General features: G+C 43.5%; 4 protein-coding genes across 11 annotated transcripts in view; 3 read left to right on the forward strand and 1 right to left on the reverse strand.

Moving 5' to 3' along the window:
- TRIM63 (tripartite motif containing 63) overlaps positions 1-4023 on the forward strand; it is a 19921-nt gene extending 15898 nt beyond the window's left edge. Inside the window, exon 9 of the mRNA XM_074218059.1 lies at positions 43-4023. Within this exon, the coding sequence (XP_074074160.1) occupies positions 43-85 (43 nt within the window). The 3' untranslated portion in view covers positions 86-4023. The remainder of the gene's footprint in view (positions 1-42) is intronic.
- A 3688-nt stretch (positions 4024-7711) lies between these two features.
- SLC30A2 (solute carrier family 30 member 2) lies at positions 7712-25754 on the forward strand. 3 transcript variants are annotated; one of them, XM_074218056.1, is made up of 8 exons: positions 7712-7826; positions 10955-11175; positions 11408-11554; positions 12867-13020; positions 16265-16445; positions 22638-22743; positions 24675-24809; positions 25200-25754. In XM_074218056.1, the coding sequence occupies exons 1-8, from the start codon at positions 7762-7764 to the stop codon at positions 25343-25345; spliced, it is 1155 nt and encodes a 384-aa protein (XP_074074157.1). In that variant the 5' UTR covers positions 7712-7761; the 3' UTR covers positions 25346-25754. The 3 variants fall into 3 exon arrangements, with proteins under 3 accessions (XP_074074157.1, XP_074074159.1, XP_074074158.1); XM_074218058.1 differs by lacking the exon at positions 7712-7826 and adding an exon at positions 8577-8677; XM_074218057.1 differs by lacking the exon at positions 7712-7826 and adding an exon at positions 8643-8707.
- Positions 25755-30121: 4367 nt separating this feature from the next.
- Positions 30122-86237, reverse strand: EXTL1 (exostosin like glycosyltransferase 1). Of its 2 annotated transcripts, none has more exons than XM_074218050.1 (12): positions 86041-86237; positions 52555-52813; positions 47990-48083; positions 46586-46693; positions 43616-43735; positions 42813-42945; positions 41033-41139; positions 37881-37976; positions 35288-35374; positions 34296-34456; positions 31837-31993; positions 30122-30590 (listed from the first exon to the last, which is right to left on the reverse strand). In XM_074218050.1, the coding sequence occupies exons 2-12, from the start codon at positions 52569-52571 to the stop codon at positions 30429-30431; spliced, it is 1242 nt and encodes a 413-aa protein (XP_074074151.1). In that variant the 5' UTR covers positions 52572-52813; positions 86041-86237; the 3' UTR covers positions 30122-30428. The 2 variants fall into 2 exon arrangements, with proteins under 2 accessions (XP_074074151.1, XP_074074149.1); XM_074218048.1 differs by lacking the exons at positions 52555-52813; positions 86041-86237 and adding exons at positions 54713-55983; positions 56923-57087.
- Positions 86238-86339: 102 nt separating this feature from the next.
- On the forward strand, positions 86340-120936 carry PAFAH2 (platelet activating factor acetylhydrolase 2). Of its 5 annotated transcripts, none has more exons than XM_074218053.1 (11): positions 86340-86518; positions 98184-98330; positions 99127-99280; positions 99730-99826; positions 102920-102988; positions 103179-103320; positions 108136-108249; positions 112036-112127; positions 112604-112774; positions 118055-118209; positions 119910-120936. In XM_074218053.1, the coding sequence occupies exons 2-11, from the start codon at positions 98241-98243 to the stop codon at positions 120095-120097; spliced, it is 1272 nt and encodes a 423-aa protein (XP_074074154.1). In that variant the 5' UTR covers positions 86340-86518; positions 98184-98240; the 3' UTR covers positions 120098-120936. The 5 variants fall into 5 exon arrangements, with proteins under 5 accessions (XP_074074154.1, XP_074074155.1, XP_074074156.1 ...); XM_074218054.1 differs by lacking the exon at positions 119910-120936 and adding an exon at positions 119190-119372 and having other exon boundaries at positions 86348-86518; XM_074218055.1 differs by having other exon boundaries at positions 86414-86518; positions 98218-98330.
- The last annotated feature ends 22387 nt before the right edge of the window (positions 120937-143323 follow it).

Genomic DNA, 143323 nt, shown 5'->3' on the forward strand with positions numbered 1-143323 from the left:
CCTACCCCCATTCACCAGAGTTTCTTGCTCTCTTTGTTCTAGGAGTACAGGAAGGAGGCAGGAAGAAGAAGAAGCCCTACAGTGAGAAAACTCTCCAGGCCAAGTGAGAGGAAAAGAGGCCTCACCCAGGAGAGGAGTCTCTGTGACAAGCCATAGGCTCGGGGCGGGGGGAAAGGATCCTACTTCTGCCAGGTCGCAGGGACTGGACGCCCCCCCCCCCCCCACAATGGCCTAGCAAGTGGCCATTCACCCAGGCTTAGAGACTTGTTGAAACCAAAGACACGGGACACTTTTCTACTTTGGTGCAAAATGGAATGTTTTGTACAATTTCTTTTTTAATGTGTTTTTTTTTTTGTATATAACTGTAAATGTATATGGATCTGGTGCTTTCCAGAAAAGGACTTTGCACATTGTGCGGGGGAGAAAAGTCATTGTGTGGGATGGTAAGAAGTGGTCAGAGATGCTGAGGGATTGGGTACTTGGCAGCTGTCCGGGCCCCTCTCCACACCACTTACTGGGCCTAGAAAGAGTGTACTGTATTTTAATGTATATTCCTGTCACACAGGGTACTTACTGACTGAATTTATGTTGCACATTGTTCAAATAAATACACAGTTCTATCAGATATTCCTAAAATGGAGATGTGGGAGGAAGGTGTTAGGGTTTGGTACTGATGGCCAGAGATCTATGGGAGCCAATCCATGATACAAACTGGGGATGGGGGGTAGGAAATCAGAGGGCACGTTAATACGGTGTATTGCATGTTAGATGTTTCTGTGATATAGTGCTGGCTTTGGCACCGGGAAGATCTGGGTTCAAATCCAGGTTCTCATCCTAACTTGTGTGATCCCAAGGAAGTGATTTTACAGCTAGGTACCTTGGAAAACTAGCAAAGATTTCACTTATTAAGGAGGATCCTTTAAGATTTTTTGCAGTCTGAAGGTTGAGGGAGAGTTGTCATATCATTGCATCTTTTATAATATCCTTTAAACAAGGAATGTTCATATTACCTCACTTACAGGGAAAGTATCTAGGGTTTAAACCTAAAACAAAGGGAGGCAAGGATCCATCCCAAGATCAGGAAGGAGCAGGGCTAATGGTAGTGTTAATGACAATTACATTGTTCTTTCAGGTTAATGGCAACTTTACTTCCAAACAATCCAATCCAACAAGTATCAATTAAAGCTCTTATTGAGTATAATGGAAGATAAAAAATTTGTTTCAAAAAGAAAAAGCAGGGGCGGCTAGGTGGCGCAGTGGATAGAGCACAGGCCCTGCAGTCAGGAGTCCCTGAGTTCAAATCCGACCTCAGACACTTAATAATTACCTAGCTGTGTGGCCTTGGGCAAGCCACTTAACCCCACTGCCTTGCAAAACTAAAAAAGGAAAAAAAGCACCTTACTTTCTGGTTATATAATCCAGTGAGATTTATAATATCCATTATTAAAATATTCCTCCCAGATTCATTTATGAGAACCTGGTCTAACTTCACACAAGAAAAACTAAGTGGATGAAAAAAATCATTATCTAGACTGGAGAATATAGTAAGATAGAGAACCTATGGTTTGTCTACATATATATGTATGTCTAGATATGGACATATGTACATGTATATATCTAGACATGGATATATGTATGTATATTTGTCTAGATATGGATATATGTATATATTAATGTCTTAGACTCAAAAAACAGATAGTGAGTATAAAGAAAGTACAGGAGAAAGAAGGCAGAATGAATTGTGTTTGGAAAACTAAAATGGTTCCAATGAACCCAGGCTTCTCCCTGGAAAAAAAGGTCTATTTTTTTAAACATCAATATTCTTACTCTGACATTCCATGGCCATATCATGAAACAGTTTTCAAAGATGATATTCGTCCTTCATTTTCAAAGAAGACCATGAGGGGAGGCGATGTCATGATAAGCACCTGAACTGGATTTGAGTAAAGGGGGGCTGTGCTAAATCAGCAATCTCACTTTCTCCTCCAGAGCCACCTGGGGAGGTGGTCAGCTATTAATCAGGACCACTAGGGATGGTCCTAGAGAGGCCATCAGGGTTAATTGACATGCTCAAGGTCACACAGCTAGTAAATGGTAAGTGTCTGAGGCTGGATTCGAACCTCCCATCCTTCTGATTCCAAGGCCAGTGCTCTATCCACTGAAACACCTAGCTGCCCTCTGATGTTCCATGTCTTCATTTTGAAACAATCTCCAAAGATATGAATTTTGAAATCACCCAGAAGGCATAGGCAGGGGGTTGGTTACAGTACAGTGGTGAACAAATACAAATTACAAATAAGGGATTATATATGAAAAGGATAAATAATGTCATCAAGGAATCCTTTGATGGAAAAAGCTGAGTTGCTCAATATAAAGTAATAGTTAATCTGGATTGATATCTTCAAGATGTCAGTAGGAAAGATTATCATCATGACTCGAATGATCCTCAGGCCTATTTGCCTGGCCCTAATCTCTCTCCTTACCTCCAGTCTTTCACCTCCAATTGTCAATTGGGCATCTCAAGCTGGATGTCTAAATTGATGTCTAAAACTCAAAACGTCCCCAATTATCTTTTCTCCTAAATCTCCCCACTTCCCTCCAAGGCTAATACTACCCTCTCAACTCATCCAAGCTCCTTGGTTTTCCTCAGAACCATTGTCAAACTTTCACTCTCTCATCCCCCATTTCCAAGCAGGTGCCAAGTCCTGCCAATTCTGCCTTTTTAACTTCTGTTCTGACACTTCCACAAACTCGGTATAGGCCCTCATCAACTCACACTTTTATTTCAAAAGGCTATTTGTTTGTCTCTCTGCCTCATCTCTCCCCACTCCAATGCATGTTCCACTCAAACTCTCAAATCAATCTTCCTAAATTGCAAATCTGATCTCATTACACCCTTATTCAATAAATTCCAGTGGTTCCTAATCAACACTAAATTAATAATAAAATCCTTCATTTGTTGTTTAAAGCCCTTTATAACCTGGTCCCTTCTTATACCTTACTCTACTCCATGTATGAAGAACTGGGCAACTCAGGTTGGGGGGGGAGTGGCAAGGCAATGGGGTTAAGTGACTTGCCCAAGGCCACATCACTAGGTAATTATTGTGTCTGAGGCCAAATTTTGAACTCAGGTCCTCCTCACTCCAGGGCCAGTGCTCTATCCACTGAGCAACCTAGCTACCCCATAACTCAGTTTTTTTCAACATAGGATTCCTTGAAGACATCTTTATCTTTATCTTCCTTCTCCTTGTAATTTGTATTTGTTCACTACTGTATTATACTCCACCCTCCATGCCTTCTGGTGATTTCCAAATTCATATCTTTGGAATCTGTTCATAATACAGACATAGAACATCAGAGTAAGAATACTGATGTTAATATTATAATTAACAATTAAATTATAACTAATAGTTTTAAAAAGATGGACTTTTTTTAGGGAGAATCTTGGGGTCATTAAAACAATTTACAGTTTTCCAAATGCAATCCAGTCTGCCTTCTTCCTCCTGTACTTTACTGTACTCACTGTCTATTTGCAGTGACTGTCCAAGATATTAATAGTCTAAAACTCAGTGCCACCAGACTTTTTTTGCTTTTCCTCCTAATATCCTTATATCTGAGCATATTCTTCAGCCAAACTCCCAGGCCTGAATTTTTCTCTCCTCATTTCAACCTCCTGCTTTCTTTCAAATCTTACCTAAAATCCAACCTGCTGCAAGCTTTTTCCTGGCCATCCTTAATCTTAGTGACTTCCCTCTTTGATTGATTCCAATTTTGTTCGGTGTGTATATAGTGTGTGTGTGTGTGTGTGTATGTGTGTGTGTGTCTCTATGTGGTATGTGTAGATAGGGAAAAAGAGAATAAAAATGAAAGAAACAAAGAATGAGAGAAAAAGAATGAAAGAATAGAAGAAACAATAAGAGTGGAAGAAACAGAATGAGGGCATAAGATAGAATGGGAGAATGAAAGAATGAAACTAATAGAGAATGAGAGAATGAAAGAGAAAATGGAAGAAACAATAAAAGAAACAAGGGAGACTGAGAGAATGAAAGAAACAGAATAAGAGAATGAAAGAGATAAAATGAGAGAATGAAAGATAAAATAAGAGAAACAGAGAGAATGGAAGAAACAGAGAATAAGAGTTACAGATTCTAAAATAAAACTGAAGCAGACTATCCCCAAGGAGATGAATCACGACAGTGAAGCAGGTCTCCTGCTGAGGGACCTTGAGCACACACCTGACATCCCTTAGAGGTAATCCCTGACCCTGCATTTTGTTCTTGTTACACATCTGTCCTCAGGTAAAGGAAACCCAGCTCATCAATTCATTGTGCACCTGATGCAAAGGAGGCCAATGGAAATCTAGCTCACATGGTCTACAGCACTATAAGATTCACAATGGTCTTTTTTTTTTTACAATAATCCTATGTGTAAAGATATTATTTTCACTGCCATATTACTGATGGGAAAAATTGGTGCTGGAAGAGAAGGTAACTTAGTCAAGGTCACATAGCTAGTAAGTATTAGAAGACAGCACTTGAACCCAGGTCTTCCTCTTGGAAGAACTTTATTCTCTCCACCTTGTGGAACCACCTTCTCTTCTAGAAGCCTCTAGTTCAGCTGTAGAGATTAGACTAAGAACAGTGCTGATTCCTGGACTCCTCTGCAGGTTTCTAAGCTCCATCATATTATGTTCATGTTCACAGCAAGCAAGGCAGAAGTAGAACCATTCCCACCAGTAGGGACCTAACTGTTGCCCTGCCTCTGATATTTACTACATGGGTGACTTTGGTAAGTCCCTTAACCTTTATGGGACTTGGTTTCCTCCTTGGTAAAATGGTCCCTTGTGGCTTATCACTGATCCTATAAAGAAGAGACGGGGATTGCTATGAGAACATCCCTGATCATGATCGTTTCTGCATAAAGATTTTCTGTGACAGAAATCCATCAAGGTGGTCCATTCCACATTTAGATAGCTCTCATGGTTAAGAATAATAGCTCGCATTTATATAGTGCTTTGATGTTAACAACACTTCAAAATTTTTCTAGGCAACAGGGTTAAGTGACTTGCCCAAGGTCACATAACTAAGTAAGAATTAAGTGTCTGAGATTCAATTTGAACTCAGGTCCCCCTGATTCCAGGGATAGTGCACCATCTACTATGTCACCTAACTGCCTCATTTATAACACATTTTATTGATGTTCTCTGATTTGATCTTAACAATCCGATGAAATAGATGCCATCTTAGAGGAAACAGACTCTGAAAAGTTAAGTGACTTGCCCAGGGACATGCAATCAGAAACAGGAACTGAAATTAGGCCTTCCAACTCCAAGTTCAGTTCTCATTTTTGTTTTGTTTTTAGGCAATCAGGGTGAAATAACTTGCTGAGGGTCACAGCTAGTATGTCTTTCAGGCCAAATTTGAATTCAGATCCTCCTGATACCCTCCAGTTGTCCCTCAAGTTCAATCTTCCATTTTATCCTCTTATATAGATTGAATTCTAACTCTCAGCATTTTCCTCTGACTTTTCCTAGTCCTGTCTTCTGGAACAAAGTTCATCTCTCTTCCTCATGACAGTCCTGTGGATAACAACTTACATTTCTGAAGGCATTTTAAGGTTTGCAAAGCACTTCCTTCATAACAACTAAGTGAGATAAGCAATATTAGTATCATTAATCCTCATTTTACATTTAAGGAAATTGAGGCTCAAAGAGATTAAGGGATTTACCCATCATATTCCTACAGCTACTGAGTATTAGAACCAACTTAAATCTAGGAATTGCAGGATCATAGATTAATAAATAAAAGAAATTTTAGAAGTCAGAAACTGTAAACTTTTCATTTTACAGATGAGGAAACTGAGGTCCTCAGATTTGAAGAAACTTGACCAAAGAGGTCACACAAGTAGAACTGAACCAAGTCCATGGACCAAACTCAGCACCTTTTCTGCTTTACTTGTGTCCCTAAATCCTTTTTTCTACTGGAGGCAGCATGGTCTAAGGGAGTGCCAGAATGTGAGTAAGGAGACCGGATGAAATTCCTTTCTAGCTATGTGATCATGGACAAGTCACTTAACTGAGCTTTAGCTTTATCATCTGTGAAATGGGAATAATAATACTTACAACTACCCCTTCCTCCCAAATTGATGCAAGTAAAGCATTTTATTATATTAAATAAATGTAACCAATATATTTGAGGGGTTTTAACATCACCAAAATTTCTCCCAATATTTCTCCCCACTCCCAAAGAGCTATCTTACATGGTATAAGATTTAATGAGCTTAAGTGTCTGAAAAAAATACAAGCAATTTTTACAACCTACTACTTATTAAACCAATCTGCCTCTGTGATCAAGGCGGGTAACAATTGTTCATGGCTCCTTTAGGTTTTGCAAAGCTCTGCCCTCAAAACCGAATTAATAAATAGTCTGTTGTGCCTAGGTACCACAGGTATCATTATCTTCCTTTCGCTGTTCTTGTCAAAGCTACTGGAGTGGTTTGTCCTTTCCTTCTCCAGCTCATTTTACAGATGAAAGAAACTGAGGCAAACAAGACTAAGTGACTTGGCCAGGTCACAGAGATAGTTCTGAGGCTGAATTTGCACTCAAGTCTTCCAGGCTCCAGGCCTGGCACTCTATTCCCTCTGCCAGCCAGCAGGTTCAGAGAACTTTAAGTGACTTGCTTTTTTGTAAGTATGTGGGATAGAATTTGAATCCAAGTTTCTCCTGATTCCACATCCAAACCCTCTGTCATAGATTCAAGATATTAGATTAGATTGGATTTAAAGGAATCTTCAAATATTCACACATCATCTGGTATCAGTCAGAAACCCTGAGGGTATGGAATCATCCAAGCTTCTCTGACAAAGGGACTGATGATGATGATATTTGTCCTTCATTAAGGAAGAAGACTGTGACATCAGGGAGGTGATGCCATGAGAAGCACATGAATTGGATTTGAGAGAGAGGCTGCGGTGCTAAGTTACCAGCCTCACTTTCTCCTCCACAGTCAGCTGAGTCCAGTGGCCAGATATGAACCAGGATGACTGGAGATGGCCCTGGATATGAAGCAATCAGGGTTAAGTGATGTGCCCAAGGTCACACAACTAGGAAGTGTCTACTGTCTGAGGTGGGATTTGAACTCATGTCCTTCTGACTCCTAGAGTAGAGAGGGAAAGTTGGGAGAGAAGAGAAAACAGAGAACAGAAAACATTAAAATGGTCACAGGAGACCTCCCCCCACCTTTCCCCAGAAAGTTCCGTGGATCACAGACCTGTACCCCATCCCCTATCCCAGGGCTGCCCTGCCTGATTTTGTTTCCCCACCTGTCTTTTGGTGGCCTCAGTTGGTGGATGGCAAGAAGATGTGAGTGGTACTGATGCTGTTTCCTAAACATCCAAGTCTACTACAACAGGGCAGGGCCCTGGGGTCCTTTCCATGCTGAGCAGGAAGATCCTACCCCATAGCCACCCAGACTCTTAGCACCTTATCCTCTTTCCAACCCATCTTCTAAGGAACATTTGCTCAAAAGAGGCCAGCAATCCATTGGACTGGAAGCTCCTAGTGGACTAAGACTGTGATTTTCCCCCCCTCCCCTGCTCTCCAGAGCATTTGGCTCACAGGGCTTGGCCTCAAATGTCTGTGGCCAGGCTGGCTGAGCTCCCCAGCTGGGTCCTGACACTCCCAGTTCTCCATGTCCTTGCAGTTTTCCCCCAGCCTGCCTCTCGTCCTCCCAACTCCCCCACAAACTCACTTCTGCGCGCTCATGGACTGCGTTGGGCCTGATGTGGTCCCTTCTTTAGGTCCTGGGCCTGATGAACTTACTAAGAGGTAGGAGATAACACCCACTGGCCTTGGCTTCATTCCCACTAAAAGGAAGGAGCTCCCCACCATCACCCCCCCAAAGCAGATGCCCAGGCTGCTGAGCCTTTCCCGTATTTAATGACCCCTGGGGAACAAGATCCTATCCCAGGAGATGGATGGAGCTAGATACAGGGGAGGTCGGGAGACAGTTCCCAGGCTGGTTTGGGAAAGGGGGGAGCCATTGATCTGAGCAGGGAGATCCAGCTCCTGTCCTTATCTGACTGGGGTGACATGGGTTCCCCCACTTTCCCCTAGCCTGAGCCTTTAAAGGAATTGCCAGGCCCAGTTCCCCCCCCCTCCCCGTGATTCAATGGACTTTTTGGGTGGACCCACCTAGAGGGGGGGAGAAGGGGAGCATCCGTGGGTCTGCCCGATCTGGGCAGCTCCTGGAAGACCCCCCTGCTCCTCTGGGCCCTGGGGACAACCCTCCCAGGCTCAGGGTTCCGCTGTGGCTCCCTCCGTCCCCGGGGCCAGGTGGAAGGGAGGTGAAGCGGAACGACGCCGGCCCCCTCCGCCCCGGCCCCCTCCCGCGGCCCGGCTTGCAGGTGCCGGTGCACACGGCGGGCCAGGGGCGGTCAAGGCGCTCTTTGCAGCCGGTCCCCCTCCGCTCCCGGCCCCCACCCCTCCCCGCGGGGCTTTGCACACGACGCGCCGGCGGCCGAGCTCTCCGAGCAGTGGCCGGCGGGGCAGGCAGCGCGGCGGGCGCGGGGAGCGCGGCGGGCACGGCGGGCACGGCGGGCGCGGGGAGCGCCCCACTCGGGAGCCCGGGGCACGCGCGCGCGGGGGCGCCGGGGCCGCATGGAGCCCGCGGAGAAGAGGTACCTGTTGGACGTCGGCCCTGGAGCGCGGTAAAGCGGGAGCCGAGGCGCGCCGGGCGGAGGTGGGGGGCGGCGGGGGCGCTCCCCTCCTCTCCTCCGGCCCCGTCCGCCCCTCGGAGCCCGGCGCGGCCCCATCCGCACGCCCCCCGCGGGCAGACGCGGGCCCTCACTGAGAGAGGGGGTGACAGAAACTTCCCCGAAGCGCCTGGGAAGAGCGTGCGGGGCAGGTTCGGGGAGGGGTTGGGGGGAGACCGAGGGAGGGGAGGGGGGCCGGGGGAGACAAGGTGTGGATGCTCCACCCTGCCCCCTGCCTAAAGGTGAGCCCTACCGGCTCCGGAGCCCTGGCCGCCCCCTGCAGCACCTCTGCCGGCTCTGCCCCTAGTCACCAGCTGTCTGGGGGCGGGGGTAGGGGAAGAAGAAGGCCAGGGGGCCCTTTCCGGTGGAGGGGGGTGAGGGGTGCGAGAGGGTGGCTCGATCCCCTGGGAGCTCCGTCTCTTGGGGCAGAACCCTGAAGACTGGAGGAAGGGCACCCTGCTGGGGTGGAAGTCTTCTCGCCTCCCTGCTGCCCCCCCCCCCGCACAATCAGAACCCCACAACTCTACATTTCAGCCCGTGGCGGACCCTCAAAATGCAGAATGGCCAAGTCTGAAGAGATCTGAGAAACCAGCTTTCTAGGTCCCGGTCTCTCCCCAGCTCTCTAGTTCTAGGTCTCGGTCTCTCTCTCTCTCTCTCTCTCTCTCTCTCTCTCTCTCTCTCTCTCTCTCTCTCTCTCTCCCCCTCCCTCTCCCTCCCTGTCTCTCTTCTCTTTCTCCCTGTCTCTCCCTCGTCCCACTGTTCCTTCCTCCCTCTCTGTCTCTCTTTGTTTCTTTCTCGATCTGTCTCTCTTCTCTCTCTCCCTCCCTGTGTCTCTGTCTCCCTGTGTCTGTCTTCTCTCCTTCTCTCTGTCTATCTGTATCTCTGTCTCTGTTTTCTCTGTCTCTGTCTTTCTCCCCCCTCTTCCTTTCTCTCTCTCTCTCTCTCTCTCTCTCTCTCTCTCTCTCTCTCTCTCACCACCCCCTCCCTTTCTCTGTGTCCCCCTCTCTCTCCCCCTCCCCTCTTCCTTCCTCTTCTTCTCTCCCTGTATCTCTCCACTGTTCCTTACTCCCTCTCTGTCTCCCTCTCTCTCTTCCCCCACCTCTTTTCCCTCTTCCTTCCTCTCCCTCTCTTCCCTTCCTTTCTTTTTGTCTCCCTCTCCCTCTCTTCCCCATCTCCTTTTTCTTCTTCTCCCTCTCTTCCTCTTTCTTTCTCTTCCTCTCCTCCTTCCTCTCCCTCTCTCCCTGTCTCTTTCTCTCCATCCTCTTCCTCCCTCTCCCTCTCCCTCTCCCTCTCCCTCTCCCTCTCCCTCTCCCTCTCCCTCTCCCTCTCCCTCTCCCTCTCCCTCTCCCTCTCCCTCTCCCTCTCCCTCTCCCTCTCCCTCTCCCTCTCCCTCTCCCTCTCCTTCACTCTGTCTCTGTCTCTCTCTCTTTGTCTGCCTCTCCCTCCCTTCCCTTTCCTCTCTCTGTCTCCCTCTTTCCCCTCTTCTTCCTTTTCTTCTCTCTCCCTTTCTGTCTCCCTGGTTCTCTCTACCCCTCTTCCTTCCTCTTCTTCTCTTCTTCTCTTTCTCCCCTCCTTCTTCCAGTCCATCTCACTGTCTTTCTCCCCCTCTTCCTTCCTTCCTCTCTCTCTCTCTCCCACTCTCTCCCTATCTCTCTTCCCCCCTCTTCCTTCCTGTCCCTTTCTCTCCCCTCCCTCTCCCTGTCTCCCTCTCTCTCTCTCTCTCTCTCTCTCTCTCTCTCTCTCTCTCTCCCCCTACTTACCTTCTTTCCTTCCTTTCTCTGTCTCCTCCCTTTTCCTTGCCATCTCTCTTTTACAAAGGAGTAAACTAAGGCCCAAAAGAGGGAACAGAACTTGGTTCCACAAGATTGTCTCAGATGATAGCAGAATAGAGACCTAGATTCAGTTTCTTCCCCTCTCTTGTTCTTGACTTCCTTCTTTGAACTAGAGGATCAGTCCTTAAGGTCCCTTCTAGAACAGCCAGTTTGTGACTCTGACCTTCTCTCCTCCCCATCTTGTTGCTCCCCTTATTACATATTGTCTCCACATGGAATGTGAACCCTTTAAAAACAGAGACTGTCTCTGCTTTAGCATATATATCCCTAGCAAGCAGCCCAGTGAGCACTTTACCAATCACTCATTCCATCATTGCAAACAGTCCAGTCCTTGGGGATGGAACTGGATGGGACCTTATTCTCTCTCCAGGTCCTACTCTGGAGCTCCTTGGCAGAATGGGGCCAGCCTAACTGCCTTGTCTGAGCCTGGCCTGGACCTGCAGGCCATTGGACTAGAGTCCCAGAGCAATCAGCACTGCCATGCCCAGCAAGGCCTCAGTGATCCATATAACTGTCAGAAAGAGAGGGCCCGGAGACAGTTGTATATAGCAGCCATCATCTGCCTTGTCTTCATAATCGGAGAAATTGTGGGTAAGTAACTAAGTGGACAGGTTCTGCTATCTGTCCTAATGAAGGAAAGCCATGGGGAGGGGGAAGAATAACCCTATTAGATAGAATGTCCATTACCCAGGATTTCACAAAAAATCCATGTTAGCCAACTAGGAAAGGGACTGGTTGATAACAAGCCACCCTCACAAGAGGCAGGAAGGAGGAACTATCAAAGATTCTAGGTATTCAGACCCCCATTCCTCTGGTCCTGCAGGGGGTTACCTGGCCCACAGCCTGGCCGTCATGACCGATGCAGCTCACCTGCTTACCGACTTTGCCAGCATGCTCATCAGCCTCTTCTCTCTCTGGATGTCCTCCCGGCCAGCGACCAAGACCATGAACTTTGGCTGGCATCGAGCAGGTGAGAGACCATTGACTTGGGGCTTCAGTCACTGTTAGCCTGTCTATCCCCAGGGCACTCCCTATGGGCAGAACTTTGTGCTGGGTCCAGGTAGGAGGAATGGGACCAAGAGAATGGAATGAATCATAGAAGCATAAAACAGTAGACTTAGAATAAGAGCCTTAGAACCTGGACTCCTAGCTGGGAGAGTTCTTAGAATGGAGGTCAAATCAATGTATGGCATGGAAACAGTGTAAAGACTATCAGACTGCCTTCTTTGGGGGTGGGGGGAGGGAAGCAAGATTGGGGGGGAAATTGTAAAATTCAAAATACAAAAAAAATGGAGGTCAAAGGTGAGTGGAGTCACCTTAAAAAAGAGAATGTTGGGTGGCTAGGTGGCGCAGTAGATAGAGCACCAGCCCTGAAGTCAGGAGTACCTGAATTCAAATCTGGCCTCAGACACTTAATAATGACCTAGCTGTGTGGCCTTGGGCAAGCCACTTAACCCCATTTACCTTGCAAATATATATATATGTGTATGTATATATATATATATATATATATATATATATATATATATATATATATATATTAGAATGTTATTGCTGAGACCTAGTAAGGAGGAGTGAATTGCCTATAGTTAAATAGCAGACTTGACCTTTATCCTCCTGGAGTCTCATGTGACAAGGAGATAAGAGTGACTATGAGACCAAATGAAAATAAGATTAAATTTCTGATTATTTGAAGGAAGTATCAGAGTAAACTGGCAAGCTGGCAAGTTGCTCAGAGAGCTATTATCATGTCTTGAATCTGGCACCTTGGGAAGCTGCTGAACCCCTCTTCAGCTCCTGGCATCCTTCCTTATAGGGAACATTACTTTTTTTATTGGGTACATTAATTTGACAGCTCTCACAGTAGATGTGACTTAACAAAGGATTAATTTTCCCATCTATAAAATGATGGAGTTGGACAAGAAGGTAGTCAAGCCCTTCCAATTCTAAGATTGTGTTCTAGTCTTCCCTAAGCTCACATTCTAACATTCTAGATTCGGAACTCCCTTTCAGTTTTGAAGATCTGAGTTCTAATCTCAGATGATCATTTAACTTTCTCTGATTAGAAAGACCTTCCCATTACTAACAGTTTTTTGTATCATCTGTAAACAATGAGAGTTGATAGGAACTCACTTCTGGTGCTTAATCTGGCCAACGGGTCCCAATTAAACCTGTTTTCATTGTCTTTGTTCTGTTTTAAAGGAACCTATTCCCTAACCCCAACAAGCAATCTGTGGAATTATTCACTAATTGTTAATGTTTGATATGGGGTTTCTTTTCAGAGATTTTGGGAGCACTTCTGTCAGTATTGTCCATCTGGGTGGTGACTGGGGTCCTTGTGTACCTGGCCGTGCAACGTCTGGTCTCTGGAGACTATGAGATTGAAGGGGGCGCTATGCTGATCACTTCAGGGTGTGCTGTAGCAGTGAATATCATGTAAGTCTGGGGTCTTCTGCTTCAAAACCTATCAACCAGTCACCTCTATTTGCTTCACTGGGAGGGAGAATGGAAGGGGGAACTTGATCACATGATAAAGAGACAAATTCCTCTCACTTTATGTGTGTTGGAGCTTTCTAGAAAAAAAGGAGTCAGGCCTTATCTGTGAACTCTGGACTTTCCATCTTAGAGTGGCTTTCAGTTCTATATTCCTGTCTCTGAATCTTTTCATTCTTGGGATTCAGGTCAAGTCCACCCTTTGTTAATGTACAGGTAGGTCAGGTAGGACTTTTCAGGTTAGACTCACCTTCTCCAGGGACGCCCCTATACATCTAGCCAGTAACCTTTTCTCAAAAGGTTATCCAGAGCACTTGTCATGAAACCAAGCATTAGTGGGGGAGATGGTATGTTATGGTGGGAAAAATCCTGGATCTGAAGACAGAGGACTGGACTTCCAACCTCAGCACTGCCACTTATGTCTATGTGATTTGGGGCATGTCATTCCAGTTCTGTGAGCTTCAGTTGCCTCAGTTGTAAAATGAGTTATTGGATTAGGTAAACTTTGAGGCTCCTTTCAGTTCTAGGTCTAATCTGTTTTTTACTGTATGGGGCAAGAATTGATTTAATGTCTGAATATTTTTAAGAATCTAAACCCTGGACTTAGGAGGACCTGAGTTCAAATACAACTACAGACACTTGAGACTTACTAGCTGTGTGATCTTGGGCAAGTCATTTAACCCCATTGCCTTGTAAAAAAAACAAAAAAAGAATCTAAATCCTGGGGTGGTGGCACAGGACCCTGGTGGCATGGACCCTGGAGTCAGGAGGATCTGAATTCAAATCCAGACTCAGATACTTATTAGCTATTGACTTTGGGGAAGTCACTTAATCCCAATTGCTTAAAAAAAAATCTAATCCCCAATTTTAATAATTATCAATGATAATTACATTTATGTAGAGCTGTAAGGTTTACAAAGTTCTTTATATATATATACTTATATATGTACATTTTATATATATATTTATATTTATATAAATATATACACATATATATGTATATCTTAGTTACTCTGAGATGGGGTTCATAAAACTGGTCTCATAACTGCAGATAGCTAGGTGGCACAGTGGATAGAGCACTGGTCTTGGAGTCAGGAGGACAGGAGTTCAAATCCAGCCTCAGACACTTGACTCTTACTAGCTGTGTGACTTTGGGCAAGTCATTTAACCCTGCTTGCCTCCCATCCCAATCTCTAATCATCCTGGCCACTGGACCCAGGAGAAAGTGAGACTGGTGACTTAACACAGCACCCCCTCATTCAAATCCAATTCATGGACTTGTCATGGCATCACCTCCCTGATGTTGTGGTCTTCTTCAAAAATGAAAGATAGGGGCAGCTAGGTGGGGCAGTGGATAAAGCACAGGTCCTGGAGTCAGGAGGACCTGAGTTCAAATCCAGCCTCAAACTCTTAATAGTTACCTAGTTGTGTGGCCTTGGGCAAGCCACTTTACCCCATTTGACCTTGAAAAAAACACTTAAAAATGAAGAACAAACATTTTTAATTCCTGCTGTGCTTCCATAAGAGATTATCTTTGTCCTCCCACAGTTGATAGACAGCAGACAAAAAGGGACCCAAGAATCAGGAGAACTGTGTTCCTGTTGTAGCTCTGCCATTAACTCAACTGACCTTGCTCAAATAACTTTCCCCACCAGGTGCATCTTCAGTAACATGAGCCAGTTGGTCTAGGTTGTATTCTAAGGTCTCTGAAAGCTAGTTAGAGGGGTAGACTTGAAGTTAAGGAGACTGAATTCAAGCCCTGCTCCAGCCTCTGACTTAGTTGTGTGACCTGGGCTGTCAGTGGAGATAATAATAGGAGATAGCCTAGCTCCCTGGGCTGTTGTAAGGATGGTATGAGATAATCTCAGGAAAGAGTTTTGCAAATCTTAAAAGTCTAGATAAATGCTAGCTATTATTAGTAGTTCAACTCTAAGGTTTTATGATTAATTCTATGAAAACTAATGATTCAGCATTCTATGTTGAATGAGTATCCGCACAGTGCTAGGTGCTAGGAAATACAAAGAGGATAATAGCACAGTTCCTGCCCTGGGACAGTATCTGATTCTTTCTGTGTGGGTCTCTCTGTCTCTGCCTCTGACTGTCTCCTCCTCTCCATCTTACCCCCTCCTTTATTCTCTTTCCCCCTTCTCCCCCTCCTCTTCCTTTCTCTTCCTTTCCTCCCTCTCTCCCCCCTCTCTTTTTCTCTTTATCTTTAAATGGATGCATTTTGCTATTTCCTAACCAGTATCCAAACACCATACCCTTACCCTCACCACATTCCCCTATAATGTATATCCAATCCCCCAAAGAGTTAAGCAGTACATCCTGACTGTGACTGTTAGTATGTGTCATTTATCAGTTTTATGGTTTACTGCTTATTAACAGAAAGGAAGTTATGTGTCCTTTAACATTAATGCTATTTTGCCAGCATTGCTCTTTGTTGTTGACCTGAGTTCATCTGTGTTTCAAAGCTGTCTTTATTGACATTGTTGGAGCCATTGTCTGGCTCTTTTCTTCCTTCTTTACATCATTTCACACAAGTCTTCCTATGATTTTCCAAATTCCTCATATTCATAATTCTTTAGGGTGTAATTATATTCACAATAATCCTCACATACTGAAATCTCTTTCAACTATTTCCCAATTATTACAACCATGCAGTTTGTACTTTTTTGTTACCTGAAATAATGCTTCTTCTTGGGGAAGGGGGGTGAGTAAGATAGAATGTTTGGGCGAAGAATATGAATAATTCAGTAACTTTCTTTGCATAATTTCAAATAGTTTTCTGGGATGTGTCAATTCACAGTTCTAATGTAGAGAACAAACATGGGCATCTTCCCTTTGCCCCTTCAATATCTAATTTTCCTATTTTGTTTATATTGTTTAGATTCTAGAATTCTTTGATTCTAGGATTCCTTGAAAGTGAAATTCCTGATGAAAGAGCTGGAATTGTGAGGGACAATGAATCTGGTACCTTCTTTGTGCTACTGAACTTACTGAATTGGCTCTCTAGATCTAGGCTGAGAACAATCCCTTAATTGGGTTTTTAGCAGCAACCCCTTAAAAGTTCCCACCCTTCCTTTTCCAGTTCCTGCAGAGGTGGGGGGGGGGGTCATAAGAGAATTCTGAAGTTTGAGAGGCTAATGTTGGTGCCCAGGACTCCCTGATTCTCTCTTCTCTTTGCTAGAATGGGATTTACGCTTCACCAATCTGGTCATGGGCATGGGCATAGCCATGGACACAGCCATGGGAGCAGTTCGAAGCAGGAGGAACAGAACCCCAGTGTCCGAGCAGCTTTTATCCACGTGGTTGGGGATCTGCTACAGAGCCTGGGAGTTCTTGTGGCTGCCTATGTCCTCTACTTCAAGGTAAGCTCATTATTAACTCAAGGTGGGAATGGATATCTTGGCTGAGCTGAAAACAGAAGATGTGGGAACAAGCTTCAGCCCCACCACATAACTAGCTGTGAGTCTAACCAAACTCCTTTACCTCTCTGGACTCAGTTTCCTCTTTTGTAAAATGTGGATAATAACTGTCTTCCTTTTAGGTAGAGTAAGATAAAGGGCAGGGAAAACACTTTAAAAGGTTGACATTGTGGGGGGCAGCTAGGTGGCTCAGTGGATTGAGCACTGACCCTGGAGTCAGGAGTACTGGAGTTCAAATCCAGTCTCAGACACTTAATAATTGCCTAGCTGTGTGACCTTGGGCAAGTCACGTAACCCCATTACCTTAAATTTAAAAAAAAGTAAAAGTAAAAAATAAAGAGCTGACATTATAGAAGATTATTCTTCAGCAGTAAGGCTTCGAGAAGTCCTGATGGATGGGTCTTCCAATGCAATGCCATTTGTCAGCTCCAGAGACCTGCCCTCAGGGAGGCTGCTAACTTCAGGCAGAGCCAACTTAGGTGATGCCTTTGATAGGCATTTTGTACCTAGAGAGAGGGAAGAGACTTGCCTAATGTCAGATAGCTTTGAAATCTAAACCTACCTGTAAAATATTAGGACCAGAGGACACCTTACAAACCATCTAGTCTATGAGTGTAAGCTTGCAGAGTGTAAGAAGGACTAGGAAAGATTTCACTAACTGTGGCTGCAGAACCCTAATCTTCTTTTAAGGCTTAGTACAGTTGACATCTCCTCTAAGAAGCCTTCTCTGTTTCTCAATAATGAACAGAATACTAGACTTGAACAGAGTAAGACATAGATTCCAATCCTGTCTTGAATATTTATTACCTGTATAACCCTGGGTAAGCCAACTAACTTCTTTGAGTCTCAGTTTCCTTATCTGTAAAATGGGTATAATACCTGTAGTTACTAACCTTACAGGGTTATGGTGGGTCTAAGATGAAGTTTGTAAAGTGCTTTATAAATTTTAAAATGTTCTATAAATGGTAATTATTATGAATAACTTCCCTCCATTTATTTTTCAAGAGCACTTTTTTTTGTTGGTCAGCTGTTTTCAGTCATTAACTCTTCATGAGGTTTTGTTGGCAAAATTACTGGAGCATTTGACCATTCCCTTCTGAAGCTCATTTTATTGATGAAGAAACTGAGGCAAATGGTGTTAAGTGACTTGCCCATGAGTACAGAGCTAGCAAATGTCAGATCTGAACTCAGGAAGATGAGTCTTTCTGACTCCAGGCCCAGTACTCTATCCACTAAGCCATCTAGCTGCCCCAAGAGAACTTTAGGTCTCCTTTTTAATCCCATGACACTCTATCTTTTATTATACTTACCTATGAATAGGTCCTTTTCACTTTTATTGAGTGGAAGATAAGCTCCTTGAGGGCAGGGACCATTTCCCCAATATCAACACAGTGCCTTAGACGTAGTAAGAACTGAACATTTGTTGAGCTGAATTGAGGAGAGCAGGTCTAGAAAGGTAGAAATGATCCACCCAAGGTCACCCAGGCAGTAAATAGTAGAACCAGAATTTGAACCCAAGTTTCCTTACTCCTAATTCAGAGGCCTTTCTCCTCTTTCCCATTGTTCCTGACATTTCCCCCTCAAAGTCATTTCCTAATATGGCCAAAAATAGGAGCAGCACGGGAGAGTGGATAGATCTTCAGTTTTCATCCTTGGACCCAATAAATATATCTGGGGAAATGCTTGAAAAGTTGGTTAAATAATCAATTTTTAAGTTAGCTGGGTGATATACACTATCTGAGGAGCTGGTAATAGACAAATCCTACTCTCAAGAAGCTTACATTTACATTCTACAGAAGGGATACAACATATGTAAGCATTCACATATAAAACACATATAGGAAACATGCAATATATATTATTTATATATATGTTGGTATAATGTATATGTATAAATGACAAACTATTCGGGGTAGGGGAGTGGGGAGGGCTAGCAACTATAGAAGACTCAGAAAGACTTTGTGTGGAAGGTGAAATGTCTTGTCCAGGGTGACATAGTTCATACAAATGGCAAAGATGAAATTTGAACCCAAGTCATCCTGACTAATCCAGGTATTGTCTCTTCTACTACATAGCATCTCTTTAGGGGTTCATACTCTGAGGAAGTGATCTCAAGGAAGCAAAGGCATATTTGGTGCTGATGTGTTCATGAACAATGTGGGGGAAGGAAAAGAATTCTTTCCTCAGTTAGGATTGAGGGGACTTGGGTTTGGGTTCTATCCTCTAGTACTCCCTGATACTTATGAAGTCATGGATTCTTCAGATATTCCTATAGATGTGGAAAAAAGACCTAAATGACTCCACAATTATTGTCATATATGCAAAATTTGACTCATTCACTGACCATGACCTGACCAATATTGACTGATTATGTCTGCTTATTCATTCATTTATTCACTCATTTATTTGCTGGTTCAGCCCAGTATTTGGGAATCAAGATTGGGAATGGGCTCCTCATAGATCATCTAGGCCACCCTATATCAGAGTAGGACCCTCCTTTCTAATATAATAGACCAGTGATCATTCAATTCCTTCCTCCAGTGATAGGGAATATTTCTGAGGCAACCTCTTCCATTTGGGGGTAGATCAAATTAATAGAAAGTTGCCTCATAATCAGAAGCTGAAATCTGTTTCTCTAGAGCATCATTGACTCCCTATTCCCCTGGGTGACAGCTCCTATGGTAGAAAGATGGTCCTAGGGTTGAGACCTAGGTTCAAAACATAGCTTGTCCAAGAGACCTGAGTTCAAATTCATTTAGATAGTATTAGTTTGTGACTATGAACAATTTACTTGATTTCTCTGAATTTTAATGTCTTTACCCTTATAGCAATATAGATTTAAAACTGAAAGGGTCTCAGAACAATCTGATCCAATGTGCTGATTTTATAGATGAAGAAACTGTGACCTAGAAAAATTCAGAAATTTACCTACATTTGTGGGTTGTTTTTTTTTTTTAGAAAAAAACTGGCATACAGTAGTTGCTAGATAAATGCTTGTTCTTTTTCTCCTTCCCCTGGTCCATGACCACAACTGTAGCTTGAAGCCATGTTCTCTGACTTTGGACTCTTCTGCCATTCTGACCACTGGATCACCCCCTCTGTCATACTAAATGTGGACTATTCCCCAGAACTCTTTCCTGGGCCCCCTTGTCTCTTCTCTCTATGAACCCTTGGTGATCCTATCAGCTCCTCCGGTTCAATGATCATCTCTTAGGTAAATGATTCCTAGATCTATTTATCCATCCCTGAGTTCTGTTCCTTCATCATTAATTACCCAGAGGGCATTTCTTACACTTGGAACAGAGACCGTAGAACTTATTATCTCTCCTGTAACCCAGCCCATCCTTCTTTCAGTCTTCCAAACTTCCTGCCAGTAGTTACCCAGGTCTGGAGGAGAAAGTGAGGCTGGTGACTTAGCCCAGTCTTCTCTCATTTAAATCCAATTCCCTTGCTTACCATGGGATCACTTCCCTGATATTAAGGTCCTTTTCCAGAAAGAAGGACAAATATCAACCCAGTCTACAGCCATCTTCATGCTTCCATTTCTTCAACATTTCTTCCATAAGTCCCCTACCCTGAACTCATACTGCTACCACCCTGGTGCAGGCTGTTAATGGGGATGATGGTGATGATGATGATGATTTATAACATTTATAGTGTTTACTGTGTATCACTGTGCTAAGCACTTTAACATTCTTATCTCATTTGATCGTTTAATCAATTTTGAGAGATAGTATTGTTGTAACCGTTTAATCATTTTCAGGCATATCTGCTCCTTGTGACCCCATTTGGCATTTTCTGGGCAGAGATACTAGAGTGGTTTGCCATTTTGTCCTCCAGTTCTTTTTACAGATGAGGAAACTGAGGCAGACAGAGGTGAAGGGACCTCTAATATCAAATGTAAAAATCCTCTTTAGCACTTAAAGTGCTTCATTATCTCACTCTGTAACCTTTACTTCTTACTCTTCTCTCCAGCTCTATCTGGGTCACACTGACCCAGTCACTATACCTAACACATGATGCCTCATAGCCTGTCTCTAACTCCTTTCATGCTTCAAGGTCCCTCAATCCTCATTTCCACCTCCTGGCTTCCCTGACCTCCTCCAAGTCTCAGCTAAAATCCCTCCTACAAGAAACCTTGCCCATCCCTCCTAATGCTATTGTCTTCTTAGGCTTGGTTATCTCCAGTTTGTTCAGTTTATAGCTTGTTCGTGTAGATTTATTTACACATCATCTCCCCCCATCAGACTGGGAGCTCCTGGAGGACAGGGGCCATCTTTCGACTTTCTAGTGCTTGATGCAGAATCTGATACATAACAAGCCAGTAATAATATTTGTTTACTTAACTTTCCTTGAACCTTTCCTTCTAATGGTGCCTGAAAAAGACAGTGAGAGGATGTCTCTGTACAACATTCCCCTCATTATAGTAAACATTGTGCAAAACACGTTATCATTCATCTAATGACAGTGTCTTCTTCAATTACAAAGGACAACAGTGGTGTCCATCATTTTGTTTTGGTTTTTAATTTGGACAACTCGACTTCAGTGTGATGGTTTTCCTTTGTAATCCTATGGATTTTATTTTGTGCATTTAAAACTATTACTTGGAGAAGTTCATAGACTTCACCATTCAACCCAAAAAAGTCTATGACACACCCACAAAAGGTGAACCCCTACTCTAAGGTAACTTTGTAATTCAAAAATGAATGTCATACAAATGTGTTCAAGCTGATTGACATGTAGCCTCTGTGGAGGCAAGAGCTCATTTTTTTCTTTCTTGGTATCCCCAGATTTAATCAAGTGCTGGCACAAAGTAGGTGCTTAATGAGTGCTTATTAACTGACTCCACAGCCAGTGGACAGCTCAGTGGTACAGTGGGATAAAGCACCAGTCCTAGTGTAAGGAGGACCTGAGTTCAAATCCAGCCTCAGATATTTACTAACTGTGTGACCTTGGACAAGTCACTTAATCCTGATTGCCCCACACATCCCGAGCTATCTTCAGGTGTCCTGATTCCTATCTGACCACTGAATCCAGTTGGCTCTGGAGGAGAAAGTGAGGCTTGATGACTTAGTACAGCCCCCCCCCCCCACATCCAATTCATTTGCTTGTCATGACATCACCTCCCTGATGTCATGGTCTTCTTCAAGAACAAAGGTAATTATGTTAAACACAAATGTACATCTACAATTTTTACCAGACTGTTCACTGCCAAGGGTAGAGGGGAGGGAAGGGAGGGCGGTAGAAAATGATGTAACTTAGAAGATGGAAGGACAAACATAATTATCAACCTGTCTAGAACCCTTATATCAGATTTAGAATCTACTCCTCAAGGCTTCCTCCTCAAAACAATCTGATCCCAACATAGATACACACCTTCAAAGGCTAGAAACAAATATATTAAGCAGCTACCTTTTGCCAGATGCTTTATAAATTCTCTCTTACTTGATCTTAACAATAACTCTGGGAGATAGGTGCTGTGATTATCTCCATTTTACAGATGTGGAAACTGGAGCAGGTAAAGGTTAAGTGACTTGCCCAAGGTCACACAGCTAAGTTAGGGGTTGAGACTGGATCTGAATGCACATCTTCCTGGCTCTTATCTATTTTGAAAAATCTAGAAGCCTCAATTTTCGAAACAAAATAGTTCTGGGCTCTAACTAGCCCTTTCTCCAGGAAGGGCCTGTATTATTTTAATTTCCACTTCAGCCCCTGGGGCAAAGGAGACAGAACACAGATCATCTCTCTTCTGGTGACCTTTTCGACTGCTTGTAAACTGGTGGGGGCAGGGGGGAAGGGGAGCCAGGTCCTGGGCTAGGGAGCCGGAAAGGGCTCCCTAGTCTTTTGGGGCTGTCTCTCATTGACAGGGACTTCCCTGTCTGGTCTAAGGACTGGAAGAAGTGGGGCTGATGGATGAGCTATTTATTTACAAAGCTGATTGAGGTGAAGCCTTGGTCAGCCTCAGTTACTGCCTAAAGGGGAGGTAGAAGAGCTGGATTCATATTTCATCTCAGATAATCTGTGTAACCTTGGGCAAATCCCTCCACTTCCCTAGGCCTCAGTTTCCTCATCTATAAAGTAAGGAGGTTGGCCAGATGACCCTAAATCCATTTGTTTGCTTTTTCTTCCCACCAGCCGGAGTACAAGTTCGTGGACCCCATCTGTACCTTCCTCTTCTCCATCTTAGTCCTGGGAACCACCCTGACCATCTTAAGGGATGTGGTTCTTGTGTTAATGGAAGGTAAATTTTTTTTACCCTAACCCAGAGAGTGAGACCCCTTGAGTCACAACCCGAAGTCACGAGGAAGTAAGAGAGATGGAGCCCATCCCGTGGGAGGTACCCCAGTCTAGCAGCCTGGAGATTCTTCTGATGTCCGCTATTACATAAGGAGACTTGTTCAGTCATAATCAGGGTCTTTGTGACTGCATGGACCATAGTACACCAATACTATCCATGGGGTTTTCTTGGCAAAGATACTAATTTGCCATTTCCATTTTCAGTGATTTGCTCAGGGTCAAACAATAAGTGTCTGAGGCCGTATTTGAACTCAAGTTATATTACTGTTGTATGAGCCTCAGCTGCCTTATCTGTACACTGACAAAACTGGACTTTGCAACCTAAACATTTTCTTCCAGTGCTCAAACATTGTGTTCTGAGGTCCCTTGTCCTGTTGTGTTCATTCCAAAAGAAGGGGTTCTCAGTTAAGGGCCAGTGGGCCTCAGGGCTTCCTTCAAATTTGTATGAGCTGGCATGGGGGTTGTGGAGGATGGGTTTTGACTGGGCTGACTTTGAAGGCCCTGGCTCCATCCTTTCTCCAAGCCCCACCCAGCTCTGAGGAACCCCCAGCTAATAAGGGTAATTCCTGGAACTAGAAATGTCTCTCCACCCCACTATCTTTGGCCCTTATTGGGCTCTTCTCCATTGTCCTCTACTCTGAGCTGTGGGAAGGTGTCAGACTGACTTCAGAAACTCTCATCTTCACCTTCCCCAGGGAGAGGGAAGGGTAAAGGTTACACTTCCCATTGTACAAATGGACAAACTGAGATCACACAGCAAGTCACAGGTAAAGTCAAGGGACAGAACCTGGGATTCTCTCCTCCTGTTTACAGGTGACATAACACCCCCCATTCCCACTGAGCTGTTTTCCTAGAGCTAGGAGTGGATTGCCTGTAAAGCAGTTTTGTTTGACTGAAGTTAGTTGATTGAAACAGTGAAAAGTAAATGGAAAGGACCAAGTAATACTTTGTTATGTTTATGTAATACTATGTATGTTACTTTGTTGTTTTTTTTAACTCTCATTTTTAATTGTTTCTGTAAACAACCTATTGTTAAATTCTGATTTTTAATCCACTCTGCCACCATTTCTGTTTTATGCGTAAATATATCCTATTCTTATTCAGAGTTATAATTACTAATTGTGGGTTTCCTTGCACCCTCTTTTTCTTCACTATTTACCTCACCCTATTTACCCTATTCCTCCTCAAGTCTTCTCATTTATTTCTAACCATGACTTGCCCTCCTATTCCTCAATCTACCCAATCTTGTTAGAATCTTTTCCCCATTCTCCACCTCAATCCATTCCCATCCCTCCATTATCCTCTACACAACTTACACAGCCTACACACCCTTCCAAAAGTCCCTCCCTCATCCAATTCCCTCACTCTTTGCTGTCACTTTGAGCAAATCACTTCCTCTCTCTGGACCCTGTTCAATTGTTTTCAGTTACTTTCATCTCTTTGGGACCCCATTTAGGGTTTTCTTGGCAAAGATACTGGAGTGGTTTGCCATTTCTTTCTCCAGCTCATTTACAGATGAGGCAACTAAGGCAATCAGGGTCATATAGCTAGTAAGTATCTGAGAGCAGATTTGGACTCAGATCTTCCTGAGTCCCCTTAGAGACCCAGCTGCACCTAGATTCTGCATATTTAAGATGTGAGAAGGGGGGGAGTAGCCCTTGGCCTTTGCTCCCAGGGATATTGTCTTCTAACTATTGAAGTCTCCTTCCTCATCGTACATAGACCCTCTCAACTTGATCCAGAGACTGGTGGGAAGAATGAATTCTCAAATCTGCCAGGTCCACCTCTCTAGTTTGGGATGCCCTTTCCAGGATAGTGGGAGGGAATAGGAGAGGAATAAGGCTTCTCTCATTCCTTTTCTCCCATTGTTCTTAGCAACCCCCAAGGGGGTAGATTTTACAGTTGTCCGAGACCTGTTGCTCTCCGTGGAAGGAGTGGCAGCCCTGCATAGCTTACATATCTGGGCTCTGACCGTAGCCCAGCCTGTGCTCTCTGTCCACGTTGCCATTGGTAAGAAGCTACCTGACTAGAGGGTGGGACCATTCATCCTGTAACTCAAAGTTGGGGTTTGGGCTGAACAGGGATGAGGAATGCCCTGGAGAGGGATAGCAATAGAACAGAGTTTGGGAGCTGAGGATAATGGAAGAGATAGGGATGAGGCCAGAGGCTGGGACCTGGGGATAAAGGTGGGAGCCAGGAGGGGACTGGTACTGGAATCAGAATCTCCCCAGGGCCCAGATTCAGATTGTGGACATGGCCAGAAGGGGCCATGGTTGCAGGTGGGGGGTTCAGAGGAAAGCACTTCTCTCCTACTGTAATGTGAGGGCTTGGGGGTGGGGCAGGGACTAGTGCTGAAGAAGAAGTGATACCTTCTCTCTCTCCCACTTCTGTGCTCTCTAGCCCAGGAAGCAGATGCCCAGACTGTGCTGAAGGAGGCCAGAGCCCGGCTCCAGGGGATGTTCCATTTCCATACCACCACCATCCAGATAGAGGATTATTCAGAGGACATGAGAGACTGTCAGGAATGCCAAGGCCCCTCTGACTGAGCCCCCTCCCTCTTCTGAGCTGCTGCTTATCTCAGAGCTGCCTGGAATCTCAGCGATAAGAAGTGGTGGCCCTGGGGGAGGGGGAAAGAGGAGGACAACATGTTTCATGCTTTTCTCAGACCCTTCACCAGAGCCCCTGACCAGGACAGCCCATTCCTACATTCCCACATTCATACACATACACACACACACACACACACACACACACACGTGTGTGTGTGTGTATGTATGCATGCATAAAATTTCAGCCCTCATCCCTTTTTTGGGCCCTTGGACCAAACTGGCTGGGCTGAGCTGAGCCAGCCCCTCACTCAGGACCCCCTCTGCCAACAGTGCTCCTGGTGGGTTCCCCTTGCCCCACTGTAAGTACAAGGGATAATTTATAATATATGATGACTTCTTTCTTTCACTTATGATGCTCCAGACTGTTTATGTTGTCAGTAGGGCAGGGTAAAGATCTCCTCCCACCCACCCCCAGACCCCCCATGAGGGGGACATGTACCCCAGACACAAATGGATCCAGATCCCTGACTGTGCCCCAAGGCTGGCTTGGAAGATGGGAGGGGAGAGAGAATTAATCCGATGTCCCTAGATTAGAATGGAGGCTTGACTACCAAAAGTTTGACTTGGAACTTGGCTAAAAGGGCAGGGAGAAGAAGGAGAGAATAAGGAAGGGTCTTGCCTCCAGCTTCTCTCACCTTCCTGTTTCTGGGTCCAAGGTATATCTCATAATGTTTTATTCCCACATCACATTAGTTTTTCCTCACTCTCAAATGACAAATTATATTTCAGAAAGACTTAATTGGGGGTACAGTTAAGTAGTAGAGTATATAGAGTACTGGCCCTGAAGTCAGGAGGACCTGAGTTTAAATCTGATCTCAGTCATTGCCTATGCCTCAGTTTTATCAGCTTCCTCAAACCTTTCATTGAATTAGTTTTAGAGCTGGAGATCACCAAAGAGAACAGGTAATTCAACCCTTGCTCAGAACTAGGAAGGGACATTCTCAAAGTCACACAATCTGTGTGAGCTGAGAGCCCTGGAAGGCACCCACCTAGTCCAGACCCATTTTACAGGTAAGGAAACTAAGGGTCAGAAAAAGGACTTGCCCAGAACCACTTGAGCAGGAAGTTTCAGAGGTGGGTCCTGAACCTGGCTCCTGTGACTTCAGAGTCAATGGTGCCCTGATGCCTCCGAGGGCAGAGCTGGGGCTCAAATGAAGAGATTATTTCCTTGTATTTCTTTGGACTGGGGAGGTTACTTCTGAGAAGGGAAGTCTTTTAGATTTTTTTCCTCCTTCCTCTCTTTCTTCATACTTCTCATACTTGGAAAATCCAGGTGGCACAGTGGATAGAATATCAGGCCTGGGATCAGGAAGATTGGAATTCAAATCTGGTCTTAGACACTTGGTGGCTGTGTGACCCTGGGCAAGTCACTTTACCCTGTTTACCTCAGTTTCCTCATCCATAAAATGAGCTGGAGAAGGAAATAGAAAACCACTCCAGTATCTTTGCCAAGAAAACCCTAAATGGGTCCCAAAGAATCAACATAACTGGAATGACCAACCGACACATTAATTTGCCTTACCATCATCTGTGTCAATAATCAGGAAGCCTCTAACCCTCTACAATGATCCCAACCAAAGCAAGAGATAACTGAGGGTCACCTGAGACCAGAGCACTTCTCGGGGACCATTTCACAGGGTCCTCGCCCCTAGGCCAGAGCTCTTATCACACCCTAACAATTGGCATCAGTGAAGTATTTTAAAGTTTTCAAGGCACCTCCCTTATATTATTTCATTGTAGGTTGGTAAAAGGATCCTTTTCTCCATTTTACAGATGAAAAAACTGAGGATGTGATTTATTCCCAGTCATTCAACTGGTATCAAAAATGGACTTTGAACCTGAGTCTTCTGAACTCCTAGTCTGATGCTGCTGGCCTATAGGACACTTCCCTCCTCACCCCTCCCCACAACCCACCCAGTGTCTGTATGGAGCCTGTCCCTGTCCACGGGGTCTGGCACAAACTCCATCCTTCCTGGTGTGATCAGTTGATATCTGCCAAAATGACATGTATAAACACTCCCAAAGCATTTTATGAACACAGCAAGGGGTCAGGCTTGTGAAACACAGAATGGTCTCCTGCAACCTGCCCTAAGCGTGACCCATTAGTACCAGAGGATACGTGGTCTGCTTGGATAGCCAGGAGAGTTTACCTTCCCCAAAGGGAGGAGGGCAAGACCTGAGGGGCGGCTACAAACTGGTCCATTCCTGAGGATGGAGAGTGTCCAGAAGAGTTTCCCCAGGATAGCTGGAAGTGACTGAATCCTTTTACACAGATGATTGACTTCCTCTAGAGACCTTTTGGGGGCACCTAAGTCACTCAGGTGAATGCCAGGCCTGGAGTCAGGAAGATCTGAGTTCAAATTTGACCTTTACTAGCTGAGTGATACTAGGTAAGTCACTTCACCTTGTTTGCTTCAGTTTCCTCATCTGTAAAATGAGCTGGTGAAGAAAATGGCAAACCACTCTAGTATCTCTGCCAAGAAAACCCCAAATAGGATCATAGAGAACTGGACATGACTGCATGTCTTACCTAGAGTGTCAGAGGGAGAATTCGAATTCAGTTCTTGAAGATCCTTCCCTACTCTAGGATGTTGCCTACTCTGTGATATGGGGATTCTATAAAGGGCTAGGCCTTCCACCTCTGCTTGTACCCACCTGTTCCCCTGGCTTGGTCCTGTAGAATTGCCAAACAAACCTTTTCCTGGGTTATGTTCACAGCTCTGAGCTCTTGGCTCCCCGGATCCTTTTTGAGGACTGGGGGGGGATTCCTCACTGAGTGCCCCAATTCTGGGGAGCGACATGAGTCATCCTGTCTCTAGTGGATCAGAGGCACCCTAGGGGACAGTGCGATCCCCGGCGCTGGATCACCGGGGATTTCCAAAGCGCCTGAATCCATCCAAACACCAGATGCCCTGAGCTTTGGGAAGCAGCACTTTCCCCTGGACCACATCCTCTTCCTCCAATCCCCCCCACCACCACCACCAGGACTTGACCGGAGCATCACCTCCTGCACACCCCCTCCCCTCAGTTCCTAGGTTTCTGGTAGCCCAGCTGCTAGAGAAGGATATTTATAGTCTGGACAAGATGAGACAGAGCCTGGGCCCCTTGATTTCCAGAGTGATTGTGGCAGCCCCACCCAGGAAAACTGTGATGAGGAGGGTGGGGTGTGAAATTCGAGGAGGAAATTTAAACTCATTCCTCCTGGACTAAGTCAAGGCCAGACTGAATAGGCCAGATTTGGGTCTCAGGGACCCAACAGCTGATCGGGGTCAGGGAAACATTCATCAGATGATGATAATTGGCTGAAACAAAAACATCCCTCTAGCTTGCTTAAATGTCACCAGTTAGGGAAGTAGAAGGCCTAAATGTAAAGGGTTCTGTTGCTAATTTGTAACCCCTAGGATTTAGAGCTGGATAGGACCTCAGAGATATTTGAGTTCTATCTTCTCTCCCCAGTCCACTCCCCTATCCCCGTTTAACAGTCGAGGAAATGGAAGTCCAGGAAGTAAAGGGTGTCTTGGAGGCCATTAGTGGAACCAGAATTTAAAACCAGTTCTTCTGACCCTGCTACTTCAGTCCCTTCTCTGGACTCAGTTTCCTCATATGTTAAAATGAGAGGCTTCCTCAAGATCTTTTTGCAGATAGATCTAAGGGAGAGGAACTCTGTATCAGAAGGATTAGGAAGGTCCTGCTGCTTACTTAGCCATGTGCTGGAGTCTACTGCACCTTTCAGAGCCTTAGCTTCCACCTTTATAAAATGTTGGAAGGGGAGGGGGATGCTCATCCACTATCCAAATTAGGGTGGTTGAAAGGAAAGTTGTAGATAGTGAAACAGAGCAGTCACTACTACGAGACAAATGGGACTTTGTCTCATGTTCCCACAATTTTCACAGTCTTCCAATTGCAGAGGATGTAAATGTTCTCAGTCACTATCCCTAAGGAGACCTTCCTTTGGGGCTCACTTCCCAAAGAGACTGAGGCCCCAGTAGGGCTGTCCCTAGGGCTTCTGTGTTTTCCCTCCTTATTTACCCCACCTTAACACACACACACACACACACACACACACACACACACACACACAATTTGCCCTAGATAGTTTTGGCTTGTTACTCCTTAGTTTACAAGTTCAGTTGAGTAATTTTCCTAAGGGTGACTCTGATTCTCCCTGGCCCCAGCACACTGCTCATCTGCCCCCATTTTGTCTCCCGGCTATGGTTTAGCTGGTCCTATTCCACATGGGGCACGGGGGTAAAATACACCCCTCCTGGCATTGAGCTAGTGAAGAAAATGTCAAACCACTCTAGTATCTCTGCCAAAAAAATCCCAAATAGGATCATAGAAAATTGGACATGACTGAGTGTCACACCCAGATAGAGGTGATGCTCCGGTCCCCCATTCTCCAGATGCCCAACTCAAGGGAGAGCTGAATGAGGCAAGCCACCCACTCACAGATGGCCTGATGCTGCCCTCTAGTGGGACCACAAAGGATTGTAGGAGGGTGTTCAATTGAAGAGCTCAAGACCTGGGGAGTGGGTAGGGGTGGTAGCCCAGCTGGAAAGGAGTGTCCTGAGCCAGATATCAGACCCTTTCCTCTTTCTACCAAGACTACTGCAAGAGAACCTGTGGATTACCTCAAATAAGGGCTAGAGGTCTCCGGAGCTATGTCTGTTGGGATGGGCTAAGCAAGAAGGAGCCATCCTGGAGACCTCAAGGTTTTAGATCATTGAATATTTGGGCTGGAAGGAAGATTTTATTTGGAGTTGGGAGAGATCTTAGAAGTCAACTAGTCCAACCCTCCTATTTTACAGACCAGAAAACTGAGAACCAATGAAGTTCAGTGATTTGCTTAGATCACACTCATGTAGCAAGTTGAAGATTCCTAAACTACAATGCCTCATCCATGCCATGTTCCTCACTGGTCCCCTGGAGTCTGTAGAAAATATCCAGTTCTGGGCTTTTTTCCCCACATTGGACTTTTGGGAAGTTTGAAAAGCTCAATCCAAAATTATGTCCAATGTCTTTAAAGTCTCTCCAAATGCCGATACTTCTTCCGTAGGACGGACACCTGGTCCTTGAAAAGTACAGGGTCCAGACGGAGCTTTGAATGCACAAGAGGCATGCTGCCAAACCAGGAGGCAAACCTGTTGATGCAGTCCTTTGATTGTTGTTCAGTTCTGGGTCGCTAGAATGATTAGGGAAAGAATAGGGTTAAAACACAGTGGCAAATTTTCCATCTGCCATACTTCCCCCCTCACCCCCCCCCATCAACCCTTCAACAGAAGGGATTTCTAGAGAACTAATGGGTAGAGAAAAAGGTAGAAGAGGGAATAGGGTATGTTTTGGGGGGGGGGGCTTTAAACATAATTACATAATTTCATAGTAGGAATAGGTCCAAACCTCATCAAAAAAGTGAAGGCCTCCCATAATATACATGAGAAGTAGTCCTCTAGCCTCTACCTGAAGAGGTTTCATAAAGGGAATCCATCCCTGCTCCATAGGTAACCCATTCCCCTTATGGGCAACTTTTGTCTTTAGAAAGTTTAAATTTATTTCTTTGTGACTTTTCCCCATTGAATTGTTCCTGTTCCTTCCCAGTTTGTCTGGGAACTGAATATAATAATCCAGGAATAGCCAACCAATATGGAATGCCACTGAACTGCCCACTCGTTGGTCCTCTCTTAATGCAGCCCAACAACATGTGGACTCAGAAGACCTGGGGTCAAATTGCATGTCTGACCTTGAGCAAATTGCTTAATTGGGCCTCAGTTTCCTTATCCATAGAATGAGGGGCTTTCATTAAATGACCTATACGATTTGAATCTATGATTTTGAGATCTTGCCTTTAACAATGGAGTGTGTGGTTCACCAAAACCCAAAGGTCTTATCCAACTGTGCTTCTCCCCATTTTGTACTTGTGAAATTGATGTTTTTTGGGCCTTAGTATGTTTTTACATTTACTGCTATTGCATTTCAACTAGATTCAAGTCAATTCTCTAGCCCATCTAGTGTCATCGAGTGCATTAGCTATCTCAGCTCTATGACACCTACAAATATAATAAATATACCATATCTGCAGTTGATAAGTCATTGATTAAAATGTTATCAGAACAGAAGGCTGATTCATACATATTCCCGTGCCTGGAATGGATGAAATAATCTTTGAAAGTCCAGAGAATTCCGGTGAAGAAACCCTCCCACCTGCCTCTCCTGTATAGTAGCCCCTTTTAGTGAATGGGTATCTCTCCTGTTTTTCCAAACCTTCCTAAAGGAAAAGCCATAACTGCCCTCTCTTAGAGGTGCTCCAGACTCTAACCTCTAATTTCCTTTTTTTAGGTTTCTCCAACTCTCCCCCTTCCACAGTTTTCTCTCCCACCACCAGGGTCCTCAGTAGTGTCTTCCTCCCTGTTCCCCAACTGTGGAGAAGGTACCTCCTGGAGCGGCTTCCGCTGAGGTACTTTAATGGGGGGCAGCTTGGTGACTTCAGCCACAAGGAAATTCATCAAGATGTCTTCACAGGCCGAGAGCTCATCTACAAGGTCCCTTAGAGGAGCAGGCAGGGAGTGCGTGAAGAGGTTATGGTAATATCTGAGCAGTGGAAGAGACCAAAGTCATAATGTCAGAACCACTAAGACTTATAGAACATAGAACGTCAAAGCTGAAAGGAACCATAGAATAGAGAACAGACATCAGAACTGGGAGGAACCCCTAGATTATCAAACATCAGAGCTGGGAGGGGCCTTAGAACATGGAATGACAGAGGAGCCTTAGAGTTCCTTTATTTTCTTTTTTCTCTTTTTTTTTTTTTTTTTTAGGTTTTTTGCAAGGGTTAAGTGGCTTGCCCACGGCCACACAGCTAGGTAATTATTAAGTGTCTGAGACCGGATTTGAACGCAGGTACCCCTGACTCCAGGGCCGGTGCTTTATCCACTGTGCCACCTAGCCGCCCAAGAGTTCCTTTATTTTCCAAAGTGGGCCGAGAGTCTGAAATGGGAGAGTGGTCTGGGAAGCCCCCAGGCCAGCCACCCTTATTCCCCAGCCTCGTCCTGGTGCTTTCCCAGTAGTGTCCAGGAGATGCCGCCTCTGAGCTTCCCAGTAGTCCGGGCTCCGTAGCCGAGCAGGGTTGGGAAGCCTTCCCGCTAGCCGGCTTCATTAGGTAAGCTAATGGCATGTGACTCAGGGTGTGCCTCACTTTATGCAAACTTGGGTTATGTTAAACTCCAGTTTTGTGACCCAGGAGCCATTCTTCCCTCCAGGATTCTTCCCAGAACTCCCTTAAAGCATTTAGAACAGGCTTCAGTTCGCAGGCAGAACACTCCCTACTGCATAAAATAAATAAAGGTGGCCCACAGGGAGGGGTTGAAGCCCCACCAGACTCCCCCCCACCCCCCAACACACACACACATCATCGTGGAGCCTCCCCTCCTGGGGAAACATGGCCTGGGGTGGGGCCATACCCTCTGCACAGTCCCGCTCCTCCTTCCCATCGAACCCCATTTTCTAGTGAAAAACCCAGTGGTCCAAAAAGCAAAACCTTGCTGGCTGAGTGTCTCCATAGCAACTGAGGCAGCAGACGGTGGATTCCCTCCCGTCTCCCTCCCCCAGCCTCGAGTCCTCTGAAAAACAGATCAAAAGAATGAGAGCCGGGAGGGACCTCAGAGGTCACCTGGAAAACCCTCTCACTTTACAGATGAGGAACCTGAGGCCAGGAGAGTGAACTGATTTGTCCAAGGTCACAGTTTAGTAAGCGGCAGCAACAAGTACTTCCACTCCAGAACCAAAGCCAATACTTAATATTTTATCAGAAGAAAGGAACTCTCTCTCTCTGTCTGTCTGTCTCTCTCTCTCTCTGTCTCATCTCCCTCTCTTTCTCCCTTTCGCCCCATTCCCTTCCTCTTTCTATTCTCTTCCCCGCCCCATCTCTCCCTCCCTTCCTCTGTCTCTCTTCCTTTCTTCTCTCTTTACCCCTCCCTCCTTCCCTGTTTCTGTCTTCCCCTTCCTCCCTCCCTGTTATCTTTCTCTTCCTTTCCTCTCTCTCTCCTTCCCTCGCTTATTTACTTCCCTCCCTCCATCTTGCTCTTCCTTTCTTCTCTCTGTCTCTTTACCCCTCCCTCCTTCCCTGTTTTTGTCTTCTCCTTCCTCCCTCCCTCTGTCTCTTTCTCTTCCTCTCTCCTTTCTCTCTCTCCTTCCCTCTCTCTTCTCTATCTCCCTCCCTCTGTCTCTCTCCCTCTCTCTCTTGTCTGTCTCTCCCTCCCTCCTTCCCTCTCTCTCTGTTCCTGTTTTCCCCTTCCTCTCTCTCTCTCTTCCTCTCTCCTTCCCTCACTCTTCTCTCTCTACCTCATTCCCTCTGTCTCTCTTCCTCTCTTTCCTCTCCCTGTCTCTCCCTCCCTCCTTTCCTCTCTCTCTGTCTTTCTCTCTCTCTCTCTCTCTCTCTCTCTCCCCCTCCCTCCCTCTCTTCCTCTTTCTTCTCTCTTTCCCTCTCCTTCCTCCCCCCCTTTCTTCTCCATCTGTCTCTTTTTGTCTTTCTCTCCCTTCTCTCTCCCTTTCCCCCCATCCCAAAAAAGATTTTCATCAACATTAGCCCTGCCACTCAGGTCAGAGAATCTGGGTTCAAATAATGGCTAGGCCACTTCCAGCCTCTAGGACCTTGGACAAGTTCCTTAACCTCAGGAGCAGCCAGCTTGCTCATCTATAAAATGAGAACTTGAGACTAAGTAACCCCGCCCCTTCCAGCTCTGCTCTTTTGTCTTCTAGTATCTGATATTCTGAAGACCTTTCTTAGCTCCAAATGCTTTGAGCCGGGAAGCCTTCCATTTTAACAAGTTCCATTTGAATTCCCTGGTACGTTTAGGGGGAGGCTCCCCAGACCTTTTGTCTCCCAGGGCAGTACCTGTGGTAGAAGGCAGCAGCTGTCAGGACCACTGAGAACTCATTGAGCTTCTGGTCTGTGTAGCCCCAGGAGCCCTTGGTTTCATCCCAGAAGTGACTCCGGGTCTGAAAACCCACAATGCGTTCTGGGAAACTCTGCCACACCACAAAGGCAAAGTCCACCTGTGGGAGGAATTGCAGTGAGACTTAGAAGGGCTCCCCATGAGATGCCATAGCAGGCAGAAGAACCCTGGAAATTTCAGATTAGATTCCTGAAAGAACTTTCAGAACCACTTACATTTATTAAAGGGTGTGCCAGGCCCTCTGCTAAGCTCTGGAGATACAAAGAAAGGCAAAGAACAATCCCTAGCTCAAGGAGTTCACAGTCTAATGGGGGGAAACAACACAGAAGCAGCTATGGACAATCTAGAACCAGAATGTTTTACCGAGAGAGAGAGAGAGAGAGAGAGAGAGAGAGAGAGAGAGAGAGAGTCCAAAGTCTCCTTTTCTGGGAATTTTTAAACTGGTTATTTATCAGGAATAGCATTGGAGAAAAGGGTAATATATGCCATGACTTCTTTAGGACCTTTAAAACCACAGGCTATCTGTGAAACTTAGAAGGGATCTTAAAAATAGACTTGTAGAGCAGAAGGGATCTTGGATGGAGAATGTCCCAGCTTGGGAGAGGCCTTAAAACCCAAGATTTCCGAGCTGGGAGAGGCCTTAGAATCTGGAATGTCAGAACACTGGACTTTGAAGGGAGTCTGGAGCTCATCATTTAATTCTCCTCCTTCCCTCCTCACTGTCCAATCCCTTTTTTGGACAAATGAGAAGCTGAGAACCCGAGAAGTATCTGAGCGAGGACTGGGATGCCCATGTCTAGATTCCCAGTCTGGTGTTCTTTCTCCATTACCTCTCTCTCCGCTCTTACATTCTCTCAGTCCCCCGGCGTTACTGAGCATTATGGGGATGCAAAGCATGGCCTGGAGCCCACTAGCCTCCCCTAGACCTCACCTCACTTGTTGAAAGGCTGCTGTGGGCATCCAGGCTGAGGACAGCATCCGTGCTGATGGTGCTGTAAGGGAAGAAACGGTCGCTCTTCTGTAGTAAGAAGAAAATGGGAGTCATTGCCCTGCAAGCAGAGGCAGGGGTGGGAGGCCCCTTAGCAAAAGCTTCCTTCCCTGTCCTGGGCCTATCTTGATCACCTTCCTTTCTTCTGCCCTGATTCCTGTCTGTTGGAACCCCTCTGGACAATCTCTGAACAGAACTTTAGAGGATCACTGATCAACAGATTATTGATTTAGAGATGGAAGGGACCTCAAGGGCCATAAGCTCCAATCCCCTCATTTTACAGATAGGGAAACTGAGGTCCAGGGAGATTAAATGATTTGTCCAAGATAAGGAAGGAAATAAGTATCAGAGGCAAATTTTGAACTCATTTCTTCTGACTCTGCATTCAGTGTTCTTTCCACAGCACCATGATGCCTTGTAGAGCTAGGCCAACTCTTCTGTATCACATATAGATGAGGCCCAGAAAGCTTAAGGGACTTTGACTGAAATGGGCCTGGAGTCCAAGACCTATGCTTTTCCCTCTAGGCCATGTTGTTCACATCTCCCATATGGGCCTCTTTCACCTGTGACCTCACAGAATTCATATATATATATATATATATATATATATATATATATATATATATATACATACATACACACATACACACACACACACACACATATATATATATGTATATATATATATATATATATATGTATGTATATATAAAAAACCTTGGACTTCACCCCACCACCCCTAGATCCTAGATTTCTTCAGGCCCAAGGGCATGCTCTATTCAGGTCTCAGAGAACAGTTGGCATGTTTGTTTTAATTTATCAACATTCCATAGATGAATGAATATCTTCCCAACCTGGTGACTGCTCTTATTTATGCCTTTCCCCACTCCCTTCAGCTATCAAAGGGATCTTTCTAAACCAAAGGTCTGGTCATACCAGCTCTCTTCCTTAATAAACTTGAGTATAAACTCAGATCAATACAAAGTCCTTAGTTTGGCTTTTAAAGCCTAGTCCAATCTGGCTCCATCCTGCCTTTCCTGTCTTCTTACACTTCCTTCCCTTCCATGGACTCCATGATCCAGTGACAGTGGGCTCCTGGTAGCTCCAAGTTTCTCCATCTCCAAGACTCACTTCACCATTTCCCATGTCTGAAACACTATCCCTCCTAGTATGGCCTCCTGGGTTCCATGGCTTCCTCCAGGTTTCAACTCAAATGCCACCTTCTACAGTAGGGGTAGGGAACATCTGACCAATGGGCCATATAAGGTCCTCAAAATCAACTGGTCTGGCACTGCCACAGCAACCATGGCTGAGACTCAGAATTCAATAAATCTAGTAGTTTTTTAGGACTGAATTAATTAAATATTTGACCAAATATATACAAACTAATTTTTTTTAAAACAAAGCAGTGGGGTTAAGTGACTTGCCCAAGGTCACACATTTAGGTAATTATTATATGTCTGGGGTCAGATTTGAACTCAGGTCCTCCTGACTCCAGGGCTGGTACTGTATTCACTGTGCCACCTAGTTGCCCCCAGCAAGCTAATTTTTAAGTTGATAATTTTGTATGACCTACAAATGACATTATAAATATCCAATGGTAGTTGGCAGTTTTACAGGAAGTTTTTCTTAGTGCCTTAACACTGATGGCTTCCCTCTGAGATTGCTGTCCATTAATGCTACATATGTGTTGTTTGTATGTTGTGAGCTCCAGTAGAACAGGGAAAGTGTCTTATTCCCCTTAGGGCTGGTTACAGCCAGACCCACCAATCCCCTGGTGTTTAAGAGATGCTGAGCAAATGAATATCCTTAGTAGGTAACTAAGCAGCCAGGTGGTCTAGTAGATAGAGCACTAGGGCTTAGAATCAGGACGACTCATCTTCAAGAGTTCAAATCTAGGGGTGGCTAGGTGGCACAGTGGATAAAGCACCGGCCCTGGAGTCAGGGGGACCTGGGTTCAAATTCAGTCTCAGACACTTAATAATTACCTAGCTGTATGGCCTTGGGCAAGCCACTTAACCCCATTGCCTTACCAAAAAAAACCCTAAAAAAAAAGTTCAAATCTGTTTGCCTTAGTTTCTTCATCAGTAAAATGAACTAAAGAAGGTAAACCACTCTAGTATCTTTGCCAACAAAACCCCAAATGGGATCACAAAGAGTCAGACACAACTAAAATGACTGAACAACAAAGGCCGGCAGCTAGAGATCTTGATTAGAGCACTGAGACCTGAATCTGGAAGATCCGGATTCAAATCTAGCTTCAGGCACTTACTAGCTATGTGACTGGGCAAGTCACTTGACTTCTATTTGCCTCAGTTTCCTAAAGTATGAGATGAGGGATACTAGCAACACCTATCTCAAAGGGCAATTGTGAGGATCAAATGAGATAACATTTTAAAGCACTTAGCATAATGAGTGCCTTGATATCCAAATGTTTTTTCTCTTCCCTGGGCACTTAATAGGTATTGAATCAATAAGTGAACAAAGTGGTTGAGGTCAGGATTTGAAAAGAAGGTCCCTTCCATCCTCCCTTTACCTTATTCTTCACTTCAATGACCATTAGGGGCATTGTTGTCTGGGGCCATTGCCCCTGGGCTGGAGGAGGACTGTCATTGCTCCAGAGGACCAGAATCTATGAGAGAAGGGAGGGATGGTGAGAGAGAGAAAAGGAACTCAGAGTGGGGAAAATGGGAAAGGGCTATCACCATCACCATCATCATCATCATCATCATCACCACCACCACCACCATCACCACTATCATCATCATCACAAAACCATTATCATTATCATCATCATCACTGTCATTTTCATCACCATCATTATCATCATCACCATCATCATCATCATTATCATCACCACCATCATCATTGAATGAGTGAACTTGCTGTTTATTGACTCATAAGAGCAATTCTTTGCTCACTGGTCAAGTCTGCAACTGCCTAGAAATGGACTTGAAATTTGATGACATGACATCTGGAAATAACTGATACTAATAAACTACTCTCATTTCCACCAGTTATCCCATCTCTGTCTTTAACCTTTCTTCCCCAAGTTGCCATTAACATTTAGATTCTTGCATCCTTGTCAGAGCTGAGAGGGACCTTGGAATGCAGAATGTTAGTGCCAGAAGAAACCCCAGAACATGAAATGTTGGAGTTAAGAGACATCTAGATCATAAAATACCGGCTGTAAAATAGATCAAGAACACAGAGTATGGGAGCTGAGAAGGACCTAGACAATAACATTGTCTCTAGAATGTGGAATGTTGGTTATAAAACACTATAAACTGGATCTGGAATACGGAATGTTGGGGTTAAATAAGACCTCAATGATAAAATATTTCTGCTAGAACAGATCTAGAACACAGAGCGCTGCTATTGAGGAGGTCTTAGATCAGAGGTGGAGACTATCTAGCCAGAGGACTATATTATTTTAACTAGAACTGCCAAAGCAACTCCAGATGGGACTCAAAATTCAATAAATCCTAGGAGCTTTTTAGGGGTGAATTAATTAAATGTTTGACCAAATATAGAAGGCTCATTTTTAAGTTGATAATTTTGAATGGTCCAAGCTGAGAATGATGTTATATTCAAATGGACCTTGATTGAAAAAAAGGTTCCCCCCTCCTACCCTAGATTATAAAACACCATTGATAGAATGGATCTTATATAAGGACTGTTGGAGTTGAGAAGGACCTCAATGATAAAATTCTGAAGCTAGAACAAAAACTTGAACATGGAATGGTGCAGTTGAGAGGGACCTTATAACAAAGAACACCAAAGAGATCATCTAATTAATCCAAATTACTTTCCTGCCTCTTTTCTCTTAATGAGAAGCAGGGGCTATTCTCATTTTAGAGATATTGAAAAATTGACCCAGAATGAAGGTTGGAGGAAAGGAGATCACTGAATCAGATTTGAAGTTGGGAATATAGCTGGGATATACTGAATCCTAACACCACAAAGTAATCCCACTTCAATCACTTTTTTTTTTTTAACAAGGCAAAGGGGTTAAGTGACTTGCCCAAGATCATACAGCTAGGACATAATTAAATGTTTGAGGTCACCTTTGAACTCAGATCCTCTTGACTCCAAGGTCAATGCTTCCTACTTCAATCACTTATTAAAATCTTCCTTGAGGAGCATCTCGGTAGCATAGTGGATTAAACACTGACCCTGGAGTCAAGAGGATCTGAGTTCAAATTCAACCTCAAACAGTTACAAGCTGTGAGATCCTGAGCTAATCACTTATCCCCAATTGCCTACAAAAACAAATATCAAAAAGATCCTACTTGGCCATCGAGGCCCAATTCAACTATGTCTTCCTAGAAGTCAGAACTACCTCTGGATCCACCAGTCATTTGTGATCCTTTCTTGAATTCTATCTACCACTCACCAACTTCAGTCCTTGAGATAACTCAGACCCCTGTTCCATTCCAACCCCTGAGTCTATCCCCTGCCTCCTCAGGTAGTGGGTTCCAGACTCCTTCAACCTCATTGACTTTAAAAGCAGATAAGGTCAATCACACTGATTCTATGGGAAAGGGGTTTATTAGTTACAATCCTTTCAAGTCTTGGTATCTGCTCTGTATCTATATCCTCCAGACTCCTGTCTGATCAACCCATGCATCCTAAGGAGCCTTTAGAGGAGAAAGATTGTCTTTTTTTTTCTATTTGCTTCTCCAAAGTTTAGTACAGTGATTATACTCAATAGCTGTCTTTATATTCATTCATCCTTGTGTTCTAATAGCTTAGAACTCTAGGAAATCAGGGATAGTACCTGATCCATCTCTGTCCTTACATAGTATGTATATGCTGACTCCTGAATCCATATTCCTCTCAGGCCCCTGTATGGTGTGGTTAGGTATGAGCTCTTTAGTGGTTTATGAATTCTTAAGGGGAGTGTCTCTGTATTTCTTTCCCTCCATCAGGTTTCTACTCTAGTCATTTCAACCTCATCTGCCTTCTTAACTCCAAGGTTCCTGGGGGGGACAATCTCATCCAAGACTGCCAAACCAATTTCTAAATTAGGGAAAGAACTTGGTGACATTAGGTTTTTTGTTTGTTTATTTTTTTTATTAAAATGATCTAGGATTCTTAGTGAATCATTCTCAGTGACTAAACAAGGTAACATGGCAACCAAAAATTATTGAGATATTAAGATAGGGGATAATATCTCAAGTGAGAGAGATAATGACCCCATTGTATTTTGTAAGATTAAGTTCTAACCCATCTTTAGGAGGAACATTAACAAACTGCAACATGTAGGAAGAAGCATATGCCAATTCTATAAACAACTTCTGTCATTTGGAGTCACCCCAAGGTAGGATGGGCTGCCCCATGGAGGAAGTGAGCTCCCTATCACTGGCTGCCTTTGAGTAGAAACCTGAAGACTAATTGATGGAGGGGTGACAAAAATGGAATTCCTGTTCAGGTACAGGTGAAGACAAGATGCCTTCCAAGTGCATCCCAACTCTGACATTCTGTAAGCTATGATATGTGTATCACTCAAAGGCAGGGGCTGGATGGAGCTTTAGTTTCACCTTCCCTCCCACCCCCCACCCAAGAGGAGTGAGGACCTCCTTTGGGATTATCTCTCAGCTCTCTAATCTGAGGGAACCATACCCTCCACTGCCTCCTTCCAGCCTCCCTCTCCCCTCCATGGGCCCCACTAGGGAAGAGGCAGACCTGGGCACAGTGCTGAGAGCCTGCCACCTCCTGGATCAGCTTCAGGGGGGGCTGGTCCAAGGACCCCACCCAGATCAGGGCACTGAAGCTGCCAGAGGGACGGGAGCCTGTGAAGTGGAATGGAGATGGAGACATGCCGTTAGGGAGCTTTGGTTCAGGGGAGGTGCTGGCGGTGCTGGCGGCGGGGGTGGGGGGGTGGGGGGGTGGAGGGAGTCCCGGAGGGGCAGAGGCATCTCCACAAAGATGAGCTGAGGACCTGATCTCTCTGATCAGCTTCAAAGGTCTCACAGGGAATCTAAGAACTCCCAAAAGGGAGTTACTACCCTAGATATTACTCAGTGGATTTGTTTCTGGGGGGGTTCTCATACCAATGTGGAGAGGTGGAAGGGAATAGAGAGTTCAGAGCTAGAAAAAAGTCAATTCCATACCCATAACATATTTTATCTGACTTCTTTTTTGAAAGGCAGTGGGGTTAAGTGACTTGCCTAAGGTCACCACAGCTAGGTAACTACTAAGTGTCTGAGGTCACATTTGAACTCAGATCCTCCTGATTCCAGGGCCGGTGCTCTATCTACTGCGCTACCTAGCTGCCCCCATAATATATTTTTAAAAGCACTAGACATAATGTAAGGAAAGACCTAGTTCTGAATCCTGCTTCAGAAACTTACTGGTTGTAAGTGAACTAATTGCTTCCCTTCTCTGATTCTCAGTTTCTTATTTGGTAAAATGAGGATAATCCCTTCCATAACTACTTATAGGGTTATAAGGATCAAATAAGATGGTACATAAGCATTATGAAAGCCTTAAAGTTGTATAAATGTCAGTTATTATTATTATTATGTAATAACTTGCATAAAGTCACACAGATTAGAAGTCCTGGGGGAAATGATCTCTGTGGGACCTGGCTGATGGAGTGGAGGGGGGGGTGTGGGGTGGGTGTGGGTGTGTATAGGTAAACGGTGGGGATATGACACCAGGTGTCTGCTTCTACAGGAATGGTTTCTGTGGGATCCGGGGTCTTTACAAGTTTTCCTCTGTAACATTGAGAACATGACAAAAATGATTCTAATATAAGGTCCTTCTTGGAAAGGAAAGTATTTTTATAACTTTGTAGTCCTGTAGAGTAATAATAATCTACATGTACATATCACTATAAAGATTTTCCAAAACATGTTCCGTATATCATGCTATTTGAGCCTCATTACAACCTGGTGGGGTGTGTATTGTTATCTTTATTTAACAGATTCAGGGAGGGAAGTGATTTGATCAAGATCGCCGTGATAGTAAGTGTCTGATGCAGGATTCACACTGACTCCAAGTATTTTCATCTAACAAGAAATTGCCATAATCATCAATATTATTATTATTATTATTATTATTATTATTATTATCATTTCTGTCTCTATGAAAGTGGTCTCTAAGGATGGAGGAAGTCATAGAATCATAAATTTAGAACCAGAAATTTAGGATTTCAGAGACCATCTAGTCCAGTTCCCTATATTTTACAGATGAGGAAACTGAGGCCCAGAAAATGCCTTGCCCAAGAACCCATATGGAGTCATTGACAGAGATGGGATTTTACCTTGATAACCCTAATCCTTGCCTCATCCTCACCATGGTCTAGGTGTTTGAAAAGGCCTGTGAGCCGGGGGAACCTGGGCATGATTTTTATGGAGACCTCTGTGGAGGAGAAGGATCTCTGTGGAGTCCTCCACTGGGGCTTGGTCTCCAACTGGGGAAGGGAGGGTTCATAGGGCTCCAGTGCCCAGAGGCAACATACCATGTTGTAGATAGTAGAAGGGGAAGTCTCCCAAATGTGTGGAGAAGGTGGGCAGGGCCAGGAGGCCCCCAGGAGGGGCGTTCCACAGCAGCCAGGGTCGGGAGGTTGCTGGAAAGATCCGGTCTCTGATGATCTGCAGGGGAAGTCATGACGACTCTTTCTTTAGAACCATTAAGCTTACAAAGTGCCCCCCTCTAGAACACCCTGTGAGAGGCAGGCAGAGTGAGGAATAGACCCCTCCTTTAAAACTTGAGATATCAGAGCTTCAGAAATGCCAACTAATTTCCCTAAGGTAGTAATTGTGAGAGGCTGGCTGAGAAAGGGTTTTAAATTCTGGCTCTGGGTCTGACTACCCAGGGGGTTTTCCATTCCATTTTTGCTTTTAACTAGATCTTTGATTTTATCAGTAAGGAACTGGTCAGTGAGGAAATCCCAGGTCCCAGGGTAGATGACCCCAATATAAATTGCAAAGCCTTGAAGCACCAAGAAGCCATGAGACTTGCCCAGGGTCACCCTGACATGGACAGAGTCCTATTGCTTCTTTCCCTAAGGAGAGATATCAAAGAAAAAATGATTGACCTAAGAGAACAGGTCATTCATATGTTATGACAATGTTTAGAAGACAATAATCTAAAAATGTTCATTTTCAAAGAATCCCCTTGGTGCCCATAGTGCCCTCTGCAGTCCAAGAAGGGGAGAAGTCCTACCTTCCCCTCAACCACTGTCAGGCTAAAGAAGGGAGGGCTATAGAACAGAAACCTCCCCCCAACCTTCCCCAACCCCCTTCAGCGACCTGATCTCACCTCTAGTGTGGTGTGGACCATCTTCTCCACTGAAGCAAAGTATGCATCCCACAAGAACTGAGTCTGCTGGCGGAGGGCAAGGACTCTGGCAGGGGGCAAACCTTGGAGGGCTGATCTGATCTGAGGGGGATCATAGAGAAACTCAATGAAGGACAAGCTGGGATCTAGGCCAAGATCTAGATCCAACTCCATCACTGATACAGGGTCACAGATCACTGCTCTCTGAACCAAGGAACTCATCAGGAGAGAGACCAAGGGGTGATGATGCATTGGGGGACTAACTCTCCATTGCCCCAACACCCTTCAGTCAACTCCTAGACCTAGGCCAACTTCTTTCACTCTCCCAAACTTCTCCAGTCCATTCTAAAATGCTTTCTAACCATATCCCCAGCCTCACCCCTATGCATTGTAGCAGTACAAGGACTCAAGAAAAATGAGTACATTTTAATCAGTGCTTCCTTTTTTTTTTGGTCCTCAGGTTCCTTATATGTGAAATGTCTAAGGCCCTTTCCATTTCTAAAAATCTGTAATATTATTAAGTATGCAAAGTATTTTCCTTAAAATGATCTTTTGAGACCAGGAGCACAAGTGTTATTATTCCTATTTTGCAAATGAGGAAACTGAGGACCAGAAAGGGTAGTGATGTTCCTAATGTTACACAGCTAGTGAATGTCAAAATTAGAATTAAAAACCCAAGCTTCCTAATTCCAGGTCAATTTCCTCTATCTCTAATGTTTTATGTTCTAAGAATTCTTCCAGTTCTGACATTCACTCCTCTAACTTCTTTTTTCAGATTTAACATTCTCTTTTCTAAGTTCTGTCCCATCTCTCATATTTGCTAAGCTCTAACAGTTCCTAATCCTGACCTTCTGTGTCATAGGGCCCTTCCCAGCTCTGACATTCTGTGTTCCAAGGACCTCCCAGATCTGACATTGTGTGGGCTGTGATCATCCAGGGCCAGACAGAATAGGAATAATCTCATGCCAAGAATCTCCAATTCGCTCTTTAAAGTAATGTTCATCTATGATTTCCTCTTATTCACGCCAACATGCTCCTCCATTGGCACAGATCACTAAGAAGTAACTGAACCACATTAGGTTAGAGCTGGAACCTTAGCCATCATCTCTTCCAATTGTCTCATTTTAGAGATGAGGAAATTGCAGCCAAGGTAACAGAAATGCCTCATCCACCATCAAACACAATCGTAGAACCTGAGAGGTTGCACAGTCTGACCTGGAGCTCCCTGAGAATCTCACCTACAGCATCCCATACAAATGGTCCTTTAGCTTTCATTGGGAGATTTTTGAGTGGGGAGAGGAGCTCCTGCTTTATAATGGAGTCCGGTCCACTTTGGGGCAGCTTTGACTTTGGGACAGTTTTTTCCTGAAAGCCTAAATTTGATTCTTTTCAACTTCTGCCCCTTGCCCCAGGTTCTGATCTCTGGTGCTTGAGCAGACCCTAGCTAATTCCTTTGCCATTTTTAAGGCCATTTTAATGCTTGACAAGTTATCTCATGTCCCTCTAAAGTCTTCTCAAGTTTGAGTATTTTCTGGTCCTTTCCACCCATCCTCAGTTCATCTGATCATCCATCCAGAATACCCTCATCTGGACACTCTACAGCTGATCATCATCCTTCCTAAAATGAATTGCTCATAATTAACACAACACAACAGGACCCCCACACCAATCACTCAGACTCAAATTAACACACTCACAACACAGTAGAAAGGCCCTGACCAAGATGGGGCTGTTAGACTAGCACCCACACCCAGTGCTACACTTTATGTCTTTCTTGGTGGAGTCTTGGGGGGGGGTGGCGAGGCTAAAGCGCCAAACTTAGAGTCAGGAAGACCTGAGTTCAACTCCAATCTCAGACAATTCCTAGCTGTGTAAATATGAGGAAGTCACTTCACCCCATTTGCCTCAGTTTCCTTATCTGTCAAATGAGCTGGAGAAGGAAATGGCAAACCACTTCAATATCTTTGCCAAGAAAACCCCAAATGGGGTCATGGAGAGTCGGACACACCTGAATAGTAGCAATGAAGTCTAACCTCACATTACTTTTATTGGATGCTACATCCCTCACAGCTGACTGCCTCAGGTCCCTATATCTTTTTCAAATTACTATTTAGTTTATACCTTTTCCATCTAATATTTGTGAATTTCATTCTTGAACTCTTATAAGTCTTCACATTTAAACTAGCCAGGTGGCAAATAAAAACTGAAATCAAGAAGTCCTGAGTTCATATTAAGCGTCAGTCACTGGGCAAGTCACTTAGTCTTTCTCAGTCTCAGTTTCCAATTTGTAAAATGAGAATAATAACACCTTCGTCCCAGGGGTGTTGTGAAGATAAAATGAGATAACATTTGTAAAGTTCTTTGGAAGCCTTAAGGTAGCTATTATCCTTATTAAATTTAATCATATCATACCCGACCCCATACTTTAGCCTGTCAGAATTTCTTTACATTCTGCCTCTGACATCTAATGCATTAGCCTTCCCTCTAATTTTGAATCAGAAATAAAGCTAGTAGCAGAAACCAGGTGACCTGATTCCAGGTCAGGGCTCCTTTTGACTTCTGTACCTTCAAGATCCAAGATGTCAAACACTCCTAAGCAAGTTGGACTGGATTAAAATGTAACTGAGAACTCATATTTAATTAAATAAATATTAAATAAAAATACAAGAGAACATAGATAATGTTAATGTGTAGTTTTCTAAATCAATATTCAGCAGGCAGGGGTTCTTCCATATGGTTTAGTTGCCTCCATTTCTAGTTGTTTGAACCAGTGGACTGACTGTCTTTCTATGTTCAAGTGTTTGATCTCAAGGGTGCTCTGGATAATGGAGGGAGCCCCAATAGTTAATGTTCTTTGGAAGATAGTTATGAGGGGGGGGGCTCATCAGAATCTGACTCTCCCATCTGTCTCTGGGGAAGCCAAGCTTATCCCAGTCCCAGGCTCCCCTTTACCTGAAGCAGGTGCCTCTCATCAATGATGATGGCTGCAGTGCCCCAGTCAATGACCTCAGAGAAAGGGAGCTCCCAACCCCTGCTCAGTAGCACAGGGATACATCCTGCCTGGAAGGAAAAGCAGGAAAGGGGTTTGTTATCAGCAGAAGCCCCAGTTTTTTAGACTAGACTTTCCTGTCAATATAGATGGTTTCAGAGAGGAGAGAGAGGTAGGAGAGCTCATGTGAGAGTGCAACCAGTGCATCACTGATCATAGAATAAGGATAAGAGGGAAGGGGTTTTAAAATAAGTGCCAAGATTCTTCCAGTTTCCAATGACTCCATTGAATGGTTTTGTAATGCCATAGGTCCCAGGCCCAACCCCACTGGCTCATTATTTGGGCCCCCCTGATTGATTCAGAGTGAATGTAAATAGCAGAAACCCTGAGGGTCTTCCTTTCCCAGATTGTTTTTTTTTTTTTGACCAGATAAAAGAAACCAGTCTTTGCCTCATCTCTTTCTTACCTAGCCTAAATCACTGAATGGGTCTTGCCTCTGTCAAACTGTAACCTGGGAAAGACAATTGTTTAAAAAGGCCAAGGTCTCCCACTACATCCAGGGCCATCTCCAGTTGTCCTGATCCATATCTGGCCAATGGACATCCTTTAGAAGGCTCTGGAGGAGAAAGTGAGACTGGTGACTTTGTACAGCCCTTCTTCACTCAAATCTAATTTGATTGTATGTCATGGTATCATCTCCCTCAGGTCATGGTCCTCTTCAGGAACAAACAACAAACAATGGGTTGGCCTGTACCATTTCTCAGACCCTTTTTGGCTTTAAGTCCTAGGATCACCAATCGTGAACGGCCTGTCCTTGGAACTCTCCATTAACAGGGAACTCACTACCCTTCCAAAGGCAACCCTAGTTATTGGCAATATTTTTTTCTGTTGATTGAGGTGAGAATTATCTCTCAAAATCTTCCGCCACCATCATCCCCTCTTAACCCCTAGTTCTGCCTCTGGGCCAGGCTGTACAGCTCTCATCCCTCTTCCCCTTCACCTGCTTGGAGGTAACTAAGCCTTCTCTTTGGTCACACATTCCTAGCTCCCTCAACTAATCCTCATGTGACCGGTTTGCCAATCCTCTCCTCTGAAGGATTTAGCTATAGCCTTCCTAAAATCTGGCCCCCAGCACCCAATGCTCTAAGTGTGGTCTGGCCGGAGCAGGGACTGTTCACTCCCTCAGACTACACCCCGCTCTTGTTAGCCCAGCTCAAGAGGTCCCTATGGGGAGGGGGGTTGGGGGATACAACAGGTCACACCATTGATTCTTATTGAGCACGTGATATCCTAAGGCCTCCATTCTGGAAGTTGCTGGCTGTGGGGGAGGAAAGAAGGAAAGTTGGGGAAAGGGAACCTCATGATACCTTCAGGGCCTGGAGGAGGTGGAAGGAGCCTGGATGGCAGTTCGGGGGAATGAAACAGAAGGTAGAGTTGTTCAGGCGTTTCTGATCCTCAAACCTAAGGGACAGATAAGGAGTGTTTCCAAGGTGGTCTTCTCCCTTCCCCCCCCCAAAAAAAGCCACAGTAGAGCCACACATAGAAGAGTCTCTGTCCCCCCTGCAGGAATGGGAACACTTAGGAAAGAGTTTATTGACTTGACAGCTGAACTCTACTCCCCCCCCCCCCAGGACCCCCACACAGGGAAGCTCTTACACCAATCACTCAGACTCAAAGATGTAGAAGCACAAATCCATATACATACATGTACCCAGGCAGCTCCCCATACACTGCCACAAACACACACAGACATACCGCAATACACAAACATAAGCATACAACCACATGTTGACGTACACATAAACACACACCCCCTACACATACATATCTCTCTATCTACCCACACCCACAGACCTTTCACCTGAGTAATCAGTCCTAATCCACAAGTTTCCAGCCCATGTCTCTCCCACTCCTCAATGGCCCAAACCTATGAAAGACCTTTCTGTATGGAGGTTGAAGGTACACCCCCACCCCTTGCCTATCCCTAACTCCCCACAAACCCCCCTGGCTCAGCAACCACACAGGATAGCTGTATTGCCTACACAGGCCCACTCTGTTCCCTGGGCTACACATGCCACAAAGGGGTGTGTATGGGGTGGGGTGTGTGTGTGTGTGTGTGTGTGTGTGTGTGTGTGCGCGTGTGCGTGTGTTTTGAAGGGGCAGGCACCCCTACTTAGTGCCTACCCTCTCCTCCAAGGTCTGAGATGAGAATTTGGGAGTTAAGTAGAAATCTAGGGAAATCCCAGAAACTCTGAACCCCTTTGACCAACTAGATTCCTCTGAGTGAGCCTCAAGGACAAGCTCTCTCCAACTTCACCTTGCACACAACTGAGTCTGGAAATGAACTACAAGCTCCAGGCTTCTACCCTCCACACAGGCCCCCAATTTTCCAGTAGCTATAGAAAACAACTGATCCTGCACTGCTTCAAGGCTTAGAAAATCATATTTCCTCACTCCCACTGTGAAGTCGATAGATCAAGGACCATTATTCCCATTTCATAGATGAAGAAACTGAGGCTCAGGGAGAAATAGTGACTCGTCCAAAATTACACAGCCAGCCAATGTCAGATCATAGAATTTGGAGTTAGAAGGGACCTTAGCAACCATCTGATTCTAATCCTTTCATTTTTTAGATCAGGAAACTCAGACTCAGAGATTAATTTGCCCAAGGTTAACTAGCAAGCATATAGCCCAGACAGGATTTGAACTGAGATCCTTTGACTCTAAAGCCAGTGTTCTTTCTCTATAGCAGGAAAAGTAAGGTACAAAACTAACATGTCAAGCAGAACAGGGTGTGTAAGAGGCAGAAAAAAATGGGTCATCGTCATTCAACCTCTGGTCCCATTGCTATCAACAGTTCCAGCCCAAACACTAGTGAGCAGCGATGGAGAGACAGAAGAGACTGGGAGGGAGTGGTGGGGGGCCTCAGGGAAAGAGTCTGGCCTGACAGCCCCACCCTCTTGAAGAAAAACCTGTTCTGGCAGCCTTGACTCTGTCCCTTTGGAGGCTGGAAAACAGGTCCAGGGGCTTGCTACCAGCTCCTCCCCAAGAGCTCTAAGACCCAGGAAGGCTAGTACTGAGGACAGTGAGGCTAGGCTGGGGCTGGGGGGAGGAAGGAGGGGGCTGTGTATTGACTCTTTCTCTGCCTAAACTTATTAGCCTTTACAGTTCTTGGGGATCAGAAGAGTCCAGTTCAGATTATAAAGGCTTCCTGGGCTGTCTGTTGTCTCTGGCTCCAGGGAAACTGAGGCAGAACCACCCAAGTCATCACAGCCCAATCCCAAAGTAAGACCATCTGGAGCAACACTAAAGAGAGAGCTTCTCTGGAAACTTGGAGAGCAACTCCTCTATCACTTAGATCTTGAGAGATTTTAGGATATTGAGAGGGGATTTGTCCAAGTCACACAGTCAATCTGTCAGAGATGGGTCCTGAACCCTGGTCTTCTAGATTTCAAGGCTGATATTCTATCTATTCTATACAATAGCTATCATTTCTTTTTTTTTTTTTTTAGGTTTTTGCAAGGCAAATGGGGTTAAGTGGCTTGCTCAAGGCCACACAGCTAGGTAATTATTAAGTGTCTGAGGTCGGATTTGAACTCAGGTACTACTGACTCCAGGGCAGGTGCTTTATCCATGTCACTACCTAGCTGCCCCCATGGTAGATCTTAAGATCTCCTCCAGCTCTGACATTGTGTGCTCAGAGGGCTCCCTGGATGGCATGATGTATAGAGAGACACAGGCCTGAAGGCAGGAAAACCTGAGTTCAAATCCAGCCTCAGGAAGTCACAAGCTTTGTAACTCTGGGCAACTATCTGTCTCAGTGTTCTCAACTGTAAAATGGGGATAATAATGGTCTCTACTCCCCAACGTTTTGTGAGGATCAAATGAAATGAAATTTTTACAGCAGTGCAGTACTTAGTACATAGCAGATGCCTAATACATGATTGTTCCCTTCCCAGCTCTAACATTCTATGTTCTGAAGGCCTACGTCTAGAAGGCCTGTGTCTAACTCCTTACCCACTGATGCTCCAGTAACAATTGACTTATATTTGTGGACAGAATGATAACAGGTTAGTAAATAAAGTTGAAGCTCTTTGGGGATATCCTTACCACTAAGCATTACAACCATATTCTGTTCCAGGACCCACCCCCCAATGCCATCCGAGACAGTCTTGGACTGAGCTGGTACATGCATCAGGACTGTTCTCCAAATGAGTGGGCAGACTTCCTGGAAGAGGCGGGATTTCAATAACCATCAGCTGTCATCTTCTCCATCTATAGGGCATCTGTGCTCTTTAACTGAGTCTGATCTTAAATAGCCTCCAAGCTCTGTGGGCACTTGGCCCCATGAAAAATTCCTGGGAGAGCAATGGGGAGCCCAGAATAGCTAGGCTCCATTACTTTACCAAAAGGAGGGAGAGGAAGGATAGGCGAGGGAGGGGAGAGGAAGGTACTTGAGGTTTGCCAGGTTAAAGTTGGGCCTCATCCTAGGGGAAAGCCACTATCCCCAGAGTCCTTGAGTGACCCCAGTGAGGCAGGAATTTAACTCTTCCCTTACATGACAGCCTTTTTAGGAGTCTTCAAGAACAGACTATTCAGTCATCATCCTGCCCCTGGGGTAGGTGATCATCTCTCTGCCCTCCCAAGTAAAGTGGAGGCCTCTCTTTTCTGCAAAAATTCTCAGTTTTTTGTGGTCTTCCTTAGGTTCCAATTGTAATGCCCTGCAAGGAAGGAGTTCTTTTGAGTCTAACTAAGAGGGTTTTAACTATTTTTGTGACTCATAGACTCCTTCTCAGAATGGTGCTTCCAATGTTTAGGAAACAATGCAAGGTGCAGTGAAAGAGAGCACCAGCCCTAGATTCGGGAGGGTCTGAGTTAATTTGTGTGACTCTGGGCATGTCACTTAAATCCAGTTGCCTTCAAATAAATAAATAAATAAATAAAATGCATAAGAAGACAAAGCAAGTCAACTATTTTGAAATAGTCATCAAAAACATTTTTAAAGTTCATACATCCCAGGTTAAGAACCCCTGAATTCTGATCCAATGTTTTCATTTTACAGGAGGAAAGAATTCTAGAGAAGTTAAGTGATTTGTCCATGGTCACAAAGCTAGTATGAGAAGTAGAGTCTGAGCCCAGGTCCTTCTGGCTTTAATTTCACTTCTTTCTTGACTTCTCTAATATCAAATCATTTATTTTCCTCCTACTTTTCTGATTATCTTTTTTTGGCCTCCTTCACTGATTTTTCCACCTCCTCCAGTAAGAAAATCATAAATGTGGACATTTCCTAGGGATCTGTCCTTGGCCTCTCCAGCTTTCAATCTCATACAACCTCAGAGCTGGATGATCCCCCGCCCCCAAGACAGTTATTTCAACGTTCACAATACACCCAACAAAATGCTTATTCAGTCTCTCTTTGGAGACCTCCATTGCTAGGGACCCCTATTGCCTTCTTAAGATGGTTTATTCTACTTTGGGATAGTTCTAATTGTTAGGAAAGTTTTCTTCTACATTAAGATAAACCTTGCTTTCCATTGCTTCTAATTCCATCACAGAACAAATACAATCCCTCATCTAACATAGGGTAGTCCTATTCACTCCGTGCATTTTCCAACACAGAGCTTTTGTTTTTATATTGAGTGCCACTTCGAATAAGTCTGATATCCAGCCCTGAACTCTCACCCAACTGTTAAACATGCAAATTATTAGTATTACTATTACTCTAGACTCACTTGTTCAGTTACTTACTGGACAGACTCATCTTTATGTCTCTTAGGCACATTAAATTCACTATGTCCTAAACTGGACTAAATTATCTTTCCTCCTCCACAATAACTTCCTTCTTCTGGCTTCACTACCCAGTCAATGGCACACCATCTTCCCAGGCTCTAATTCTGTCATCTTAAACTGTTTCTCCTTTCTCAGCCCTTACCTGAATGTAGCTTTCATATCCCTTGAGTCTTCTCTTCCTGAGTCCAGGCTCTATCCACTCTGCCACCTAGCTTTCCCTAAGACTTTTCTTCTTTAAACTAAATATTTGTATTCCTTAAACTGATCCTCAAATGACCTGGATTCATGCATGGCCTTCCGCCACCACAATTGCCATCCTTTGGACATTCTCTGTATTATTAATGTCCTTCTTAAACTGTGTCCAGAACTGAGTACAGTATGCCAGGTCTTGTCTGATGAGCCTAGAGGAAAGAGGGACCATCATCTTCCTATTCCAGGAAGCCATGCCTTTCTTTACAAATCCCAACATCCCACTTTTTGATACCTTAATACACTGCTGACCAGTGTCTAAGCTTGCACTCCTCTAAAGCCCCTGGATCTATTTCATTTTTTCAGTTCTTACACTTTTCTGCATCTTTCAGAGACTGGCAAAAAGTCCAGCATGTAACATGGACTTAGTCACACCATCATTTGTATTCAAGCCCAGATCTCTTGATTCTAAATCCTTTGCTGGTCCCAAAACACTCGTCAACAGTTGTTGATCTGTTGTTGGTTTCTGACTAGTTGCCAAGTGATTCTGAGGCTCATGGAATCAAAGAACGTTAGGAGTTGAAAATAACCGACCTAAACCTGAAAAAAGGAATTCTGTCTATATTATGGGATCATCCAGTCACTGTCTGGAGACCTCCAATGGGAGGGAAAGGTTACTCATTACTTTCCAAGGTAACATTCTTCAAGCTGAGGATATCTTCCAGCTGGCACATGGACACCAATGAAACTGAAGAATCCCTTCTGAAAAGCTTCTCTGACAGCTGGGACAGGAATGGGCTGAGTTGAGAGGTCCCTTCCCTCCCTTCATTCTTCTCTACCCCAAGGGTTCAGGTTAGACTAAAGGTCAGTTCAAGTGGGATGAAAAAAATTCCAGAGGTCTGGGTTCAAGTTCTGGCTCTGCTGTTTAATATCTGGACTTCAGTTTCTTCATATGCAAAATGAGAGAGGAACTTTACTAGATTAAGATTCTTTCCAGTTTGGAAAGAAGCATGTTTCCTTTCTTAACAAGTTTGGGGATGCCATCACCCTCAAGCAGGCTACCTGCTCTTTTCACAACTCAGTTTCCTCTGGTGAAGGAAGGGAAGATGATCCTTATGGTCATTGTTATAGTCCCTGGGTGAGGAGGTGGTCTGCTTGGAGGTCCTCATTCCTCAGTAGGGGGGAATGAGGGCAGAATCAGAATATCACAACCTTTGATGTCTAGAAGACTTCAAGATTACAAACATTTTAATCTGAGTTTTCAGAGGCCATCCCACACATTCCCTTGCCTCTTTATAATATATATACATATATATATATATTTATATGAATCATTAAAGTATTGGGGGTGAGGAAGGGAGGGGTAATAGTCTAAGGTTGGGATAAGTAATCATTTCTTTTGTTTTTAAAGTGGGGGGGGCAGGTAAGTGGCACAGTGGATAGAGCACTGACCCTAGAGTCAAGAGAACTTGAGTTCAAATCCAGCCTCAGACGTTTAATAATTACCTAGCTGTGTGACTTTGGGGAAGTCACTTAACCCCATTGCCTTACAAAAACAAAAAAAATGTTGGGGGGGGAGGGAGGGCTGTAAGTTTTATGAGTTCTCTATGAGAGAACTATTCATCTTTGTATCTCCCCTAGTTCTTAGTCATCAGTCAGTAAACAGTGGGGGTTTATTAAATATTTGTTGAATTGACAGAGTCTACAATCTGTCCTCTTGGCCACACCTTTTGAGGTTTCACTGCCTGGACTGAAATTTTCCTGAAACTCTACAAATTATAGGATCATAGGAGTGAGACTGGGAAAAAGATTTTGGAGATGCCCCAATTAATTATTTTACAGCTGGGGAAAAATGAAAGTAATTTACCCAAAGCCACACAGTTAAAAAGATACCAATCTAGTTCTACCCTGGTCTCCTAACAAGTCCAATTTTGCTTTTCCCTCCACACTACTCAGTATCACTCAGCACTCTTCCCATTAGCTTCTTTCCTAAAATCTTATTCTCTTAGTCCCATTTCCTGACTCCCTCGAATCTCCTTCTTCCTTTCGTGGCTCTGCAGAGTATTCAAGAAGTATATGGGAGGTAAAAGGGAAAGGAAGGCAGAACTTACTGCTCAGTAGTGTAGTCCTGCTTACATGGCCCGTCCCTGTGTCCTTTGATGGTTTCACCATGGTGATCACTGGGGATCAAGATATCATTCTGGTCCCGTTGATTGGAAGAGTCAGTGACCCACATGTCTAAATGGTCCTCAAAAGCCAACAGGTCCTCTCCAGGAGGGGGGATAAGATGGGCCAATTGGCTTCGACTGCCACCCCTCTGTGGATAGCTCTCAGGGAAGAAGGGGAGGGAAACATCAAAGCCAAGCCTGAAGGTCTCTGGTGTGGGGCTGGCTCTGGCTACCATGGCCTGCCCGGGATCAAAGCCCAGATCAGGCCAAGAGCCTGGGTGGAGATGGAAAATGAGATGATTCTGCCCTCCATTCCACAGTGGGAGCAGCTGGGGACTCAGGGCATCCCCTGGGAGGACAAAAAGACAAGCCTCCTCAGGGTCTGCCGTGTGGTATCTGGAGCCCTCAATGGAAGCCAGGACTTTATGGTGAACTTCAGAGATGGGCTGGGTTAGCCCAGTGGGGTACACAAACACCTTGAAGCCTTGGTTCTGGCATCTGGAGGTGTCAAAGCATGTCTCCATGAGGCAGCCATGCCTCTGGCTCTGCCTCTGGTGGGTGCTACAAGAAGGTGGGCAGGGGTCTTTGGTGAGCTCTTCAGGTCCCACAAAACTAGGTAGAATCTCCTGATCCAACCATCGGGGCCAGTTGGTCAGCGTCCTGTGTCTCAGGCCAGGGGGGATGGCAAGCTGTCGGAGCCGAGGAGCCCCTAAAAGGATAAGGAGGAGCCAGGAGGCTGAAAGTATCAGCCAAAGGTATCTCCTTCTCCTGGACTGCATATGTCCATTAGTTTAGCTGGGATCAGGTGGGAAGGTATTCAAGCAGGAGGGATGCTGTGTAATGTTGGGGCTTCAGGGAGGTGGAAAAGAAGGAAGAGCAATGTCCATTTAGCCCCTTCTCTACCTGAAGGGGCCTGCTCCAATCCAGTCCTCCATTCTTATCTCCCCACTCCTTAGGGTAAAACACCCTTCTGCCTTGGTCTCAGGGACTTTGGGCTCTGCCACCTCCCAGGTCCCAGGGCTCCAGCCCAATCTGATGCAACTCAACTTTTAGTAGGAACCAGGTCAGTTGGGGGCCACCGGGATGGGCAGAGAGCCGGGCCAACGCGTTAAGTCTACAGGTCATGCCCGCGAGCATACAGGGGGCAATGGCCACAGCTGTCCACTCTCAAAGAACTCAAATAATTGAGGGACCTCAGCGATCTACAAGGACCCCTTTATTGTGAAGAGGAGAAAAAAGACTTAAAAGAAATTCAGTGAATTGCCCAAGGTCAAGCAGTAAGTTACTGATCACACTGGGACATTAACCCTTTGATTTCCCCTTAGCTTTTCTTCATTAAGGGAGGTTTCCTTCTGGCCCATGGGGAACTAGGAGTCTCGAACATAGGGCACAGAGCCCCCTGCCAGGGCAGGCTCTAGCCAGGACTCAGATCCAGGGCTCTCAGTGAGGTGAAGAGCACAGGGACTCCCAAGGTGGGGAAGAATCCGATTTTCTCCTTCCAGTCGTGGCAGCCCCTATCACCTCTGGGACCACCGGGTCCCCAGGGTCCTACCTCAACAGAAGCGACACTGACGCTTCTCTAGGATGCCAGGAATGCCCACCTTAGGGGTGGATGTCCGGCCAACCGCCCAGCCACAGAGAAGCTATCAGGACCGCTCCGGGGGAGGGCTGAGTGTCAGTGACCCCCTCCCACCTCGCAGCCTGACTGCCCGCACCCCTGCGCAACACCCCGGGCCCGGGCCCCTCTTTTCGTCCCTGTCTCCAGGGAGCCCCCAGTCTCGCGGGCGCGCCGCCTCCCGCCGCCTGCGTTCTCCTCCCGCCGCCTGCGTTCTCCTCCCGCCGCCTGCGTTCTTCCCCCGCCGCCTGCGTTCTCCTCCCGCCGCCTGCGTTCTCCTCCCGCCGCCTGCGTTCTCCTCCCGCCGCCTGCGTTCTTCCCCCGCCGCCTGCGTTCTTCCCCCGCCGCCTGCGTTCTCCTCCCGCCGCCTGCGTTCTCCTCCCGCCGCCTGCGTTCTTCCCCCGCCGCCTGCGTTCTCCTCCCGCCGCCTGCGTTCTTCCCCCGCCGCCTGCGTTCTTCCCCCGCCGCCTGCGTTCTCCTCCCGCCGCCTGCGTTCGCCTCCGCCGCCCCGGTTCTCTCCCGCAGGGTCAGTCGCCACCTCCGCTGCCCCTCCGCAGCCTCTCCGGCTCCGCGTCCGCAGCCGCTCGCAGCAGCACCCCCGGGATCGCCGCCGCCGCCTGCCCACCGGGGCCCCGGCTCCGGCGGCGCCCCCCGACTCCCAGCCCCTCCGACCGCGGAGCAGCTCCGCTTCCGTCTAGAGCGCCCCTCCACCAACTCGGGGCGCCCACCCGGCTCCTCCTGCCCTGCTCTGATTGGCCCTGCCTCCAGAGGGGCGGAGCCTTCGAGTAACCCCTTCCCCCCCAGCCCTCTGACCCCCCAGGAAGAGCGCTGCCCACCCACAGCGGGCACCGGCTTCTTTCTGGCCCCGGCTCGGTCCGATCCCTGCCTCCTCCCACGGGGCAGCGAAGCGCGGAGGGCTGGAAGGGACTTCAGCTGGGCAGAGAAAGGAAACTGAGGCTCAGCGGCTGGACACGCCTGGCCAAGGTCACAGCCGTGCTCTGCCTCAGCTCGCTCTCCTTGGCCTCTGGCCCTCCAAACCCTAGCTCCGGAGTTTCCTTTTCTGATCCCCCAGCAGCTAGTGCTCTTCTCCCCCAAATCACTGTGTGCCTTTTAAAAATTTAATATCCCTACGTATCCAAAATGGGACTCAGACCTTTCCCTTAAACCCTCTGCTTCTCCTAGTCAGGGCATCTAGGTGGCAAAGTGGATAGAGCATTGGCTTTGGAGGCAGGGGGATGGCAGTTCGAATTCAGCCTTGTGACCATTTAACCCTGACTGCCTCCCACCCTGTCCTCTCTCCTCATCCTGGTTCCTATCTGGCCCCTGGATCCAGATGGTTCTGGAGGAGAAAGTGGGGCTGATGACTTAGCAGAGCACCCCCTCGCTCAGATCCAATTCATGTGCTTGTCATGGTATTCACCCACGAAAGACAAACATCACCCCTCTTATCCACCTTCCCTATTGGCGGCCTCTGAGCTCCCAATTACGGGACAAGATCTCCCAGTCCCTCAGACTCAGAGCCCATGTGTTATCCGGGATTCCTCACTCCCTTTTCCCTGCCCCCATGCCCATATCTGGCTAGTTGTCCTGGCCCAGCCAAGTTCATTTTTGCAACTTGCACCTCCTCTCCCCCAGCCTGGACTATGGCAATGAACCGCCGAGAAGCTGGCTTGCCTCCAGCCCAATCCAGCCTCCATTCAGATAGGGAAGTGATCTTAGAGCCGGTGTCTGGTCACCTCATCGTACACCTACCCACCGCTGTTCGGTTAACTCCAGTGGCTCCTTATCACCACCAAAACAGTCTATTTGCCATTCAGAGCCCTCCATAACCAAGCCCCCTCCTACCTTTTCTAGTCTTCTTACATCTTACTCTCCACCATGTAGTCTTCATTACTGTGACTTTGGGCTTCTAAGCTGTTTCCACAAGATACTATGTATATCAGCTTTCAGCATTTTCTCTGTCATGTTTGGAACACTGTCCCTCCTCTTCTGCTCTGACTACTGAAATCCCTGCTAAATTGACCTTAATTCTAGTGCCTTCCCTCCGTTACTAATTTCCTATTTTCCCTAAAACAGTTTGCTAGAACATATTTGCTTGCATAGTATCTCTCCCAATAGACTATGTATTTCTTGAGGACAGATTTTCTTTTGCCCCTTTTTTGAGGGGCATAATAAATGTTTATTGATTGATAATGGATTTTCTTCTTCTATCCTTGAGGATAGGGACTTTTTCATTTTTGTTTTTGTAGTTCATTGCCTAAAAATGTGTTTGCTAAATATTGGTTGATTGGCTGACCTGATCTCCAAATAAGATGCTCTTGCCATTTATCATTGCTCAGTTCAGCTAAGGGGGAAGGAGGGATAGGTGTGTCCTTATCATTCAGCTCAATGGTGAACAGGAAAGCAGTGAGGTACAATGATGAGGGCCTGATCTGGAAATCAGGAAACTTTGCTTTCTAGCCTTTGCTATCAACATTTTGTGTATCTCCTCTGTGTCTCCTTCCTCAAACCTCAGACAACCCCTGGTTTTGAGGAGGGAGACAATCCTTGCTCTTAGGGAGCTCCTCATCCAGAAATTCTTAGCCATTTTTTGTGTGTCATGGCCTTTGTCAGTGCAGTAAAGCCTATAGACTCCTTTGAATCTTATTTTTAAATGCATAAAATCAAACATATAGGATTACACAGGAAATTAGTTATATGGAAATTCAGTTAAAATAAAAAAAAAGACCAACAACTTCACAAACCCAGTTAAGAACCCACGATATTAAAAAAAAAAAGAACTCATGATACTGAAACACAATTCCTTTCTCAGGGAGCTCAAGGTATTACAAGGGGATAAGTGATACAAAGCAGGATAAAGGAGTCAAACCCAAGAACTCTCATAAAAGCCAGATATCAACCAACATGAATAAATTCTGGGCTAACAGAGTCCATTAAACACTGAAGGAGTGTGTGTGTGGGGGAAATAAGAGAGTCATGTGGTCAGGGAAAAGAGGAGGATGAGAGAGGGACCTGGAAGAGTTCCCATTTCCATATTGATTTAAGGTTTCCTTATGCTCTCCCACAGGAAGGTATTTTTCTCCTTTTGCTGAAGGGTAAATTGAGGCTCAAAGATTGAGTGACTTAAAGTCAGATGAGACAACTCCTATTTTTGCAGATGAACAAACTGGAGTCCAGAGAGTTTGTTCAGAGTCACATAGTTAATATCCAAGGTGAAATTCAAACTCAGGTTTTCCCGCCTTGAAGTTCAATGCTCTATGGCTGCCATGGTCTCAAGCTAGTAAGTGCAAGAGCCAGAGTCCCTTATTGGCCTTAAATTCTAGTTCACTATTATTTCCTCCCCTGACCAGTTCTAAGACCATCCCCTCTCCCTTCTCCTTTCGACTTTTCTCTATCTGGGTTATGTCAGGTCCCGCCTCATCTCCTGCCTCCAGGCCCCACTCCCACCCCGGAGCCTGGGTGTCTCTCAGCCTAGCAGAGACCTCAACTTGTCAGGACTGAATTAGAAAGTGTTTCCCTTGAGGCCTGAATGTAGAAGAGGAGGTGGCATCAGCAGATGGTGCTGAGTAGGGCAGTACCCAGACCCCTCCTAAAAACAGATTGCCAACGTCAACAACTGATGAGCTGATTTTATCTGGACCCTCTGGGTCATGCTCCTGCCTCTCAGGCCTGAGCTCCTTTGCTTCATTTTAAAGCCCATAGAACATACCAAGAAGCTTTTCCTGATCCTCGGGTTTATTCCAGATCTCTCCAGCAACAACAGCAATATTTACTAAACACTTACTGTGTGCTAAGATCTGAGGATACAAAGAAAGGCAAAAGACAAACTCAGTCCTCAAGGAGCTTACAGTCTAATGAGATGATAAAGTAAACATTTATGTACAAAAACAATCCACAGGATAAATTGGAGACTATCATCAAAGGGAAGGAGGTTGTTAAAGGGATATGACAAAGGCTTTTCATAGAAGAGGGGATTTAAGCTGAGACTTGAAGGAAACCAGAAGCCAGAGCCAAGGAGGGAGAGAATTCCAGACCTTTTTTCTCGAAGAAGACCATGACATTAGGGAGATGAGGAGATGATGCCATGACAAGTATGTGAATTGGATTTGAGTGGGGCGGGGGGGGGGGGGGGGGGGCTGTGCTAAGTTGCCAGCCTCACTTTCTCCTCCACAGTCGTCTGGATCCAGGGGCTAGATATGGATTAGGATGACTGGAGATGGTACTGGATGTGAGGCAATCACGGTTAAGTGACTTGCCCAAGATCACACAGTGTCTGAGTCTGTTTAACCTCCCATCCTCTTGACTCCAAGGAAAGTGAGGGTAAGATGATTGAAAAAGGTAGGAGTGGGAAAGTTAAGGAGGGTCCTCCTCAAATTATCTATTTCCCAACTTACCCAGAAGGAGAGAAATGCCTTACTTTGCACATATTGCCAGAATTGGTTGATGTGTTTGCTAGATTTGCTGAACTGCATGTTTTTCATTAAAAAAAAAAATTGGCTCTTAGTTACAAGGGATGACGTTCAAGGCACTGGAATAGGAAATATATGTGTGTGTTTTTGTATGTAGGTATATAGCTATATATGAAAATGAAGGTGATATAAAAATAAAAGGTATCACTTTTTAAAAAGGCTTAAATGTACATTTTTTAAAAAATATAGATGTAGAGCTGAAGGAAGCTTGGAAATCATCTAATTACAACCCCCACCACCTCTTCCCACTTCCTTTCCTTGTAAGGATGTGCCCCATTTAGACTTCAGCAAAGCTGAAGGTCATGACAGGGAAAACAGAAGAGACAATGAAATCAAAGGAGTGATGTGTAAGTGTAGCTGCTCAGAGCTTGCCATTCAATAAATACCAGGCATGGAAGGGGTGACTTATGTCCCCCATTTTAGTGGCCCACTTGTCTCCAGTTGCTCATTCAGAATATTCCTGGGGGACCTTACCCTGGGTTAGGACCTTAGGAATCTAGAGGCCAGAAGAAATGGAAGATTTCTGGGAGAATTTGAGGTTCATGGAATAGTGGAGGTGGAAATGAATCCAGAACAAAAAATGGTAGAGGAGAAAGAGTCTTTAGAAGACAAAATTTCAGGGCTGGAATGGAACTTAGAACCAAGAATATCAGAGCTGGGAGACACTTAGAACCCAAGATGTCAGAGCTGGGAAGGCCCTTAGAACACAGAATATCAGAGCTGGGAGGGTCCTTAGAACCCAAGATGTCAGAGCTAGGAGGGGTCTTAGACCCAGAATGTCAGAGTTGGGAGAGAGCTTAGAACACAGAATGTCATAACTGGAAGGGAGCTTAAAATACAGGATATTATAGCTCAGAGGGGCCTTACAACACAGGATGTCAGAGCTGGGAGGGTCCTTAGAACAAGGATGTCTATAAGAGCTGGGAAGATCCTCAGAGAATACCTAACTCAATTCCTTCATTTTTTTTTTAGGTTTTTGCAAGGCAATGGGGTTAAGTGGCTTGCCCAAGGCCACACAGCTAGGTCATTATTCAATGTCTGAGGCCAGATTTGAACCCAGGTACTCCTGACTCCAGGGCCGGTGCTCTATCTACTGCGCCACCCTTCATTTTTCTAATGGAGGAAACTGATTTTAGAGAGATGCCCAAGATCACATCATGAATAAGTGATAAAGGCAAGACTAGAATCAGGTCTTCTAATTCCCAGTTTTAGTGGATTTCTTGGTGTTTGCTTTTTGCTACAATAAATTACAATAGGGACACCCCACCCACCTTTAATAAATCTCTGGTCTAATGGGAGGGACATAGTCCCTATATAATAATATAATAATACAATAATACTCATTAAGCACTTACTTAGACCTAAATTCAAATCTTGTCTTAGACATTTACTAGCTGTGTGACCCTGGGCAAGTCCCTGAATCTTTCTGCCTCACTTTCCTTTTCTGTAAAATGGGATTAATAATTAGCACCTACCTTCCAGGGCTGTTGTGAGAATCAAATAAGGTGATTTTTGTATAGGTTTGTCCTTTGTCATTGCCTGGCAATAGTAAACACTTAATTATTGACTGTTCTGTTCCTTTTAGGGGAGAATTAGATAAACTTTCATGGAGCTTAGAGACTGGTAGGGAGATGGCACAAGTACAAGAAGCTTTAATATACAATATGAAACTGTAACTACATTAGGGATATTTTGAAGGGTTACTCCCTTCCCTCTGAGTTGGCTCTGGGAGGGCCCCTGGCTCTCCCTTTTGAACTCTAAGGAAAAGCTTGGGGTAATTTGCATGACCAAATCTAGCTGCCCCAGAGGAATGAAGGAGAGGGAGAGACAAAATGAAATAGTGGGACCAAGAGTCTCATGGGAAGTCTGATGCAAATACCTGGGAGATAAGGAGGAGAGCTGCCAAGAGCTTGACCTGAGCTAACCTGTTTAAACATCTCTAGGAAGAGGAATTCCCACAGTTACCTGAAGAGGTTCTTTGTATTGAGGGTGGGGAAGAGAGTTCTGATTGTAAAAGAGAAGGATGAACAAGAGGAAGAAAAGAACTATGGTCCTATCAGTTGAGGCTCCTCTATAATTGGTCCATTGTGCTTATTCAGCATCCTCTGGACGGAGGAGAGCTGAACATCAGGAAGCAGGGAAGCATAGTTGAAAGGGAGGACCCTATAATCCCCTGGGAAGAATGAGCAACAGTGACTTCAGAATAATAAATGAAGAAATAATAACTATTATATTATTAATTATATTATTAATTATATTATTATTAATAATAAAGCTAGTAAAAGATCAATGAGGAAAAGAGTACTGATGAAAAGGAATAAATTCTAGTCTTCCCTCCTGCTGAACCCTGTCCTGAACTGGACTGGTTCATAGTAGGGTCACCAGAGAGAAAAGAGTTCCTTGATTCTCTGTTGTCTCCAATTCAAGTTCTTCTTATATGCAATAACTTTGGTTTAAAAAATGCTTGAGAAGGCAATATGATGTAATGGAAAGGGCGATAGATTGGGAATCAGAAGAATAGTGTTCAAATCCCATCTCTGATATTACTACCTGAATGATTGTGGCCAAATCGTTTAAGCTTTTACCCACAGCTTCCTAACCTGTAGATTGGATCTTATTCAAATATTTATTCAACTGAGAATACAAAGACAAAAATGAGAGAACAGGAAGCTAGGTGGTACCATAGTTCATAGAGTGTGCTGGGCCCCGATTCAAGAAGAGTCATCTTCTTCAGATACTAGTTGTGTGACCCTGGACAAGTCACTTAACATTGTCTGTCTCAGAACTGGAGAATAAAATGGCAAACTAGTCCAAGAAAACCTCAAATGAGGCCAAAAAGAGTCAAACACAACTAACAACAAAACAATAACAACAACCTGCCCTCAAGGAGCTTATGATCTATTAGAAAAGGGATTGAATTAGAAGACCTCAGAGGTCCTTCCATTTCTAAATCTATGATTTCTTGCTGGTAACCTCTCCCTTGAGGAATCCATTAATATGCCTAATTCTCATCATCAAATCTGTTGGGTTTTTCTCCCTGCCCCCCCATTCCCACAGGAAAGAAGTCCAGGGAAGCCAGGGATGAAGGCACAAAACTCACTGAACCTCAGGCTGGTCTTCAAATTCAGCATCCTGTCTCTTGTCTGCAGTATGCTCCTTTTTCATCACTACCTTCTAAAATCTAAAAATGTGTTTCTTTTAAAACTCAGCAAGAATGCCACTTTCTGCATTAAGCATTTCTGGATCTCCCTCCCAAATGCTTTTGCCTTCCCCCTCAAAATGACTCCATATATAATGTATATACATCATTTGTGTATGTAAATGTGTGTACATACATATATATTTTATATGTAAAAATATGTGAAGGGGTATACATACACACACACACAGGATGGTATAGAAGATGCTTGGGTTTCAAGTCCCTGGGCAATTTACTTAACCAATCAGTGATCTAGGAAATTCTCTAAGACTATACATTGGATTGGTAGAGGGAATTTCCTTATCCTGAAGCACTCTCTGCCAGTGAAATCACAAATCCAGTCTATCCCTTTGTTACACACACACACACACACACACACACACACACACACACACACAGACACACGTTTTTATAATGTACATGTCTCCCCTTGACAGAATATAAGCTCCCAGAAGGCTGGTTCTGTGTCATTTTTGTCCCTATATTCTTGGGGCTTGGTACATAATAAGACCTTAATGAGTGTTTATTGATTACTTAGAGATGAGTATTTAAAGGTCTTCTGGTTTAGATCTTTCCTTTTAATGAAGAAATATGGGGAAATGACTTGCCCAAGGTCACACTTCTAGTAGGATGTAATGACAAGGTATAGATTTTGATCCTTTTTCTCTGAATTCCATACCCTTTCTCCTATCTTAACTTTTTTTGTGTGTTATGGAGTCTTTCTAAGGATAAGGTTTAAAATCCATAACATCAGATGCATAGATATGTTTACAAAGAAAGCAATCACATTAAAATATGAAAATTATTTTTTTCATTAAAGACCCCAGATGGAGACACCTTGCTTATACTATGCAAGTATATGGTCCTTTAACAAAATAACTAATTTTCAGCTTCCTAAAGAAGAATGTGTGACCAGAAATGTCTAGAAGAAAATCATGGCACCTTAGAGATGGAAAGAGCCTGGAAGATCATCCAGTCCAACCCCAACCTGGACCAGTGTCCCTTCTACAATATTCCCAAGTACTGAGCATCCAGCATCTGCTGTATGGGGGGAAAGTCTATAACTTCACACGCAATCCACTTTCTTTTCAAATAGTTAATAACTGTTAGGAAATTTTTCTGACACAAAACCTAACTCTGTCTCTTTGAGACTTTCAGCCTTTCTTCCTCATATCTTCCCTCTGGGACAAGGCAGAACATATCTAATCCCTTTTCCACAAGTACTGAGGTCAGAATAGCTTTTTATCCATTTGAAAGATACATTGATCAGCAGCAGGAAACTTAACAAGATGCCCAAGGCTTCTACTGTAGCATGAAGAATCCCACATATGGACTTCCTAGTCCAACTCAAGAAAGTTTTGAAATAGACCCTGACAAGCTGGGTTTGCGGCCAGTCAAGAGGGAAAGGAAAGGAATGTGATGTGATAACCACTGTAGGGAGGTTAACTACTTAGGGAGGATAAGGTGCTTTGAGCTCCAAAGATGATCACCATGGAAATACACAGGCTGGCTGTTAAACTGTCTTTTTTACTGTTGATGTTTTCTCTTTTGACCACTGAGCGTCTGGGTGTCTCCCCACATCCTGGACCACAAAATAAACACTTTCACATGTAGGCAGCAGCAGAAACACAGTTTTTCAGCAGGAGATAAAAAGAGCCCTGGGGTTTCCGACAGATCTCTATGGATGGATCATCCCAGACCTCTGATCATCTTAATCACCAAATCATTCTTGCTGGCTAATATTTAAATCTTTCTTCACTGGCTTTGGGGGTCATTGTTTAGAGATCCATCCTTTATTTCTTTAATGTTATCTAACTTCTGCTGACATTCAAAAGAATTTTCCTTCCCTGAACTCATCTCCTTCTGGTGTCAAGAGAAGGAAACTAAAAATTAATAATAATAACTGAACTCCAGTCTTCTTGAGACTACAGTAATCATGGCGATCATTTATATAGTACCTGAAGGTTTGCAAAGTATATTACATGAGTTTTTACTTCATCTTTCAGAACAACCCTTTGATGTAGATGGGTATTATTATCCCAGTTTTACAGATGAGGAAGCTGAGGCTTGGAAAGAGGTTAAGTGACGTACTTATGGTCACACAGCTATCTGAGGCAAGATTTGAACCCAGGTCTTCTGGGTTCTGAATCTAATCCTCTATATCCTATATAATACTACCTTCTTTACTCAAATTCAGAAACCCCAGCTCTGAAACTCAATATCTATGGGACCCTGCACAAGTCACTTCCTCTCTGAAAATCTATCTACCTCCTATGACTATTGTAGAAAATCCTGTCTTAATCTCTGCAAAAGAATTACTAGTCTTAAATCTCTATAAAGATGTGCTATTATTGCTTTTGCTAGTGATCACGGATTTGTAGACTTAGATCTAAAAGGAACCTTGAAGATATTTCTTTAATCTCCCTCATTTAGTAGATGAGATCACTAAGACACCAAGAGGTTAGGTGAATAGGCTAAGGTCACATAAGCAATACTAAGTGGGAGAAATAAGAGAGCAAACAGAATAGCTTATCCTGTCTTGTTTACTCTTTTTGCCAAGACCACTAAGGATTACCGAAGTGCATAGAGTCAGGAAGACCTGAATTCAAATTTATCTCAGATACTAATTAGCTGTGTGACCCTGGATATATCACTTGCCTTTTATATGCCTCAGTTTCCTCAACTGCAAAATGTGGATCATAATAACACCCATTTCTAAAGGAACTGTGAGAATTAAATGAGATATTATTTGTAAAGCTATTAGCACAGTATCTGGCACATAGATGTTTAAAAATTCTTATTTCTTTCTTTTCTCCCCATCTCTCAACTTCCTCCTATTACAAGTTACTTTTCCCACTCATTGCTTTTCTTTTTAAGTTTTCTTCCATTCAGCACATAACTTTCAAACTATTCTGTTTGTCTGCTTCCTTCCAACCTTCCTTCTGTTCTTTTCTCATTTTCTCTTTTTCCCTCTTCCTCTTAACTCCTACCTGTCCTTTGAAAAGAAAGTAAACTTTGTGCAATAAATATGTACAATGAAGCAAAGCAAAGTCCTACACTGCCAGAGTCCAAAATTCATTCTGTATCTGGAATCCCTCACCTCTCTGTCCGGAGGTGGATAGTATGCTCCATCGCCATCCTCTGGAATCACAGATGATCATTACATTGATCAAAGAGTCTTTAGTGTTTAAATCTCTCAAAAGTGTTTTTCTTTATGTTGTGATGTAGGGTCCCTATTGGCAAAAGCCATAATGTAGACCCCTTAAGCAAGAAAAGTCAAGAAAAATGTGAATTTCCTAGCAAACCTCTCTAGCAGTAAAAGTCATGAATAATGTAAAGCAGGATTAATGTAAGCCAAAAAAAAGTATAGAGTAGGACACGACCAGAACATGACTGATATATGTTCAGCCTTACATGTCTGGGACTCCAGTCCAAACAGTACTGATAGGGTACTGGACCCCAGTAATGAGAAGAGAAAACTCCAAAATATCACCCAATCTACATTAACATACTCAGTAATTCCTCTTCCCTTTGTTTAATTTCTATAATTATCACAGGAATTAGCAAGGGTCTTGGAAGGGATTTACATATGTTATGTGGCCACTCCCCAAACTGCCCTGATGTGAGTATCCCACTTTGATTATTTTTTTTTAGGTTTTTTTTTTTGCAAGGCAAATGGGGTTAAGTGGCTTGCCCAAGGCCACACAGCTAGGTAATTATTAAGTGTCTGAGACCGGATTTGAACCCAGGTACTCCTGACTCCAAGCCAGTGCTTTTATCCACTACGCCACCTAGCCACCCCCCACTTTGATTATTAAACTACTTATATAATCAATCTGGAACTTCCCAGCTTCTTTCTTCAGTATCATGTGAGACCCTTGTTTGGCAGGGGAGCCTTGAATATCCCACTAAAGGGGGATATGGGGGGCAAGACATGTGATTCTGCTAACTTCACTTTGTATACAAGTCTTCTCAGGTTTCACTGGAACCATACCTTCTTATAGCAGAAGAAAACAAATTCCTATGCCATAATGTGGTCAGTCATTCCCCAACTGATGAGCACCTCCTTAGCTTCCATTTCTTTGACACTACAAAAAGAGCAGCTATACATATTTTTGTACTTTGGGGTTCTTTGATCTCTTTGGGGTTTAAGAAAGTGACTTGGGTATCTTGAAAAGATTCCAGTAGTGCCTTTATTTTTTCTTCTTGAGTATTTTTCTTATGAGAATGGGGGGAAAGGAGAACAATGTAACATATATGTTAACATGAACCAAACATCTAAGTGGATTCTTCCATTTGGCCCTAGTGATCCCAAGGGAAAGGCTACAGGCATGGACCATAGATTTTAAATCTGGAAGCAGCTCACAGATATGGTCCCATGCTCCATTTTCTAGAAGAACATAAGCTCCTTGAGGGTAGGAACTGTTTTATTTTTGTCTTGGATCCCCAGCATCTAGTTTATAGTTGATACTTGTTGAATTCAATAAAATCTATAGCTTAGAAAATCTAGGCCCAGATAATTTCAGTGATTTAGACGAGGCCATTCAAGTAATAAGTATCAGAGCTGGGTTTTGAGTTCTATTCCTTTGATTTTAAATCCAGCTCCCCTTCCACTATGCCACGTTGTTTTTTCTTTCTTATTTTTAAAAATCCCATGATCACTGCATCACAATTTGGTCCTCCTCGCTTCCTGATGTCAGAGATATAGACACTTCTTTTTTTTTCTTTGCTCTTGCCCTGGACTTCATATGGTGTTCTTCCTCTTTTGCTGTCCCTTCCTGATTTTACAAAGCAATCCTGTGACTGAATTTGTTTGAACAGATAATGTAGCAACTCACACAGCTGGAAGGTCTAATTCTATGACCCTATGTCACTCTGTCTCCTGAACCTCAGTTTCCCCTTATGTGAAATGAGATTAACATCTTTATGTGGGGTATTGAGAGGAAAGAACTCAGGCAAATCTTAGAGGCAGCTAGATGGAACAATGGATAGAGCACTGGGCCTCAAGTCAAGAAGATAAGTTCAAATCCACATATTTACTAGCTGTATGACCCTAGGCAAGTCACTTAACTTCTGTCTGCCTCAGTTTCCTCAGCCATAAACTCATAGAACCTACCTTTCAGGGTTGGTGTGAGACACAACTATTTAATACTTGTAAAGTATCTGGTCCTTAGTGTTTATTTTCTTCCTTAAATAGATAGAAATGAGAGTTTTCTCAATGCCAACCCCATACTCTGATCCCTATCTCAATCTCTTTTTGGACTTCTTGACCTTGTCCATTCTTTCTTCTTCTAGGTTCACAAAGTGTTTTTCTTTGGTAGGTAAAGTATTATTGATGATGATGATGATGATGATGATGATGATGATGATGCTTGTCTTTTGTTCTTGAAGAAGACCATGCCATCAGTGAGTTGATGCCCTAACATGCACATGAGTGCGGGGGTGAGAGGGGGTACCAGTACAAAGGTACCAGTCACAGTTTCTCCTCCAGAGCCATCTGGGTCCAATAGTCAAATATGGATCAGATTGACTGGAGATGGTCCTGGATGGGAGGAAATCAGGTTTATGTGACTTGCAAGGTCATATTATTATTATTATTATTATTATTATTATTATTACAGAGGAGGTAAAGGAGATGCAGAATGGTTCTCTGATTTTTTTCAGGGTTACACAACAAGTACTAATGTTGGGATTCAAGGCCATGCCTCCTGATCCAAGCCCCGATGTTCATTCTACTGCTCCAAATTTATATGATGTCCTGTTCTATTGTTCCTAGTCTATATACATAGGTTGTTGGCTGCCCAAAGGATTATTAGAGAAACTCGAGTATTTTATTTGTAAAGGTAAGATCAAAATCATCCCATTGCATGTAACCCTAGTACATTTATCAGGTGAGAACATGACAAAATTTAACGAGATTTTAACAAAGATCTGGAAATCTTATTAGATTCTTTTGGATTGGCTAAGGAACTTGGTCACGCTATCTTGGGCTTATATAAAACTAGTCTGTTTGTTGGAAAAGGAGATTGTGAGCAATAAGATGTGAGGCAAAACAAATTGTTCTAGCTAACTCCCTAGGGAGGAACTAGAGCCCAGTGGAAAGATCACTTGGTCTTAGCCTCGTATTCTTCTCCATCTTCCCTTGGTCGGAGGAGGACCCATGGACTTTGAATGTTTAGAGGATTTTACACCTCCCATCTTTTCACTGATGTCCTAGCAGTATCCCTGGAACAGTTGACAACTGCAACTGCAGAGGGAACCAAGGATATATTGAATGAGATTTGAGGTTGCACCTCACACACATTTGGGGGGGATCAGTTTGGGAGGAGCAACTATACTATACCTACAGGAAATATTCGAGAACTACAGCAAAAGGACTTTAGGAATTACTTCTTTTCTACATTTGCTCTAAGGTTGAATTCGATTTATTTTGGACTCTGTATGTTCTTGTGAAAGAATATGCCAGAGACTTTTGGGAAGATGATTGTGACAACGATTCTCATTTTAGCACCTTAATAAATACTTTAATAAAAATCCAATCAGGATTAGTTGATATCACGAAGGGAAACACAATGGTGGGGGCTCATGAGCCACAACCTTAGAAAAGAAACCCAGCCTGTCCCAACCCCACCTTCAACAACTCTTCAGGAATATCCCTACACTCTGAGGGGGATAAGTGGTCAAACTCGATCTGTCAGTGTAAATAGGTGTTAAAATAGCTCCAAAACCTATAGGTGATCTGAGTTTAATTTATCCTTAGGATAAGCTTAAATAGTGTGACTGTACCAAGATTCTTTTCATCTTTTAAAAAATTCTGGATAGAGTTCTGTATAAAACAGATGGAAGAAAGGGAATATGAATTTATTAAGCACCAACTATATAAGTGCTTTTGTAAAGCTAAGTTTACAAAAATTCCTCATTTGATACTCACAAAAACCCTGTGAGTTAGATGCTCTAATTATCCCTATTTTAACAGCTGAGGAAACTGAGACAAACAGAGACTTACCCAGGCTGACACAAGCTAGTAAATGTCTAAGGTTAGATTTGAATTCATGTCTTCCTGACCCTGGGCCTAGTGCTCTGTACGTATGGTACCACCTAGCTGCTTCTATGTATCCCTGCTTTTATGGTCCTATTCTCTACTCTTTCATGCTTAGATAGTCTGTATTCTGTATTCTGAGATTTCTTTCAATTCTTGCTTTTAGTGTTCTATATTATAATCTATGTTCTAAGGTCCATCGAGCTCGGACATTCTATGTTCCAAGATCCCTTACAGTTCTGACACTTTATCTTCAAAGATCCCTTTTGCACTGAATTTCTGTGCTCTATGTAAAGCCTCTTTTAATTTCGATAGTCTCTAAGATCTTCGAGTTCTGTCTCTCAAGGTCCCTCCAAGTTCTAACATTTTGATTTCTAAGGCACCTTCCGATTCTGATATTCTGATATTCCATAGTTTAAAATTTCTTCCAAGGTCTTCTATTCTATGTTTTTTAGGTCTTTTCTAAAACTGGCATTTCAGGTTCTAAAATTTCACTCATTTCCTTTAAAGTTTTCTCCCCATTCAATATTCTAGACAACTTCCAGGTTCTGAGTTCTCACCTTCCCCCTTCCTGGATTGCCTCTTTAAATATACCTCTCCAGGGGTCTTCCAATCTCACAGAATTATTCTGATCAAAGAACTCTATGAGCTCCAAAAGGACCAAACAAATCAATATTACCATTCCTTTCCTCACACACATGCTTTCAGAGGAAGGGAAAAATTCTACCTGGAAGAAGTCTTTTTTTTTTTTTTTACATTTTTTCCAAAGTCCAACTCCCTTCTGCATCACTTAGCTGTGGCCACAGCAGACACACCCTTGGCATGGTCCCTGGGACCAGTCATCCCCTCAACCTCTCCTGGGTCCTTTGCAATGCTTGGTTTTTGTTGGGAGATGGGGTAGTACCCAATGTTGGGTTATGGGGTGGAGTGCCCATATGGGGGTCGGTCCTTGTGTATCTCAAACCTCCGATGGGATAGGGTTGAGGGCAGAGGTCTCTCTGTAAGAAGGTTCCTAGCATCATAAACCTCAAGAAGGAAAAGCCCTCAACTCCCTCATGTTAGGGCCTCATTCTGCTCCCTGGAGGAGCCAGGCAGTCTGAGAGTTGGGTTCAGCACAGTAGCTGGAGTCTGAGCCCATAGGCTGGGTTCTCTTGCCAACTCCTGAGCACAGGAGGCCCATTCACAAAAGAGTCAGGTCAACCTGAGAAGCCTGGATGGAGTTCTTAGCCCTGGCTCCTCCCTATTTAACTTCCCCTTGTGACCAAAAGTCCTGTTGGAGGGAAGGAAGAGGCAGCCAGGAGGCCTCCCAGAGTCAGGGGAAATACTAGCCAAAATGTACTGGCTCCTGCCTTCCTTGCTTCCATGACTCATGGAGGGTTTATAGAACACTAGTTCCATAGGATTTAGAGCTGGAAAGAACTTCAAAGCCCCTCTCCAACCCCCTCATTACACAAGATCTAGAGAGGGGATTTGTTTTGCTCAAGGTCACCCAAGGAGTAGGTAGTCAAGCCAGGATTTGCTTCCCAGAGAGCAGCTTCTCCAACTCTCAGCTGATACATTTGACAATCCAATCCTTTCCTGAACCTTATTTTCTCTTCCCAGAGACACCTCCAGGCTTCTGAGATCTCCAAGTACATTATAGAAGGGAGGTAACTGGTCTTCTCCACTTGCCTAGGAAGGCATGGGAGAGAGAGGGTTAACCATTTAAGTCGGCTCCATAAAAAGTTTTCCCTGCTGGCGGGTAGTGAACCACAGGTAATTAAAAGCCTGTTTTCCAAAGCAAGAGGAGCTAGATTTATCCTCCCCCAGGAACCCTGCAGCTCTCATTAGTAAACACTCTTTTCTGGTGCTTCTCGGTGGAGGTGCCTAGAGCCCAGTGGGAGAGGGAGCTGGTTGGGGAACCCTCTCTGTCCAAAAGGGGTGGGAAGAGTCACGTGGAAGGGACTGGAGAGGGGAAGGGGCAGAGGCAAATGGGAAGAGGTGACCAGGAAAGGAGCTGGACAGTTCCTACAATAGTGAATGCTTTCTTGCCTTCTAGATTTTAAGCATTTGAAGCCCTAGGTTCTTGGTCTCATACATAGGACAAAACTAGGAGTTATGGGTGTAGATGCAAGTTAGTTTGGGGAAAACTTCCTAACAATGGGAACTATTTCAAAGAGGAATGGCAGGTGATGGTCCTTATCCCCCCACCACTCATCCCATTGGAAGTCTTGGAGAAGAGCCTAGGGATGGATTCTTATGGAAATGTCATTGAGTGCATTCTTGTACAGGTTTCTGAGGTCCCTCTCAAGGCTGAGATTCCATGATTCTGGTTCCTTGACCCCATGACTACATTTTGATCTCTGTCCTTAAACTATGTACCCACTCCCTTGAACCCAGTCCTGAATCTGGGAGTTTTTTCTTCTTCCTCCTCCAACCAAAAGCTGGTCAATAATGGTCAGTTGTCATAATATTTGATCCCTTTCTAGGTCCTATCCCTTTTAGTTCACCTTCTGAATCTTCAGAGTCATTTCTGGTATCACCAGTCTCAGCATTCTGTGGAATTGGATTGGGCAGCACTGTCACTTCCAACTCTCCCACTCAGGCTTTCTGACCACTCTAGGGCTTTCTGGGGGGGGGGGGGGAATCTTCATCTCAAAGTCTTTGAACTTGCAATACAACCTTGCAGATCATACATGACTCAATCACACTGGCTCTTCTTTGATGGAAGGTTCCCTTTTCTATTGCTCAGGAACTTTTGGCTGGTTTTCTGTTTAGTTCTTAGGTAGAAGTCACTCTAATTTCTCCTTGGATTTCTTGATAATTATTTAGTCTGGGGAAAAAATTGAGAGTTTTGTTGAAGTAGATATATGGGAGATGATTGGTCTGCCACTTCTCCAGGAGGATGTTTTGGCAGGAAGACTAAGACAAGTCTGCATGATAGGAATTGAAGGTAATTTTGGAGTCACAGATTAGAAAGTAGACTGATGAGGTAGGTAAAGGCCAAGAAGTTCCAAAGACTCACTGCACCTTGGGCCTGTCAAGTAATCAATAAGCATTTATTGAGTGCCTACTATGTGCATAAGCATTGGTTACAAAAAGTTAAAATTAGTCACTTGACTATGAGCAAAAAGATCTGTTGGACACCTTTATGGGAAAAAGAATGCTGAAGACCAACAGAGACCTGCAAAAAGCAAAAACTCACTCTCTTCCTCATTGGGTCACTCTGCCACTCTTCTGGCTAACTGTTTGAGAAGCAGTAAGCAGAGTTGGAGAAAGAAGTGGGTTCCATCTGGGAATCATAGTGCCGGGGCAGGCTGCCTACACATCGGTCCTTTCCCTCAAGTGCTCCATGGTTATATGTAGTCCCTGGTAATCTTTGTTCCTCACGCACATTCTCTCTCCAACTAGTGGGATGAAGATCTGTGGAAAAGTGTACTCTCAGGTTTTTTTTTGGGGGGGGGCGATTGGTCTTATTTTGCTTTTTAAATTAAAAAAATTATATATATACATATATATATACATATTCTCAAATGGAGAATGACTGAACAAATATGTAATGGAGTACTCTTGTGCTAAAAAAATTAAAGGGGATAATTTTAGAAAAATCTGAGAAGGCTTTTATGAACTGATGCAGAAGTACAATTTATGCTAAAACAACACTGCAAAAGTGAAAAATTTGAAAGACTTAAAACCTCTGACCAATACAATAATCCACCAAAAATTCTATGGAATTATGATACCTACTTTCCCACAGAGGACTAAAAATGCAGTATGAGATCGATTTTTGGACATGAATAAGGTAGGAATTTATTTTGCTTTACTATGTATATTTCTTACAATAGTTTTGTTTTTCCTTTTCCAATGGTGAGGGTACAAATGAGATCATATTTGTGAAGCTCTTAGCAGAGCTTCTAGTTCATAGTAAGTGTCATATAAAAGCTTAATCCTTTCCTTTATTGTGTACCTGGAAAGGGAAGATAACCAGGCCTAGCAAGGAAACCATGCCCTACCCTGGCCTCAGGGCTCTAGAGACCTAGCCCTACCTAAAAGAATCATTTCTATTGAGAGATTATGAAAGTTAGCAGCTAAACTTTGGGGATAATGTTTCATAGGAGGGGGGGGGAGTAATATTACCTCTGGTTGGCTGAAAGAAGAGGTGCCATTCCCCAGGTCAACTTCTTTACTACCTTTAGACTTATTTATCTTCTTGTTCTCTTGTTTATCTTATTAGTTCTTTTGTATCTTAAGCCTCCTATCTGTCACAGGCTATAATCACAGACTTCAAACATGCTAACGGTGGCAAAGTCTTTAGAAAATGGAATATTAGATTTGAGAAGGACATTAGAATACAGAATATCAGAGCTGGAAGGGTTCTTAGAAAACAGGATGTAAGAGCTGGGAAGGTCCTTAGAAGAGAATGTCAGAGGTGGAAAGAGGCTTAACAGAATATTTCTTTGGTTCACCTCACATACTGGATCCCAGAAAAACTATCCCATATTGAGGAATTCTATGGGTATCTATGGGTTATACCATAGGAGAGAGTGGGAAAGAAGATACATGTTGGAAAACATATGGCCAGGGTAGAATCTCCTTCTGATACTAAAGAGTTGTTGGCTCTCTAGTGATGTTGCAGAATTTCAGAGATATAAGGGGTTTTTAGCAGCCTGAAAGAAAATCCCCAAGACAATATCCCTGACAAATGATCATCTGGCCATTGCTTATAAGCCTATGGTAAGGGGGAACCCACAACTTCCCAAGGGATCCCATTCTATGTTCAGATAACTTGAAGTGTTAGAAAATGCTTCCTCAGGACAAGCCTCAATGCATCTCTTTGCAATTTTGACTGCACAGCTCCTTGTTTTATTTTCTGGCACCACCACAACCTCCAGTCCAATTCTGATCCCTATCTAAGCTTGACCTTCTCTCAAGAAATCAAAGACAACAGTTGTGTTCTCTCTGAGCCAGGGGTCTACTGGAGTTAGTTCAAACCCTGCTAAAAGCACATTTCCCACCCCTCCAAAAAGAGGTAATAGTTAAACATTTATCAGCATACCCATTACCATGAACTTTTCCTTCTTTTAGGGTAAACACCTCCAGATCTTTTATCATCTCTTTTTTTATTTTAATTTTATTTTTCTCAATTAAATTGTAAACAAAATTTTCAACATTACTTTTTAAAAATTTTAAGTTCCAAATTCTCTCCCTCCCTTTCTTCCCTCCTCCCTCCTTGAAAAGGTAAGCAATTTGATATAGATAATACATGTGCAGTCATGTAAAACATTTTCATATTAGCCATGTTGCAAAAGAAAAAACTAAGAATAATAAAGTTTAAAAAGTATCTGTCAACTTCATCAGTTCCTTCTCTGGAGGTGGAGAGTATTTTTCATCATAAGTCCTTTAGCACTGTCTTAGAGCATTATATTGCTGAGAATCGGTAAGTCATTCTCAGCTGATTGCTGTTTTTAAATTATGTTCTCCCAGTTTTGCTTTCACTTTGCTTCAATTCATATAAGATTTCTCAAGCTTTTCTGAAACCATCCTGCTCATCATTTCTTTTCTTTTCTTTTTTTTTTAAGGTTTTTGCAAGGCAATGGGGTTAAGTGGCTTGCCCAAGGCCACACAGTTAGGTAATTATTAAATGTCTGAGGCTAGATTTGAACCCAGGTACTCCTGACTCCAGGGCTGGTGTTCTGTGCACTGTGCCACCTAGCCACCCCATGCTCATCATTTCTTACACCATAACAATATTACATCACAATCATATACTACAATTTGTTCAGCCATTTCCTAGTTGATGGACATCCCCTCAAATTCCAGTTCTTTGCCACCACAAAAAGGGCTGCTATAAATATTTTTGTACATAATGATCCTTTTCCTTTTCCTTTGATCTCTTTGGAATACAGATCAAGTAGTGGTATTGCTGGGTCAAAGGGTATGCACAGTTTATAGGTCTTTGGGCATAGTCCCAAATTGCTCTCCAGAATGACTGGATCAGTTCACAACTTCATCAACAGCACATTAGTATCCCTATTTTTCCATATCTCCTCCATTAATCATTTTCTTTTTCTGCAACACTAGCCAATCTGATTGGTGGTACTTCAGAGTTGTTTTAATTTGCATTTCTCAAATCAATTGTGATTTAGAATATTTTTTCCTGTGACTACTGATAGCTTTGATTTCCTCTGAAAACTGCCTGCTCATATCTTTTGACCCTTTACCTACTGGGGAATGATTTGTAGTCTTATGAATTTTATGCAGTTGTCTATATTTTAGAAAAGAAGTCTTTTTTCAAAGAAATTTGTAAAAAATATTTCCAGTTTTTTGCTTTCCTTCTAATCTTGGCTGTATTGGTTTTGTTTTTGCAAAAATGTTTTAATTTGATTTAATCAAAATTATTCAATCTACATCCTGTAATGCTCTCAATCCCTTATCCATAACTTGGATAGGTAAACTATTTCATGCTCCCCTAATCAGATCATATCATTCATTATATCTAAATAATATGCCCATTTTGTGCTTATCTCAGTATGTGATGTGAGATGTTGGTCTATACTTTAGTTTTTGCTAAACTGCTTACCAGTTTTTTCAGCAATTTTGCCAAATGATGATTTTTTTTGTCCCAAAATCTTAGACCTTTGTGTTTATCAAATACTAAATTACCATGATCATTTACTATGTAATTTTTTCTATTTTTTTCCACTGATCCACCAGTGTTTTGTTGATTACCACTTTGTAATACAATTTGAGATCTAGTATGGCTAGAGCACCTTCCTTCAACATGTTTTCCCCCATTGGTTGTCTTAATATTCTTGATCTCTTATTCTTCCAAATGAATTTTGCTATTATTTCTTTTCTAGTTCAATAAAAGAATTATTAGGTAGCTTGATTGGTATGGTACTATATAAGTAAATTAATTTAGATAGAATCAAAATTTTTATCATATTGACTTGACCTCATGATCAATGAAATATTAATTTCTCTATTTGTTTAGCTCTGACTTTATTTGTGTGAAAAGTGTTTTGCAATTGTGTTCATATAGTTCCTGGGTTTGTCTGGGCAGGTAGACTCACATGGACTTTATTTTAAATGAAATTTCTCTTTCTATTTCTTTCTTCTGGACTTTGTTGGTTATTATCTCTTCTAATGTCCTGGAGTTGAGGCTTGTTACTATTTTTGTTGCCTTTGTTGGAATGCTTATTTATCTCCTTCCTAAATGTGGCGCTTAATTAATTCCTTGGTGGTAGAATGTGAGCTGGGCTAAACATTCTGAAAAATAATTGTTAATCATTCCAAAAAAATGACTAAACTGTTTCTACTCTTTGACCCTGAGAACCCACTGTTGAACAATACTCCATGAAGGTCAAAGACAGAGAAAAAGGTCTTCCATGCACACACACACACACACACACACACACACACACACACACACACACACAAGCAATCATTGTAAGAAATGATAATTATAAGGAGCTCAAAAAACCATAGGAAAACCACTGACACAAAGTAAAGCAGAATCAGGAAAACAACATACAAAATGACTATACCAATATACACAAAAGGAACTCTAGAACAAAAACTAATTTTCTGTAATATAATGATCAATTTTGATCTTAAAGAAGAGGAAATTTGCCTTCCCTCCTTTAATTGAAGAGGTGAGAACTATGTCAAAAACCATTTATTAAGCACCTACTCTGTAATGTTGGGGTTAGAAAGAAAAGCAAAATTAGTCCTTACCCTCAAGGGGCTTACAATCTAAAGGGGGAGACAACATGCAAACAGTCATATGCTAACAAGATAGACGCAAGATAAATTAAAAGGCACTGGGATTTAGGGGGACCATGGAAGGTTTCTTGTAAAAGGGTGGGATTTTGTCTGCGACTTAAAGAAACCTGAGCAGCCAGGAAGCTAAGGGTGTAAAATATTATTATCAGATGTGTCAATGGGTTTTGCTTAACTGTTTCTTTCTTTTTTTGGATTTTTCAAGGTAATGGGGTTAAGTGACTTGCCCAAGATCACACAGCTAGGTAATTATTAAGTGTCTGAGGTCAGATTTGAACTCAGGTACATCCTGACTCCAGGGTCAGTGCTCTATCCACTGCACCATCTAGCCACCCCAAGATACACTTTTCTTGATACAGCTCAAGATAATATGAACTTGGGGTCAATTAGGTAGTGTAATGGTCAATTAGGTAGTGTAATGGTTAGAGCATTGGCCCTGGAGTCAGGGGGACCTGAGTTCAATTTCAGACTCAGATACTTAATAATTGTCTAGCTGTGTGACCTTGGGCAAGCCACTTAACCCCATTGCCTTAAATAAATTAAAAAAAAAGATAACATGAACTTTTTTGGCTGACATACAGTATACTAAGTCATATTAAGTGTCTAAATGACTAATGGCTTCAGATGTTTTTCAAACTACTACCTAATCATACTTCCTCCCTTTGTGTCCTTGTGAAACTTAGTGTTTTGAAATAAAATATAAGACTTTACATTTACCTTTATTAAATTTCAAATCAGTCAAGATTGCCTTCTCTTCTATTCAGCTGTGGGGCCCAGTTGATTTTCCATCTATAAAGTCTATCCAAAATATATCTATATAGAAACTAACTCAATGAGGGGCCTTTTTAAACTGCATGGCATAATCTATTCTAGATAACGTTGTTTTTCCTATGTAGATTATTAGACAAATCTCTAAATGATCATGAATTGAATTAATGAAGCCCAAAAGGGTACTCAAGTTTGATGCCATCAAAACAATGCCATTCATGGGACACTGGGTGATGAACTTGTTGAAATTATGGCCCCTATAATTCATGTGTGCCAGATCTACATCATATTAAAAGGAAAAAATGGGTATCCCTAACCTTTCAGGCCAACATCAAGAAAGCAGAGTAGGCAATTATATAGAAAACTGAGTCAAATTTATAAGAATATAAGTCATCCCCCCACTGATAAATGGTCAAAGGATATGAACAAACAGTTTTCAGATGAAGAAATCAAAGTTATCTATAGGCATATGAAGATGTACTCTAAATCTCTTGTTATTAAAGAAGTGCAAAAAATAACTCTAAAATACCACCTCATACCTATCAGATTGGCTAAAAGAAATAAATATATAAATGTTGGAGGGGATGTCAGAAAACTGGGACACAGATGCAATTGTGATCTGAGTCCACCAACACTTTGGAACTATGCCTAAAGGGCAACCAAACAGGGGGTACTCTTTGATCCAGCAATACCACTATTAGGCCTGTATTCCAAAGAGATCATAAAAAAAGGAAGAAGGACCTACAAGTGCAAAAATATTCATAGCAGTTCTTTTGTGGAGCAAAGAATTGAAAATTGAGGGGATGCCCATCAGCTGGGGAATGACTGAACAAGTTGTGGTATGTGAATGTTGCAGAATGCACCGACCCAGAGTGACTCATAGGAACCAATGCAGCATGAAATGAACAGAACCAGGAAGCAGTGTGCACAGTATCTGCAACAGTGAACAAGGAGCAACACAATAATCCAAGACAATTACAAGGGACTTATGAAAGAAAAGACTATTCATGGCCAGATAAAGAAATGATGGATTCTGAATGCAGCTCAAAGCAGATTTTTTTCAATTACTTTTTTTCATACTCTTTTTTTCCTTTTGCTCTGTTTCTTCTTCCACAACTGAGACTAATATGGGAATATGTATAATATGATAAACACAAGTATAAACATGTATAATATGATAAAGTACATGTATCAAACTGCCTACCATTTTCAGAAGTGAAAGGAGGGAAGAAAGAAAAAAAGTTGGAATTCAAAATCTTGTAAAAATGAATGCTAAAAATTCTCTTGATATATAAATGGAGAAAAAAATAAAATACTATTAAAAAATAAGCAGACTAGACAGAAGAGTATGAACCTTCAGAAAACTGGATTTGAGCTCTGCCTCTTCTTTTACCTAAGTGATATTTAATTCCCTAAACTCAATTTATTTATCAGTACAATGAACATGATTTGTCTTTCCCCGGAGGCCTCCAGGTAGAAGCTTTCAAACCACTCACTGTATATATTATTGAAAACATCCTTGTTCAGGTAAGTGTTAGTCCTGATGATGTCAGCCTGAGGTCCCCTCCATTTCAAGGATTCTTTGAAAGTGGAGATAATCAGACTTTTGCTACATGCCTCCCAGGTAACAAGATACAGTGTACTGGGAATCAGATTTCTGCTTTTATAATGATTCCAATGATCAGGAAACTTTTTTCTTATCTTATCTCTTTTTCTTATCTCAAGCCTAAAACTCCTATTATTCTGATTTTTTAGAACCAAACCTTAACAAGTTTCATCCTTCTTCCTTTTCAGAAACAAGAACTACCATGTCCTTTCTATCTCTGGGCTTCAATTAGTGGTTTAGATGTTGAACAGCTTTGAAGGGCGGGATCTAGCCCAGGTGACCTCTTTCCTGCCCTCCTGTTCACAGGGGACTCTGGATGATTTGTTTGATTCACCACTCCTGCTGGGTAGATTAATCAACCCACGGGAGCCACTCTCTGATCTGCACTAAGCTTTTTATAGACTGTGGGAGCCAACCACCAACCACAGCTTTAATTAGATCCAGAGTGTAAGGACTGCTGTGAGATTGTGCCATCTCCCTCCCAATGACCTTATCTTGGCTCTGAGCAGGAGGCTGTGGTGTGGCCTCAAGGGTGCTGCCCATGGAGATGGGAACGCTCATAAGCCAACTCTCCCAACCCTGACTCTAATAGCATTCTTACAACAGGGGACCAGTGTAGGTGTTCGGAAGGTAGAATTATTAATTTTAAGGTAATTTGGCAAGAATGGTACCTGGAAGGAATCAGGAAAGATTTTGTGTAGATGGTGACTTTAAATTGCACCTGAAATGCAGAGGGATAGTCTGGGGTGGTAAGGACAGTATGCATTCAAGGAATGGCCCTGTGAGAAGCACATAAAAAAAAGGAGATGATGGATTGTTATGTGTGAGGACAGAAGGCTCAGTGATGGATCATAGGGTGCAGGAGGGTTAAAGTTGTCCAGGGGAAGTAGAAAGATTGGAACAGGGTTGTGAAAGGTTTTAAAGGTTTTAGTGAAAGGTTGTTAAAGGTTTTTAAAGCTAAAGAGAGAAATTTTCATATTTTGTCCTAGAAACAAAAGGGAACTGATAGTTGATTGAGTAGGGGAGTGAAATCGTCAGTTCTGTGCCAATGGAAAATCATTTTGACAGTTGTATGAAGTTGTAATGAGGAGAGACTTTGAGACAGGGGCACTGTGTAGGAAGCTCTGGCATAATAATAATAATCTATGTGAGAGATGGTGAGGGGTCCAACTAAGGGGACAATAGTGTGAGTCCAATGGGAGAAGGGGGGGGAGAGGAGGGAATTTTAGATGTAGAAATGGCTCCGTCAACTAAACTGGACATGTGAGGTGAAGAAGAGTGATGGTTTGAAGAGAACACTAAAGTTATGAACCCAGAAGACTGAAGCAATAGTGGTGTTTTTGACAGAAATTGGAAATGTTGGAAGAAAAGTGAGTTTCAGGATGGTGAAGTCTCTTTTGGACATGTCAACTGAAGAAACTAGGTTGTCTGGCCCAGGGAGAAAAAGGAGTAAATTAAGTAAATTACTTAAGGGAGTAAATTAACAAAATCTCCCATTATTTAAAAAGTGCTATCCTGTGTTACAAGGGTAGCTAGATGGTTCAGTGGATAGTATAGTACTAGTTCTAGAGTCAAGAAGATGAGTTTAGATCTGGTCTCAGACACTTCCGTGCTGGACAAGTTATTCCATTCTATTGCCTCAGTTTTCTCATCTGTAAAATGAACTGGAGAAAGAAATGACAAACCACTCCAGTATCTCTGCCAAGAAAATTCCAAATGAGTCAGGGAGAGCTGGACATGACTGAAAACAACTGAACATGTGTTAGAAAGATCAAATGTTCTTGGTCATAGATGACAGAACAAGAAGTAATGTGTGAAATTATAGGGAGGTAAGATTTTGGTTCCATTTAATCAAAAACCTTCTAACAATACTTTAAAAGTGGAATTGTCCTCTCTAGGAGATAATAGGTTTTCTCTTTACTAAAGGTTTTTAAGAAAAGGCTGAATGTTCACTTGATAGGTATGTTGTAGACAGGATTTTGATTCACATCTGGATTAAGCTAGATGCTTTTTGAGGTTCATCTTTCCCTCACAAAAATGTGAGGATCTGTGTTTTGGTGGTGAAGGCAAAAGTTTAGGGCTTTATTATAAGATTTGCCAAAAAGCCCTTACCCTGCATGGGTATCATGAGGGTAAGATGGTTGCTATGCAGGAGGCAAGGTACCCTCTATTCTATATGGACCCACTGAAAAGCTATCCCAGGTTCAGAGTATTCTATAGGTCAGCAGCCCTTTAGAACCATAGCTTATGAACCCCTTAATGGTTATTTCAACCAAGCAGCCAAAGGACAAATTCATTCAAAACGAGAGAAATTTAATCAAATAGCATAGCAACAAGGTGGAAATAACACTCTATTCCCAATTACACATCAAGTAAACTCCCATACTTTATCCCATCCCAGTGTGGAAGGGTACATACATATGGAAAAGAAATAGTTGTTAAAAATGTATGAAAGTGGGGTGGCTAGGTGGCACAGTGGATAAAGCACTGGCCCTGGAGTCAGGAGTACCTGGGTTCAAATCCAGTCTCAGACACTTAATAATTACCTAGCCGTGTGGCCTCAGGCAAGCCACTTAACCCCATTGCCTTGCAAAAAACCTAAAAAAAAAAGTATGAAAGTGAATGTATGGGGTGGCTAGGTGGTGCAGTGGATAGAGCACTGGCCCTGGAGTCAGATGTACCTGAGTTCAAATCCAACCTCAGACACTTAATTACCTAGCTTTGTGGCCTTGGGCAAGCCACTTAACCCCATTTGCCTTGCAAAACCCTAAAAAAGAAAAAGAAAAAAAAAAGAAAAGAAAAAAGATGAGTAAGAACACAAGTTAAAAAGCGAAAAAGACACTTATTAGTTGTGTGGTCTTGAGCAAGTCACTTAATTAATTACCTTAGGCCCTGGTATTATCATGTGTAAAATTTGGAGGTGGAACTAGATGGTCCCTTCTAGCTCTAGAGCTGCTGATAAAACCAGGTCATTGCCTTCTGGCCTACATTTCTGCCTAAAACACAATCCCTTGACTTTTGCCCTTTATGCAACATGTTCCAGTATGAAATAAACAATGAAGGCTGAGAGAACTGATTTTATCTAGTACTGTTGCTGTGGAAATGGTAAATAGAAGCAAATATTTAAATTCTGTGCCTTTCTGTAGTAGACTGAATCATGAGTTATGCTGACCTTGTGCAAAATAGATTATAGAAAAATGATGTTAACTTGGGAAAAGCTAGCTACCAATACCTCCCTTATACCAGAGCTTGAATCGATAACTGCCTCATATGTAGGGTTATTTTTGTCTTCTAGATAAGGACCTACTTTGCTGGGATGATCCCCCAAGGACAGAGGCAGGAGTCCAACAGGACAGCACACTGTTAGCTTTTTGTTTCCCAAAATGTGTATTTGTTACCTCTGAATACCCTGGCATAATCCTTTTTTTGTTTTTTGTTTTTCTTTTTGTAAGGCAGTGGGATAAAAGGGACTTGCCCAAGGTCACACAGCTAAGAAAATATTAAGTGAAGCGGCTTAGGTGGTGCAGTGGATAGAGCACTGGCCTTGGAGTCAGGAGTACTTGAGTTCAAATCTGGCCTCAGACACTTAATAATTACCTAACTCTGTGGCCTTGGGTAAGCCACTTAACATCATTTGCCTTGCAAAAAAAAAAAAACCTAAAAAAGAAAATATTAAATGTCCGAGGTGGAATTTGAACTGAGGTCCTCCTGATTCCAGGGTTGATCCACTCATTGTACCACCAAGCTGCTCCTTGACATAATCCTTTGCACTATGCCTGCACACAGTCCTTACACTTTTTCTCAGGTCATCCCCTGTATAAATCCTATCTTTTTCTCCAGCTAGGGATTCTTGATCTGCTTGGGGTAGAGCCCACATTCATGGCAACAAGATAACTGAGGAAATAACACTTATCTGTCCCTTATCACCCTCAATTATCATGAAATTCTTTCATACTCCTAGTTTATCACCTGCACCTCAAACAGCTTCAATACAACTCATCTGAATTGTGAACAGATCTAAAGAGTGTGCTTAAGTGAATGGTTAAGGAGCTGGGCAACCTGGATTCTAGCCTCATCTCAGACATAGAGTCTTGACAAGAAGACATTCTGCTTCTTGAGCTTTGGTTTCCTCTGCCATAAAATGGAGGTTACTGTGCTTGCATCCCCTAGGTAGGATGGTAGGATCTCAAAATGAAAACGATTTTAGAGTCCATCTAATCCAGCCCCTCGTTTTTAGAGAAGGAAACTGAGGCCCAGGGAGGGGAAATAATTGATTATCTAAAATATTGGAGAGGGAGTCAAAATCTGGGTCCCAAAACGGTTAGGTTTATCTCATTCAAAAAAAATCCTGATATGATTTCTCTCTCATCACATTCAATCCGGATCAATGTGTACCATGGAAACAATGTAAAGACTGACAAATTGGTTTCTGTACGGGAATGGGGGGAAGGAAGTAAGATTAGGAGGAAAATTGTAAAATTCAAAATAAATAAAATCTTTAAGAGGAAAAAAGAATTTACCCCCCCCCAAAAAAACGTATCAATGATTTCTCTCTCATCACATTCAATTTGGATCAATGTATACCATGGAAACAATGTAATGACTGACAAATGGCCTTCTGTGGGGGTGGGGGGAGGGAAGTGAGATTGGGGGGGAAATTATAAAAGTCAAAATAAATAAAATCTTTAAAATGAAAAAAGAAATCCTGAATTCAAGATCTCCTCCCTCAGATGAGAGGCGTACACTTTGTTAGGGTTTATAAACAAAGAAACAAAAGGGATGTAGCTGCTTCAGAGACCACTCCAGGGAATTACCTGGACCAGCCCTGCGGCGGAAGGTTACTGCGATTGTAGAGGACTACAACTCCGTTACAACTCCGCTTAACCGGGACTCTCCATGGTAACAGCCCTTCTTCGCCATCTCACCCCACCCCGAAAAGGCGTCTCCTTTTCAACCCAGCAGAGGGAGTAGCAGCCCTGCCTGCCAGCCCGGCCTAAAGGCCTCTGGGAGATGTAGGCAGGGAAGGCCAAGGGAAGCGATGCCCTCTGGGAAGCGTAGTCCTTTAGCCCCAGGAAAGGTCTCTCGACACGTGGTGCGCCATACCTGTTGGGAGTTGTAGTACGAATCCGAGGGCGTCAGGGCTTCCTTAGCTCCCGCCGGCCTCGCTACTCGCTCTTCTGGGAACTCCAACTCCCAGGGGGCAGCGGGGCGCAGGGCGGGGTCTCTGCTCTGGACTCCGACTCCGGCGGAATCGAGTGGAGAGGTCGAAGTCTGAAGGGCTTCCGAGGAGGGGTGAGTGTGACTTGTCGCAGCCCCCGGGCCCTGCACCCCCCTTTTGAGCCCCTTTTTGCCTTCTCACGACTCTCCTCCTTGAAAAGGACACCGACCCTGTCACTGCCCTCTTACTGACCTCAGGGTCACCTTCAGTGACCCCTGACAGCCCCTTTCTGACCCCTGACCCACCCCCCCAGTGACTCCTCACAGCCTCCCTTACTGTTCCCTTTCCTCCTCATGACCCCGGTTATTGATACCCCAACCCTTCAAAACCCTCAGACTCCTCATAGTCCCCCTTCCAGCCAAACTTCAAATAATTCAATGAGAACTCCCACCTCTCGGAGCCTCACCCCTTAAAAGCTTCCAGTGACTCCCCACAGCCCCCCAAACCCTCAGTAAGACTCTCTTAGAGCCCCTTTACTGGCAACCCAGCCCTTCAGTGACCTCAGATTCCTTGTGGCTCCATTTACAGTCCCTTTAACTGACACTCCCAAACCCTTTGTGACCCCTAAAGACTCCTCATAGCCCCCTTCACAGCCTTCTAATCCCAGACTTTTCAGTGACCCCCTGATAACTCTCTCATTGACCCTCCAAACCTCTCAGTGATCCCAAACAGTCCTTATTAACATCCCTCAAGCTTCTCAGTGATCCCTAATGACTCCTTAAAACCCCCTTTCAAACTCCTCAATCATCCTCACAGCTTTTTTAGCTCCCCCCCCCCCCCATGTCTCTCAGGAACCCTCTGTGACTCCTCATAACCCCTCTCACAGTTCCTTTACTGAGCCATCTCAGATGCCCAGTGTCCCCCTACCAATGACTCCTCATTGTCCTCATTATAACCCTCTTACTTACTGACATCTCACAAATTTCTCAATGACCACCCCCATGAACCTCTACAACCTCTCCTTTCATTGACCTTCCCTAATGTCTCCTAACATCCTCCCTTACAGCCCTGCCTTCTTGACCCCCTTCAGATTGACCTGTTCCTGATTCTTCGGGCCTCTTCTCTTATCCCTTCAGTGACCCTCTACTGTCCCCTTGAGTCCTTCATAGAAATTACCTCTTACACTGACAAATACAGTTAGGTTGACTAATAGTGAAAAAGAGTATGAGATATGAACACTCATAAAAGTTGAGGGACTCCAATTCTGGAGATCTTTCAAGGACAGGATAAGGAAGTCGGACTTCATCCTGTAGGCACTGGAGAGCCACAGAAGATTTTTGAGCAAAGAAGTGATTGAATTAGACCTATGCCTTAGAAAGATGAATCTGTCAAAGTATGCTGAATGGATTGAGGTGAGCTGATTGAGGAGAAAGTCCCCACAGGAGGATGTTGCTACCTAGAGGAAGAAGATGAGGTTCTGAAATTGGGTAACTATGTAGGAGTGATAAAGCACCCAACCAGGAGAGTTTTGGCCTTGGTTACTGACCACTCGGTTACTCAGAATCCATTCCTTGGCCTTTTGGGGTCTCCATTTATGTAAGATGAGGATAGCTTCATGTCATCTGGTTTCTTCTAGGAATTTCCTTCTTTTAAATTCCATTTTGAAAAGGAAATTGATATTGTGTTGACAAAAGTTTGACCTAGCCAGTTTGGGTGGTAATGGGGAGGAGGTGCCTTCTAAATTCTGTCAGTCCTGCTTCCCGGTCTACCAAGGTCTCAGGAACAAATGAACAAATGTTGAATTGAGTCCAGAGCCTAATCCTTTTCTGAGCCTCCTTTCTGTGGGTGGGCATTCAGGTTCTGGAAGAACTCTTGAGCACAACAACCTCTGTGCCAAACAGATTGGTTGGAAAAGACTAATGGAGCTTCGGGCTGGGAACTCAGCCTGTGAGCATTTAAAGGGGAAACCACATCTTGAAAGGAAAAAAAGAGAAGCAAGACCTTCAGTCAACAATCTCATCAAAAATCTATGTGTGATAAACGTCTTTCCTCCTTATTAAGCTTCATCTTCCTTGAGAGAAAAGTTTGTCCCTCTTACGTGCTGATGACTCATAGATCATAACTTTGAAAGAACATTTAGTACAATCCTCTCATTTTATAGATAAGGAGCCTGGAGATGGAAAGGAACTTACCCAAAATCACACAGATTACTAAGTGACTGGCCTAGGATTTAAACTCAGGTCTTCTTATTTCAAACCCAACTTCCTTCTCTCCTAGAGCAATGGTATCAAACTCAAATAGAAATGATTGTTAAGGTTCCCCAGGGATCTGTCTACTATCTTAGAAAACTATATTAATATATAGTTTATATATGTTAAGACATTATCTATGATCTATTATATTATTTGAGTTTTTAAATATCTCTCAATTCCATTATGATCCTGGGAGTGTTAGAGGTAGGCTGAGTCTATATTTCTGTCCTAGAATACTGGGAAGAAGAACTAGTCAGATCATGAAGAATCTTGAATTCTAAGGTAAGAAGTCTGGACTTAATCTTAACTCCTAGAGGGAGCAGGAAGAGTAACATGCTTTGTGTGTTAGGGAGATTAATCTGTTGGTCCCTGCAGGATGGAGTGTAGAAAAGGAAAGTGAGGAAGCAAAGAGTAGACTTTATGAATGCAGATACAATGGAGGAAAAAAATTCTTGATCTTGAGAGAGATTTAATATGTAGAATAGTAGAACAGGCACTCAATTTGGAGGCAGAGATTCTGGGTTTGAATTCTAGCTCTTTTACTCTTCATTTGTGACATCTCAGGCAAATCACTTCACCTTTCAAGTTTCAGCTTCCTCAGCAATGGAATGGTCAAAACTCTTCAGTGGCTCACAGTTGCCTCAAAGATAAATTACTTGGCATTTAAGGCTCTCCACAATCTCTCTCCAGACTTCCTTTCCAACCTGATTTTATATTACTCCCCTTCCAAAGATTTCTCTTCCAGCCAAGCTAGACAGTACTTATAGCCTAGTCCCCAAACTCAGCATTCCATCAGAATTCTATTTTTGCAGTTTGTCCCCTGTCCTTGGCTTCTGTTCACTCCTTAGCTCTGTCTCTCCCAAGTCTTTTCTTTCCTGAGGGCAGGGGTCTCTATTTTAGCATTCATTTATCCTCCTTACTCTAGCCCCAGTTCTCCCTCTTCCATATAATCATCTTGCATTGACTCATCTGTGTGAATGTTGTATTTCCCAGGAGAGTGGGTTCTCCATTGGGGGAGGGACTCTATTGTCTTTGTATCCTATTCAAGCGCCTTGGGTTAGTTATACAGAGTGGGGCTTAATAAACATTTATTGAATCTAGTTAAATTACATACTACTTACACTGTTTACTTCTGGGGATGATTGTGAGAAAAGCATTTTGGAAACCTTCAAACACTATAAAAATAGGAATTATTACTTCCCTCATAGATCAAATAAAAGAATGGAATAATAACTCACATTTTTATAGTGCTTGAAAACCACTTTGATCACAACCTGCTGTGGCCTCTGCTGGGTAAGTGGTGCAAGAATTTACAGATGAGTAAGCCGAGTATCTATGGGGTTGACTTGCCCTGATCCTACAGATGAGGCAGAATTGATAACTCCAGTTTGCAGTGCTGTTCACTTATGTTATCTCTGTTAATCCTTGCAACTAGTCTGTGAGTTGGTGCTCTTATTAGCCCCATTTAAGCGAGAAGAAAACTGGAGCTTTGTGGAGTTAAGTGATTTGATGAATGCTTTACAGCTATAGAGCATCTAATGGTGGAATTTGAACTGGCCTCTTCCAGACTTCCAGTTCACAGTTCTACTTGAGAAATGACCTGCAAACTGGGAAGTGATACAGAACTAGTCAATCAGGAAGCAATTATTAAATGCCTGCTTTGTGTTAGGCACAAAGAAAGTAGATTCGAAGAAAGGCAACAAACAGGTCCCTGCCCTCAAGAAGCCAGTCTAATAGAGGAGCTAATATGTAAGCAACTCTACATATACAAGATTATTTGTTGTTACTGTTTGTCTTTCATTCTGGAAGAGAGCCTTGACATCAGGGAGCTGATGTCATGCCTTACAAATGAAATAGATTTAAGTAATGGGGGATATGGGGAAATGTGCAACATCACCAACCTCACTTTTTCCACTGGAGCCATCTGGGTTTTGTGGCCAAATATAAATCAGGATGGCTGGAGATGGCCTCAATTATCAAGACACATTATAGTGTAAATGGAAGGCAGGCTCAGAGAGAAGGGAATCAGGAAAGACTTCTTCCAGAAGGCACGTGGAGTCTTCAGGGATGCCATGAAGCAGAGATCATCCAAAGTATGGGGGAGTCAGAGAAAAGGAAATGGAGCATTGGGAGTGAGGAGCAGCAGGTCAACCAGTGTGGCTGAATCAGAGTGGAGCAGTAGAAAACTGGAGAATTAGGAAAGGATCAGGTCAGGAAGGCTTGAAAGGTCAAACAGGATTTCCTATTTGAGCAGGGACATCTGTTGTCTTTCTCTGTATCCCAGCCCTTAACACAATGCTGGCACCAGGAGCTACTTCATAAGTGCTTCTTGCTGCCCAAGCCTGGAGATAGAGTAACTGGCTAGTGAGGCTAGTGCTGGTCTTGAGGAAGGTCATTTGTCAGCTGAGTTGAAGAGGGACAGAGTGTGGGGAGAGACTTGAGGGAGGGACACCAGCCAGCAGGCCAGGGCCAGGGCTTGAGAGCCTCACCAGGGGCTGGCCCTATCAGAGCAGAGGAGGTAGACATTTACAAGACATACTGTGCAGGTAGAATGGATAAAGCTTGACAACAGGTTGGATATGTGGGATGCAGGAGAGTGAGGAGGCAAAGATGACCCTGAGGTCATGAGTCTGCGAGACTGGGGAGGATGATGGTTCCCTCAGTTGTAATAGGAGCTCAGGTAGGACTTAGGAGAAGAGAAAATGAGTTCTCTTTTAGACCAGTTGAGTTTGATTGGTGCCTCCAGTTTGGAACGTTCATTTCCAACTCTAGATTGTTCTAAAACTACTGAAACAAAATGAATATGTGCATTCTTTAGCTACATTAGGGATGACACTCAACCTAGTATATGCTATTGTTTAGTTGTGACCTCATGGACCATATACTGTTCATGTGATTTTCTTAACAAAGATAATAAGTGTTTTGGCCATTTCCTTCTCCAGTGGATAAGGCAAACAGAGGTTAAGAGACTTGCCTAGAATCACATAGCTAGGAAGTATCTGAGGCTAGATTTGAAATCAAATCTTTCTGACTCCAGACTCACTGAGCCATCTAGCTTGCCCCACATGTTATTACATAGATATGTCAACTGCCTCATCTTCCTTTCCACCTCGTCTAGGAACATTTTTATCTTCTTGTTCACAAATTGACAAAAGGAAAGGAAAAAGTCTTGTCATTACAATATATGACTAAAGCATCCCAGTTAGGACAGGCCTGGTGCTCTGTAAGGGCTCAAGAGACCAGGGTCACTGGTCCACTTATCTTATGGTAAGTGTTTGATCTGATAGCAGTGTTTGCTTCTACTGCCACCCCAACCCTGGACCCAAGGCCTCTGACTTTGAGTGAGTACTGACCTCTTCCTGTGTATGGGAAGGGTTTGGTTTTGTTCTGAATGCTAGAGTGGGACTACTTTGATGAAGTTCAGTTTGCTTCAGCTTGGGGTAAAAGCAAACAACCTCCCAAATATTCACAGAGAAAGGACCTTTTGGCTTATCCATGGCTGTGCTCCCTCTATTAGTAGAGATGACTGAGAGTTGACAGAGAAAAATTGAGTTTATCAGCTCCAGAAAAAAATAGATATGGGGGAATGGATGGGTAAAACTTGAACCCTAAGTTTTTCTATCTGTGGTTTGGTTTCTTGTATTTGAAATACTTATTTTTAATTCAATTCAAGAAGCATTTATTGAAATCCTATTATAAGCAAGGCAGTTTAGCAGCCCTTATGGTAAACTGAGGGAGGGGGAAATCTGGGAAAGCTTCACTGAGGAGTTGGCACCTCAACTAAGTCTTAAAAGGAGACTGAGATTGGGATAGCTCCAATGAGGAAGGTAATGCATTCCCAGGGATAAGAAGATTGTGAGATTATTTGGAGTCTGGAAATGGTGAATCCATTTGGGAAACGGCTATGTTCCAGTTTGGTTGGAACTTTGGTTGAGTTTTTGAAGGGAAGTAAAGTGAAATAAAGTTGAAAAGGCAGGGAGGAACCAGATCATGAAGAATCTTAATCACAAAACTAAGTAGTTTTCATTTTCTCCTAGAGGTAATGGAAAACACCAGAAGGTATTTGAGCATGGGAATGACCCTATCTTTGCCTTATGAATTATTTTGATAGAGTTGTGGAGGACAAATTAGAGACTGGAAGCAGGGAGACCAATTGAGAGACTATTGGAATAGTTCAAGTGAACATCACTCAGGGATTGAACTTGGACAGTATTAGTGCTGTTGAGACAGGGGAAAGACTCCAAGAGATAGGGGGTTGGAATTAATGAGATGTTGGCTCTTCTTATGAACTCACCATGTCTAAATTGTATTACACTTAGTCTGAATACATGTCTGAGCAAAGAGATTCAGACTCTGCACAAACAGATTGCCCATCTCCTCCTCCTTCCCTCCTTCCAGTACAGGCCTCTCCCTTTACTCTCCTTGGCAGTGGTTCCTGGTTGAGTCTCGGACCCAGAGTATACAAACCCAGGAAGAACTGAGCAACTCCCAAGAGGGAACAAACAGGTAGGAATTCCGGAGGCAAAGACAAGATGCAGGAATCTTCTTGGGGCCTCTCATTAATGACCCCAAAATGAATCCCCAGGCTTGGAGGTAAATAACAGCCGCCAAGAGTTTTCTGGTTTCACCTCCTTCTCCTGGAAGTCCTCCTTGGCCATTTCTCCTTAGTATCCTTCCTCTGCTGCTCTGGAGTTTCTCCTCTCTTCTGCCTCATAACAGATTCACTCAGGGTCAGACTTTCTGCTTTCCAGGCTGACAAGAAGCTGCTTCAATATTCTCACCCTACTAATGTGCTGATTCAATGCAATAAACTTTTTTTGAATGACTACCCTAAGAATGGAGCTGGACAGAGATGAAAAAATGGTACAGCAGGATGCTTCTGATCTATTGGGTGTGGGGGAGGAATGCAACATGGACACAAATGAGCCTTTCAGGTGAGAAGGGGATACTTCCCAGGAGAAGTCTAGATGGAGAAATATGAAGAGGGGGAATCACTTATCCTCTGAGCAGAGAAAATAGGAAAGACTTTGTGAAGGGGGTGGCATCTGAGTTAGGTCCTGAAGGAAAGAAGGGACTTTCATGGATGGGGAGGAGGTATGTGCATTTCAGACTTGGAAGGAAAGTATGAGTAAAAACACAATAAAGGAGGAAAATAGCTAGGAGTATAATACAGTTTGGAGAGGACAGAGAATTCATGTAAAGGAGTTGTGTGAGATGGAGCTGATCAGTGTCCTGGACCCTGTCTGTGGAGGGCCTGGAATGCCAGAACTGGACTGTGTCCTAGATTCACCATAAGCTTCTGAAAAGAAAAAGGTTGACCACATCACTCTGACTCTCATATTCTTGGTGGAACTGGTGGCTGCTATCATAGGATTTGTTTTTAGCCAAGAGATCTGTGTGTATGGATTAACAAAATTGTTTCCATGGTAGTATGAAGATGGTTTGGAACATAGATTTAAAGAGTAGTTATGTTGCTATTATGATAGGCCAGGTAGAGGAAAAGGTAAAAAACAAAGAACTCACTTCTATAGTATGTTAAGGTTTACAAAACTTTCCCACCTGATCTTGAGAAGCAGAGTGTGCTGTTATTATATCTCTGTTTTAGAGATGAGGACTCTCAGAACCATTATTAACTTGTTTTAGAAACGAGGAAATGCAAGTTTAGTGGGTAATGTGATTTGTCCAAGGTCACAAGATTAGAAATAATCAGAGTTGGCATCTGAACTGGGGTCTCTTGACTACATCTTCACCACCGCATGATCAATCTCTCCTAGCAGGCAAATGATGTCTCAGACATGACCAGAAGCAGTGAGCATACAATCAGGAGGAACAGAGAAGACTGGAGAAGGAGGTTGTGCCCATGGAGGGAAGGACTTTAAATCCAGGGCTGCATCAATGATTTCAGAAGCAGTAGCTTATCATGCAGTCTTTCTTGCTTTTCCTCTACTTTGCTTTTTCACCCACCTTGGCCAAAAGACTCAATTCTAGGCCTTGCTCTGCTGCTCATCAGAATGGACAAGTCAGTTCCCTGTGGGCCCCAGTTTCTCCTTTGTACGATGAGGGGGCAGATTAGTTGCCTTTGAGACCCTTCCTAGCTCTGACAGGCTATGTTCAAAGTCCCTCCCAGTGCTAACGTTCTCTGTTCTAAGTTCTCTTCCAGCACTGACATTCTGTGATTCTTATCTGCCTTCTTCTTATCTGTGTCCTATTTACTCATTTTTCAAGACTCAGCTGAGACCCCAGTTCTTCTGTGAAACCATTCCTGACTACCTCGATTTTTTTTCTTTTCTCTAGTCTACTGAAGTTATGTTTAGGCCTAAAGTTTAACTCTTCCTTGGGCTGGAACTGTTTCATGCATGTCCATTCTGAATCCTCAGCTAGATTATTAAGGGTGGAGAAGACATCTCTTACATTTCTAAGGTTTGCAAGCTCGGAATCATCTTTTAACTCTTTCCTTTCTCTCACTCTTCACATTCAGTTAGGTAGGAAGTCTTGGAAATTCTGTCTCCCTAACTTCTCCTGCAACCACCCCCTTCTTCCTGCACACCACAACTATTCTTGTTAGAGCCCTTATCCCCTCTTGCTTATATTATTTTAAGCCTCCTAATTGTTCTTGTCTCTCCACTCTGTCTTCCATTTAACCACCAAATGAATATTCCTCAAGTACAGATTTGACCATGTCACTCTAATCCTCATATTCTTGGTGGAATTGGTGACTGCTATTATAGGATTTGTTTTTAGGTAAGAGATGACAGCCTTAAGATGAATTATGAGGTAGAGTTTCTTGAAGTAATACAAAGATACAACCATTCACAGATTTGAGCCAGTGGATACCAGCCAGAGAACCTTGCAGTGTTTCAGTGGCAGAGTGCCACAGACTGGGAACCCCCTGCTTATTAACACAAGGAGAAAGGTGGCAACTGCAGGTTTCACAACTGATAGGAAGGGTTTAAAGAAGCAGAATCAAGAGGGTTGTTTTGTAAAGAGTAATGGGTGCTGTGGCAGGCATTTCCTTTAGGGTTCTTTGTTTCTAGCTGATGGGGTATTTCTGGCATCCTATCTCTCTTGGTCCTTCACAGGTAACCAGTAGGAGGTCATGTAAACTGGTGGTTGACAAATCTGTACCATACCTTTCTAACCAAATTTTAGGACATTTTTCTCAGCTCCCTTCCTTGGAAAAAAAAACATTTCATGGACTTCAGTGTGTAAATTCATGAAAAATTGTATGTATGGCCTGATCAATGAAGACCTGGCAGGGCTGTTGTCCCCATTGCTCAACTCTTCGTGGCTGGAGGAACATTCAAAGTCATGTTGGGCTACCACAGGGCAGGGGGTCTTGGTGTGTATTGTGGGGAGCAGCTGCCTATATTTGGGACAGGGCTGCCCTTTCTTTTAGTGTGAGCCTTTCCAAGAGGTAGAGCTTTGCATTCCAACCTCAGGATCCTTTGAATAGAGAGCCCCATTTCTCTGTGGTGCTGTGAGGTCTTCTGTTATTTGGGAAGGTGAGCCCTGTTCCCATCAAAGACCTCTTGTTTGACTCTGTGGTCTGAAGCAGGCAACTTTATGTGAGCAGAGCTCACAAAGGAAACTTCAGAAGCTTTAGTGGCTCACTTTTGCCTCTAGGATTAAAATACAGACTCCTCTGTTTAGCATTTAAAGACTTTCACAGGCAACTTGCGTCTTGACTTTTATGTTCCAAGCAAACTGAACTCTTTGTTCTTGCCCATATTCAACATGCCATCTCCCACCTCCATGCCTTTGCAGGTGTATTCCCCATGGTCAGACCATCCTCCACACAAGTGCTTATTCCCCAGAGGCTTCTCCAGATCCCACTGGCCAGTTCTTGCCCTTTCTCACCTTTTTTCCTTTCATTCTCTTTGTTTATCTATATTGTTTATACTTGCTTGTGCATGTATCACCCCCCCAACCCCCAGTAGTTTCTAAGCTCCTTGAGGGAACTGACTCTTTCATTTTGGGATTCTCAGCTCCTAGGACAGTTTCTGACCCAAAAAGCTAGGGACTACACCTGGAATTTCATTAGTCTCAGCAATTGTCAGATGAGAAAACTCTCTAAATGAATGCCAATGACTCTCAGCAATTTATCATCTTGGTTGCCTAGAAAACTGAACAACTAAGTGATTTCTCCAGTCACAAAGCCAGTATTTGTCAAGTGAGGACTTGAACCCAGATCTTCTTGATTCCAGAACTGGCTTTCTATTTATTAAACTCTACTACCTCTCACCTGGTGCATCAGAATTGCTTAATAAACTTGTTGACTGATGTTGAATATGAACTTTAACAAAAAAGGTAAGCTGAGGCAATTCTCCATGCAAGATAAGTTTATTAGGGTACCAAATCTATTAATAAAGGACAGGTCAGTGGCATGACCTCTGACCAGAGATCCAGAATTGAAGGTGCAACTCATTTTTATAAGTATACAACAAAAAAATTAAACAGAAATGGTACCATTGATGATACTATTGGCAACATCATAGGGTTGAGAGATCACAATTGGTTACATTAAAAAAAAGGAAACATGGTCCTCAGATGGGATGAAGAACACCTTTCTCCATCTCTAAGGAGTGCTGATGCGAATTAACAGGTCCTAGTGCATCCTGAGATCACTTTTAGATTGGACCCAGGAATGTAGACTCACTGCCCTGGGGGATTAGACAAGACCCCTTTTTAATTCCTGAAGATGGGACATAGTCAGTTAGTCCAGTTTCTCAAGGATATCACACTTTCAGGAAATGCTGAAATAATATTTGATGAGGGTATTGAAAACAGAATTTTTCTTAAACTGACAGTGATTGTGGAAAATTTTAGACTTTTAGTATCTAACTTCAGAGAGAGACTGATCCTTTGTAGTCATGAGCTTCTTCGCTCAGAGACAGAGAAGAGTCTAAGGTTTGTTTAGATTATAGAATATGCTTACAGAATAAAACCACTTACTGAGAAAAAAATCAAATATAAAATGCCCTGGCACCATCTGATTCTGATAATGAATTCTTGGCTCCTAAGTGGTGAAGTGGATAGAACATTGGGCCTAGGGTCAGGAAGACCTGAATTCAAATCCAGTCTTAGACATTTATTGACTGTGTGACCTTTGGCAAGTTACTTAAGCACTGTCTGCCTCATTTCCCTCAGCTGTAAGATAAAAATAATAATAGCACCCACCTCCCAGGGTTGTTGTAAAGATTAAATGAGATCGTTTTTTGTAAAGGTCTTTACAAACCTTTAAAGCATTATATAAGTTCTAGCTGTTTTATCATTATCACCAATCATCATCACTAACAATTACAGTATCTGGAATAAGCCTGGATAAATATATAATGGGTACTCATGTAGTGGAAAGTTATCACTTTAGAGGATACAGAGGGTTTCCCTCACCTTGCTCTGTGGCCCTTGTCTCAGCCGTTCTGGGCAAAACAACATTGCTCAAGTCTCAAAGTCTGACAGTGGTTGATAGGGGTGATCAACAGGAAACACAGAGAGGAAGCCAGTGGCAAGCTGTTCTCTACACCCCTTCTCTGTTCTTCTGCCCCAGCCACCAGTCTCAGCTGCCCGTGTTGTACTCCTAGGTTTGAGCAGGCCATCGAACGCCATGGGAGTCAGCCCTTCCCTGGGGCTTCCACCTGTAACTGGTCCCCACCTTGTAGGTTGTGGAGATGTGATGGAAGGCCAGACTCGCCAGGTATGCTGTGCTGCACTGATCCTACTTTTCGCCTTTCCTCTTATTTGCTGAGAAACTTCTATTTCTCTGTTTCCCCTAAGATTTCATGTAATAACAGTTTACTTCTAGTTTCCAAACAGGGAAATTGAGTTTATTCTGGTGACAGATCCCTGAGGATCACTAGATTCTGCCCCTTTCTCTTTAGAAACATCCTTAGAGTGGGTTAATGGTTGACTAACTACAGGAAAGACTTGGAAAGGCGTCTAGAGTTCAGGCACCAGGGACATCTTTCAGGCCCATTAACCTTTGGCGGGGAGGGGCTGTAACAGATGCACTAATGAGAGAGTTCTCTGATCTCATTTTTAGCTGGGACAAACAGATGGATCATGGGTCAGACCGCATAGTGCATCTGTCTAACTCTCAGAAGTCAGGTTGGCCTCTTCGAGGTCAATGCTGATGTACTCTGGCTCCCCACTTCTCCACAGGGGAAGAAATTTCTCCCCTTCTCCCAGAACAGTCTCCACCACCATCCTATCCTCTATCTTTTCCTCTCTCTCTGCTTCTATGTTTGTCTTCTTACTTTATTCTTCTCTTGCCCATTCTGATATCTCCCATAAAATGGACTCTCAATTTCTGCTAGCTCTGTTATTTCTCATATCTTATAAGATAAATTTGTTGCTTTCTTCTTGTGCCCAATCAGCAAAAGCCATCCTAGCAATCTGTTAATCCTACTTCCTGGAACACTGGGTTGCAGTCTCCAAATTGCAGGGATTTGGGCTGCTGTCCTGAACAGCCGTGCTCTTCTTATCTCCAACAGGGGAGCTTCTTCCGTCTCTTCTACCCCTGCCAAGAATCTGATGGGGAAGTTGAGCAGCCCCTATGGATCCCTCGATACGAATACTGCGTTGGCCTGGCTGACTTCCTGAACATCAATAAGCGCTGGGGGGGAATGCTATTTAATATTGCCGTGGGTAAGGACTAACCTACTTCTCCTTTGCCTTTCCTGCTACTGGAAAAGTCCCTAAACGGGCATGACACTTTTGAATTGAAAGGAACAGAGCTTGCAGACCAAGGGTGGAGTGGATTGTCCCAGTAAGCTTTGCTCAAAGAATGGGCTTGTACCATTGCTTTTTGCAGTAGCCTGACAAGGTAGCTCCCATAGGTGACAGGATCTATGCCTAGAAGCCCTACCCTCTAGAAATGCTAATAACCTGGGTATTTTCTCAATCCTATCCTCTCTCACCATACACAGCCTTACCTTTCTGGATTGATCCTCCTCTTGTACTATTCTTGCTCTTCCCAAGAGACTGATGAGATAGGAATGGTATGCCTGGAGGGGTCAGGGAGGACAATTGCTCCTACCCATGAAGCTGCTAACTCTGGAATAATAGGAATTCCATTTGCTGTGTTTCTCTCCTAGGATCCTGCCGCCTACCCATCAGTTGGAATGGCCGCTTTAAACTACAGGGCTCTGGATATCCCCTAATCATCTTCTCCCATGGCTTGGGAGCCTTCAGGTTAGATCCCTTCTCTGCTTCTCCCATCTCTTGCTCAGTGAAAGTTGTAGGTAGGAGGGTCATGCTGTCCAAGGGCAGCCACTAAGTGGAGAAATAGAGTTTCTCTCCATTTGTTATCCTTTCTGTATTGGCTCACATTCCTATCATAATTTTCAGTATACAAAGCATGTGGCTCATACCTTCGGAAGGCAGGAACTACAGTGCAAATCTCATTATTTCCATTTCATAGATGAAGAAATTGAAGTCCAGAAAAGTCATGGGGCTCACGATTGTTTGGCTGGCAAGTAGCAGAGATACAAAATCCTAACCCTCAACTGCCCATGCAGGGCCCCCAAGATAACTATTACATTGAGATTTCCCTTCTATTCAATTCTTTCTCCAGGATGCCTTTCCCTACCTCAGATACCTTCCCCTTTGATGTACCACCATTCACTGAGACATACAGGCGATTTACCTCTAAGAGTGTGAGATGGTGTATAGAAATCTAAGATATCTTTATCAGGTTATATAGTGCCCCTTGTTTTCATGGAGGGAAAATGGCCAACAATTGCCCTTTGCTTGAGAAGCCAGTCACAACTTCCTTTTTTATTTTTTATTTTTGTTATTTTTGCAAAGCAATGGAGTTAAGTGATTGTGCATGTTCCCACAGCTAGGTAATTATTAAGTGTCTGAGGTCATATTTGAACTCAGGTCTTCCTGACTCCAGGGCTGGTGCTCTATACAATGCACCACCTAGCTGCCCCAACCAATCATGACTTCTAATGAGATTCTTAAACTCTTCCAAACTTTGGTCTAGTCTCTCTCTGAACTTCTGAATTTTCTCTCTCCGGTTTTTGTTATTGTCAGATACCAATCTAGTATGCATATATGCTATTCCTTTACTCTTTTATCATTATGAGTATTTCTTCCTCTGATATAGGCCAAGCTCTGCTTCCCCTTTGTTGATAAGTTGTTATGAGTTGCTATGGTCAAAAATTTCAGCCTCCTGGGGATGAGTTGGGTTTCCAGATGGGAAATACACTGTTGATCTCCATGAAGACCCTCTTGGATGTTAGGCTCTTGTTAGGATCTACCAAGTTTTCACCCTGCTGGTGTAGATTTTTTTCTGGGGGGGTAGGTCTTGAAAGACCAAAGGGTCTTCTGTACCAAAGTAAGGCATTGGAAGAGGAGTTTGCTAAAGTGGCCATCTTCTTAAGGCGAAGGATCATGCCTTCTTCCTGATAGTCATTCAGTTCATTCAGTAAATATGTATTGGGGCGGGAGGTTAGTTTACAAGACACTGTCCACCATATTGAGAGAATTCAGACTTAAGTAAAATATGCTCTCCCTCAAGCTCGGATATGAGGAATTGAGAAATGTGCATAGGAAAGTATGGTTCTAGGTAGTATAGGACATACCGTTGTCTTATTACCGGCAATGGAAGTGCAGCAGGAAGCCAAGCCGGTATGGTTGGGAAAGGCTTCCTTCAGCAGGGAGCATCTGAACTGGCCCTTGACCAGATGGGAAGGTGGAATTAGAGCTCCAAGGTATTTCAGATAGGTATAATGCTTGAGGAACCAGGGTCCAGGGACTGGAAAGTGCCTGGTGTTTTCATAGGATGGTGATTAGCCAGGTTTGCCCAGAGCAGAAGACTTATGGGGGAAAATAGGGCCATGAAGCTGGCAGAGACAGGAAGGGACTGCAGAATCCTTTATCTGAATAATGAGTCACTCACACTTCACAGGCATTTTAAAAAACCACCAAGTGCTTTCTCACAGCAGCCCTGTGAGGTGAGTGGTGTATGTATCACTCCCATTTTACAGAAGGTGAAATTGGTGCTCAGGCTGACTCCCCAGAGTCCTTCAGTTTGAGCACGCCAGGACTCAACTCCAGATCTTCCAAACTCCTCATTTTACAGATGAAGAATCCAAGGGACAGATTGATGAGGCTCCAGATAAGAGGCAGAGGCAAGGATGAACCTAGACTCGGAACTGCTAGTCTGGTGTTCTAGTGGCTTCCTGAAAGGCCAGACTAAGAAGTGTACTCCAGGCCCCCAGTGTCTGCACTGTTAATTCTCTTGTCTTGAGGATTTCTGTCGGACTCTCCAACTTCTGCGGATATGATTAGAGATGCTCCCCCATGGATAACTGAATAGTAATACTCTGATGAGGAAAGGTAGTACACGGTATTGGGGCAGGTCCTTTTCCTTCTTTAGCTTCCTCTGCTGCCTTTACCTCAATAGCCAAGCAGTTATTGGAGTCCCTTGGGCTCTCCTTGTCAGCAGTGGTCTCCCTATTGCTGCCAAACCCTTCCCTGGCAATGAGAGAAGAAAAATCAGAGCCCAGGAGTGAAGTAAATCAGAACAAGCCTTAATTAAACACTAACCACCTGCCCCACACTGTGGGGCTCTAGAAATACAAATCTAAGCAAAAAGAAAGACATGTCCTGGCCTCGAGGAGCTTCCACTCTAACTAGGGGTGCTACCACATAAAACAGAAGGGCCTGAGGAAGGCACCTTTTTCAAGACATGGAGGGGGACCTTCCTCAAAAATGGAAGAGCTCCCCAGTGTAAAACTAAGGGTCAGCTGAAGCATAGGGAAGAGTCCAGAGAATGAGAGGGAAGCAAGAAAGGAGAGAAATTGTAGTTGGGGGGGAAATGTAAAAAAAAGGAAAGAAAGCTTCCTTTTCTGGGAAGTTGAGGTGAGGCCCAAGCCCCTATAGAGTGAGATAACCATTCTGGCTTCCCCTGAGGAGTTCACAGCCCAATGGGAGATCCAGGATATCCACTGGCCAGGGGATTCACAGGACCAGGCCCTCAGTCAGGTGCTGGGATTCTATAGTCAGCCAATTTAAAAACAATGTTGAAAGACCAAGAGAAGGAAGGATAAAGCCTGCGATAGTCTGGGCTTAGAGAACATCTTGGGTGAATTCCCTGTGGCCCCCTGAAGAAGGTGATCTTGAGCTGAGCATTAATGATAGAAAGGGAATAGGTAGTCCAGGCAGGAGGAGGAAGCCTGGAAGTGAAGCATCGTCCTCAGCATCAGCCTCTGGGGCTACTTCTGGTACAAGAGGTCTTCTGATCAACCTGTATAATCGTCCCTCCTGTATCCTCAGGACCGTGTACTCAGCCTTCTGCATGGAACTGGCTTCTCGTGGCTTCGTGGTGGCTGTGCCAGAGCACAGGTGAGGGATGAGCCCAAGTGGGCAAGGCCACAGCTCTGCCCCCTAGCTTTCTTCTCCAGTCAGGGGACCCAGGAAGTGGCATGGGAACAAGTCTGGTCACCGATCCAGAACTGCAGAGGGGGAGAGCGGGGCTGAAGAGCGCCTTCTGTCTTCCCCTCCCCTTCCTCCAGACGGCCCTCTGTCTTTCAAGGGACCAGTCTGCCTCGACCACCTACTTCTACAAGCATGGTGTGGGGGAGAACTGTCCCGGAGCTGGGTCACTGGAGGAGGAGTGGATCTCCTACCGGAGGCTGGAGGAAGGGGAAAAGGAATTCCGGATTCGGAACCCCCAGGTGAGTGTGTACAGGTGAAGGCCCCCCTCCCCCCTCCCCCGAGCCACTCAGAGGTTCTATTGCCAGGGGTCTGGGGGAGCCCCTCAGAATTGTGGGAGAGAGTCATCCTGCAGTACAGTCAAAGAAAGGACCTGGGCAGCCTTGCCTCGTCGTTGTGGTTTGCTATTCATCTACATTTCTTTTACCTCACAATAATCCCGGGATTATCATCCCTCTTTTACAAGAAGAGGAAACTGCAGCTCACAGGGGACATATCCTGACCCACAACCTGTGCGGAGGAAGTGTCTGAGTTAGGACGAACACCCAGGTCCCAGAGCCCCAAGAAGAGGGCTTCTTCCCAAAGCAGTCAGTCAGCTCCCCATAGGAGGTCCCAGCAAGAACCAAGCAGAAAACCATTAACACTTGACTGACCAGTGCACATTTTACCTTCCTCGTCACATTTGGCTCTGCTTTACAGCTAACTAGGTTTGCAATCTCTGAGCATGCTGGGGGAGGGGGTGGGGAGGGGGGAGAACCCTACCCAGGATGTAATTATCTCCTCTTAGGCGTAATTGAGAATTGGCTCAGATCAGAGGCTGGCAATCTTTAAGGGAAATGAGTCGGGACTCTTGGAGCAAATGTTTTTGAAGTCTCTGTAGATGGAATCTTTATAATGTACAGCATGCGTGGTTGGTTCTTGTCCTTTGTTATCAAAGAAGAACAAAACAACATCACTAGGTTTGAGGCAAGTTACAGTGCATCATGCAAACCGAGGTGAGCTTGGAGTGCTCAACCACAGGGTGGGCACAAATGGGCCCTGCGAATACCTGGGGGGGGAACAGTGTCCACATGTGCATGTGACACACTTAACCACATACATTCTGCATGTACACATGCCAGTCACATGTATGTATTTTCCAGCAAACGTAAGTGAATTATAATTAATTTATTGTATTAATAATTTATTATATTTTATATTATGAATATTAATTTATATAAGTAAAAATAATAACAAATAGTCCTCATTGAAGGTCCTCTGAGGACTTTTGTTAGGATGTCCATCTGGAGCCCATCTGGATGGGGCTCTGAGGGGTTTCCCAGCCTCTGACGTCCATGCCTCCCTCTCTAGTTCCATGACAGTCTCCCTCTCAGGTCACACCTTAATATAACTTCAGTAAGCCTCATCACAGAAGAGCAATGAAGTATCATGGCAACTGGGCCTCTTGAGTGTGAACAGCTCCTAGACAGCTCCCCCTCCTCTGGCGGGGCCCTTCAGACCCAGCAGTCTGGAAGGGGTCCAAGTAAAGGGGAAAGCGCACTGAACTTGGGCATTAGAGAGAATCCTGAAATGGGAGGCAGAGGCCTGGGTTCAAATCCCACTCTTATTGCTCACTTTGTATGGCCTTGGATAGGTCACATCACTCTGGGCCTCTGTCAGAGGACCTACTCTATCACATCTAAGACAGCCCTGTACAGATTCCCTCCAGGCCTCAGTCTGTGATCCTGTCATCCACCTGGATGCCAGCAGTAGGCTTGGAGGGGCAGGGAAGGCACCAAGCCCCGGCAGACAGTTATGTAGTGCTTGTGTGCCAGGCAGGTCTCATTTGATGCTTACAACAATCCTGGAAGTGAGGCACTCTTATTATCCTTTACAGATGAGGAAACTGAAGCAAGACGGGAAGCCCTCAAATTGGAATTCAGGTCTTTCTGGCTCCAGGCCCAGGCTCTGCACTGTAGCACCACCTGGAGGGTGAACACAGTATAAACTCTGCCTCTGGCCCTACCCATCTATTGCCACCCACCCTGGAGCCTTCACTCCTCTAGGTGCTCCATGTCCCATCTTCATCTCCTGCTTTCCCCTTCAGGTCCTCTAGCAGACTCTGCTCTTCTCCATCCTCCTTTCTCAGTCAGGCCTCTCACAACTCATGCTCCATCCTTTGGCATCCTTCCCTTCCTCTAAGGCCAAGCTCAAGCCTCCTCCCCTTAAGTGAAAGGTCTCCCTCTGGCCACAGGTAGCCCCAATGGCTTTGGCTTGTGTCCTTGCCTCCCTCTGGTTCATCTTGTGCTCATGGGGCCCTTCAGGTTGAAGCCAGCCCCTCCTGCTAGGTTAGAAGCCCCCTGGGCTGTGGACAGGCCTAAATCTTTTTGTCACCCAAGGACCAAGCCTGGCTCACGGCCATCCTTCATAAATGTTTGTTGGATTGAATGAGCACAATGAATAAGCCAAATTATTAGATTAGTTGTTTGTCACCTCTAGAAGGTAGCAGAGAAAAGGCAGGAAGAGCCTATCCTAGGGGAATTCAATCTGAGTCAAAAAAAAAAATCAAGGGCGGGATGGGGAAGCCCAGTGGCAACAAGCTCAGGAGTCAGGGAGGTAAGTCCACTCACTCAGTCAACAAGAGTAGCTCATACCCACTGTGCTAGGGGCCGGGGATACAGAGATACTTTTTATAGGAGGAGGCAGTGAATATATAAATATGTGCAAAATGAACAAAAATAGCTATTCAGGCTCCTGGAGGGAATCTCCTGTGGTTTGGGTGGAAGTGGGCACGTTGTGTAAGTCCTGGACCCCACAAACCACAGGTTCATTGTTAGTACAGAAGGCCCTTCCTCTAACCTCAACGAGAGCCACTCACAAGAGCTTCTCTGGCTCTCCTCACCTGTGGAACTCCTGCTCCTTGCTCTGGCGGGCCCTCAGTTCCCTCAGGCCTCTGTCTGAGGCTGCTCTGCCCCGCAGCCTCCTCCAGGTGCAGGTAGGATGAGAATGAGCCATCCGTGCTCCTCTGAGCCTGCCAAGTCTCTTTGCTCAGACATGTATGCAGATTCAACATGTTGCCAGTTAGAATACAGCAAACTTGTGGTAGGAACACAAGATGCCATTCCACCTCTGCCACATTCGCACACTGAACCCTTTTGCTTTCCTCCCCACTAGGCCCCAAAGTAAGGCCTCACCAAGAGTCCTCTTGCCTGTGGTTGCAGAAGCCCCCCACTGGTTCCCTGCTCCCATTCCTTCCCATCTTCAGTCCACCCTCCGTACAGACAGGTGACAGATCAACCAGACAATGCATGGGCCTGTCCCTCCTTTTCTTCAGGACCCTCAAAAGGCAGTTCATGACCCCTGGATGATAACACACACCCAGGCTGACTTCTTCTGTCTCTTTTCCTCTATTTTCTTCCTTTGTAACTCCCCCCCCCTTGCCTGGCATTTGAGTCTCATCACATTTTGGCTCCCCTCCTTGGCTTCATGAACTTTGTCACAACCTAAAAGGAGGAATAGGGGTCCTTAAGTTTCTGGCTCTGGGCTGGTACTTCATGCACACAGTGCTTTCCCATCCTGCCTCCCAAAATCCTTGACCTCCTTCAGAGGCCAACCTCAGTTGCCTGGGAAGATTTTCAGCTCTGTGAAATAGTCTTTGTTTCCCCCACTTAATGTTGTCTCTCTCCCTCAGTTTACCTTTTACTTTGCTTATTATTTTAAATTTTATTTAAGACAATGGGGTTTAGTGGCTTGCCCAAGACCACACAGCTAGGCAATTATTAAGTGTCTGAGATTGGATTTGAACTTAGGTCCTTCTGACTCCAGGGCTAGTGCTCTATCCACTGAGCCACTTACCTGCCCCTACTTTGCTTATCCCCCAGTCAGATGTAAACTCCCTGAAGGCAGAGACATAAGAGGTAGTCCAGCTTGGTGCAGAGGCATCAAATGGCAATATGGACAGGACTTGAGAAGGCAAAATAGTATGAGATATTGCTGACAATACTAATCATAATAGCCTTACATTAAAATTGGCAAAATACCTTAAATTCATTATGTCATTGAGCTAGGTCGGACAATGATGATTATTTACATTTTTCAGATAAAATAACTGAGGCCTGGAATGGTGCTAGACCCTGGTGGATAGAGCACTTGCCTTGGATTCAGGAGTTTGAATCCATCCTCAGACACTTGACACTTGCTAGCTGTGTGACCTTGGGCAAGTCACTTAACCCTTAACAGCCCCCTCACTCAAATCCAATTCACTTGCTTGTCATGGCATCACCTCTTCTTCTTTGAGAATGAAGGACAAACATTATTAGGCAGCTAGCACTTTTAAAAAAATAATATATTTTCCCCAATTATGTGTAAAAACATATTTTTGACATTTCCCAAAATTTTGAGTTCCAAATTCTCTCCTTTCCTCTCTTCATTCTCTCTTCCCAGAGAAGGCAAGCAATTTGATATGGTCCAGATGAAAGGAGATAAGGTCTAAAAACAAGTGTATGAGTGGAGAGAAGGAAAGGATACAAGAAATATTAGCAGAAGGGAAGCTCCTTGAAGGGAGGACTGGTTTCTGTTTTGATCTTTTAGCTCTGGTGACCAGTACTGCATTCGTACATAGTCATTGCTTTGATCATCCTAAATTATATAGCATCCATAATTCAGAACCTTGGTCTGGCTAACCATATGAAACCCAGTCTCCTCCAACTGGATTTCAGGCTCTTTGTGGGCCCTGGGGCACCTCCCCTCCACATGGATATGTCTTTGGGTAATACTAATCTTTAGTATGTCCAGAGCTCTGAAAGGTTTAGGAAGCACTTTCCAAGCAGCCCTTTAAGATAGAAAAGTATAGCTGTTGCTCTCAGCGTCCTACATGGTGGGAGAAGTAAAATGACTTGGATGGATCCCAGAGGGCAGATCCAGAGCCCTGCACTGCTCTAAACCACTCTGGCTTCTTGGACTCTGTGTCCAGGGTCTGGGGAGTCTTGGCCTTCAGGACCCTGGGAATCAAACCAATTACTTCAGTATGGGGAGGACTGTCCCAAGATGGGTCTCCCTAGGAAAACTGTCTGTCACAGGTGCATCAGCGTGCTAATGAGTGTGTCCGGGTCTTGAAGATCCTGCAGGACATTACCATGGGCCGGAATGTCTCCAATATCCTACCTGGTGGCTTGGATCTAAGGACTCTGAAGGTACTGTGGCTTTCAGTTTACACGGGCTAGTTCCTAACCCAGAGAGGATGTTTAGTCTAAGATCCTTCATGCCTCCTCCCCTTAAAGATAGTGGCCTGGTTCCTCCAAGGAAGCATTTCTTGTTAAGACAAGAAGAGTTTATTAAGTATCTACCATCAATGGGGTGCTCGAGTTCTAGAATCTCCACTGGAAGGATCTGGTACAACCAGGACTGGAACAGGCATTTTTTTTTTTGAGTATCTCCCAGCAAATGGCCATCCAGGCCTCCCTTGAGGACCTCCAGTAACTGGAAGTTCACTGCCTCCTGAAGCAGGCCGATCCCTTTGAAGAGTACTAATTAGAATTGGATTCAAAACTCAATTCCTCAGTAAGTCAACATTTATAAAACAGCCAAACACAGAACGATGTGCTCAGAGCCAGAACAGGGACAGAGTTTAAATATGTTATTGTCCCTGTTTTCAGGGGACTCCCAGTGCATTAGAAAGATAAGACCCAAATACATAAAACCACAGTGCACAATGTTAACATTAAGCGTAATGGAGATACAGACAAACAATCATAGGACATTGAAGGGGAGTGGTGATGTCCAGAGACCCCCCCCCCCAGAGTTGAAGATGCTTTCCTGTTTGCTAGACAGGTAGAAGAAGAGAAGCTGTGTGTGTGAGTATATTGTGTATGTGTCTGTGTGAGTGTGAGTGTGTCTGTATATGTGTGTGTGTGTGAGTGTGTGCAGGTGTGTGTATGTGTGTGGTGTGGGGGGTGTGAGTGTGTGTGGTGTGTGTAAGAGTGTTGTGAGAGTGTATGTGGGGGGTGTATGTGTATGGGGTGTGTGTGTGTGTGTGTGTGTGTGTGTGTGTGTGTGTGTGTGCACAGATGGACACTATATGTGAGGTGGACTTTGAGGATATACATGAATTCAGTAGGTGACATGAGGGAAAGTAAATACCAGAAGCAAAGGTGGGCAAGGGGGATAAGGGAATTAGCATTTATGGGGCACCTACTGTGTGCCAGACACTATGCTGAGCATTTTCTAGATACCATGTCATTTCCAGGCTGTGTTCATTGGGCAGAGTGACAACCTGGTTTGGCTGGACTGTGGGGTATCTGAGAGGGATTAATGTTAGGTAAGGTCAGAAAGGTGGAGGGATACTAGATTGTGGAAGCCTGGAACACTAGACAAAATAATTTAAAGCAAAATCCAAGGGAAACAGAGAGCCTCTGAAGATTGCTGAGTGATCTGACTAGATCTTCCTAAGACCATGAAGGATGGATGGAGAAAGCAGAGAAAGACCTTTAGGATGCTGTTGCATTCATGAGAGTAGATGGTCACGAGGGAGGGCCTGTACTGTGGTGGTAGCAAAAGACAGATAATAGGGAGGAGGTCAGAGATGTCATGGAAGTAGAACTGGCAACTGGCTGGATATGAGAAATGAGGGAGGGGGCAGCTAGGTGGCACAGTGGATAGAGCACCAGCCCTGGAGTCAGAAGTATCTAAGTTCAAATCTAGCTTCAGATACTTCATAATAACCTAGCTGGGTGAACTTGGGCAAGCCACATAACCCCATTGCCTTACCCAAAAAAAGAAGAAAAAAAAGGTAAATGGATTAAACAAACTAATGGGGGAAAAGACAGTAGCAATGGATGAAAAAATAGAACCCTACAGAAAACAAAGATATTCATGTAACAAGAATGAAAGGAGAAATGAGGGAGAGAGAAGAGGCAGCTATAACAAAGAATTTGAACATGGAAGACTGGATGAATGACAAAAGAATATAATAAGCTTTGTTTTAGACATGTTGGAATTTGAGATGCAGGTAGAACATCCAAATAAAGATATTCTGTTGAGTTCAGGGGAAAATTCAACCTTAGACCTAAAGGTTCTAGAGTTATTTTCATAGAAGTGGTGGTTGAAGTTGTGGGAGTGTATATTAAGGAAGAAAATAAGAGAGAGAAGGGAAGGATGAAATGTGCAGAACTCTGAGATGCAGCCACCAGGAAGGAGAAGAGGAAACAGGAGGAACGATTAGAGAGTTTGAAGGACAACCAGGGGAGTGTGACCTTTCTTTGACCAAAGGAGTGGGAGGAAGACTGGAAAAAAATTGCCATTGGATTTGATGATTAATATTTGATGATTAATCAATTAATGATTATTAATAATTAATTACTTTTGAGTAGTAGTATAGACCGGGTTTCAAGGAGTTGAGGAGAAAATGGGTGGTGAAGGAGTTGAGGTATTGGGTAAATAACCTTTTCAAGAAAAGACTTTGAAGGGAAGGAGAAGGATGGGAGAGTAGACAGATGAGGTCAAGAAGGCAGTTTTTAAGGTTGGAGAAACTTGAGGATGTGTGTCCATAGATGGGAAGGAGCTAGCTAGGTAGTAATAAAGGGAATTACTGATGATGCAGAGTCTTAAAGGGGACAGACAAGAATGAGCTCAATGGCAGAGCAAGAGGGTTTTTCGTTTTAATCAACTAGAGAGATACCTTTTTTGTTAACTCTGGGAAGGAGTTGAGTGGGCTGCTGCTAAGGATAAGTTTTGAAGAATAGGAGGAGGGAAGTTAAGAGTATTGTTTGTTTCCAATTTCTCTTTGTGAATTAGGAGTCCTAATCATGTATCATGAGGCCATAAGTGTGAGATTTAATGAGAAGTTTTGGAGGTTTGGAGTGAAGTCTGTGCCAAGAATGGAATAGGGAGTTAATAAAAGTAGAATTTTTAATGAATTCTTTATATTGAGACAAACTCTTCCTCTCTGTAACTTTCTCCTGTTATTCCTAGTCTTCTCCACCTAGCAGGACCAGTGTGATCTCTCTGCCATATGACTGCCCTTCAAATATATGAAGCTAGAGATAATATCTCAGTGTAAAGGGAAAGTTCCTAATAATTAGAATTGCCTAAAAGAGGAATAAACAGGTTTAGGAAGTGGTGATTTAGTTCTCCATCACTGGCAATCTTCCTGCAGAGGCTGAAAGACAGCTGACTGAGGTGTTGTGTGGGGGTTTCTGATTCAGGTGACTTCTGAAGTCCCTCTGTATGCTGGGTCTGATACTTTGGTTTCAAGTGTTCTTTGCTTTAAGCTAAAAATCCACAGGTCCTTCAACCAATCCTAGTATAGTCAAAATTGGTTGGTCAGACTGGCAAATCGATTATTGTAGGCATTGAACACGGAATACATATTAAAGGGACTAAAGTTTTCATAGAGAAACTCCCCAGGCTTTTAAAAAGAGTGCTATGACACATTCGTGGACATGTTGTCCAAATTAGCCAAAGAATTTCTCAGGTAGTTAAGTGAGTAGGGCTTAGAGGATGGATTGGGCCACCAGCTTGACTTCTTCGTGGGTCAAGTGGACTGAGAAACAGCCCAGTCCATCCTCAACTTTATTCATATGCCGGTCCTTACCATCATCATCCCTGGACTGGGTAGGAACCCAGAGAATAAAGAATTTCCTAGTCCTCTAGGTAATCCAATAAAGAACTCTTACTTTCTGCCCTAGAGGAGCCCTAATCTGATGGAGATGCTCTGAGCCTCCAAGGAGTTCCTAAATCTGCTGCTTTGGGAATGAATTAGGGATGTCCACCACAAGCAGAGGTTTGATAATGTCACTCCTCAGTAACATACTCAAAGTGACTGTTCAGACACAGGTGGCAGTGGATCCTAGTTGAAGTACCCTCCCCCCTCCTATGCCCACGGCCAGGGATGCCTTCTCTCCTATTCTCCCTCCCCAATACCTGGAGAAGAAGGAGCACAATGGCTGCCATTTAGCCAAGGCCTTTCCTCCTTTTCTCAGGGTGGCATCGACCTAAGTAGGGTGGCGGTGATGGGACATTCGTTTGGAGGAGCAACAGCCATTCTAACCCTGACTAAGGATACCCATTTTCGGTGAGTTTATCATTGATACTGTAGTCTTGGCATGACTGGAACTAGAGCTTGGAAAGGCCCATAGTAGAAATGATGAAACTGAATTTGGTAGATTCTTGAAAGTTTTGGACCATTCCCTTCTTTTAGGCCCCCTTTTTATCCCTTCCCTTTGAGGCTGATGTTTTCCTTGGCCAGCTTTCCTTAGTTCTTGGTGGCTCATCTCCTTAGGGATGCCACTTGGAGACTCAGTCTCCAAGCTATAGTGAGCATCCTTTGTGTGGCAGATCCAGAGGAAAGGTCCCTCTAGACCTTGTCTTCAAGGAGCCTATATTCTGATAAGAAAGCTTGGAGAAATGGGGTGGTACAACTGCCTCTATTTCCTTTTCTAGAAAATGATTCCCTGATGCCAGTCTGTAAGAAAGTACTACAACTACTACCTTGTGACCCTAGGTTCTAGACAGCTAGTCACCATTTCCAGATGTGTACTTTCATTCTAGATGTGCAATAGCTTTGGATGCGTGGATGTTTCCCCTAGAACACAACTTCTACCCCAAGGCTGGAGGCCCTGTCTTCTTCATCAACACTGAGAAATTCCAGACATCTGAGAGCATCAACCGAATGAAAAAGATATGTGCCCGTCACAACCAGACCAAGATCATAACCATTCTGTGAGTAATCATCATAATCATAACCATTTTCCAGCCAATTCTCTGGGTCCTTCCACTCTTGGGAGCCTCCTAGAACACTCAGATTTGTATAAAATTCTGTACCTGTCCTTGAATGGAAGGATGGAGAGCATTGGACTAGGAACTGGGTTTCAAGTCCGCCTATACTGAGCTCACCTCTCTGGGCCATAGTTAGAAATATTCACAATAACAAAAATTAAAAGTCTCATTTACCACTGAAGAACATAGAATGTGAGAACTAGAAGACATTATTTTAGATTAGATGATCTCTAAGTTTACTTTTGGAAGCAAGGTGATTCAGTAGATAAAGCAGTGAGCCTGGAGTCAGAAACTCCATATCCAAAGACTCATATCCTGAGTTCAAATGTGACCTCAGACACTGACGAGCTCTGTTTACCTCAGTTTCCTCATCTGTGAAATGAACTAGAGAAGGAAATGGCAAACTACTCCAGTATCTCTGCCAAGAAAACCTCAAATGGGGACACAAAGGGTCAGACATGATTAAAAAACCCTGAACTGAACAAGATTCCCCTCAGCTCTGATATTCTGTTTTATGTTCTATCTTCTAAAGTTCCTTTCAATTTAAAATTCTGACTTTTAACTGCAATGTAGTATCAGGGCATCTCCCAGGACACAAGAACTTGGCTATAATTTTTCCATGGCTATCACACAAAGTTTCTATGGCTCATGCCCCTATCCAAAAAAAACTGGGAACATCAAGTATCTGACTGATTCCTCTTGCATGATTCCTCTGGGTTGGGCCACTGCTCAAAGAAACTGTAAAAATATCAGTCTCTGGATCATTTGGCTCAGCTCCTCCACAAGTGCTCAAGCAGATGTTAAAAGAACAGGATGACCACATGCTTGAGCCCTTCTTCCATAAAGAACATTCTGCTTGGGGCAGCTAGGTAGTTCAGTGGATAGAGCACTGGCCCTGGAGTCAGAAGGACCTGAGTTCAAATATGGCCTCAGACACTTAATAAGTACCTAGCTGTGTGACTGGGCAAGTCACTTAACCCCACTGCCTTGAGAAAACTTAAAAAAAAAAAAAGAATATTCTGCTTGCCCTTTGGGAAAGCATCAAGCAGCTTTCCACTCTAGTGGCTGCCACCTTCCCTGGTGACCTCTCCATTACATGTGATTTTCAGTACTAACAAGGACAAGGTTGGAGGGCTAACTCTTCTTCATGACTATCTTGCCATTCCCCAAGTGGTTCTCCAACACATCAGTCTTTCCACTCTCAGCCGACAAAAGGTCTATGACTTTGCTTCTCTGAGACTTACAATTTCACCATCCATATATAATACCAGCTCCGTGGTTCACTTCAGGAGCCTAGGTCCTTTGTCCTCCCTTCAGGTCCCCTAGGCCACTTGATGTCTCTGTCTCTTCCTTATGATTTATAATCTTCTTCTCTCTCCTTGGAAGTAGCTCTAATTCTCTTTTACAGAGAGGTGAGGGCCTCCGGAATACCCATTCTCCATGTAGTTTGTTTGTTTTTTTTGCAAGGCAATGGGGTTAAGTGGCTTGCCCAAGGCCACATAGCTAGGTAATTAAGTATCTGAGGCTGGATTTGAACTCAGGTACTCCTGACTCCAGGGCCTGTGCTCTGGTGGTGCTCTGCACTCCACCACCTAGCTGCTCCCTGGATACCCATTCTCAAAGATTCACTCTGCTCAACATTTTGTGATTCTCTGAACCCCACTCAGTGGTAACTTCTGTGTGTCCTCATCCTCAGTCAGTCTTGTGGCATGATTAGCTTGCTACTTTCTGAGCATAGCCCAGTGAAGTTTGTGAGGTGGGGTGCTAGGCAGGGAGGGGGATTTTTCTGGTGAGAATCCATAGATGATTCCTTTTTATTCCCAGCTGTGTCTTCTGAGAAGAGTATAGAAGGCATATTGTACTCCTTCCTTAACTCATCCTAACCTAGACTCAGTTGTTTTCCAATCAGGCCTGACTCCCCATTGGGAGTCTTCTTGGCAGATATACCGGAATGGTTTGCCATTTCCTTCTCCAGCTCATTTTACAAATGAGGAAACTGAGGTAGACAGGGATAATTGATTTTCCCAGGGTCATATAGCTAGTAAATGTCTGAAGCTCGATTTGAACTCAGGGAGCTCTGTGCCTTGCACCCCCTAGTAAGCCCACATCTAGATACTGCTCACTAATGAATAAGAAAAGACCACTTGGAGCCAATTCCACAGCACCAAAGCAACTTGAAAAATAAAACACCACAGGCATTAAGTACCTTAAGTATTATGTGCTAGACTGTGCTCATGCCCTCATGGAGCTTACGGTCTACTAGATGGTGTACACAGAGAAGTACAGTACAAGGTATAACAATGGGGATTCGGGAAGATCTTATTTTTTTAAAGGAAGATTTTATTTATTTTGAGTTTTACAATTTTTCCTCTATTCTTGCTTCCCCCCCCCCCGGAGGCATTCTTTTAGTCTTTACATTGTTTCCATGGTATACACTGATCTCAGTTGAATGTGATGAGAGAGAAATCATATCCTTAAGGAAGAAACATAAAGTATAAGAGATAGCAAAATTACATAGTAAGATAAAGTTTTGTTTTTCTAAATTGAAGGTAATAGTCTTTGGTCTTTGTTCAAACTCCACAATTCTTTCTTTGGATACAGATGGTATTCTCCCATCGTAGATAGCCCAAAATCATAAAAGAAAGATTTTTCAGAGAGAGAGATAAGACAGACAGACCGAGAGGGACAGAACGAGATAGAGAGAAAGAGAAACAGAGAGGGAGAGAGAAACAAAGAATAGAGGGACAGAGAGAGAGAGAGAGAGAGAAGACAGAGACAGAGAGAGAAGACAGAGTGACAGAAAAACAGAGAGAAAAAGAGAGAGAGAGAGAGAGAGAGAGAGAGAGAGAGAAGACAGAGAAGGGGAGGAGAGGACTGGAGCAGGTCTGAGGGTCAGCCTGTGCATGTCCACAGAGGAGAAAGACAGACTGATTGAACAGTGTTGGACTTTGACTCACTGCCCTTTACTGGGCATCACTTTCTTCATTTGTTAAATAAGGTCCCTACTTCCTGCTTACCTTGTGATGTGCCTGTGCAGAAAAGTGGTGATGATGGCTTTGCTCTGTGTGGACAAATGCCATTTGGATGTCTGTTTGATGTGGTGAAATGGCCCTTGGTTCTCAAAAGCTCTCTAAGGAGAACGCAGGCCATGCCAGGTTCTACCTGCTGTTTTTGAGTCTAGTCCTGGGAAGAGAACAAATTGACTCTCTGAAAACCAGTCCAGCTGTGTGTGGAAAAACACACCATGAATAGGCTGCTTAGGCATGAATTTTTTGACCAAGAAGTATACATCCTTGTTAGAGAAACCAAGTCTTGTCACTGTTGACATTCTTTACATCTCAGACCAATTTGAAAATACATGGAATAAGTCATTTACTAGTACCAGTGATTTAAAACATTATGCTGTGCAAGTGAAAAGAGTTAGAGAGCTTTGCCTATTCCTCAGCAAGCTCACCTTTTCCTGTGTGATTTGTTTATTACAAACTCTCATTTTTTTAAAAGCACCTAATCATAAAATATAAGGAGAACTGAGTCAAATTTATAAAAAGACAAGCCATTTCCCAATTGACAAATGATCAAAGGATATGCAGAGGCAATTTACAGATGAGGAAATCAAAACAATCCATAGTCATATGAAAAATTGCTCTAAATCATTACTGATTAGTAAAATGCAAATTAAAGCATCTCTAAAGTACCACCTCACACCTCTCAGGCTGACCAATATGACCAGAAAGGGCAATGATCATTGTTGGAAGAGATGTGGGAAATCTGGGACAGTAATACATTGTTGGTAGAGCTGTGAACTCATCCAACCTCTCTGGAGAGCAATTTGGAATTATGCCTAAAGGGTGATAAAAATGCAAACCCTTTGATCCAGCAATACCACTACTGGGTCTATACCCTGAAGAGATCATGAAAAAGGGTAAAAACATCACTTGTACAAAAACACTCATAGCAGCCCTGTTTGTGGTAGCAAAAAATTGAAAAATGGAGTGAATGCTCATCAATTGGGGAATGGTTGAACAAACTGTGGTATATGTATGTGATGGAACACCATTGTTCTATTAGAAATCAGGAGGGTTAGGAACTCAGAGAAGCCTGGAAAGACTTGCATGAACTGATGCTGAGCAAGATGAGCAGAACCAGAACTCTGTGCACCCTAACAGCAACATGGGTTGATAATCATTTTTTTTTAAAGAAAGAAAAATATGGAATGCTTCATGAATTTCTCTGTATCATTCCAATTTTAGTATATGTGCTGCTGAAGTGAGCACAATAATCAGTCTTAATGAACTTGCTCATTTCATCATTGCAACAGTCAGGGACAATTTTAGGGGATCTATGATGGAGAATACCATCTTATCCAAAGAAAGAATTGTGGAGTTTAAACAAAGACCAAAGACTATTACCTTTAATTTAATTTTTTTTAAAAGTATCTTATTATGTAATTTTGCTATCTCTTATATATTTTTTTCCTTAAGGATATGATTTTTCAACACATTCAATTTTGATCAATGTATAGCATGGAAGCAATGTAAAGACTATCAGACTACCTTCTGTGGGGGATGGGGAGAGGGAAATGAGATTGGGGGGAAAATTGTAAAATTCAAAAAGCAATTTAAAAAAAGCACCTAATCAAACTCTATATGTCTTCAACTTCCTTTCTACTATTTATTAATGGACATGTATGTTCTAATATTCCATGTTCCAAGTTTCCTTTTTTTTCTGTGTTTTTAAGGTTTCTTCTAGTTTTGACATTCTATGTTCTAAAACATGGTATCAAACTCAAATAGAAATTAATTCTGAGGGGGCGGCTAGGTGGCACAGTGGATAGAGCACTGGCCCTGGAGTCAGGAGTACCTGAGTTCAAATCCAGTCTCAGACACTTAATAATTACCTAGCTGTGTGGCCTTGGGCAAGCCACTTAACCCCCATTGCCTTGCAAAAACTAACAAAAAAAATTTAATTCTGCAAATACTGATTTAGAAAAACACAACTTAGCATTATCTACATTGTATTTTTATTTATTTTGTTAAACATTCCTCAATGACGTTTTAATCTGATTCCCCTTTGGGCCAGCCTGCTGCCAAGTTTAATACCTCCATTTTAAATCTCCTTCCAGACTGAATGTTCTCTTTTCTAAGGGCTCTGCCAGTACCAGTCTTCCATGATCATCTGATATATATAACCTTTCTAAAGTAGTTGGGATTTTTTTCCTTTTAGTGGTTCTGTTCATCAGAGTCAAAGTGATTTCACTTTTGTGTCTGGAAATCTGCTCGGTAAATTATTCTCTACACAAACCCGAGGGAAGCTGGACCCATACAAGGGTCAGGAGATCATGGTACAGGCTATGCTGGCATTCCTACAGAAACACCTTGGTAAGAGAGTGGAGAAGGGGCTGCAGGAGGGCTAGGGAGGAGCTTTCTGGAAGAGGGCCACTGAAGGGAAGAGGCAAGGCCTTGCCTATCCCTGCAGATGCTGATTAATGTCAAAAGGACTGGAAGTTCAGAGGTTCGGGGAAAAAAGAAACTGCTTAGGAGTAGAGCTGAATGTTAGGTTGCCTAGGTTCAAGTCCCAGCCCTGCATCCAACATGCTGTGTGACACTGGGCATGCCACTTAACTACCGGCATCTCTTCCAGTGTCTCACCATGGTGTGGAGGTCAGCCTGGCTTCCCCAAGGCTGTCTAACAGACCTGCATCAAAAGTAGAAGCTTCATCACGTACCACCATGTTCGAAAGGTCTACATGATGAGCATTCCCTTCCCTCCTGATTCTTTGCTATTACAAAGTTACTGCCATAAATGATTTTGTATATATGGGACCTTTCTCTCTGGCTTTGTTCTCATTGGGTTATATTCCCAGTAGCAGTAGCATTAACTGGGCAGAGGGTTTATGTGTTTTGAATTGAAATTATGATTCTATGAAAGAAAAAGTAGTGAGAGTATTTTGGGTGATTCAGTGAACAAGATGAGCATCATTGGTCCTTATCTTTGGAGAGGGTGGCTCAGGAGATGTGTCCCCTAGCTGCTGGGGCAGGGATCTTATCTTTGATGCTCTTCCTCCCCAGGATTGCTGAGGATGACACTTGAACTGAAACTTAAAGTAGGATTCGACAGGTGGAGATGGGGACAGGTCCAAGAGGGGGTGGAGAGGACATTTCATGTAGAGTGAAGGTTTGGGTGCATTTACACAGCTCGGTTAAGCTCCAGTGTTGAGTATAAGATAAGACTGATGAGCTGGGGAAGAGACATTTGTGGGGGTGGCCTTGCCAGTGGTGAGCATCCCTCCTTCCCTTGAGCCCATACAATGATCCCCAGCATGGTGCAGACCTTTTACTTATTCCCTCTCACCCCACAGAGCTGAAGGAAGATTACGACCAGTGGGACAGCCTCATCGAAGGTGTTGGACCATCTGTGGCCCCTGGGGCCCCAAACCATCTGAGCAGTCTCTAAAAGACATTGGCCATCTGGTCCACAGTGATTTGAGCCAGATTTCTCTTTTGGATTGGGTGGGGTTGACCCAAATTGCCAAATTCACGGGGCCTCCACGGTCTCTTGTTAGAACACTGCCAGCAGGGCAATTTTCAATAAGAGTAAGTTATCATGCTGCTGATTGAAGGGACTGGGCACTTTGATCTTTTACTTTTGCTCATTTGAAACTCATACTTAGAAAATGGAGATCCCTCTGAGCCAGGCAGGAACCTGTTACCTTGGGGACGCATGAGTGGGATGGGACTTAGAGCTTTATCTCTTGTCATCTCCACCACTCACCTGCTAAATTGACTTCTGTAATAAAAGATGTGATTTCAGGTCAGGGCAGAACTCTCACTGATTGGTAGCTCACCTCTGGAGAGGTTGTCTATCTGACCTTCCCTATGCAAGAATTGCTTCTACAACATTCCTGATATATGGCTCTCTAGCCTCTGCTTGAATGCTTCCAAAGAAGGAGAGTTCTCTGCTTCCTAAAGCAGACTGTTCCATTTTTAGATAACTCTCATGTTCAGGAAGCTTTTCCTTATGTTAAATTGAAATGTTCCTTTTGGAATTTACTTCCATCTATGCTGATTTTCTCCTCTAGAGAGAACTTCATGGGGAGGACAGTCACTGCACCTAAATCTGGCACTGCTTCATATTTTGGAGAACAAAGGCAACATTGCAGGTGTGCATTTAGGAGCTTTCAATGATCATTGTGTCATTCCCTTTGTCATTGAGAAGAGCTCTGATGAACTCTGTCCCATTTTTAATGCCTGGAGGGAAGGACACTGATCACTTCTCCAGGTGGCTACTTCCCCAGAGACTTGTGGCCCATCTCCTTAACCCCTTGGATCTCACTTACTAGCCATGTAACACTGGCAAGCCCCTTCATGACTCTCCACTTCACCTTCTCATGTGTGAAGCAAGGGTATTGAAGTTGATGACCTCTAAGATCCCTTTCAGTTCTAAATCCAGGATCTATGAGCCCTTATTCTTCCCCAAAGATGTTTGATGAGATCAGAGCACTTTAATTTCTGAACTGTGAGCTCCTTGACAAGCATCAACAGGATAGATATGCTTAATCTGCACAATGGTTAGCACAGGAGTTGCTTAACAAATGAACCCCTGGAAACATTGTTCCTGGGGGGACGGAGAAAGGAACTGAAGTCTGGGGGTATCTGGTGTTTCATTCTCTCTAGGGTTTCTCCAGTCAATAACAACCTCAGCTGGAAATCAACAGGAGGAGGGTGAGCCCAGGACAAGAACAATAATAGTCTTATTAAGCATCCCCTTGTACCAGCCACTGTTAACAGAGGCCAATTGGTTCACTTGGCTCCCTGGAAGAGTCTAGGGAGCAACCTGCATTAACATTAGATTCAGGGGGTCTGGGCCTTGTTGGAATGGATTACAAGTGACACTGAGACACCATCTTGTCCAAAAATACCTTTGATCTCTGTTTTAAGACTGTGAAATAACTTGTAAACGCAATGATCTATACCATGCTTTGGTGTTTGTTGATGGGAAATCATACGAAGATGAATACTCATGTATTTGCCTAATGATATATATTGTAATATTCTCTTTCAAATCTGCATTAAATCAAGATGGGAAACCATCTGGACCTGGTTTTACCTTCTGTCTTCCTTTCTTCTCTTCCATCCTCCAGGAAAAGAGGCAGCATCATCCCTACCCCACCCCCACCCTCCACGGACCTAATTTGAAGCTATTTTTGCTTCATCAATCTGGGCCCTGGACCCAACTAAAAGGGAGTGGGGGGTAGGGCAAGGACTCTGAAGCCAAGGCAGAATCTGACCTCCCAGCTTCTCCAACAGGAGTTTATTCCAAAGGCATAGTAGAAAAGAGTTGGTGGTCTAAACATTACAGACCTCCCTCTACAGGTCCCTTGATTTTAGGGATGCTGTGGCAGAAAGAGCATGGCTTCTCCAGGGTTGTGGGGAGTGAGAGCCAAGGCCCCAGTGGGGCCTTCAGCTTTGTTGAAGAGACTTCCATTGATCCAATGTGAGATAGCCTTTTCAAATTGAGGCCACCTCAAAAACCAAACCCCGAGACATAGGAGAAACAGATGTTCAAGAATCAAGTTTTACAAGGACTTTAGGAAGCCTTTTGATAAAGATATTGTGTATGAAACCTGACCCTTGAAATGGCCAGGCATAGTGAAAGCCATATGCTTGGACTGGAACTCTCTTTGAGAGGACAGAGGCTCCTGGATCAGGAGGTACCTCATGGGAGTGGGAAGAATCTAATCTATGTGACCCTCTCCAACTCCTGTGAGAGGTAACATGGTGTGGTAGAAGAAATCAGAAGATTTGGGTTCAAATCCCAGCTCTGCTACTTATAAGCTGTATAATTCTTACAAGCTACTTGTTTTGTCTTGCCTCAGTTTTCCTGTCTGTGAAATGGAAATAAGAACATTCGACTTTCTACTTCATTGTTTTTAAGGTGCCTTGTAAGTATTCTATAGAAATGTGAATTTTAATTAAAAATGGTACAGAGCAATTATTTAAAAGGTATGAGATGGAGCAGGACAACTGGAAATCCAATTCACCACATCCTTTCATTAGCAAGTACAAATGTCCACAGTCCCATGGTAACACCTTATTTACCCAGCATTGTTAGGGAATGAGCTGTGTGGGAAAAGGATGAATTTTCCAAATAACTGAAGCTTAGGCAGTGAATTTTTAAAAAACTAAATTTTTATTTCTACAATGTATATTTCATGTTGTTGCCTCCTTTATTAAAGTTATGTCATGACTTCAAACATATCTTGTAATTATGTCAATGCAGATGGAAGATGGTACTTTTCCACTGACAGCAGATTGTTGCTCTTTCCTCCCTAAGTAGATGTGGTCCCAAAAGGGGATTCCCTGAGGGGGCGAGAGGGAGGGTGGGATGGATCACAGAACTTCTCTAAACTCAACTAAGACTGGCCCTTGGGCAGCAGGTGCTAGGCCCTTCCTGGATACCTTTCTAGCATGGTGGGATCTCACAAGACCTGATCTCTACTGACATGACCTTGTCTTGATGAGTAAGTCATTGAAGGTCCTTGAGGTGAGAAAATAAAGTGGGGATTGCTGAGTATAATGTTTTCTTAATGATCTAGGGATCTAATTTATGCAACTCAAATAATGATAGACCCCTCCCCCCAAGCCATAGAAATTTTTGCCCCTTACTCAGTGACTCTGAGCAACCAGGATTGTTAATATCCCTTTCTCCTTTTGATATTTGTTCTCTTTTCTTTTTCTATTATGTCATTCAGCTCTCATTGCAACCTGCAATGCACTAAATCTCCCCACTAACCTTCTCGTTGTAAGCAGCCTCCTCACTTCCTTTTGATCAGCTGCTGGGAGTGGATAGGTGGTAGGAAACCCAAAATAATAAAGTGCAGTGGAAAGGCTCCTCTATGGGGAATCCAGAGACTTTGGTTCAAATCCCACTGTGGCTGCTGATTATGTATGAACTTGGAGAAATCACTCCACTTTTTTTTTTTAGATTAGATTTTGGCAAGCCAAATGGGGTTAAGTGGCTTGCCCAAGGCCACACAGCTAGGCAATTATTAAGTGTCTGAGGCCGGATTTGAACCCAGGTACTCCTGACTCTGGGGCCAGTGCTCTATCCACTGCGCCACCCGGCTGCCCCGAAATCACTCCACTTTTTGACCTCAATAAGTTCAGAGTTCCCTTCTTGCTCCAAAACCTATATTTTTATTAGATTCAATGAGATCAATTCAGGTTAAGTTTGTGATATAGGCTGAGGAGCTCTATAGAGCTGGAAGGCACCATCAGAGACATCTGTTTCCTCATTGGACAGATGAAGGTCAGAGAGGTAACTTGATCGAGGTTACCCAAGTAAGAAGGTCAGCTAGGTGGTTCAGTGGTGCCAGCCCTAGAGTTAGGAGGACCTGAGTTTAAATATGGTCTCAGAAATTTATTAACTGTGTGACCCTGGCAAAGTTATTTAATACTGTTTGCTTCAATTTCTTCATCTGTAAAATGAGCTTGAGAAGAAAATGGGCATTCCAGTAAGAAAACTCCAAATGGAGTCAGAGTCGGGCTTAGCTAATCAACAAAAACAAACAAATGAACAATAAAAAACAAGTAATAAATATCAGAATTGGAACTCCAATCCAAGTCTTCTCAATTATGCTTTTGCCACATCACATCATGCTCCTCTTACTCTATTCACACACACACACACACACACACACACACACACACACACAAACACATTCTCCTCTCTCTCTGTCTCTGTCTCTGTCTCTCTCTGTCTCTCTGTCTCTGTCTCTCTCTGTCTCTCTCTCTCCTCTCTCTCTCTATCTCTCTCTGAGAGATAGCTTGGAACAACAACCCATTTCTGTTAAGTAAACCAGCCAGGCCAGTATATGCCCTGGCTCCCTGGCTGCTCCTCCTGTCTTTTGTCTTTACAACTGGAAGAACAAATGGCTTGATAAATGAAAGAATAACTGACCAACCCTTTGTGGGGCAGTGACTGAGTCAGTAGTGGAGGTGGGATTGATTGTTCTCTCCACATTCCCCTGATCCTCCCTATGACCAGTAGCAGATGAGTACAAAGTAAGAAATGGAAGAACAATTTTAAGGCATAGTCTATAGTCTAGGGTTCAAGGTGCAGTCTGAGGTTGCAGAAGAAATCTATGCAATATCAGTGTCTAGAATGTAGTCTTATACTGAGAAGCTCTCCTCCTCCCCTTAAATAAATAAAATCTGATGTAATTTTAGGCTCCATTAATAGAATTGTAGCATATAGGCTGAGAGATGACAGCCTTGCTGAGTCCTCTGCCTCAGCTAGGGGCCCTCCTGAAAGATCTCAAGCCTTTGAATCATAAACCCTGGCTTCAGGCTTCCAAAAGGAGTCCTAGTGTCCACATTTGTATGGTAGGGATATTATTCCTTGGACTGCTGACCTCCCCAGTGGTGGTGATTAGAGCACTCTGTCACTCATCCAGAATGAGAGAGATGTGAGCTGCTAAACAAAGAAATGGGAGCAGTCGCAGCTTATGAGCTTGACACGCCCATTTAGAAAAATTCAGTGTGAGACAAGGAAAAGAGGATTGGTTTTGGAGGCAGAGGATCCCGGTTCAAATTCTGGCTCTCCTATTTCCCCCCATAAGGAGAACTCTCTTTCAAGTATGGGTTGACCTAATGGCTTCTCAAGTCCCTTCTAATGGTCAAATTATGTGTGCGGGGGGGCAGAAGTGATTCTGTAAAAGAGGTCTGGATTTAGTGTCTCAAGTTTAAATATTGCCTGTACCATTTACTGTGAATTACCATGACCCTGGGCAAGTCCCTTAATTCCAACTGCCTTGAAAAAGAAAGAGAAAGAAAGAGAGAGGGAGAGAGAGAGAGAGAGAGAGAGATACAGAGAGAGAGAGAGAGAGAGAGAGAGAGAAAGAGGAAGGAAGGAAAGAAAAAAGGAAAGGAAAAAAGAAAAAGAAAGAAAGAAAGAAAGAAAGAAAGAAAGAAAGAAAGAAAGAAAGAAACAAAGAAAGAAAGAAAAGGAAAGAAACAAAGAAGGAAGGAGAGGGAAGGAAGAAGAAAAATTTGCTTCTTTTTAGGGAAATCATTTAACCTTTCTGTACCTCTGCAAAACAAGGGGACCAGACTAAATAATTTCTAAGACTTATTCTGAATTCAAATTCAGATGCTTTTACAGAAAAAAAAATGACTGGAATTTATTGGATTTGGGAGGCTAGGTTGCTGTGGCCAGGCCTGGGGATCCAGATAAACAATGTATGACAAATCCTATGTAAGCAGAAAGTGCTTTATAAGCATGAGCTGCCCTTCCTGGAATTACGTCCTTCCCTTCCAGCGCCATCCATGTCTGCCTCTGTCTGCCACCATCCAACAGAGACAAGCTCCAGGTCCCCATGGACCCCAGTCATCACCTGCTCCCCCAGCCCAGGGCATAGAGGAGACTGCTGTAGTTCCTCTGATCCTGTAAGGGACCCTTTGGATGATGAAAGAGGGAGAAATCAAAGCTCAGTGGATTCTGGATGTTAGAGCTGGAAGGGACTTTAAAGGTCATAGTTCAAGGTCTTCATTTTATGACTGAGGGAAACTGATCCCCAGAGAGGTTAAGTCATTTGTCCATACTTTGTAACTCAAGCGGTCAGCCAGTTGGCCCCCAAGGAGAATCTTCCTTATCTCCAAGACTACCCATCCCATTTTCCCGTTACTCCAAGTGTCAGGAAAGTCAGAGGGGTGGATGGGGATGGACCCCGAGGATAGATATGATCAGAAGCAACCAAGGCAGAAGTGAGCATAGTATACTCAGGAAAAATTCATCAGGCAGACAGGTAGCTGTCCATAGCAGGTGAATGATACCCCTTCCTCAAACCATCCTCTGAAAATTGACACTTGTGAGTTCTCTCTCTCTTTTTTTTTGGCAAGGCAATAAATGACTTGCCCAAGGTCACCCAGCTAGAGCAGTTCTTTTCATAGGGGTCCAAAACGGAAATGGGCATCCTGGAACAAACCACCCCTCCCCGCTGCCTCTCCCATAGTCCCTGCTATTCAAATCAAAACCTGTTTCTAGGAATAAAGGGGTCTTTCTTTCTCCTAGTGTTTGTCCACAAGGTTCCCCTTTCATCTTCCAGCACCCTGACCCAACTCCCCACTGACTTCATGCTGGTGGCGCGGCTGCCTAGTGGTCTACTCCCTCTCCCTGTCTCAGCTCAGAGCTGCACCTGAGCCGTTCAGGGCTGATGATAAAAATACAACTCCAAGACCTGTGACTGTGTGGGTGTTCACTCCACCCACATAAATCACAACCCTTCTACAACTTGGTAGATGCTATTTTGAGAGCTGTTATAGTAAAAAAAAAATCATCATGCTGAGATTAACCTAGTAATGTATCTGTCTGTCTGAACCTAGGCTGGTCCTCAGAAGTCAGACAAACAGCAGTCTGTCCTGAGCCCACACCCTCTGGGTAAAGTCTGCCCAAGTATGCCCTCCACAGATAGAGCTTTCAAGATTCCAAGGTCATTTTCACTTTTGGTGGGTTCTGATGATTAGAAAGTTTTTCCTTAAGTTGAACTAGAATCTGCCTTCCTGTAGCTCCTAGTTCTGTCCTCTGGGACCCAAGTAGAACAAACCCAAACTCTCTTTCACAAAAGACTCAAATACTTGTAGATAGCTTCTTTCATTACCCTTCCACCATAACTAAATCATTTCTTCTCCGGGTTCAATCTCCCCATATTCTTCAGCTCTCCACCTCATTGTCTTATGGTGTGATCTCCAGGCCCAATACTCCACCCACCACCACTACACACACCCCGTGTCCTGGCTGTGAACTGATGGAGTCCGGAGGCCCAAGAGGCAATCATGGGCAGAGTCCCTTCCTCAGTCACTAAAGAGGCTCCCCTTCTCCTCCCCATCCTCTTTCCCTAAGGGCTGAGTGCAGAGATACTCTTTGAGCCTGTCTTGTTTGAACTAGGTGGGGCTAAAGACCAAAAGAAAAGGAAGCTTGGCCTCCTTCCTCCAGTCCAGACTGGCAGGGGGTTGGATGGAATAGCTGGCAGCTGGCTTTCACCCCCACCAGCTTTCCCCCTTACCTTCCGGCCTTACAGTTCACAAGGAGGGGTAGAGGGAGGGGAAAGAAAAAGAATGGGTGGAAGTCTGTCTCAGAACCTAGGGCTGTGACCCTGACTCTCTTAGGTAACCTCAAAGAAGTGAATGCCCAATGAACCCAATCCCTAAGGACAAAGAGAGATGGCAGCAGCAGATAGCACCCAGTTGGTAAGACAAACAACCCAGGTCAGTTAACCAATCACCCCTTTGGACAACCTACCTCCTATGAAGCAAACTGTCGCTGGAGCAGAAATTAGGAAGAATGATGATGGCATCATAGGATTTGGAGCTGATAGCAATCCTATAGATTTAAACCAGTTCCTTCATTTTAAAGCTGAAAAGATTACAGTAGTCTTGGAAGGGGAGAAGGTATTAGGTTACAAAGCACTTTGCCTGTATTTCCTTACTGGCACTCACAGCAATCCTACAAAGTAGGTAGAATAAGTATTATCCCCAGCTGCTTGAGGCCCAAAGTTGAATGGCCACTAAGTAGAAGGGCTGGGTTCGAATCCAGAGCTGATATTTGTCCTTCATTCTTGAAGAGAACCATGACAACAGAGAGGTGACGCCATGACAAGCACATGAACTGGATTTGAGCGATGGGTGCTGTGCGACCACCAGCCTCACTTTCTCCTCCAGAGGCATCTGGGTCCAGTAGCTAGATATGAATCAGGCTGATTAGAGATGACCCTAGATGTGAGATAATCAAAGTTAAATGACTTGCCCAAGGTCACACAGCTAGTAAATGGCAAGAGTCTGAGGCTGGATTCAAACTGATTCTGGACCCAATGCCTTTTGTACTGCATCCATAATGGTAGAACTAATATACACCCCTTTCCATGACCTAAGTGATTTTTTAGGAATTAGTTCATTTAATCTTTACAACAACCACAGGAAGTCAAGAGAAAATATTATTAATCCTATTTTTGTAGAAGAGGAAGGTGATTCTCAGTGAGGTTATAGAAAATAATATCGATAATAGTTAACATTGGGCAGCTAGGTGGCACAGTGGATAGAGTACCGGCCCTGGAGTCAGGAGTACCTGAGTTCAAATCCAGCCTCAGACACTTCCTAGCTGTGTGGCCTTGGCCTTGGGCAAGCCACTTCATTGCCTTACAAAAACTAAAATAAAATAAAATAAAATAAAAAATAATAGTTAACATTTATATGCTACATATATTAAGTAATAAATGCTTTCCAGTTATCTCATTTGAGTCTCACAATGATTCTGCGACATAAGTGCTGTTATCACCTTTTATAAATGGAAATATACAGAGGTTAAGTGACTTGCTCAGGGTGACACAGCTAGTAATTGAGGCTAAATTTGAACTCAGGTCTTCCCAACTCCGGGCCCAACACTCTATGACACTTTGATGCCCTATGACTTGGCAAAGAGTAGTATAGCTGGTTGAACCAAGACGAATCCAGATCTTCTCATGTCAAGTATAACATGCTTTCTGCCAGTCTATCAAAGTCTTACCCACCCTCTCAGGACTATTTCAAAGTCTGCTTTCTCCATTTCTCCATGCAGCCTTCCTGGATAACTTCCACAATTATCAAGGCCACACATTCTTCATTTCTTTTAACTCACTTCAATGCTTTATAATAGCATTGTTTGCAGTTGATAGAATGTTGTCATCCCCCTACATGTGTATGTGTGTGTGTGTGTGTGTGTGTGTATTTTGTCCCTTCACACACTCTCCAGTCCAGATCAAATTGACCCTTTCAGTGTTCCTCAAGCAAACACAACCCTCCCATTTCCCATCTCTGTCTTTGCACAGGCCGCTCCCTATTGCTAATCTTCTCTTCTGCCTAGTTTCCTGCTCATCTCAAACACTTCTATTCAAGAACTTTTCTGATACACTCACCTACCCCGCCCCTTCCAGAAAAAAATGACTTTCACCAGCAAATTACCTTGTATTTGATTTACCAAACAATTCAATATACATGTATTAAGTGCCCTCTGTTTGCTAGGAACAGACCCGAGCTGGAGATGCAAATAAGCAAAAAGCAATTCCTGCCTTCAAGGAGCTTACACTCTTTTTTTTTTTTTTTAGGTTTTTGCAAGGCAATGGGGTTAAGTGACTTACTCAAGGCCGCACAGCTAGGTAATTATTAAGTGTCTGAAACCGGATTTGACCCCAGGTACTCCTGACTCCAAGGCCGGTGCTTTATCCACTATGCCACCTAGCCACCCCGAGCTTACACTCTAATGGGGGAAAATGACAATACACAAAAGCCAGCTAGAAAGGTGGGAGAAGGTACCTAGCACCAGGGTAGGATGGCTTCAAGCATTGCAGAAGGCTGAACATGAAGGACTGGCTGAGTTTCCCAACCTTCTTTAATTTGGGAAGAGATCTTTGCCTCACCCTCCAGCTGTCCAATCAGAAGGCAGAGGCTACTGATACTGATGAAGTGTGAGTACCAAATCTGATGCAGTCTCTATGGTGATGAGTTCTTGGTGATGAACTTTTCCTGGAAAGGCATGATACTACTGGAGTCAGTCCAAGCAGTGCAGATGTCATAGAATATCAGAGCTAGAAGAGATCTCTTAGATCCTCCAGTTCAAACTCCCATTTTATGGAGGAGAAAACTGAGGCCCAGATTGGAAAGGTTTCAGTGAGTGAGTGACAGGACCAGGAATTGTCTGAAGAAAAAGTGATCCACATATATTTTGTATATTATATGTGTGTGTATATATCTATATATCTACGTTATATCCCCCCCAATAGAAGGTAAGCTTCTCAAGGTCAGAGACCATTTTGTCTTTTGTATCTATATTTTTATTTTTGTCTTTATATTCCTAGAGCCAGTACATAGTAAGCACTTAATAAATGATGCATGATTGATTGATGGGGAAATGGAACACACATAGATCAATGTACAAAGTCATATCTATGGGAGATGGTGGCATAAATTGCTTTGAGGATTAAAAGAAATAATTCCCATGTGAGTGGCGGCAGCAGATGGAGATGCTGAAAGAAGTGAGGACAGTGTGAGTTTATCTCAGGGAAAGCTCAGAGGAGGTAAATATGATATGGAGCAGTATTTGGAAGCAGGGGAAGGAATCCTACTTGTTAGAGAAAAGATGGGGGTTGGGGGCTGCATCCTGAACATGTTATTTGAAAGCTTGGGGTTGGAGGGGATGAGACATAGTGAATCATGGAGGTAAGAAGACCATCAGGTTTGTTTGGTAGGAAACTAAGAGTTAAGAGCCATGGAGTAACCAGATGTGAGGAATTAGTTAAGAAAATTTGAACCCAATTCTGAGGACTCCATCAATTCAATTAATTATGTTTCTAAACTGAGAAGGTATTAAGAGACAGGGTAAGGTCCTCTTGAAAAGGGATCAGGAGACCTGGATTCTAAATCCTAGATCAGCCACTCACTGTGTAACTATGGACAAATCATTTTTCCTTCTCAGGGTCTCAGTTTCCTTGTCTGCTCTTGGGGAAAGCCAAGTATCTAATAAAGGAGAGCAAAAAAAGACTTCTTGAAATGTGAAAGATTTAGCTATTCTGATCCAAGACAATTCCAAAGGACCCATGATGGAAGATGTTCTCCATCTCTAGAGAGAGAACTGATGAACTCTGAGTTCAGGTTGAAGCATATTTTTTTTTACTTTATTTCCTTGGGTTTTTTTGTGTGCATGCTTTCTTTTACAATGTGGCTAATAGGGAAACATACTTTGTATGATTTAATACATAAAAAAGAATAATTAGAATAAGGATCAAATAAACTATTGGAGCTCAGTGTCTTGAGTTCAAAATCCAGACTCTGACATTTATTGTGTCCCTGAGCGAGTCACTTAACCTGCCTACTTCAGTTTTCTCATCTGTAAAATGGGGATAATAATAGCCCCTATGTTCTAAATTTGTTGTAAGGATGAAATTAAATATTTAATATTTTATTATATAATATATAAAATATGTATATATTTATTATATAAAGTATCATATTAAATATTTGAAACCTTAAAGCTCTATATAGATGTTAGCTAATCTGTTGTCTACAATCCAGCCCCACTGGCCTTCTTCATGTCCTTCACACAAAATTCTCCATCTCTCTCCTATCTCTGACCTTGTACACTGGCCAGTTCCCATTTCTGGTTTGACTCCCAACTCACTCTGACCCTTGGAATCTTTAGTTTTCTTTCCAGAGCTCAGCTCAAGCACTGGCCTTGGGTCTTTTTAAAAACAAGCAAAAAGAAAGAAACCTAACTTGTATTTATTTTATAGATATTTATATATGTGACTAATAACAGCTAATAGTAATAAGGGCTAATAGTAATAGTAATAACATTATTATATAGAGCTTATTATATGCTAAGTGTTTTATAATTATTATCTTACTGGAGCCTCACAACAACCCTGGGAGAGAGATAGCTATTATTCCCATTTTACAGATGAGAAAACTGAGGCTTCATAAGGGAATCACCTGCTAGTAAGTCACCTAGCTAGTAAATGTCTGAGCCTGAGTCAGGTCTTCCTGACTTGGGAGCACCATCACCTATTGTCTACTCTGGTAGAATGTAAACTCCTTGAAGGCAGGGGCTGTTTCCAGAGTATCTCACACACAGTCGCTGCATTAATTGACCAATTGAACCAAAAGTAATTAAATGAACTACTATGGACAAAACACTCTTGATACTGGGGTTCTGAAAACAATAAGGATTTAATTTCTACTAGCAGGTGAGGAATGGGAACAAAGTGGATGGAAATAAGGCAATATAAAATATATTCCAAATGATTGGGGGGGGAGAAGGATCCCAATACTTTGGAAGGGACCCCAAGAAAGGCCCCTTGTAACTAGGAGGTGGTTCTGCAGCAGAAGCTTGAAGGACAACAATATCCCAAGGTGGAGGACAAAGTTGCCACAGGAAGTCTGTGAGGGGACAGAATGGAAGAGGGCTAAGGTCAAGTATATAAGGAAGATATCACAGGTTAATGGAAGAGAAAGTGCTATATAATCACTGATCAAAATATAAGTGTGAAATGAACATGACTATTCTGCTGTTGACTCTATACCCCCAAAGGACTCTTCCTGTGGCTGGATAGTTCCCTAAGTAAAGTCTCAGAGCATCATAGTGATCATGAATCATCTCTCCAGTGATATCATACTTCCTGTGCCTTAGTTTCCTTATTTGTAAAATGAGGGAAGTGGTAAGAAAGAGCTTCTTAAAACCCTTTAAAGTACCAAATAAATGTAAGTTATTTATTACCAGACTGGATAACTTCTAAGATCTCTCTTTTTCCAATTCTAAAATTCTATATTCTAATATCTCTCCCAGTTCATACATTCTTTGTTCTAAGATCCCTCCCAGTTCTGGCCACTCTTTGTTCTAAGCACCTAGATTTCATGATGATTTTGATAAAATTCAAATCACAATGAAATAAAAATCTCTGAAAAAGAGATTTTTTTTTAAAAAAATTTTTTAAAAGAGACTTTTCACTTTTTTCCTTTTAGTGCAGTTGAAATATGGTGCCTTGATTCCAAATACCTGCATTGGTTTAACATGCTTGATCTATTTTCATCTCTCCACTCGTGGCTTAAAATAAAAAGCCCATTGCAATTCCATTCACGGCCATGTTTAAATCATAACTGGGAGAATACATTTTTCTCCCTCCAAGTGCTGGTTTTATCTTTAACAGACTCCACAGTCTCCCAGCCCACACCCCCCTCTCTGGAGCAATAGTCTGGGTCTGATCTCAAGGGAATGGATAGGCACAGAAGGTCCCAGGGCATCTCCCTCCCCCAGAGAAGCTCCCACTGGTCCTTCCCCACATATACCCCATCTATCCCTCCCAACCTCCCCAAGAATTCCCCAGCAAACCCAAGCCATAAGCTGCCAGAGCTGCTGTTTTGTCTCTCCCTGTAGTTCCTCCCTTTCCCTCTGTATCTCATTCTTCAGCAAAGGATGGAGAAAGGAGGGGGATGTGTATGGGAGGGAGAATCAGATCTAGTAAGATTATTTCCATTTCCACAAATGCCTGTGTTGAAAGCTCCTTCTGGCCTTGCATCTGCTCTGACTTTCTTTCTGGGAGGCTAAAAATCAGGAAGATAAAGAATTAAATGTACTCCCCCCTCCCCCAATGAAGTGGTCTGCTCAAAATGAATGAATGAATGAATGAATGAATGAATGAATGAATGAGGATGACCCTAGCTTGAGTTCTGGGGCTATGGATTTGTTCCTAGATTCTTGCTTTGTGATCATCCCTGCACTTCCACCTCCCACCCCAGACTTCTCCCCAGTTCCCTCCCAGGGAAGGGTCACAGTTATTATCATCATTTTCACAAGCAACCAAATGAGCCCCAGAGGGAAGACAGGCAGGGGCAGAGCCCAGCTTAGGAGGTGGGGCTCTTCTCAGGGCAGTCTCCAGACTGAGCCATCCCTCAAATGCCTCATTATTTTCATCATTATGGAGTTTTCTGGCATCACCTTGAGCAAATCACTTCCCTTTCTTAGATCTCAGTTTCTTCATGTGTAAAATGAAAGAGTTGGACTAGATCTTCAATGTAATGCTCTTGGGCTGAGAATGCCCCTTTGCTTCAGACCTCACTGAAAGAAGACTATAATAAGGCAGAAAGGAAAAGATATTATCCCCATTCTACAAGGAGGAAAAACCGAGACCAGTGGAGGTGGGAAGGGGAGAGGAAAGGAATAAGCCTTTTTCATAGTGCCAACTATGCCAGACATTATGATAAGTGCTTTATGGATATTATCTCATTTGATCTTCACTGCAGCCTGGTGAGATAGATGCTACTATTCCCAGAATCACAGAGAGCCAAGAATATAAAGGTTTCTATTGGACCCTGCTGCCTCCTCTAGTCTGAGATGTATGAAGATGGCACCATGTCCCTCCCTCAGGAGGATAGGAGCTTTGAAGTAAGTTAGTTGTTTTCTTCCCAACAGTGGAGACATGGTTCAATGAACCATCCCTACTTCTCCCCAGGGTACATCAGATTCTGGGAGTGAGTTTTTCTCTGGTTGAGTGATATCAACAGAAACTGGACCCATGGCTTTGGCTTCCACTAGTTCCAATTACTGAAAACAAAACAGGTTTCCCTTGGGTCTAGACCCCACTGCTCTCAGGGGTAGACTAACCCTAGCAAGAAATTCTCTCTATATAATTCTCCACATTTAGCAAGCAGAATTGTGGTTTTTAGCAATCTTTTTTTTTCTTTTTGTGAGGCAATGGGGTTAAGTGACTTGTCCAAGATTACACAGCTTGTAAAGTATCAAGTGTCTGAGGTCACATTTGAACTCAGGTTCTCCTGACTCCAGGGCTGCCCTCGTTTTTAACAATCTTCATGACTTCCTAGGTCGTCCAAGTCAACAAACATTTATTAAGGAGGAGGATATGGGGCAGAGATACAAAGGTCTCAAGTAAATACTAGTCCCTGACTTCAAGTAACTCACAATCTAGGTGGGGAGTGGGATGGGGAATCATTCAAAAATTTATTAAAAGCCTATTATGTTCCAGACTCAGTTGTGCAAGGTGCTAAAGAAACAAAGCAGCCTCTTCTCTCAAAAAGCTTAAATTCTGATAAGAAAAAGAAAAAGAAAAGAAGAAGAAAAAGGGCAGATAGGTGACAACTTACTAGATGTGAGACCTTGGGCAAGTCACTTAACCTCATTGCCCCACAAAAAAAAACAAAAAGAAACAAAATTTAAATTCTAACCAAAAAATAAAAAAGAAAGAAAAGAAGGGGTAGCTAGGTGACAACTTAGTAGATATGAAACCTTGGTAAATGCAAGTCACTTAACCCCATTACCCCATCAAAAAAAAAAAAAGACTCAAATTCTAAACAGAAAAAAAAAGAAGAAAAGGGACAGCTAGGTGATGACTTATTAGCTGTGTGACCTTGAGCAAGTCACTTAACTTCATTGCCCCACCAAAAAAACAAACAAATAAAAAGTTTAAATTCTATTCAGTTATAATGCATATGCAAATAGCTCTGATACAAAATAAGACATAGGTAAGTAAGAACTGCTCATAATCCTCCCCAGTTCTCAAGAATTCCTATGTCCTCTCATCTCAAGAAGTCGTCTTCATTTAGCATTTTCTGAAAGTTGACCCTGTTCCCAAAAGGGAGGAAACTCCTTTCTCCTCAAATCCCTCTAAACCTTGAGTGTCTTCTATTAGTGGATGCAATGCAGGAAGCAAAAAGGGGGGAAGGGGACATCAAAGCTTCTGCCCCCAGGCCTACCAAACCAAAAGGGGTGCAAGGAGGGGTCCCTCTCAAGGTATCCAAACTGGCAAAGGAGAGAGCTGGAAAGGCCTGGAAATCACTCTCCTCCCCCCAAGAGCTGGGGCTAGTGTAAGGGAGTGGAGTTTGGAAGGGGACCACACCATCCTTTGCCATCTGCTCTGGGAAATTCTGTTTGGAACCTTGAACGGCAGCTGGAGAATGTAGAATGACATTTGGGATAGGAATTGTCCAAAGAATATAGAGCAAAATGGGCTGGGGAGAGGGAGGTGGCTGGATTTTCCCCTTCCCCGGAAGGTAGGGTTTGAGGAATCGCTGGAGTGGCTTTTCTCTTTTTTTGGTTCAAGTCTCTCCTGGTACACTCCTCTACATACCCCCTCCCTCATGTCCAGCAGGACTAGTCTATTCCCTTCTTTTAGGTAGGGAGCTGGAAGGACCCTCTAGTCCAACCCTTTTCTTTTACAAAGAAGGAAACTGAGAGCTAGTGAGGGGAAGTGACTGGCTCTGGGTCATAGGGTGTGTAAATAGCAGGACTGGGATTTGAACCCAGATCTTCTAATTCCAAATCCTAAGGCTCTTTGCTCTACAACACCCGTCTCCAACCTGGGTAGATCGGGCCCCTGCCCCCGTTACCATGGAGACAGACAGGCAGCAGCTGCCAAGGGGTGGGGGGGAGGCGAGGAGGGAAGAAACAGAAGCTTTCTCTCCTCTTGTTAGTCCTTAAGGTAGCCATGGATGCTGGCAGACCCCCTTCTCTCCTGCTATCATCTCCTGGAGTCCACCGGCCTTGGCCTCCTCCTTGCTTTTCTGGGAAACTAGAGCATCCCTATGAATGGAGTGTAGGAGGGGATGCTTAAGATGCAGCCACTGGAGACCAGCTTGGAGCAGAGCTCTGTCCCCTTTCTGGGAGAAGACAGAGGCAGGGGCTGCTGACCAGCTTTGTCTAGCCTTTAGACACTCTGCTTCCAGGCTCTGGAGCCAACCTCCCATAAATGACAGGCTTTATTGTTTCCTCCAATGAAGGATCCTCTGCTGATATCGATGAAGACCCTGCCTGATACACCGCCACCATCCCCGGTCCCCCACCCCCCAGAGCCCCCTCCTCTTTCCTAGAGCTGCAGCAGCCTTTATGCTTCCTTCCCTCCTGTGCATTATGTCTCTCAATCGAAGGGGGTTGGGTGGCCTGGCATTCAGGTCGCTGCCTGGGTCCTCTTTCTCATCAGAGCCTTGGAAAGGTCGACCCGGCGTCTCCGTTTCGTTGACTTTGGTAAAATGAGAAATGGGGCCAATGCTATTTTGGCAGGTTGAGTTTCTTTGCTTTTAGTGTAAGCAGAATGGCGTTACATAAGAAAACAGTAGGCTAGTATTAAGGTGAGAGCCAGAAGAGAAGCCCGACCCACAGAATGGTAGAGCCACTAGGAATTTTAGGACATAGAATATTGGAACCGGGAATGGCAGAACCAATCATCATAGGCTGTGATCGTGATCATAAAGAAGCTTTAAAAGAGACAATGTTGGAATTGAGAACATAAGAATTGGAAAGAACCTTTGCAAAACAGAATTTTGACACAAAGGAAGCTAGATACTATCTCATCCTACATCTTTCTACTTATAGATGAGAAAACTAAAGCCTAAAGAGGAAAACATCTAATTACAGGGTAATAAGTAAGAGGGCCAATTTCAGGATAAGGGCCCCCAAGTCTCCCTTTGATGCCCTTTCAGCCTCTGGGGAGATGACAGAGGCTGATTGAAAACCAGGGTGGAGCTTTATTTTAGGAGGTTTTATTTTAGCATTCAGGTGAAAATTCTCAGTCTGATTCAGAAATAGTTATTTAGTAGTTAACAGTGCCCAGGGATTGCTACCCAGGATCAAACAATTAAAGACAGAAACATTGCCAGGGGGATAGATGATTTGATTATTGCTCAGTGAGATTAAATGTTTGTTAGAGGAGAAAAATACATTCTTCCTGTCAGAAATGGAGAGGCTTGAGATGGGAAAAGCAATCAGTAGCATGGGAGAATTTAAAGCTGAAAGGGATGTTGAGACATCTTCATCTGTAAAATGAGGGGGTGCAGGTTAAGTGATTTCTAAAATTCTTCCTTCTCTAAATCTACTACCTTATGATTCTTTCACTTTATAGCTAAGGAAGACCTAGAGAGATTAATGGACACACTTAAGGTCACATAGACAATAAAATAGTGAAGATGGACTTATACTTTCAATTCAGGTCTTCAGAGCATTGTTCTTTTCAGGAGATCACATTGTAGGCTCTCTCTAATGAAGTAGCCTGTCTTATTAGTTTGACTACTCTTATGGACTGCAGGGGACAAAGACAGATAAACGAGGGCTGGCCCTTTAAGGGGACTGCAGATCTCAAATCTCCCCCAATTCCTAAGACATATCGGATTCCAAAACATGGTGAAGGAGGTTTGGAATCCCAAGACTTAGGTTCAAATTCTGCTTAGGAAAAATCATAGAATCTCAGAATTGTTAAGGACATTAAAGTCCTGAATAAGAAAAAGGGAGCTCAAGTCAAATAACAAAAAAAAGTGGTCATCCAGCTTGAAGACTACCAATGAGGGAGGAAGACCCTACTATCTCCTATAACAGCCCATTCCATTTCATTTTTTCATGTGGTTTTGTTAGGAAGGGTTTCTCGATTTTCAATCTTTATATAAATTCTTTCCATTGTTCTAGGGGGTGAGTGGAAGTGAGGATGAGAAAAAAGTCATCAACCTGGGATGACTAAAAGGGCAGTGGTGTCCTGGACAATAATAGTGAATATTAGAAGGGAATATTGGTGGGATTGGGGAATGAGAGGAGGATGGAGTTGAGAGAAGAATAATGAGTTTTGTTTTGGATATGAATTTGAGATGCCTGTGGGAATGCAGTTTGAAATGTCCAAAAGGCAGCTATTAATAAATTACTGTGACTTGAGAGATTAGAGTTGGAATTATTGATCAATCATAAGCATAGAGGTGATCATTAAATCTATGTAAGTTTATGAATAAAAGAGAAAAGGTTAGAGAAGAAGTCAGAGAGAGAGATGGTGAAAGAGAAGGGAAGAAGGACAGAGAAGAGAGAGAGAGTAGAAAAAGGGGGGGAAGACAAAGTAATCAGCAAAAAACCTTGGAATATTCCCACAATTATAGGGTCTGATATGGATGATGATCCAAAAGAGGAAACTTGATTTGAGAAGGAAAAGTCAGATGGGTAGGAGGTGAGCCAACAGAAAGGAATGTCATAAAAACCAGAGAAACTGAAGATGACAACAGTGTCAAAAAAGGTTAAAGACTAAAAAATAATGATAATAATGCCAGATTTGGCAGGTAAGGCAACACTGGTAATTTGGGAGAGAGCAGTTTCTGTTGAATGATGAGTCTTCCAAGCCAGATTGCAAAGGCCAAGAAGAAAGTAAGAAGAAAAGAAATGTGGAGGCAGTGAGTATAGACAGTTTTTGACTGAAAAAGGAAGGAAATGATGGGATAACAACTTGAGGGGATGGTTCAGGTTTTTTTTTTTAGTAGTAGAGCATCTTGGTCAAGTTTATAGACAACAAGAAAGAGCAAGTAAAAAGGGACTGAAGATAAAGGAAGAAGAGAAGATGATTGTGGAAGTAAAATACTGGAGAAGAGGGGAGAGGATGGGACCAAGAGGGCAAGTAGACCAGATGGCTTTGGTAGTGAGGAAAGATGGGAGTAAGAGATGACGGAGGAGGGAAGGTGATGTCAAGGTTTTGTGAGATAAAGAGAAAGAAGGGAAGAAATGGGAGCTAAGGACAAATAACCTCTATTTTCTTAGCTAATAAGAAGCAAGATCCTTAGTTATGAAAGTGGGAGGATACTTGAAGAGAGAACAGAAGCTATAGAACAACCATTGTGGAGAGTAGGACAGAAAGTCAATCAAGATGGAGTAAAATAATTGCATTGAGAGCCCAGTTGAGATTAGATAGTATAAATTTGTGGTGAATCCAGTCAGTGTCAGTTGTAATTTTCTTCAGCAGGCACTAACTAGGAGCAGCAGGAGCAGAGGAGTTAGATGGTGGGAGTGATCCAGGATTGGACTTTGGCCAACTACAAATGGTGCTAGAGAGGGGAGCAAGGGGAACAAGAAATTCAAGAATCAGTTGGTCATGGGGGCCCAGTGGATAATTGTGCCACTAGCTAGTTGGCCCAGTGGATAAAGCACCAGCCCTGGAGTCTGGAGGACCTGAGTTCAAATCCAGCTTCAGACACTTAATAATGGCCTAGTTGTGTGACCTTGGGCAAGCCACTTAACTCCATTGCCTTAAATAAATAAAATTTTAAAAAAAGAATCAGTCGGTCAACCAATTATGAGCGTACACAATGAACATATTGTGCTAGGGGCTGAGAATACCAATATAAGTAATGAGGGCTATGTTCTACTGCACTGTCCTGTTCCTACCACACCTAGAGTATTATCTTCTGGGTACCACATTATTAAGAAGGACATCAATCAGCTTGACAACAACCAGAGGAGGACAACCAGAATGGTGAAGGAGGACCTTGAGACCAAGCATTATGAGGATTGAATTCAGAATGGGAGATATTTAACCCAGAGAAGACCTAATGGAAATAAGAGGTATCTGAAAGTTTGTTGTAGGTGAACCTTTCAATTTGTCCCATTTGGATAGAAATTGCATTGAAGACAATTTATATTTAAAGTCAGGAGGAACTTACTCATTAGGGCTAAGTAAAGTAAAATATATGGTGGTTCTCTGTCATCACAAGAACTGGATGATCACTAAGTATTGGAGAGGATTATTACAGTAGATTAGTAGCTTTTATAATTCAGAGATTCCTACAGTTACCTAATGAGAGAAAGGTTGTTTTAGAAGCAAGACTACCATCCCAGGGGTGGCTAGGCAGCACAGTGGATAGAGCACTGGCCCTGGAGTCAGGCATACAGTTCAAGTCCGACCTCAGACATTTAATAATGACCTAGCTGTGTGGCCTTGGGCAAACCACTTTACCCCATTGCCTTGCAAACACCTTTAAAAAAAAGAATACCATCCCACATCTCTTGACTCAGTCTTTGGTACTTTCCACTACATCATGTAATTCAAACTTTAGAATGATGGCTAGTGGCACAATGGATATAGCACTCGGCCTGGAGTCCAACCTCTTAGCTGTGTGACCCTGAGCAAGTTGTTTAACTGCTATTTGCCTCAGTTTCCCATCTATAAAATGGGAATAAGGATAATAGCACCCACCTTCCAGGATTATTGTAAGGATCAAATGAGATAATTTTAAATGTAATTTTTATTTTGTTTTTTTTCCTCTCAATTACATGTAAACAAAAATTGCAACATTCTTTTTTTCTTAAATTTTGAGTTCCCTCCTTCCTCCCTCCCTCCCCTCACCCCTGCTTGAGACAGCAAGCAATCTAATACATATTAAGATAATAATTATAAAGCACTTGGAACAGTTACTGTCACATAATAGCTATTGTATAAATGTTATTCTCACTATTATCATCATCAGGGAGGCAGGGCGATTGATCTGCAGGGACAGGAAGGCAGCAGTTGTCACCCATGTCCTAAAAGCAGCATCAGCCTCTTTCCAACACTGTCTATGAACATTCTGCACAGGTCTCTGGGCCACTGTAGCTAAAATGACCCAAGTTCACACAAGGAGGAGGATAGTACAGTGTAAAGATGGTAGGCTTTAGAACCATAGGACATGGTTCTGGATTCTGGCACTCCCAATTATTTTATTTTTTGTATTTATGCTGATACATTTAAGCTCTCTAGGCTCCAATTTCCTAATCTGTTTTTTTTTTAAAGAAAGAATTAAATTGGATGATCTCAAAAGTCTCTTGCAGTTCTGATCTGAGTCTATGATGTAATAATACTTATACTAGGGATTGCATACATAGGCAAGAAGACAAGTGAGAAGTCTCTCAGGCTGAGTAATGCAGATCTGAGGAATCCCTGGCTTCCTGGTGATGTCTGGGTGTATTCATTTTTCTCCCATGCATTGTGTGCCTCCCTAGGGAAAGTTTTATGTGGTCAATTTTGCCTGAGGTTTAGGCTTATCATACAAGGACTTGGGTTGTCAGGAATAATTGTGCCTTAAGTTCAGCCACAGGGCCATAGTAGCATAGATGGAGAGAGGCATAGGATGTTAGCCACAGAGTAGGGGAAAGGTGTGTGCATTTTATGAGTATTGGCAGCAATGCCACCTTTACATTCATTATAGAAATCAACTGTCCTGGTTCCCTGGGAGAAATTGAAACAGATGCACCAAGTATATTAAGTTCTGTCAAATTCACTGAGAACAGTGTTGAATTCTAGAGCCTTTTCAACACTTTCTAATCCTAAAACACAGATTTTGGACTAGAAGAGACCTCAGAGTCTCTCTAGCCCAATCCTCTCATTTCACAGATGAGGAAACTGAGGTACAGTGATGGGCTATAACTTAACTGAGGTCGTAGAGGTCATCAGAATTAAGGGGGAAACTGAGATCCTCGGACTCCAATCTATGCTAGTTTCTCAAGAATGTCTGTAGGACCCTGATACCTGGAATCCAATATGAATTTTTCTGGGAAAGCCAGAAGTCAGTCAATTAGCCTTTATTAAGCCCCTACTGTGTGCTAAGGGGTTGGAAGTAGAAAGGCAAAAGACAATGCCTGCCCTCAAGGAGTTCCCAGTCTGATGAAGGAGACAATATTCAAACAACCATGTACACACAAGCTCTGTGTGTGTGTGTGTGTGTGTGTGTGTGTGTGTGTGTGTGACAGAAACAAAGACAGAGACAGAGCGACAGAGACAGAGAGAAGGAAGAGAGAAGAGGAGAGACAGAAACAGAGAGAGACACAGAGAGAGAGAGAGACAGAGAGACAGAGAGACAGACAGAGAGAAACTGGCAATAACAGAAAGACACCAGAATCAATGGAGATCTATTGGGGAAAGGCTTCCTCATGGAAGGTAGAATTTTGATTGAAATTTGAAGGAAGTCAAGGAACTGGTGTCTATTCAAATGACACATTTATGGTTCTGTGTGTGTTGGGGTGGGGTGGGATAAAGGACATCAAGTAGAGAAAAATGGCATAGCCTGGAGGACCAGCCCAGGATATAGACATTTGGCTTATAAAGCAGCAACTTCCTTCCTTAAGGGTTTCTTGTGTTTATCCACGTTTAGCCTCAAGAAGCAGCCTGTGAACAGTTAAAATTTCTTGCCTCAGACAGTGGGGCTTAAAACCTGCAGTCTGAGACCCTGGGGATTCCATTTCCTTGGGGTTCTTTTCTAGAGCTCCAAAGAAGGTCCAAGATTTTAAGTATATAGGAAATCACTCAATACAAAGAAACTCTACTCTAGTGGGTCACAAAGAAAGAATAATGAATAGTAGCCATCTTGGAGACTGATGACCTGATAATTCAATGATATAGGCCTATGGCCCAGGTTCTTTGGGTGGCAATGGAAAGAGTGAGCCTGGGAGTATCTCTCCTGACAGTCAGTGAATCTGTGCTGTTTTGATATCAAGCAAAAGTGAAGCTGGAGGGATGGAATTTTGGGCCAATGTTTAATAAGTAAACTAAGTGCTTAAAAGGATATTTAATCTTCAGAATTATCTAAATGGATGCTTTCAAAAAAAAAACACTCTTCCAAACCCCAAAACAAAATGAAAGGGCATTTAGGGACCAAATCATCCAATCACAGACACTTACTAGTTTGGCAACCCTAGGCAAATCATTTAACCCTATTTGCCTCAGTTTCCTCATCTATAAAATGAGTTAAAGAAGGAATTGGCCTGTCAGGAAAATTCCCAAAATGAGATCTCAAAGAATTGGACACAATTGAAAAATGACTGAACAATGGTCCAATCCCTTCTTTTACATAAAGAAGCAAGCTGAAGGTTAGAAGAGGATATGATTTTCTCCAAAATCACAGAATTGTTAATGATAGCTAAAAGTCAAGAAACTTGATATCCAAACTCCTAGGGCCAGTGCTTTTCTACTTTCTGTTACTCATTTTTGAGTCAGAAGAAAGATTTCTGTTTATAAGAGATAACTGAAAAAAATTATTTAGACTGCTTTTCCCTTCTTCCATTTCTTTTTCCCTTCTCTCCAGGAATATTGATAACCTAAAAAGTAGAATTTCATTCTTCTTTGACCCTGTGATCTCTAAAGTCCCTTCCAGGTCTAAATCTAAGATGACCTTGGTGTCTTTCCTATTTTTC

The sequence above is a fragment of the Macrotis lagotis genome, chromosome 1, assembly GCF_037893015.1.
Source record: "Macrotis lagotis isolate mMagLag1 chromosome 1, bilby.v1.9.chrom.fasta, whole genome shotgun sequence".
Lineage (NCBI taxonomy): Eukaryota > Metazoa > Chordata > Mammalia > Peramelemorphia > Peramelidae > Macrotis > Macrotis lagotis.

Coding starts and splice junctions, on each gene's coding strand:
- SLC30A2 (XM_074218056.1), top strand. CDS start 7,762: ATGGACTGCGTTGGGCCTGATGTGGTCCCTTCTTTAGGTCCTGGGCCT. Junction 11,176..11,407: donor CATAATCGGAGAAATTGTGG/GTAAGTAACTAA, acceptor CTGGTCCTGCAG/GGGGTTACCTGGCCCACAGC. Junction 13,021..16,264: donor GCTGTAGCAGTGAATATCAT/GTAAGTCTGGGG, acceptor TCTCTTTGCTAG/AATGGGATTTACGCTTCACC.
- PAFAH2 (XM_074218053.1), top strand. CDS start 98,241: ATGGGAGTCAGCCCTTCCCTGGGGCTTCCACCTGTAACTGGTCCCCAC. Junction 98,331..99,126: donor TGGAAGGCCAGACTCGCCAG/GTATGCTGTGCT, acceptor TATCTCCAACAG/GGGAGCTTCTTCCGTCTCTT. Junction 112,128..112,603: donor ACTAAGGATACCCATTTTCG/GTGAGTTTATCA, acceptor CTTTCATTCTAG/ATGTGCAATAGCTTTGGATG.
- EXTL1 (XM_074218048.1), bottom strand. CDS start 55,548: ATGCAGTCCAGGAGAAGGAGATACCTTTGGCTGATACTTTCAGCCTCC. Junction 41,140..42,812: donor CTTCTACTATCTACAACATG/GTATGTTGCCTC, acceptor TCCACTTCACAG/GCTCCCGTCCCTCTGGCAGC. Junction 34,457..35,287: donor GCAGCCTTTCAACAAGTGAG/GTGAGGTCTAGG, acceptor TTCCTCCCACAG/GTGGACTTTGCCTTTGTGGT.